The sequence below is a fragment of the Pelobates fuscus genome, chromosome 13 (assembly GCF_036172605.1).
Source record: "Pelobates fuscus isolate aPelFus1 chromosome 13, aPelFus1.pri, whole genome shotgun sequence".
Taxonomy (NCBI): domain Eukaryota; kingdom Metazoa; phylum Chordata; class Amphibia; order Anura; family Pelobatidae; genus Pelobates; species Pelobates fuscus.
The window spans coordinates 18,559,983-18,704,161 of NC_086329.1; the positions used below are offsets into that span (position 1 = coordinate 18,559,983).

The window sequence follows — 144,179 nt, forward strand, 5'->3', positions numbered from 1 at the left end:
GGGACGGGGAGGGAGATCTCTGATCTCCCCTCCGGTCCTGCAGAGCCGGTACGAGAGAGAAAGGCCCATTTCCCGGTGCTATGATCATAAGAGACAGGACAGTATCCCATAACTAAGCCAAAAGGAGGAATTTCACCAAATTAAAGGGACACTATAGTCACCAGAACAACTACAGCTTCTTGAATTTGTTCTGAATTTGTTCTGGTGAGTAGAATCATTACCTTCGGGCTTTTTGCTGTAAACACTGTCTTTTCAGAGAAAATGCTTTGTTTACTTTACAGCCTAGTGATAACTTCACTGACCACTCCTGAGATAGCTGTTAGAGATCCTTCCTGGGTCATGGCTGCCTAAAATGCATCCAAACATTCAGTATCTCCTCTCTCTGCATGCAGACACTGAACTTTCCTCATAGAGATTCATTGATTCAATTCATCTCTTTAAGGAGATGCTTATTGGCCAGGGCTGTGTTTGAATTGTGCTGACTCTGCCCCTGATCTGCCTCTTTGTCAGTCTCAGCCAAAAGGAAACAGTGACAAAGCCAGCAGCTTCAGGCTTGAATACAAATAAGATTTACTATATATAGGGAGGCATGAGGGGACCCGGGTGGCTAGATGGTGGTTTTAACCCTATAGGGTCAAGAATACATGTTTGTGTTCCTGACCATATAGTGCTCCTTTAAAATGTACATAACATTTTTGATACACATTGTTTTTAATACAACTGCAAACCATATAGCACACGGGAATATTTAGGATTCATCTTTATACCACTTTCTTATGAATTTGGTGTACTTACTAAGGAGTTAAACCACTCCTTTCAATGTATTTTTCAGCCTGAAAACAAGTCGCAGAAAAATAATCTGGGTATTTTTATTCTGAATTAAACCTTCTAGTTATATCTACGCAGTCTGTCACTATTCTGTCCTGAACATTATATTACGGATGACGATGGTGTATGGGATGGCGATGGTGTTAAACATGATAATTTTTTTAATTTAAATAAATTTTCTGAATTTAACTATAATGCATAGGCAGTGCAACAATGCAAAATCAAATTAAATAAAGCCCCACTTACCTCGACCTCTGCTTAAATCCTGGTCACATTTCTACAACATAACTCTGCTTAGTCCTTCTGCCTAATGCAGAGGGACTGTAGATTAGGTCACCCTCTTGCATGTAAAGAGTAGCTGAATAGCACCAGGGGGGGTGTAATAAAGCTGTTAGTACACTATCATGGCTTATTTTTTAGGCTGTAACAACAGCTTGCAAGTTACTTTAAACTGCATGTGCCTGGTTTTAACCAAACAACTTGATTTATTGTATTATTACATTCTGATGGCATTTTGGGAATCTGCATTCCTAAAAATAGCAGTAGATTTTTTCTTTTGCATGGACTGCACATTATAAAATCACCCTTTGAAACTACGTTGTATCGCAAGATTAGGAATGCAACATAATGTCTAATACTTTACAACCCTTTCATTTCTTTCTGGATTTAAAAGAATAAAGAAAAAAAAATACAAATTCTGTAAATTCACATTTTTTAGGTATTCATGAATGGCAGTTTGTATTGTTTATGTTCCAGCTAGGTCTTGTATGTGTCACACGAATGTTCCATGAAATAAATAAAATATGAATAAAAATATGAAATGAATAAAACTTTAGTAGTGAATGGGTGATGGGTGATGGGTGATATTTGTAAAAATGAATCATGAGGCTACATTTACAGCTTATTCATAACAATGAAACCATACCCAGCTAGCCTCCTGCCCCGGTATGTTTAACGCAGTTGCAATGTTAACGCTATAGACACTACATGGAGACATTTAGATGTATAGGGCACAACCAGAGAAACTGTTTAAATATTTTATTGAGAACTTCAAAGTTCAACATATGCCCTAGTTTAGGGTTAAACTCATAAGTCCTGATAATGATGCACAGCATCGAACATAGTTCCCTATCCAACAATGTAACCCTTTCGCAAACTACTGGTTTACATTTCAAAAGAGAGATATATATAATGGTAGGAATCACCACCATTTCTTATTAGAGCAATAACAGACAGTTTGCTATTAATTGTGTTAAGAAATGTCAGCGTCATTCCCAGGCATAAAAAAAAAAAAAAAAAAAAAAAAAGTTTTATCATGACATGAGAGAATTTATCTGTGACCTTGATAATATGCTTAATGAATGCTACGGAAAATATCAGTTGGCAATGGATACACTGCATATAAATATAACAAGTTGGTGAATTAAGACTACATAAGGCAATTGAGGGAAATATTGTATTAATTAGAGTGAATTGAAAAGAGAATTGCAAAATTTAGCTGGACTGGAAAACCTTTCAAGTGCATCTAAAGTCACAGCTTGGCTATTGAAACCTAAATTTGGCAATCCAGCTTTCAACGCACCACAATTCTTTGTTTAGTGAATTAATCCTTTTGTATGGAAAGTAGACAGGTAAACCACAAAATGGGCAGGTAACAAAGGCTTGCTTTTCCCTTATACGCTGTGTTTGGAAAACAGCCTGGAAAAATACAGATCACGTGCGTCAAAGCCGATCCACTAGCTGTTCTTGAACTACAACTCACACATTTATCAGCCAGCCGCGGACTGGTAAATAATTATGCAAATTGTAACCAAGACAGCAGCATTCAGGTGTAGGTTAAATAATGATACTATGTGAAGTCTGCCTTCTTCGTTCTTTAGCCATGCATGCGCAATGCTCCCTCCCACAATACTTAGTGTGTGGCTACATGTAAGGCATTTTGGGATATTGCAATTTACGTGATGTTAGAACAAAATGCAAACAAACCCACATCAGCAACATGGTTACAGATTACACCTCCACGTCAATGGCATAACGGTAAAATTTGAAGTCTTTAGAAATAAAAATGTATCGATACATCTGCTAGCAATTTAGGTGGCAGAATGTAGGGATCACATGCTTAATATTTATAAAGTGCTGCGTGAGAGGTGTACTGTAAATGAGCCAAGAGCACCTTTACCTTTGATTCTGCTTTTTTGATCACAGTATAACTCATACGTTTTCCCTCACTATAAACTGCAGACATTTTATATATGGGATTCGTGAACTCCGTTAAAGACCAATGATATTTACTCGCTACGGGCTACAGTGTGGAAAGTCTTGCTTATTTAACAGTAACAGCTCTATACCGGTCTTGTAGAATTAACTAAGTGGGACATTCCATTTTCATACAAGATCTTAAAAGGGGAACCATCACTTCTCATTGAAAATAACATATAATTTACAGGTTTTTTTTTACATTAGATGCTCCTAATTAATTTTATGTTTATATTAAATATTTAAAGCAAATTACATCACAATCCAGTTCAGTTCAAGCATATCTTTGGCAAACATTGCAGACAAAAAAGGGAAATAAAAAAATTAGCTGCATTCTCCTCTTCTCCGCATACAGGCTCTCTGCTCGGTCAAAGGGCAGAGCTTATAAGAATGATTGACAGGGAACCAAGATGGAGGCGCCCAGTTACAGGAAAATGAAGTGTGGATTTCTATATTTAACATTGCTTTTCACGCCGCACAACATACAAATTCATTAAATATAGCAAAATAAAGGGAAGTTGACATAATAGTAAAAAAAAAACTATGGAAGGGATGGTTCCCCTTTAAAAGCTAGTTTGTTACGATTAAATTATTAAATCAAGGGTCTTTAAGGGGTAATTTAGAGCAGCCTCATAGCACACTAAAAGCTATTAACCCCTTAAGGACACATGACATGTGTGACATGTCATGATTCCCTTCTATTCCAGAAGTTTGGTCCTTAAGGGGTTAAAGAGGATTCTGTGTTCTAAAATATATCGTATTTATATATAAACAATACAAAATAACTACTACCTTTTTTTCTTTGTTTTACCACTGTAAGTTATTTATGAGTGAAATGGTGAATTGTTGCATATTGCAGAATTATGCATATTTTGGGTTTCTCTCATTCAAATTCCAGTTAAAAAGCAACCCTAATATTATATGTCCTATATAGTAAAATTCACTTCTGAAATTATTAAGATTTAAACCGGCCGTTTCCATTAAACTTTAACAAGGGAGTGAAGTCAGTGCATGAGAATGATGGTAGAACATTTTCTATACAGCCAGACCTATTTATTCTAAAGCAGTAGGAGTTTTGCATCCGTGCCTTCAGTATTCGCATGCTGGAAATAAATAGTGGTGCGGAACTTTTACACGCAATTTGTTTTAAGGGCCTTTTTTTGTGTCTATTTTTCATGTCAGTGGTATCAAATTTGCTATGTGAATATTTTCGGATTAATTAGCAATTCTGAAAAAAATCCACGATCGTATGATTACCGAAAAAATAAACGATATATCACTACACGCAGCTCATCTTTACAATTGTTCTATCACTGACTCTAGAGCTTTACTGTGATCAGAAAAAAAACATAAGGAAAATTAAAGGCTGGTGCTAGAACTTTAAGGTAACACAACAATTAACATAGAACTGCACAGCAAGCACCCTATTTGCTTGAAAAAAGTAAGCAAAATCCACATTAACCTGTCATGGGTGCTTATAGTACACAGATCCAAAACAAAAGCATTGTCATTTTAACTGAAGATTACGCTAAATGCACCTTGAGGGGTTGAATACAATGACTGCAGCCCATGCAGAATGAACCTTTCATATGCCTCTGGTTGTGTTACGCAGACAGACCACCGTATATAAGTTGTTGGGCCCTCCAACAATCAAATGAGTTAGTAGGAAAATACATATTGCAATCTCTTTTTCAGACGGAAAAATATTTACTCCTAAAGATTGGTTCTATTCGCAAAATACATTATGTTTGCTGGATATGATAAAAATATTTTAGGCTTCCCACCAAATGACTCACCGCTCCTTCGAGCAATAATGTTGGGGGTATATGCATACTCATTTCCCTCTCCCCCCTTAAAAAAATAAAATTAAAATAATAATAATAATTAATAGTACATCCTTTTTATTTGCATAAGGCAAAATTACTTCGGATCCTTCAATCTTCCTTGTTCTTTTCAACGTTCTTCATAGGACAACACAGAGAGGTATACTTTGCACAGAATGTTGCGGTTTTGTGCATCGAACCCTATGACGTTATTTCTTGAGGCTCCTGTTCCAGGACAACGGGTCCTCTAATCCTTGGGACCTCATGTTGAAGACTGTCGTACAAAATGTAGGGCTGGCCTTTTTTCCCAACTAGCATGCTTGACAATTCAGTATCAGGGGTCTGGTAAATCTGAAGTATCCACTATCACTTTAATAAAAATAGTATCATCTTTTATGTACGTCCCATTTTCAAGAACAGTTTGGGCTACAAACACAGGACAGCCCGAGGCAATGTTCATTTCACCGGTGGGTTTCTTGAAGCTGCTGCTATTTGGGTCGGGCTTGAAAGCATCTCCTAGATGACGTCGTGATGGACCCTGATCCATCAGCATTAAACTTACTTTCTGTTTAAAAGGCCAAGGAAGCAGCGCATCATATTCCCCTCTCATGATCACAAAAAACAAAGATAAGTGGGTCCCCTTTCCCATGCCATCTCCGTTGAGATAGACTCTTGCACACATTTTGTAACCAAAATAGCTAGTGTAAAAGGGCTGACTGTATAGTGACAAAGTCTTTCCCATGACGGCTTCTTGCTTTCGTCTTTTGTAATCACGGATTTTCCAGATCAACACTCCATTGTAGCTTGCGGTTTCCAAAACTTGAAATCGAAGATCCATGTCAGCGAGACGGATATCGTGAACGCTCAGCATTTGGTCATGCCGGTTGATCTGCGTTTCTAAGACACCTAATAGGGGGCAAGCAAATATAAAAGCTGAGTAAAAAGGGCAACAAGTAAAATAACAATGTGATAAAGAGGAAAACATAGATAGAGAAACAGAGATAGAAAACAGAAACAGTGATAACTGGAGATACAGAAAACTAAACAAACAGAGTTAATAGAGAAAACAAGACAAAACAGCATGGCAATATTGTTAAACATTTTGTCTTACCAGGGTTCCAAGCAGCAGCACTTTTAGTAGTGTTTTCTATTTGATTTATACGGGCTTGTAACGACTCCATAGTACTTTTAAAGGCATCCGAATCCTCTCCAGTTTGGGACAAACTTCGGATTTCCTTATCAAGGTCTATCAGCTTTTCTGCTTGGCCCTCGATCACTCGCTACAAACAGCAAAACAATACAATCAGACCTTTTCTTTTGTAATAAACGTAGAATTTAGAGCACTACATATTTGACAAAATGGTCTGTTACCTTTTTAGTGACACTATAACCAGTTTAGCATTATTGATAGCCCAAGTTCCAGCTTCCTGTTAGCACATATGTTTGTGCAGCAAACATTTAGCTACATTCTGCTAAAATTACTCCCGCTATTTCAAAGATTATGGATAAATTATTTCTAAAAGGATTTTTCAGGAAATGTAATTAAATGTAAATAAATATCTACATTGAAAGCCCTGGATTCCCAGTGACCAACATTGAGCTTCCTCATTCTCAGTAAATTGTCCAATTTACTATGTTCATTTACTACCAAGCACAGAAGACACAACAGACGCTCACTATCCTGTCATCTCTCCAGTCATGCTTCTGGCGGTAAAAAAAAAAAAAAGTATCGGTTACTATGGTAATCAACAAAGGAAACACTGAAAATAAGTGCTTCGGTTCTCTATGCTCCAAGGCAGAAATTCAGAAGACCTTTGAATTCCTCCCAAAAAGCTTCAGAATCTAGAATGATCAAATCTTCAGATAGCTAAAAATGAAAAGGTGATTGTCCAATACAGTAGGGGCAATCCACCATAGCATGGCCTTCAGTAAGCCGTGAGGCTCCTTGCTTCTTACAAAGGTACCACATTTTATCTCTATGTTTGATAGAAATATACCCAGCCCAATGTAGCGTTCAGAAAATATATTCTGTAAACTGCAATCAAATAATATGTGCATAGGTACATTTTAAATTATGAATCCAGGACACAGGGTTGAACGAACATCAAACTACTAATTTTAACTTATTTTTATTAAAGGCAAGTTGATAAATCATGTTCAACAGCAAATATCACAGCACTACTACAATACCATGTAGGATAACCAGATAGTATCTGTATTAATAGCATCTCAGCAGGTTATAACCAGGTTTTACGAAATTAAGACTTTTTTTTTTATTTTTATTTTTGTAATCTTCATATCTATACGGGATTATCTCCAACCAGTTCATGTAAAATCTTACCACTAGTTTAAGTGGCTACTGTCTTGGGTACCACCAACCTAGAAATTTCCTTTCATTTGTCAGGTTAAAAGGACATGTGTCCTTTAATCTCTGTCTCATATAAAGTGGAAGCTTGGAGATAACAATTCCACGTGGATATACACTTTATTGTGGTAGCTTAAAATTGGTCTGCTAACCATGGCTCAGAATAGTCTGTTTTTATACCATGAACACTGTTGTGTTTAAACCCTGTACGCCAACCTGCTATAGCACATGCTCATAACTCTGGCCAAAGCCCAACATAAGAACCCCATTGTATTTTCAGTGGTTCTCAAATAATAACAATGCTGTTGCTGTCCTTTCTGGTACAGTGAAGACAAGACCTGCCGAATATGGGGTACATTGATGTTGTGGCAGGCTTATGCAATGTATGATCATATAATGTAACTAAATCCCCATTGTTTTTTTGCCAAGGTTAGGTGTTTTTAATAAAACCTACAAAATCTGTCAGCACAAAAGTAGCTGTTTAGTAGATTGGGAGTGCGCTGGTTTCTCATTTTTTACTGTATGTATTTGCCCCCCCTCCTCCCCAGCAGCACCCCATTTAAGCATGTTAGGTTGAGTGCAATGAACCCCTTGTTTTTTCACAATGAAGACTCGTCTCACAGTTTAATCGATTTGCTCACAGAATGTATATCACATATAGGAGATGAAGTATAGTTCACGGAGATAATTTTACAATTCAACCACTGGTTGCCAAGTTAATGTCATCTATAAAATTTGTGTGACCCAGTCCAGAAAAACAAAAAAGCACTCTAAGCCGACGTCCCTTGGCGCCATCCCTCGGGGTAACTGTCAAACCATTTTCGGAATTTCCAGATGCATCCAAAATATTTCTGATATATTTAAAATGGAAGTTTCCTTTCAGAACAGATACATCAATTTTAGTCCTAGTGGTAGGAATTCATCTCCCTTATATGAAAGTAAGAATTTCCCTGTTAGCTATATTCGAGGCAAGGACTGGAGGTGCCCATGTGATCCAGTAAGTGTCAATACTTCCAAAACAGTAGTTTAGACCAGGGGTAGGCAACCTTTGGAACTCCAGATGTTGTGGACCGCATCTCCCACAATGCTTGCAAAGCCATAATGCTGGCAAAGCATCGTGGGTGGTGTAGTCCAAAACATTGGAAATGCCGATGGTTGCCTACCCCTGGCTTAGACTATCCTTTTAAAAACAGTTTTATACAGTCTTGCAACTCATTTCTACCTCCCAGGTCTACATGGATGCTTAATGAAGGTTATATAATTAAAATAATAGGAAACAAACAAACCACAACTGTATGCATTCTGTTCCCCTTATTTACTGTACATAAAGTTTACTGTCCTATCAAAAGGTTCCTTTGAATATTTTCTTTGTGAATTGGGAAAAAGTAACCATCACCCCGGATGTCCGGTGCTAACTCAAACATTAAACAGTAATAGATTAGCGACATGAACAGGTAAATCCCCAACATGCAAACTACACACAATGGACTTCCTCTTCGTCTGCTAATATACAGTGTACATCCCCACATCATAAAGAGAAGCAGTCCTCTCTCTATGCAGGAAAGCTAGGTAGAACGTTAGATCATTTCCTCCAAGAGATGGAACAAGGTACTTCTAATACTAGAAGCCACCGTGAGATCTCATTCTGACGACTGAGTTTCACAAACACCTGAAATGGGTGATTTCTTTGAAAACATTTGCATTTTTACAGAGATAGCAAACCATAGGGGGGTGAAACACAGAAGGGATTTTGAATAAATTAAATTTAAGGACCGATTCCCAGCAGCGGAGTGGACTATACCAATTTTGAGAGCAGCTGGCATGCCGGTTGGACTTCTTTCACTTTCTCATTTGATTTGACAAAAATGAGTGGTTCTGATATTATTATTATAATAAGCGGAGTGGGGGGATTTTTCTTTCAGAGGTGATATAATATATAATGTACTTCATTCCTCAATGATACAGGCTCAAGGTGGAATACATATTTAACAGAAGGAATACACAGAGAATGTTAAATGGGCAACTAACGGTAAATTAAATATCAGGGTGATTTAATGTGACCTCTGTTATTTTGTTAAATAGTTAACATATTTAGAGGAAGAGTTATTTTAAATTTAAATTAAAAAGCAGAAACATAAAACTTTAACAATTTTAACCTTGTTTCTTTAATCCAATCCTTTCACAACAGGAGGTCGAAGCTGTGAAATGTATGAACATAATCCCTCAGAATATCTGCATTAAGGTTTATGCAAACACCTGGAGCTGCTGAACGGCCGCAATAAGTTCAGACCAGACACGAAACCATCTGCTGTTGATGGGGAAATCCCAATGTTTTGCAAGTCTACAGGAATGTAAAAGCTCACACAGCATTATGGGAGTAGTAGTTCCCAGTTGGAGAGCTAAAAGCATGTCATTTTAAGCTAGCAAAGCATCATGAGCATTTTGGTTCCACAAAATCTGAAGAGCTACCTGTTGTCAAAACCTGGCAGAGATGTTCACTCAAATTTTCTCAAGTATTGGATGGATCGATCTCCAGATATCACCGACACAGATGATTCTAACAAAGAGAACTAGCCATCTACAGTACACTTTCCGAGGGAATCACATAGTCGGGGGCAAGTGACCATGTGCTGCTTTAATTCTATGACTCTGTGAGCATGAATTGTAGGTAATCAGTCATGCCACCATTAGACTCCTGTCCCTAGTGTGCTTTGCAGAGAGACATGCTGTTTAATGACACCCCATTTACGCTGCCAGAGGTCGAGTGACACCATTGTCAGCAGAAGGGTTCAACTCTGTGTTTCATAGCAAAACACTTCAATTACAGATTCCAGGCACCATGACCACTTCAAATCACTGAAGTGGTCATGGTTCTTGGCGTAACCCTTTAATATTGTAACCAGGGCCGGACTGGGATAAAAATTCGGCCCGGGCATTTTTTTATCAGAGCGGCCCACTAAGAAGGGGCGGGGCAGAGAGGGTGTGTTTTGTCGTCACTAACGACAAACACGCCCCCTTCACAAAGTGCAGGCCAGGGCAGACCATGCGCAGAGCTCTTCTAAAGATCTCTAGCATTAGAAAAAAGCCCTGTATTTGTTCTGCACAGTGCAAGCAAATTTAATAACATGCTTGCACTGTGTTTCCTTGCAACTTGTCTCTGGTGTCTCTATAAATGGATACCAGGAGACAAAAATGCCAGGAAAGAGTATCGTGCTGTGTTTGGAGCCTGCTTGTGGGATTGTGTGTGTGTGTGTATAGAGTGAGCTGATTGTGGTGTGGTATTGTGTAATAAGGTCGGTTTTAGTCGTGTTGTGTTTGTGGTGTAATGTAATGCATATGTGGCTAGGGGCTGTAGAGAATGTGTGTATAGGGGATGTAGCAAGTGTGTGCATACAGGCTATAGTGTGTGTGTGTATATATGCGATGTAGTGTTTGTAGAGAGTGTGTGTTTAGGGGTGTAGTATGTGTTTGCTTTCAAGGAATCTAGTGTGTGTATAGGGGATCCAGAGTGTGTATGTCAGGAATGTAGTGTGTGTGTGTATATATATATATATATATATATATATGTTTGGAAGTATTGTGTATGTGTGTGGTGCAGTGTGTTGGGGAGGTTCTGTGTGTATGTGAGGGGTGCAGTATGTGTGTATGATGTGTGTGAGGGTGCAGTGTGAGGGTGCTGTGTGAGAGTGCTGTGTATGATGTGTTTTGTGATAGTGCTGAGTGTGATGTGTGTGAGTCCTGAGTGTGATAGTGCTGTGGATGATGTGTGTGAGTGCTGAGGGTAATGTGTGTGAGAGTGCCGAGTGTGATAGTGCTGTGGATGATGTGTGAGAGTGCTGTGTGTTATGTGTGTGAGTGCTGTGTGTTATGTGTGTGAGTGCTGTGTGTGATGTGTTTTGTGATAGTGCTGAGTGTGATGTGTGTGAGAGTGTGGTGTGTGTGTGATATGTTTTGTGATAGTGCTGAGTGTGATGTGTGTGAGAGTGCTGTGGATGATGTGCGTGAGTGCTGAGTGTGATGTGTGTGAAAGTACTGTTTATGATGTGTTTTGTGATAGTGCTGAGTGTGATGTGTGTGTGAGTCCTGAGTGTGATGTGTGTGAGAGTGCTGAGTGTGATAGTGCTGTGGATGATGTGCGTGAGTGCTGAGTGTGATGTGTGTGATAGTGCTGTGTATGATGTGTTTTGTGATAGTGCTGAGTGTGATGTGTGTGTGAGTCCTGAGTGTGATGTGTGTGAGTGCTGTGTGTGAGAGTGCTGAGTGTGATAGTGCTGTGGAGGATGTGTGTGAGTGCTGAGTGTGATGTGTGTGAGAGTGCTGTGTGTTATGTGTGTGAGTGCTGTGTGTTATGTGTGTGAGTGCTGTGTGTGATGTGTTTTGTGATAGTGCTGAGTGTGATGTGTGATGTGTGTGAGAGTGTTGTGTGTGTGTGATATGTTTTGTGATAGTGCTGAGTGTGATGTGTGTGAGAGTGCTGTGGATGATGTGCGTGAGTGCTGAGTGTGATGTGTGTGAAAGTACTGTTTATGATGTGTTTTGTGATAGTGCTGAGTGTGATGTGTGTGTGAGTCCTGAGTGTGATGTGTGTGAGAGTGCTGAGTGTGATAGTGCTGTGGATGATGTGCGTGAGTGCTGAGTGTGATGTGTGTGATAGTGCTGTGTATGATGTGTTTTGTGATAGTGCTGAGTGTGATGTGTGTGTGAGTCCTGAGTGTGATGTGTGTGAGTGCTGTGTGTGAGAGTGCTGAGTGTGATAGTGCTGTGGAGGATGTGTGTGAGTGCTGAGTGTGGTGTGTGAGAGTGCTGTGTGTTATGTGTGTGAGTGCTGTGTGTTATGTGTGTGAGTGCTGTGTGTGATGTGTTTTGTGATAGTGCTGAGTGTGATGTGTGATGTGTGTGAGAGTGTTGTGTGTGTGTGATATGTTTTGTGATAGTGCTGAGTGTGATGTGTGTGAGAGTGCTGTGGATGATGTGCGTGAGTGCTGAGTGTGATGTGTGTGAAAGTACTGTTTATGATGTGTTTTGTGATAGTGCTGAGTGTGATGTGTGTGTGAGTCCTGAGTGTGATGTGTGTGATAGTGCTGAGTGCGATAGTGCTGTGGATGATGTGCGTGAGTGCTGAGTGTGATGTGTGTGATAGTGCTGTGTATGATGTGTTTTGTGATAGTGCTGAGTGTGATGTGTGTGTGAGTCCTGAGTGTGATGTGTGTGAGTGCTGTGTGTGAGAGTGCTGAGTGTGATAGTGCTGTGGATGATGTGTGTGAGTGCTGAGTGTGATGTGTGTGAGAGTGCTGTGTGTTATGTGTGTGAGTGCTGTGTGTTATGTGTGTGAGTGCTGTGTGTGATGTGTTTTGTGATAGTGCTGAGTGTGATGTGTGATGTGTGTGAGAGTGTTGTGTGTGTGTGATATGTTTTGTGATAGTGCTGAGTGTGATGTGTGTGAGAGTGCTGTGGATGATGTGCGTGAGTGCTGAGTGTGATGTGTGTGAAAGTACTGTTTATGATGTGTTTTGTGATAGTGCTGAGTGTGATGTGTGTGTGAGTCCTGAGTGTGATGTGTGTGAGAGTGCTGAGTGCGATAGTGCTGTGGATGATGTGCGTGAGTGCTGAGTGTGATGTGTGTGATAGTGCTGTGTATGATGTGTTTTGTGATAGTGCTGAGTGTGATGTGTGTGTGAGTCCTGAGTGTGATGTGTGTGAGTGCTGTGTGTGAGAGTGCTGAGTGTGATAGTGCTGTGGATGATGTGTGTGAGTGCTGAGTGTGATGTGTGTGAGAGTGCTGTGTGTTATGTGTGTGAGTGCTGTGTGTTATGTGTGTGAGTGCTGTGTGTGATGTGTTTTGTGATAGTGCTGAGTGTGATGTGTGATGTGTGTGAGAGTGTTGTGTGTGTGTGATATGTTTTGTGATAGTGCTGAGTGTGATGTGTGTGAGAGTGCTGTGGATGATGTGCGTGAGTGCTGAGTGTGATGTGTGTGAAAGTACTGTTTATGATGTGTTTTGTGATAGTGCTGAGTGTGATGTGTGTGTGAGTCCTGAGTGTGATGTGTGTGAGAGTGCTGAGTGCGATAGTGCTGTGGATGATGTGCGTGAGTGCTGAGTGTGATGTGTGTGATAGTGCTGTGTATGATGTGTTTTGTGATAGTGCTGAGTGTGATGTGTGTGAGAGTGCTGTGTGTGAGAGTGCTGAGTGTGATAGTGCTGTGGATGATGTGTGTGAGTGCTGAGTGTGATGTGTGTGAGAGTGATGTGTGTGAAAGTGCTGTGATGGGTTTGAGTGCTGTGTGTGATGGGAGTCAGAATAATGGGAGTGAGAGTGCGGTGTGTGATGGGAGTGAGAGTGCTGTGTGTGATGGGAGTGAGAGTGATGGGAGTGAGAGTGTTGTGTGTGATGGGAATGAGAGTGATGGGAGTGAGAGTGCTGAGTGTGATGTGTGAGAGTGCTGTGTGTGAAAGTGCTGTGTGTGATGAGAGTGAGAGTGCTGTGTGTGATGGGAATGAGAGTGATGGGAGTGAGAGTGCTGTGTGTGATGGGAGTGAGAGTGCTGTGTGTGATGGGAGTGAGAGTGCTGTGTGTGATTGTGCGTGAATGTTAGAAGGGATTGAGTGTAGCATTATGTCCCCCCCCCCTCCCCTCCCCCTCCCTTCTTACCTTTAGCCTGGGAGGTGGGGGGGGGGGGACCGGCACGCTGGTATCTTCCCTGGTGGTCCAGTGGGTGAGTGAACTCTCACTCTCGCGAGATCCGGTCGTTGCCATGGCAACGCGCCGGATCTCGCGAGAGGAACCCGGCGGAGCTGCAAGATAGAGCTCCGCCGGGTCCTCTCCCTCCCTCCCCAGCCGCATGTGCCGCAGCTCTATTTAAGTGGGCCGGTGAGGAGATCATTGAAAACAGCGGGGCCGGCGCTCAGATAGTGCCGGCCCTGCATAGACCGGCAGGGGAGATCCTGGGACTTCCCCTGCCGGCCTCGGCCCCTGGCCACCGCGGCCCACCGGGCATTTGCCCGGTGTGCCCGATGGCCAGTCCGGGCCTGATTGTAACTGTGTTGTGTAGTCTTACTGCTTCTGTGATACAGTGTAATAGGGATATCCATCGCCTCCTTCTGGATGATCACTGTGAGTTAAAGTGAAGAGATGTCAGCACTATTTTCCCTCGGAAGCTACGTCACACTCAAGACTAGAACTAAATGGTGCTTGGTAGCTACAGTCCCAGATCATACAAAAGCCTGTGTTTGGCGAATCCCCTGCATCAGAATAGATATCCGTAATCCAGGGCCAAACATGCCTTTTGATGTACACAATTGCAGAGATTCTACAACCTTTTCAATTATGTGCATTGGAAGCGTCGTAACACTCAAACACTCCAAAGAAATCTCACAGATCTACTTTTTCCTGTCTGATAAGAATTACCTGTAGTTGTTGAATTTTAATTTCATTATTTCGGAGCATTTCTCTGTGCCGTTCGATTTCTACTTCAAAATTACACATCTGATTATGTAATACTTGGATACTTTTATTTTTTTCTGAGCTTTCATTTTGCAATACGGATACCTACAGGAGGAAAAAACAGGAGTAGTTGAGTGTAAACATGCAGTGATTTTATTCTACTTTTATGTCAATATTAAGGTAGAAAAATAGCTTTGCAAATTCTATGGCCATTAGACTTCCAGTATAAATTGAAGATTAGCTTATTAGTCAAGCATTGAGTTACAGAATAAAAAGGGCTGGCATGGCTGTTAATTACAAAAATACTCTTGGAAGATTAATTAGCTATAACGAGGAAGAGAGCAATCACAGCCTCGGAGTTCATGAGACCAGGGGGGTTGGTTTTAACTCCATCAGCGGATGAAAAATGGCAAACTATTACAATACGCAGTGACACCCATTGCAATGCACGAATGTGTCGTAAAAACAGTCAGTGGCGGCTACGATTTACTCACATAGAACGGAGACAAAGAAAAATGATACCCAACATACACCATCAGCTGCAAATGATTTAATCCACTGGTGCGAAAGGACCATAAGCAAGATATGAGTATTATTCAATGACTTTACTGGCAATGCTTCACAAGGCATATATATATATATATATATATATATATATATGTATATATATATATATATGTATATATATATACATACACACACACACATACACATATATATATATATATATTTATTTTTTTTGTTAAAAAAATATAAAACTTATAAACATATACAATTTATACCTACCATGTGCTTAATGTCTCAATCCTTCAAACACGCTAATCTAATCTATTATGGTGGGGATGGAGGGAGAGGTAGGGATTTAGAATACTTTATTAAATAAATGGGTTGAGAGAGGGTAAAGCTTAGAGGACAGAGTGTCTTGGTTCAAGAGACAGGAAGCTTGAAGTCCTGTCAACTGTAGGTGACCTCACTGCACACACTAAATCTGATCACCCTTCACCCATTTTCCCAGGTTTCAAGGAAGGGTCATGAACATTTACACCTCTTACCCAGATAATGATTGTATTTCACCTCCTCACACTCCAAGTACAGAATCAGTAGGGACTGAAGCTCCCCTGATTAAAGGGGATTTGTAGGAATTCCCCACGTGCTATTTTTTGGAGAGGGCTATTTCACTAATAATAATTCCTAACCAGGGGCAAATTTGAGACAATTTAGGATCATTTAATTAAATGACTGGTATAAAAAAATTAAAAAAAAAAAAAGTAAAATATCTGTGGAAGAATGGTCATGTGGCATTAGATATGACCCCTTATGTCAAAAGCATTTTTCCAGTTTCATAAGGTTACTGAGGGGAAAAGGGGCCTTTAGTTGTAACACAGGATAAAAAGCAGAATATATATATATATATATATATATATATATATATATACAGTATTTTAAGGATTTCACTTTACAACCTGCGCAAAATGAATATGGCAACAATAAAATAGAATAAATAAAATAATGGATATAACTGAATCAAAGTGATTTTAAAGGCTGGTTTGCATAAAAAGTGGTGTTCAGGTTTGTTGCACACAATTTAAATAACATTTGATAGTAAGCTTGTTTGAGCAATTACCACCGCCTCCTTCTGTTCGCCTTAATTTGAACAGTACACCGAAGAACAGACATTTATCTCCACGTCACAACTAGTGTTGTTTCAGATTCATAGACTCGTCATGCTGAAGGCCTTTGTATTAAAAGCACAGTCCACGCACCATTACGACTACAGCTTACGGTGCGAGGAGCCTATATGTGAACATCTGTCACTTGAGTAAAACTTTATTTGTATTTTTTTAAGTGGTTTAAAAGAAACCTGGGGTCTTTTCTGCACCCCTTTGTCGTTAAAGTAATAATCAGGAAGTATCACTTCCTCTTTTTCTAGGCAAAATTGTGTACAGGTTAACAGGATCTGGCTGTGAAAAAATCGCTTTTAGCTTCATTTAGGGTCACTTCCTCATTATCATGTCCGTGGCAGAATGGGTGAGCTTCAGGAGACTCCTGGTTCTTGAAAAACTGCTTTTTATTTTTTCAAAAGCCAGAGGGACTGGAACAGCTATAATGAACAGGGGTGCTTTCATGAACTCAAAATTCTAGCAAATTAAAAATCCAAATAGTAAAATTTAGGCAAACATAGCTAATGTGAAGAATTCTCCAACATAGTTATAGTCACAGCATGGCTATTTTAATCTGAATTATATCATTTAGCCTTTAGTTCAGAACAATTAAGAGTTTAGTGAATAACCCTGACATTTATTTTTTTGCACCACAAAATTTCCCCTTTGTGAATGCCAAAAAGTTCTTCAAGGGGAAACGCGAAACATTTGTTTCTTTTTGGTCCTTTAAATAAATTGTACGGAGCACTCCTTTTTTAAGTATCTAGTTGCGCTTCTTAATATCTTTCTTTATTTTTGAATTCTCAGTAAAAGTTGAGTGGGATCAGATGTGACCTAACTCCCAAACACTTCTTCTGATCCAAGCACCACTGAAAGGGGAACTGTGTGCGGATTGAATCGACCTTACCTTCCGTGAGAGAAACATTTAGAAACTCACATTTAGAATTATTCAACTTGAGGTTAACCTTGGGCCTTAATGTGCATGAAGGTTCTTCCAAGTGCCAGGGATTTGATGGTGTTTTAGGTAGGCTAGAGCCTCAAATCTAGACCTGCTTATTTCTAGAACATTTTCAATAAGGCCACCTCCAGAGATATATATATATTAAACCCAGCCACATGTTTTAGCACTGATGCATACTTTTTATCAGATCTGTAAAAAATACATCACAGTGGAATATGATACCATGAATATGAATATGATAAATTATCCCTTTGAGTAGTAGAAAGGAAATTTTCCATACACAAGAGGTTTAAACCAGTTTTGCAATTGTTATTTGTAAACAATTTGTCTTTTCATCTTCTATATCAGATTATGCACAGGATGCATTCCAGACTAAATAAAAAAAAAATACACATGATTCACTTCAATTAATTAATTGGAAATGTTGCGACACACAATGTGATCTTGGGAAAGATAATTCAAATCAAATCTATAAAATCAGGAAAAAACACCAAAAAAGAAAAGAAAAAGAAAATCCCCTCTGAAATAAGCAGATTTGCAAATAGGAAGGACGAAGAATATAAACAGTCATTCGTTTTTGTTATTGCTGACCTCGGCAACTACAAAGCACGCACCATAATGTGGTTAGTCAATATCGCAGAATGTCAGATCCTGGGATTTCCAGTCATTTAGAAATGGCATAAAAACATAGCAGGTTAACAAAGAGCAAAACCCTGGCAGAATATCAGATCTAACTGTTTTCATAAAAGGCAAAGGTTAGTGTTTAAAGGACAAACAAGCTGAGTGAATAAAGTATAAAGTTTGAGAATGCAAACAAGCACCATAGATGGGTGGCTGGTAGACATTAAATAAATACATTTAAAAAAACGAATGTGATTTCATCCTGATTTAATCAAACATTTCCAGTAATAATGAAAAATAATAAATAAAAAGATGATACCTTAGATTCTAAGAAGCTGCTCCATTCTTTCATTAGGTTTACATGTTGCACGGCTGAGCTTCCTTCGTGCACCTTAATTTCCTGGTTTGTTCCCTGAAAACAAGGCGATAGTAATCAATATTTTTTTTGTTAATCTTTCTTTTATTGAGGCAATAAAGGTACGTTACAGAAGAGAAAGGAGTGTTAGAAAGTAAGCACTTGACATATACGTATACTAGGGTACATCTATTCCAGTGTATGACAGCCTGATTTTTTTTTTTGCGGACTAAGTTAATGAAAAGCAGGATACAAGTCACGGTATTATGATTCACAATTAAGTAAGGCAGGCAATATCAAATGATCTAAACAGAAGTATTACTACATGCAAGATTCGCCACCTGTAATCAATATTTATACATACACTAGTCTTGAAAGTGTATATATATATATATATATATATATATATATATATATATATACACTGTGTGCAGAATTATTAGGCAAATGAGTATTTTGACCACATCATCCTCTTTATGCATGTTGTCTTACTCCAAGCTGTATAGGCTCGAAAGCCTACTACCAATTAAGCATATTAGGTGATGTGCATCTCTGTAATGAGAAGGGGTGTGGTCTAATGACATCAACACCCTATATCAGGTGTGCATAATTATTAGGCAACTTCCTTTCCTTTGGCAAAATGGGTCAAAAGAAGGACTTGACAGGCTCAGAAAAGTCAAAAATAGTGAGATATCTTGCAGAGGGATGCAGCACTCTTAAAATTGCAAAGCTTCTGAAGCGTGATCATCGAACAATCAAGCGTTTCATTCAAAATAGTCAACAGGGTCGCAAGAAGCGTGTGGAGAAACCAAGGCGCAAAATAACTGCCCATGAACTGAGAAAAGTCAAGCGTGCAGCTGCCAAGATGCCACTTGCCACCAGTTTGGCCATATTTCAGAGCTGCAACATCACTGGAGTGCACGAAAGCACAAGGTGTGCAATACTCAGAGACATGGCCAAGGTAAGAAAGGCTGAAAGACGACCACCACTGAACAAGACACACAAGCTGAAACGTCAAGACTGGGCCAAGAAATATCTCAAGACTGATTTTTCTAAGGTTTTATGGACTGATGAAATGAGAGTGAGTCTTGATGGGCCAGATGGATGGATTGGTAAAGGGCAGAGAGCTCCAGTCCGACTCAGACGCCAGCAAGGTGGAGGTGGAGTACTGGTTTGGGCTGGTATCATCAAAGATGAGCTTGTGGGGCCTTTTCGGGTTGAGGATGGAGTCAAGCTCAACTCCCAGTTTCTGGAAGACACCTTCTTCAAGCAGTGGTACAGGAAGAAGTCTGCATCCTTCAAGAAAAACATGATTTTCATGCAGGACAATGCTCCATCACACGCGTCCAAGTACTCCACAGCGTGGCTGGCAAGAAAGGGTATAAAAGAAGAAAATCTAATGACATGGCCTCCTTGTTCACCTGATCTCAACCCCATTGAGAACCTGTGGTCCATCATCAAATGTGAGATTTACAAGGAAGGAAAACAGTACACCTCTCTGAACAGTGTCTGGCAGGCTGTGGTTGCTGCTGCACGCAATGTTGATGGTGAACAGATCAAAACACTGACAGAATCCATGGATGGCAGGCTTTTGAGTGTCCTTGCAAAGAAAGGTGGCTATATTGGTCACTGATTTGTTTTTGTTATGTTTTTGAATGTCAGAAATGTATATTTGTGAATGTTGAGATGTTATATTGGTTTCACTGGTAAAAATAAATAATTGAAATGGGTATATATTTGTTTTTTGTTAAGTTGCCTAATAATTATGCACAGTAATAGTCACCTGCACACACAGATATCCCCCTAAAATAGCTATAACTAAAAACAAACTAAAAACTACTTCCAAAAATATTCAGCTTTGATATTAATGAGTTTTTGGGGTTCATTGAAAACATGGTTGTTGTTCAATAATAAAATTAATCCTCAAAAATACAACTTGCCTAATAATTCTGCACTCCCTGTATATATATAAATATATATAAATCCTGCACTCCACCAAAACTACCGTATTGCCCAGCCAAAATACAAAATGATATAAAAGGATGGCACTCCAGGGACTTGAAATAAGACTTAGCTTCTATTACCTTATTTTAAATAAAAATGTAAACGATTCAGCTTGATTCCCTCCCTGATGAAATCTTGAGGGAATCAAGCTGAAGCTTTGACATTTTTATTTAAAATAAGGTCATAAAAGCTAAGTCTTATTTCAAGTCCCTGGCCCCTGTAGTCAATATTTATACATACACTGGTCTTGAAAGTATATATATATATATGTATATATATATATATATACACATACATACATACATACATACATTTTTTTTTCCATTTTAGCATTCCACTTAATTTGCTACATTACTCTGGTTCACACAATTAATCAAATGCCTATAAAAAAGGCTGTCCATGCAGAATACATGCGAGTAGCTAATGGATGCACTTCTTCAGGTCTAATAGATTATACAGGTGTAAACATTGGTAATCATCTGAAATTTCATTCTAATGCAATAATAAATTGTGCACATAAAACACAGAAATTCTAAACGTAAAAGCATACACACACTTATTAAAGGAATGCTGCTTATAAAAATTATACTTGCAGCTACATTTTTTAAACAAATGAAAGCAAATGGAACAAAAAGCCACTACTCTTTGGTCACAGCAAATTAACTCACAATCAAAGGAACGCGGGTAGGTTACAAGCAGAACAGAGTTAAGACACGGCAGAAATAGAAACGTAAGAATGATAGGGATTAGCTGCTCCGGTTATTCATTTCACAGCAATCACAAACCAAAAGTAAGCGTTGAATGTTGAATCAAACTAAGGATACAATAATATCAATGGTCTGACTCTTTGATATAAGAAGGAAAACCCCTGCATGCACATCATACTAAAGCTGGTCTTAGCTCTACTACATGTGAGTAATTGGAATTGTTTTATCTCTGCACTTTATTTTAGACTTATTGCACTATTGGAATCCTTTTCTTTTTACATATTTACTGACCCTGAGCATCCCTGGTGAGTAGCAAATCTAAGGAAGAAGAAAGACTTTAATTTTGGGACTCATTCTGTTCCCCTTTTTGGGCATCTGTTTTACTGTTTTATTATTATTATTTTTATGTCTTTGATTGTCTTACCTGTACATTATCCCATTTGGCCTCTTCCTTCTAACTTTTACCTATTACCTTGACTTTTTTTATATGTTCCAGGTAATCTATGATGTGCTCTGTTCTGTTACTCAGTCTACATCAACAGAGTTTCTAGTGGAGGCAGGGAAGGGGGTAGAGAGGCAGAATGCTGACATATACATTTGAATAGTTTGGATGTACTTGATATCTTTATACAAATCTCGGTTTTAAAGAGTAAGGTTTTGGAGCTGTAGAAAGCGCTGTCTTCACATCTCACTACGACTAAAAGAGAGAGGTCCAGCACTTTAGAAAATAATCTTAATTACAAACATAACGTACAGTCTGCATAGGAAGAAAAGGTGCTCAGGTCAACTTTATCGCATGGCTGGTCTGAAGATTTTTCGTTAAACCATTTCAGTGATGCACCACTGAGACTTAAGTGTTCAGATGGACACCGTAAAATGCAAATAAAGTTGTGAACCCTTTTACTATGGATATTAAACAGGCTCACAGTATTTTGGCACTATGTAGTAAATCAAATAAACCTATATTGCTTTTTCCAAGTCATGCCCGGGGAACTGCTTATCTGTTGCTCTGTGGGTTTTGTTTTAATTATCCATCTGTTTCCCCACTGTATTTTGCTTTATCAGATCATCAAATTCACAATGTGGGGTTTGGTTATGTAAGCACAAGCTCTAAACAAAGGGTCACATAAATAAATTGTCTTACATCAGGGATGCAATGGGAGGTGTCAAATTCGAAGTGGTGGTGGTTTGTTACATGTTTCAATACTGACCTTAAAATTGCATCCATAACGTTTAAAACTACAGGTACTTGGGGCATTAACGCATTCAGATGAATGTGTATTCAACTGCAACAGGAGAAAAAGAAAGGGAAGTTTTGGTAAAAGCACAAAACCAACACACAGACACAGGAAAAGAGTCAAAGCAAACATACATATTTAACAGAATTCAATATGAAAATACACATTACAAAGACTAAACGTGACACATTCTTCCAATGCAGTAAACAGCAAACTATACATAATGTAGCAAGTTATTTAGGTTTTACTTCAAAGGACTTTGCATGGGACAAGTTAAAAACAGAGAAAAAAAAAAATCACTTTAACATTGTCTACAGGTAATGGACAACATAATAACCATGTGCTAAATTGTTTCAAAAGGCACAGCATACAGACCTATACCAACTCAATTTTATATAATTGCTTTTGTTTTTTCCATAGATATGGCTTATTTTGTTAAAAGCTGAAAAAATGATGAGGAATTGGTCATAGATGCCCTCTTATTAATTTAAAGTGTTTCTGTTGTAAACTTTATGAAGTTCTCATGAAGACGGAGTAGGAATTTCTAGGAAATCCCAACACAGTCAAAAGATATCAGAAGATAAACCAGGGACTAACTTTTAATCGTTAGGCTAACACACCATGGTCTCGTGGGCTCCTCCACCGGACATCAGTGTTGCACTCTCGTGCATGTGTCAGCACAGCACTGATGTGGACTATTGGAGCATGCACCAGTTGCTAAAGATTGATGCACATGCAGAGGACAGCATCAGGTAGTATAATTCCTCTCTAATGCACCCCCAGGACACTGGACCGCATGTGGCAATGTTACCATCAGGGGCAAAGATCCCAGAAGGTGACGGAGCCGCATCAAGAAAATTCTGTGACATTTGATTACTTACTGGGCAAGACTGCTTTTAGGAAATTGCTAAAACAGAGCCTAGTGTATAATTGATATTATGGACTATTTTCCTAACACTAGTTATAGCATTTGTATTAGTAATGTGATAGTGTTTCTTTAATGATTGAAATGTGTGCTTTGCATACATGTCCATACCCAGGGTTCCCTAAACTGCTAATGGTTGTGAATGGTCAAAGACATTTCAAATATTTGGCGAATTTAGTACACCTGGGAAAGAAGCAAGTATTTGACATTTTTCCCAATCCACCAATTTGATTTAAATATTCTGTGTTTGCCGGCAATACCTGTTTTAGTCAATGGCTCCTGTAACGTTTATATGACGCACTACACACAGTCACTTAATAATGCAGTGCATTGAAATCCACAGCCCTGTAGTTGTGATATAAAGCATGTGATATAAGAACACATGACACAGTACAAACAAAACCACAACTAAATAGGCAGCTGAGTAAAGATAAAGTCACATGATTGCTTTAAAGCGGTGACCCACAAGGACGGAGGAAAATAATTGCTTTCTAATACAGCTTTAAAGGCTGTTTATTATATCAACAGAGACACTTCATTCACCTTCTATATATTCATACAAGGCATACAGCTATTAAAGTAAAAGCAGGCAAAGAGATTTTTCAGATGTAGCAGAACTACCTAGGCTGACAAGGCATCATGGGAGTTGTAGTTTTAAAACAGCTGGAGATCTACTTTTGACCACCACTGTTTAAAGGCATACATGACACCTGGGAAATATATTGATTAGTAAAGCACAAAAATAAAAAAAATCTAAGTCTAAAACGGATATATTTTCTACCTCAGCTCTCCGCAAGGCAAACAATGATTTCTGGACTGAGCCATAGACATTCATATTAGCCAACCGCTGCATGTTGTAAAACATTACGAGAATCTGAGCAGGAACAGGTCAGTTAAATTATGGGGAAATACGTTCCAAAAACAAAAAGGAAGGAAACATGTTTTTAAAAATAACTTTGCTAGATAATCTTGAAAAGTGAGAACACAGCATTCAGAATGTTTATCTTTTTTTTTTCTTACAGGTAGGAAGTCCATGCTTTAGGAAATTATGTGTCTTGGGAAGTTGAGCAGTGACTTAAAACAAAAGGTTTTATTTAGCGAATTACTCCTTGCTTCCAGTCAAAAAGATTGTGTCATGAACCTGGAAGCCATTTTGTTTTTGCAGATACACATAAGACACATAAGAGCGTGACAGTCACGTAAAATACATAAGACTGAACCAACTCTGGTCAGCAGGTAGAGATCAAAGTATTCCGTACAGAAAATTCACTTACCTCACTTCTCAAAAGGCTTTTTACACTACATTTATGAGGACAGGCCACTACAACAGACGGACACTCCATATCTTCGTGATTCTAAAAAGGAAATTGGAAAGAAAAAGACATATCATGAATTTTGGATGTGGACGTGGATTTGGCCTCCGAGGAGAGAGAAAAGGAGGAGGTTAGACAAAGCATAGAGACGACCCACCAAGGGTGAATAGTGAGGGACGTAACAAATGAATCCTCCAAATTTAGGGCCTAACCCTCACCTTACTCGTAGAACAAACTCCAATTTGAATGAAGGAATAAATAAAGTGGTGCTCGCCCTTAAAAAACTTGAAAAGACTATTATAATGATTTAGAAATCCCCCACACACGTTCGCAAACAAAACCAAAAAGTGATCACTTGTCTCAGGTTAGGTTCACTAAATCTACTAAATATTAAAAAGTCCAAATGCTGATAGTGTGGCTCAGTCCTGTCCTTAGACTAACCATAACGTGTCTGGTCGGACTAATATGGAGGTACAGTAAATGAAGACAACAGCTGCACTGTAGGTATTCTATATCACAGCATTGAAACCCTGTTAGTTAACTTTATCAAATAGTAGAAAAAGATACATAGTAATTACAATGTATCGACCTTATGGCAGTTAATGACACTATTTAACTATAAAATGTAAACAAATTTCCACTAAGCAGGATATTCCACAGAGGAGCCTAAAAGAAGTAAAGAATAAAAAAAAAATAGACTGGAAAAGGAGTTAAAGGGACACTACAGTCACAGAACAACCACAGCTTATAGTATTTGTTCTGGTGAATATTATCATTCCCTGCAGGCATGTAGACACTCATAGAAAAGGCAGTGTTTACATTACAGTTTAGGGACACCTCCAGTAGCCACTCATCAGATGGCCACTAGAAGTGTTTCTTGGGGCAGTGCTGCACAGTGTGACTGACATTCAGTGTCTCCGCCCTCTGCATGGAGACAGTGAACTTTTCTTTATAGAAATTCATTAATTCAATGCATCTCTATGAGGAGATGCTGATTGGCCAGGGTGGCGTTCGCCTCCAGCCCGCCGCCTTGGCTGAGATCACCACTTTCTATGGGAAAGCATGGTCATTGGCTGAGATCACCACTTCTGATAATGTCAGCTAAAGAGGCAGATCAGGGGCAGAGCCAGCAGCAGCAGACTGGAATAAAGGTAAGATTTTACTATATTTAGGGAGGAAATGGGGGGCCAGATGCAGGTTTGTGTTCTTGACCCTATAGTGTTACGTTTCTTTAAGTTTGATCAAATATATAACCTTATACATGGGTCCTAATACCCTAAAGTGAGCATATGTTAGAACCACATATGTAATGCAATAATGTAAACAGCCATTTAAGCCAGTATTTGATGAAATACACACAATATAACACAGTCAACTAAATGAAGAAAAGAAAAAAAAAAACATCCCAGAAACAAATACATTTAGTAGAGGTATAAGTTTGCTTTCCCCCTGTCAGACACATACCTGCATTTCTACCAATGCTACTTGGTTTTTACAGAATTTACATGGCATCTCTCTGTATCTGCAGGTCTTCTCTATGTGGTCACTTAAGTCCTTTCTGATCACTTTTTCTTTGCAGTCTGAACGAGGACAAGGAAGTTCTTCAAACTGGCAGTCACTTTTTAGGTGAAGCTTAAAGGAGGAAACAATGAATGGACATGTAAGCTTCTCAAAAGAGTATGGTTTCATCAAATATATTTACATTTTTAAATGTTCGAATGATGATAATCAACTGAACATGTAACTTTCTAGCCCAGCGGTGACAGCGGATGTGATGATGTTGATGCTGTTCCAAGATTATGCTGATTAATACAATTATGAAAATTACAGTTTAAGTAACCAACCATTTTAATAATCAGTGAATAACTACTAGAGGAGGTCAACCGTAAAATGGGAAAATTTTATTTCAAATACACGCACCACGCAAAAAGTAAAATAACAAAATGAGAGTCAGTTTAAAGCAGAGTGTCCCAATCTTTCTCTAATCTCGGTTTCACAGGCAGCAGATTTTTCACATCAGTTCTGAACGTTCACTAGAAATGTACACGTACAGAGTCATACACTACAGTGGGAATTGTCGACTATACAAAGTGAAATTCACATTTAAGGCTCATGTCATAGAGCAGACATTTTAAAGTAAGCAAATATGGACCCCAGACTTGTATTCATAAAATAGAGGTCTCCATAAGGCTAAGTTTGAACTTTTTGTTTGGGGGAAGGAGTTTCATTTATGACATGATTGCTATAGAGCTTCTAATTCTCACAGTGTGAGACCTATCCACTGATTATCTCTAAATGTAAGAGAAGATGAGAACACTAAATGCAGAACTAACAAGAAGAAAATTGTGAGAATTTTTAGTAGTCTAACTATTAAAGGGACATTAAAGGCACCATAATCACTACAGAGTGCTATAGAGGTTGAGATGGCAAGAGTCCCCAGGTTATGTTTGTCGGTAATCTGTCACACTGCACCCACTGTCCTTCCAGGCTAAGTTGGTCTGAAAAAGACAATGTCTATATATATGCATTATCATACCAGCTTGCACCAGGTTCCAAGAGAATTTACTGGTTGAGAAATTTGGCAAACAACTCTCAGCTAATGAAAGAATGATTTAGTATGATAATGAGAAAGTATAAATTCCTACCGACACAGCAAGAAAGGTTTAAAACCACTCATAAAATGGTTTGATAGATTACCGGCGGAAAACTTCTGCAGACTCCAGGCTCCTTAACTACAGCAGCACAATGTAGTAATTATGGTTCCGATTGGGTCCCTTTAACTTTTAACTTTTTCAGCTACAGAATCGTGAAGGCACAAACCGCACAAAGGTTATCAGTGGTTCTTTGCTTATTCAAAGGATTGAGGGATACACATCTTGGCAACATTTTCTTGACCAGGGATGTCCAAATGAAGCATAGTACAGCTAGATAGGACCAATAATTTGTTACTGTTGCCATAACTAGCTCTTAACTAGACACACCAAGCACCACAGTCGCTACAGCCTATTGAAGTGGTTAGGGTACCAGGAGGCCATTGGTGAATCCCTGAAACCCTCTGTCCATACCCTTAGGAAGATATAACATAATCAAAAGGTTTACTTTTGAAAATGGTTTTGACAAAAACTGGTACTTCACCCACAGACTCCTAGGACTATAACGACTACACTGAGCTAAAGTGGCTAAGGTGGTTAAGACCTTGCTAATTTTACTAAACAATGTAATTATTTCAATGGTGTATTGTCTGTAGAATTCCATGCAGTACTGTGGTTTAAATCAGGCAACCTTACCAACAGATTACCCAGAGTTATTTGCTCTTTGCACCCTCTGTTCTCATTTCTGCAGTACATCTGTAGTGCAAGAACCTCCCTCCTGCAGCAGTTATCCTTAAACACCTAGAATCAAAATAGAAACAGTAGATGTTAGATATTACGTTTATTAGAAATATCTACAATACTGATCCCTCTGTCCTGAATATGATTACCAATGCTAAAAACTGTATTAAGCATGTATATTGATTACCACTGAAAACCAATGCATGATACACGATATTGCATTAAAAATTTGTGTAAATTAATTCACTTGAAAACCAGGATCTGCCAACAAAAGCCAATCCTGGGGAGTATTTGCAAAGCGATCAGTAGAAAAATTTGAAGCAGACAATGAACATTCATTATTTTTATTTATTTCAATATTCAATTTTCCCCATTTTTTATTTTTTTTAATGGGATATGACCATAATGCATTAGAAATAAAAATGAGGTCAATTCTACCTTTGAGTGTCCTTCTAAATGCGTATTTTTTTAAAATTATCAGTGGAAGTGTGACATTCAAGGTCTGTGAGGCTTGCAGCATTTTTAAATTACTTACAAATGCTGAAAACGCATTGTTGGTACATGTTGAATTACCCATTGTACAGCGCTACGGAATGTGCTGGCACTATATCAATAATAATAACAAGAATATGTACTTTGTTGTCTCCTGCATGCTTTAAGATGTGTGTCCATGCAGGATTCATGATGGCTATTGGGTCAGGGTGCTCAAATATGAGTTGTTAATAAAGCGTCAGGACGGTCGCAACCCACGTCCAGAGTTTCTGTAATTTTTTTCCACATTTTTGAACCCCCACTCCCCTTTCTGGCAGGTGCAGGTTTTTCCTTTTTTGTATTATTGTTTCCTTGACTTTTTTTTTTTTTTAAACATCTGAGTCCCCTGAGGGAGATAGAATCTGCATTAATTGTGCTTGAAGATGTTGGACTGCCTGTCACTTATGAGGTCTGCACATATCTTTATGACATGTTATTAACCATTTTCCTACAATAAAGTCTGCACTTTCCATGATCGACCCGGTGGATATATTCAGAGATCCTTATGAGTGCGGACTGTTTGGCTGGTTTTGGCGATTGCTCAAATATGTTTTATCATTCGACTTGTGAAATATAAAAATCATAGACTGTACAAACACAAAGTTACAGAGACTCTAGTGCATACTGCTATTTGCATTTCTGGTATGTTTAAAAAAAAAAAAAAAAAAAAAAAAGACTAGAATTATTGCATTACCTTCAACCATAACGCAAGAAAGAAAACCAAATTCTGCAGACAGAGAAAATGACTCATTCTATCTGAAAGTATGAGATCTCTGGACTGTGTATCAATATAAAAACTAGCGAAAAACACTTCTGTAAAGGATAGTCAGATAGCCTGCTACAGGAGAGATGAATAATGTTGGATACGCAGAATTAATCTAATATTACATTTTATTTGGTCGATTCAATGCTTTAGAATGAATAGAGTTGTGCAAAAATGTATTTGGGTCAAATTCCTTTTAATGAATTGATTGATCTGGGATCTACCTGTGGAGTCTTATTCAATTGATAAGACTCGATGGGTTAATGTAACAGATGGAAAAGCTATTATTCTGATAATGTTTTTGAGTATATTTTCACTTTCTTTAGTTATATTTGTTCTGATTAGATGAAGATATTAAAATGTTTGTGTTCGGGGACATTTTCAAAAGAAAAAAAGTGAAATGAAAAGAAATGATAAAAACAAGAACATTTACGGGAATATATTGTTTAATAAAAAAAAAATTAATTTTCCTGCAAAACAGAATAAATCCAGAATTGACAGGGGAATTTGCAAATATAACAATTGGATAAAATGTGCAGTTCCGTTAATGACAGTCCATAAGCTAGGATAAGCATGTTAGGCAGTATTCTACACGAGCATAGCACAACAGAACCATAACAGAACATAGCAGCCTGTCATCAATGACTCAAGCATGATAGCACCTCTTAGTAAGAAGACTAATTTTGTCAGTTGAGCAACCTGTAACACCTCTGCTGTCTCACCGCTGACACACTACAAATGCTTATTTTTTTTCCCTTTACTATTCTTAGTATTGCTAATAGCTTATTTACTTTATCGTTATTCTTTTCATTTGAAAAAAATGTATGCATACCCAACATGCCACAATGTTATTACGTTAAGCCTATGAGAAACGAGCCTGCTGATGCCGTTATGGCGATACAGGCACTGTTGTTCCTACCTGCATACCAAAAATAAAGAATTTATAAAAAATAAAAAAAAAAGTGCAGTTCCTTTGGTTTATTTAATGAATGACACTGTATTGACAAATAAGCTTCTACAAGATTGGCAAGTTTGGGGAGGGAGGGGCTGTAATCCGTTTAAGATTTTCAAAATATTTGGCTACCATTGGAAACTCACTGTTTAGTGAATTAATAAAATGTTTTTAAGAAGGTCAAGGCCCTGTAGCACATGTTTGTTTTAAATTGATGTTGTTAAGCTCGAGCCCCAGAGGGTCACAAACTATTTTGATTTTGTAATTCCATGGAATCCCTCCTTTTGGCTATTAAACTTTTTTTTTTAATAGCTTGGGAAAGTTGGGTGTTCCCCATCAGATAAATGTGATATGGTTTCAGTTTTAAATGTGATAAACAATCCTTTGCACACTGGGTGGTAATCTGAAACGTTCCTCCAGTTAATTAGGCGTTGAGTGTTTAGACATGACTTCTCAAGGATCCACAAACAAGCACGTTCTATAAGAATTTCCCTGGCACGAAAGTCGTTACGGGCTTATTGTTCATGGTACCTATAGACACACTTTGTACAGCCCTGGGTGCAAGTATTGCATTTCTACAGAAATGTCCTGTAAACACGCATCCTGTTTCATGTTTGGGACTTTCCAGCTTTCTCAAATCTGCAATTTCAGAGAAACAAAGTTGAAGAGTCCTGTGCAATGCATGCAGGCAGGCACTCCTTAGTTTAACTTGGTATTTAACTAATTACATTACCCCATGACTATAACATTCACAGAGCTATAGATTACCATTTTCTTTTAACATTCTCCCTTTTTTATATTTTAATTTTCTCTGATTGATTAATTCCCCCCCATATTCCTATTTTTCACACTATTTCTGCCAACGACTCTAAATGGTTTAATCCCAGAGTCAAGCCTTTCTCCCCACTGCCAAACTGATCTTACACATATTGCTCCTCCATTAGCCCAGAATTGGGTTCCATTGACATTCCTTAACTTTGTATTGATGTTCCTCTGCAGATCCTTCCTTTCTCCCGCCAATCCCAAAATTCCTTTGCTACGCTTGCTGACATTAGAAGCCCATCCAGCTTTTTCCCCCTTAAAGTTTCTACATCTGTCCTGCAATTCCTTCTATTCGTCCATCGGCCTCATCTCATCCACCACTAATTTTACTATTTACCCACCATGATTACATGATCATCCGAAAGCCTCACCTCATTCCCATTAAACTCATTCCCATCACCTCGTCATATTAACGATAGCTCTATCTTTCTTGGTGCTTCCACGTTCCACCACTCCTCTATCTACACCCATCTCTATTCTCTCCTCTCTATGTCCACCATGCCTCTTCTCTCCACGTCCACCAGGCCTCTTCTCTCCACTCCACGTCCACCAGGCCTCTTCTCTCCACTCCACGTCCACCAGGCCTCTTCTCTCCACTCCACGTCCACCAGGCCTCTTCTCTCCACTTCACGTCCACCAGGCCTCTTCTCTCCACTCTATGTCCACCAGGCCTCTTCTCTCCACTCCATTTCCACCAAGCCTCTTCTCTCCACTCCACGTCCACCATTCCTCCATTACCCTCTCCTCATCCAATATTAATCCTAGCTTTGCAACATATACCAATTATTTTTTATTTGCTTACCTTCTTCAGTCTACCTATTCCCTCTTTCTATCCATGTAAATGGTCAAATATATTATGTATATTAAAGATTTATAGAATAAAAACAATAAGTACAAGATGCAGAAGTGAAAATTTAGATCATGTTTAAGTGAGAAGAAGTCACAAAACAATTTCTGAACACCTGGATTAATTAAAAAAAAAACTGAAAAATTCTGGTCAACTCTTCTACCACCTAGAAACAGTTAACTACGGACCTATAATTCCAATTCTGCACTGTGTGGGCTCAGCCTGATTAGTATTTTCCATTTAAACCCTCCCACACTGGCGCCAATCTCTGGCAAAGCATTGCTACGAAAGCCACGTTTTTACACCAACTGCTGTTACAGAACACGTTTGAAGATCAAAGTCCAGCAGTTTGTCCACAATTACATATAAAATTATTCAGATCAGGTTTTAGTTTTTTTTAATGGATGGATGGTGACTCCATCTGTGTACTTATTCCCTGTAAAGAATAAGCAATATAATACGCAGATCAGCTCAATGCACTCTGAGGGACCAAATCAAGGGCAAACCAGGACTTGGACCAGGAATGCACTGGTCCTCACAATATTAGAGGGAGTTATACTGTCGAGTGATAGCTGCTGCCATTTTAATGATATCAGCTGACATAGTTGTCGCTGTAGACTATATTTCCCACTAATCTCAAGCAGCCCTGGGACGTGTATTCTTCTCTATTCCTCATTCACCATTCCTCCATTATCCTCACTAAAAACAGCACTATAACAAGTTACACTATTCATTAACCCCTACAGTACAGTAACACTATTCATTAACCCCTACATTATATCACCTCAACACAAACCATCGATGATGCATGTCATCATAACAATTCATCTTTAAAGATCCTATTCAAAAATGGAATACCACCCTAAAAATAAACGACTGCGGGATTCATGGAGGCCACCAAAACGGAATAATCAGGACATTACATGCTGGTATAAGTTCCATAGGGATCAGATTTGGCTCAAATCAAATTGTTTTTAAGAGGTATATGCAGTTAATGAACTACATTTCCCATGGTGCCTAGACAGCCTTGTAGTTCACAATCATCATTAATGCCAACGCTGGCCATCCGGAGTACAATACGCTGGAAAACAGAACACAAGGTTTCAATCCACTGGTAATCTATATGGCTACACTGTCTAAATGGCAGGTTGTGTTATTTCAGCCACACCTGGTGCCAACACATTATTTGTTACATACAAGCCCACTTGACAAATTTCCTCCCAATTGCTACAAGTTCCGCTAAAGTTAAATAGAACCAACATTGCAGATTTACAAACTGCATCAAGGAGTAAAGCTTGCAAAACAACTTTGCAATTGGAGACTCAAAATACTAATTTAGCAATACTAGCTTACAACCCCACGAGCAATGCATAGAGTCTGCAGGATTGGTGGAAATCTCCCCCTCCCTCCATTAGACTCTGTAGATCTGGGATATGGGTTCTCCAGTGAAAAAAAACACTCTTTAGCATCTGGGTAAGATATTTTGCAGATACTATGTGAATTCTACCCGACTAACCGCATAGCGGCAACTTAAAAAAGTTTTGTGGAAAAAAAATTATAATATGGAGCTGTTAATAATTTATACTTGGTCCTTTAAAGGGACACTATAGTCACCTGAACAATGTTAGCTTAATGAAGCAGTTTTGGTGTATAGAACATGCCCCTGCAGCCTCACTGCTCAATCCTCTGCCATTTAGGAGTTAAATCCCTTTGTTTATGAACCCTAGTCACACCTCCCTGCATGTGACTTGCACAGCCTTCCATAAACACTTCCTGTAAAGAGAGCCCTATTTAGGCTTCCTTTATTACAAGTTCTGTTTAATTAAGATTTTCTTATCCCCTGCTATGTTAGTAGCTTGCTAGACCCTGCAAGTGCCTCCTGTATGTGATTTAAAGTTCAATTTAGAGAGTGAGATACAATTATTTAAGGTAAATTACATCTGTTTGAAAGTTAAACCAGTTTTTTTCATGCAGGCTCTGTCAATCATAGCCAGGGGAGGTGTGGCTAGGGCTGCATAAACAGAAACAAAGTGATTTAACTCCTAAATGACAGTGAATTGAGCAGTGAAATTGCAGGGGAATGATCTATACACTAAAACTGCTTTATTTAGCTAAAGTAATTTAGGTGACTATAATGTTCCTTTAATTTCAGAAGAGGACATTCTAACTAATACCATGCTTCAAACTCTGCAGCTTCAGACTGGAGAAGTCTGGAGAAGTTTTTCCTGGTTAGCCAGGGTATCTTTATGGACCAGAACATGATGACAGCATGGAAAGCCTCTGGACCCTACAACAGCTGTCTCCATCAAACATATTAAAAAGCCCTCTAACGTGTTTCAATGTATTATTTCCTCAACAGTTTAAAACTCGCTGCGTGGAGGCCAGGGAGAAAAACAACGGTAAGTTATAGTTACCTGGAGCTATCCCTAGCGGGTGCTGCTGTTTTTTTCTTCATGTCTTGGTCCTTCATCTGCCATGACTTGTGTCACTGTGGTACTCTCACTCATGAGCTCAGTATAGTATCACAAGACTGCGGGATCTTCCGTAGATACAATTATGCAATGCACAAGAAGACGGCTGACCCACACAGCTGTCAATAGTGACATCTGTAGGAACTGACCAAGCTTGAAGGCAGACGTTCTGTCTTTTGTCAAGATTTGTCAATTTCAAACTCAACCATACGACAAAGTAGTCTTTACTTTGTTGTGTGATAAAAAATATAAAGCAATCAAGATAAGAAGGCAGCGGTTTCAAGTAACTAACTAACTGTGTGGCAATCTCCAGTAAATTGGGCCTCAACGATAGACTGCAAAACATGTTCTGCAATTCAGGTGATTCCCTATGATATGAAAGCATCGGTATCAAATATTGAACCAATATAATAACACCTTTCAGTACAGGAATCTAGCAATCACACTGAAATGAAATCCCTATAGAAGAACAAATATGAAAGGCTTTAATCTTACTTAATTATACAGCCTTACCTTGTCTCTAATGAGGATTTCTTCACAAGCCGTACATTGCTGGTTGGGTGAACTGAGAGGGAAAAAAATGAAAATATTCCAAATCAGAGGCTAACTAAAACTATTAGTATTTATACGGTATATATGTAAAAATGAATATACAATTTCCTGGGTCAAATGGTTAATCAATTTCCCATCAAACTGACTCAACCCACTCACTTTATCTTTTAATTCAAGCATTGTATGTTTTGAAAAGCCTCATACAGAGATATATTATTTAAACTAATCTTTAAACCAGTATTGACTGCTGTAGGAACATAACACATTATTGAAATAGTCAGTTCTTTATTTTACTGAAAAAAAAAATATTTAAGACAAGATCACAGTATTCTATTTAATGCTAATATTTAAATGAATTTACAGCCACACGTTTGACGTTTTATTGCTTCCATAGCTAGGACATAAAATAAAATTAATTTAAAAAAAAAGTATTTTTATGCATATACAGATCATGTTCCAAAATACCCAAATTAAAAGCATGTACATAAACAGATGTTTTTCTTCAATCATTATCATTTATCCATTGCAGGAATAAATGACCAGTGCACGAGGCAGGGGGGATCATCATACAATCAATCTGCACAAGGCAGAGGTATTGTACACACACAAAAATGTCCCCGATACCTTTGACAGGCACTCTACATACAAAAGAGCCTAAGCAGTAGCACATATGCATGTAAAAAACAAAAGCAGGCCTATAAGAGAGGCTATTGAAACTTTTGCTATTGAACGTTTTTGTCAGAATTATTATGGGTCCATAGAGGTGGCCAAGCTTAAAGGGGCACTCCACTGCTCAAAAAATATAAAAATATATATATATACACATATAATTAATAGGTATGCCCCAAATGACTTCCTTGTTTAAAAAAAAAAAAAAGAAAAAAAAGAATTATAATTATTTTGTGTGTCCTTTAATGTCTTTTCCCTTTCCCCCTAGATAAACTTGTATTATATAAAGTAAAACTTTTTAATAAAAACAATTTGAAAACATGCATACATTTATTTATAGTTTTTTTTTTTACTGGGGGTATATCTACAAACAGCTTGCAAACACTGCAGATTGCTTGTCTGAAGCCTCCCCCTTTTAGTCTGTGCTGGGGAAATGACCCATCAGAGGATGCTCATTGAGAAGCCTCTGATTTTAAGCTGTGCGTGTGTCCGGTTCAAAGCCGGAGAGATCCATGGACGCAGCAGTAAACTGGGCATTGTGGATGCGTGCACACTCACAGTCTCACTTTTCTCAACAGAGAAAGCACGCATGTACAGGGTCCATTTTATGTTATGACAAAAGCAAGAAGAGTCAAAGGACATGCCAAGGTCAAGAGATACAAAAACAACAAGAATACTGTGAGACAAGCCGGTGGTCAAGGAGTACAGAAATCAGGACAATCTATTAACAAGCCAATGCTTCAATACTGATTCAGAAACAAAGCGCTACGGCACCTTGGAGAATAATTTTGCGTCAATAATGCAGCACTGCGTCACAATGACGTTTTAGCCGCATCCCAGTTTGATAAAACACTGCAAATCCTAGGGAATTCTAACAAATACAGGAACTTCACAGAGGAGTAAGATTTAAATATAATTTTTCGTATGTCTATTACTAATTGTGTGTCATCTCTAGCCTGGAGCACCCTTGAAATGACTGACGGGAGGCAACAGCATTGCGCAACTCATACCACGCGCTGAAAAGGAAAATTATTTAGACTTGCAATGCAGTCAGCAATATAACTACACAACAGGTGATACCGAAATGAATCTATGAACAAGCCTTAAAGGACAAGATGTCCATCACCTGGATTTTTAATATGATGTTTACTTATCTCTTGATGGCCTACTTAGCAACAATAAGTAAACGCACAAGGCAGCCATTTATATACCAGGGGCACAGGGCTATCTCTGTAGAACAAAGCTCCCAAATTGTGACACATGACCTCAGCCTACGTCTAGTAGAAGGCACAATGACAGGTATTTATAGGTGTACATAAACACACGGCAAGATGACTAACTAGGCCGCTTCCTGCAACCCAATTATTATCAGTACCTCACCTTAGTAATGAATTCATGCAGGTTTCACAAAAGCGATGGCCACATTCTGTCTGTCTGGGGTTACATAGTACTAAACGGCACTTTTCACATTTGTATTTTTCCTCCACAGTCTTTAGGAATTTCTCTTTGTAGCCTCCTTGTTCTGGCACGTAGATGGTGGTTGCAAGGCTGCGATCTGGATTGGCTCTTTGTTGTAATGTTTGCACAGACACGGGTGGATCATTCTTTTTGCCAGCATCCATGATATGACAGCTAAATTCTGTAACAGAAATAAATACATTTGGCAGTCAGGCTTTTTGTGTTCCACCGTTTCCAATGGACTACTTGCAGGTGCAAATAGAAACATCTACCGGTACTTTATAATGCTTTTCACAACAGGTCTCTGCGTCCCCTGCTTCCTTCTCAAAGACACAATAAAAACAAAGAGCTTCAGCTTATTCCCTGTTCGGAACTAGGAAAGGATTGATTATATGAAAAGTCAGTGCTAACAAAATAATATGTCACTGTTCTCAGCGTACACTCCACTGAAAACTATTAATAAATAAATAAGTTACTAAATATACTCCCATAGAAAACATGCATGTATTTTAGTCTACATGTTTTCTCTGGGGGTATAGGAAAAAAATACGGCTTGCAAAAACTGCAGAACTGCGGTCTGCAGCCTTTGCAAGCCCTTCCCTCTTTCCTTTGCAAAAACTTTGTCTTCAAATAAGAGGCTTCTAGTCACGTGCACGCGTTTGGGGGGTTTCCGATGCTTCTCGATGAAATGTATTATGGAAAAGGAATTCCGACTCCAAATACAAAAGTGCAGGTTTCTATTGACATCAAATATGACAGACTCCGGACACTTTGGGGAGAAACAAGCAGTGTTTCTTAAATCTGACACCTCTCCTTCCGACATTATGAATAAACACGACTTCCTCACCTTCCAAGCACACACACTGCCTACTCACACTGTGCAAGTCAGCCGCCTGAAGTAAGCCCACAACAGTGTTCCCAACCAGCTGAAAAAATGTCACTCTAGGTCAGGGATAGGAAACCGTCGGCACTCCAGATGTTGTGGACTACATCCCCCATAATGCTCTTACACCCATAATGCTGGTAAAGCATCATGGGAGGTGTAGTACAAAACATCTAGAGTGCCGACGTTTACCTAGGTATTACAGGGTACAGTGCAATGGGTGCACACACTCAAAGTACAGCTCTTGCAGTTCGTGTTTCTGCCACACAAGATTGCACACGTTTTCTAAAGAAGGGTGTCAGAATAAAAGAGATCTGGGTACCTGTATTGGTTATTACATATTTTTAATATTTAAAATATTTTAATTGTTAATAAGCTAAATTGTACTTATTTACAAGGATAAAATAAAAAGATAGACTTCAACATGACTGTTATTATTCTTTATCAGCATTTATAAAGCACCAACATATTCCATAGCGCATATTCCATTATAAGTTTAAAAAAAAATAGCACTTTCAAAATGAAATCATCGGTTTCCATCGATAAACTGACAAAACCATTTCTGCACCTCTAAAGAGGCTCTGTCACTCTCTGGGATTTCTCCATAAGACCCCAGACTGTGACATTGCTGCTTGGTGTCCGGTGGCACAGAGGAAGGTAGGTTTTACTTACAGGAGCTGCCATGCTCTTTAGTCATCAGCTCCTTGCTTTTCAGTTGCCAGGAGCCGACTAACACATGCGCGAGAGTACAACACATGGAGTTCTATGGAGGATTCCATGAAGTGGAATATATCTTTGTATGTTTTTATCTTTTGAGGGGGGTGAGGGGGTTGTCAAAGAATCACATTAACAAGAAATTCCTGGGTGTGTTTGGTTGTTGTTTTTTTTTTTTTTAAATGAGATGATAAACACATATCAGCTCATATCCACATTTTACGGGCTTAAACCTTGCAAAGCAACATCAAAACATTTCTCTCGTTTATATAAGCTATAAGTGAGACTGGTCACACCATTTGACCACAATTCGTGTCCACTGGAGCAGTGATAGGCCAAGAAAGATAAAGCCAGAGCGATATACAGTTTCAAAGACGATTTAGTGACCGTGCCAATTTAAATCAACGTCATATTGCTTTTACGACGTAAGTGAGGGACAAGCCCAAGTCACATGGGCTGAACTTGTTCTGCACCTTCAAATGAACAGCTTGCAACGCAGGAAAACCAAAATACCCAACATGTGTGTCACCATGTGTAATAAAGGACACAGCTTCAGGAATAAAAGGAAATCATGACGGAAAATTTCCGTCATGTGTCCTTAAGGGGTTAAAGAAGAAGAAAAGTCCTTAAACATTAAGTAAATAATACAATGGTTTTAAAAATGTGTAGCTTTAAGAATGCCGATGGCAGAATAGATATGTTCAAATATCTGTTGTTGTATGTTTTTAAAGCAGTTAACCCGGGAATGAACAACCGCCCGTACAGAAAATCAAAACAAAATAGGGACAGAACTGCAGCATCTCTTTTGGAGAAAGAGAGATTAACCTCTGCCAGCTTGAGAGGAGAGTTTTGATTTGGAAGGTTACACAAAATGCCGCAAGAAATGCAGCTCTTGGATTCCGTTCAGAGCTGCCTGTGATGTGGTTATTATATTAGAAACGACATTGTGAGTCTCAATACAATTCTGTTTGATTGTGTAAAAAAATTGTATTTCTTTCTTTTTTTTTTTCCTCAGTAGAGCACTGGCAATAGGAAGCCAAACATAAAGTACAAACTGGCAGAACGTAAGAAATAAATAAGGTTAATTGAATGCTCCAGTGAATGGCACAGCATAGCATAGCTTCCCATGTCTGGAGGCAAGATTTGGTAAATAGCTATACCCTGGTATGTAATGACGGTAGGATCCAGATCTGGTCTTGTAAAACTGTGTAACGTAGGGTGGTGGTTACATTATATTTCTGACGTTCACGGCATTAAAAATATGTGGAATAAATACTGGCAGCACACATGGACATGTGTACACATAATGAATTCTAACAGTGAGGGGATTACACGCCAATTAGAGAAGTCCAGACGGTCAGAAATAGTAGGGAATAAATTTGTAACGGCTGAAGTCTACAAGTAAGCAGAGTGCAACAGTTAATAGCTGATGGGCTTCATTTAGTAAAAAAGTTTCATTCTGAATCAGATTGTTGTGGTACGGCTGGAGTGTGGGGGGGGGGGGGGGGGGTTGACAGATCCACCATGATGTATATGTCAGTGCATATCGATACTAAGTGTCAGAGAGTGTATTTTAAAAAGAAGTAGTGCTTTATCATCCAAACTGTGATCAGACACTATAATACATTTGTGAGTCATCACCTTAAAAAAAAAGGTAAAAGAAAAGCGTGAGCAGAGGTCACCTAGAATAGAACGAAGAGTAATAACCAATAGGATGTTGCCCACTCAGGAGGCTGGAAATGAATCTCAGTTGTGCATTACAGAAGGAACTACGGTAATACTATTATCAAACTGGTTCCACCTACAGAGACAGTGCAGAACGAAAGCATAAAAATGGGTCTCATTTTTGCCATTACAGAGGGAATGAAAACCATATCAAATTGGTCCCACCTACAGGGACAGTCCTGAATGAAAAGACGAACTGGGTCTCATATGAACCATTACAGAGAACACTCAGACAATTGTTTCCTCTGTAATGGCAAAAATGAGCTTAAACAAGTTTCAAACTAGCTGAGTGGAAACTACACATAATGCATGTTCCTTACACTAATTTGCCGATAAAATAGTAGTAATACATGGAATATTTTAAAGCTTTATCTGATGAGTATGGCTAGTGGGGACTTTAGGGACTGAAGTCCTTTATTTACATATTTTCCACTTCCCATTTAGATATGGATCCACTTCGTAATCATACATAATAACTATATCTAAAGGTTATCTCTGTCTCACAATCTTTCTCCGTGAACCCGCCACTTCCCACACCGCTGCATTCTCCAGGAAAGCCAGTAAAGGCTGGATTGACTCAATGTTTGATTTCCTTAAATTTGTTTCATTGCCAACAGTCATATATCACAGATGTCTCTATATATCCATCCTATTTGACAGTGAAGGGCAACAGAGTTTCTAGGTTCCAGAAACACCTGGAGCTTGTTCCCAAAGCAGAACTCGATGATCCATACACGAACAAAGATGTGGAGATATGTCAGGACATATCAACGTCTTTCTATGTTATAGCTTCTCCTTCCTACCCTTGAACAGTGTGCTGTTGATGCTCTGCAGGACCTAACTAATACAATGGTGTGGAGCATAGTTTTGTTCCCCAACACGCTTCTAATAGCCATCTAGGGGACATCATCCCCTTAGCAGCCTTACACAACAGTATACTAATGATCTTTCTTTTTATATCAGGAAACAGATTTGAGAAGTAGTTGCCTGATGCAAAAATAAAAACCATTACATGTGAATATCTGGGGCTAAAGAGTCCCAGATCAGGGCTTCAGGCCCCAAATCCACTTCCTACTAATGCTTATGGTGTAGGAGCAGTGGCAGTCCGTGTGCCTTTTGCCCACAGGACTGCTGTCACTGCTTTGTGACAGTGCTGGGTGATCACGTAGCACCATATCGAGTTTATATCCTCTCACCCTCATAAACAGGCGCAGAGAAAAGGTGCAATAAGGAGTTCTGCCAAGAGAGGCTAGCTTACTGCTGCCACACACCTAAATCACCAGGTAAGCGTTAAGGAGGGGGTATGGGTGGAGCAGAATAGGCTAATTGGGTATAAAATAGGAGACAAGTGAAAATGAAATGGAGGAGGGAGCGACTTATAAAACTAATTGTAAGACACAGTCATCTGGTATCCCAGATCAATCCTAAAAAGGTCTATGGAGCCACCTTAGGAGTGACCTGTTAGAATACACATATCTCCTTTTCCAGGTAGGCTGTAACCTGGGGGGAATACCATCAACAATTAAATGTACGACCTTACAATTCCTACATCTGCCAAAGGGGTGTGTTATGAATTTTATTATAGTAACGCTAGCGTACCATCTTTTTGTAAGCTTGTCCTTTGTGAATTATACACTAAAACATCTTTGCCAGAAGCTCAAGGAAGCAAAGTGAAAGGTCAGTGTAGGACCTGCCTAGGGGGGTCTGCCTTGACGTTGGCAGGCGGGCATTCCTTCCAATGGCCATTGGAGTAACTAAATGACCTCCATTTGTTTAAATATACATAGGGATCTAGGAGATAGCGCAAGTAACCTTTTCTTTGGTTTATACATTGAAACACGCTTATCCAAAGTCACAGCCATCAGCAACTTTACCCATTGTCTTTACTGAGCATATTGAATTACAAAGGCAAGGACATAATTAATCCAGTGTTATGAAAAGTGATCTGAAACTGATGTAGATTCTTTAAATACAACATTCCCAGATGCTGCAAAACTACATGCTTTGCCAGCATTCAGAACAGCAAAGCATTAGGAATGGTGCAAAGGAAGTGATGTCAATAAGGAGAGCTGGAAGTGACGTTATGAACATACATCAACTGGATTTTAGACACAGGTTTTTAGTATTTGAACAGGGGATGTAAGGGCCATCATTACAAGCACTGGAAGAAGGCTGTTTATGTTGAAACGCGTCTGCTGCTATTTGTATATTGGACATTCATATTTTTAATCCTGGGTTACATTTTTGGGTGGTAAGTGGAACCTTGATTCTATATCATATTGTTTACAGTCAAAGGTATTTGTTCCACCACCATTCTCACTTAGTACACAGAACTTTTTATGTATTTTGCATATCTTTTTATTTGTATCCTGAATAAATATATTTTTTGCCAAACATCTGATGTCCTATCTTCTGCTCCTGAAAAGTGGACACTGTACCCTTTATTGGCACCTTTAAGCCTTTGATGCAGGCTGGTACAGCTCTGGGCCATGTGAGTGGTAGTTCTACAGTAGAACTAAAGCACTTTCTGTTTTTAACCGTTCACACTATGTTGTTTCTTTTTATTTTATGTATATCTTTTCTGGTATCAACATCCTGTGTATGGTTGTATACTTTATATTTTGTATACACGTTTGACGTTGCTTTTTTCACTGGGAACATTCTATGCACTGATGTTTATTTGTATTTCTATAAAGCATTAGGAAAGTTGTATTTTTTTAAAAAAAATCTAGGATCCACATTTTAGGCACCCTTCCCTAATGCACCCATAACACGCCCATTGTTTAGTATATTGTGTTTTGCCAGTTAACAGCGAATTATGCATCGAGGTATTGTTCTGTTCGGACTAATTCTGTGAATTACGGTTAAAGCTCTGCTACCCTACCCCGTACTGTGAAATCTTCTTACAATGTAGGATCCGTGTCAGCAGAGAATAGTGAGTGAATGTAGTACTCAGGATTAAAAGTGTCAAAAACTGATCAGGCTTTGGCAAAGCTGAAGTTGGCAATGAGCAGCTTTTTAATTTTTTTATATTTTTTTATTATTTAACAAAAATATGTTATTTGGTTATATACAATTTAAAGAAATACTTGAAACAAGTCATTTCTCTTGCTAAAGAACAAAGATCCACGTGTTACTCAAAATCAGGGGAATAGGCAAAGATACACAAGTATAAGTACAAGTTTTCAAAAATAATTATTTTATCAAGAATAAGGTATTAAAAACAAAAATGTAAAATACACACACATTTTAATTAAAGGGACACTATTACAACTTTAGCTTAATGAAGCAGTTTTGGTGTATAGAACATGCCCCTGCAGCCTCACTGCTCAATCCTCTGCCATTTAGGAGTTAAATCCCTTTAACTCCTGCCTGGTGGCACTTCACACTTCCTGAAATTGAGATTTCAAACGCTGGATGCTCATTTAGGGGTTAAACCGTTTAAATAAATCAGTAAGAGTAATATAAAAACATATATATATATATATATATATATATATATATATATATATATATATAATGTGGGACTGGCAAGCTTTGCCTTTTACAGTTTTGAGATGCCCTACATTTCATGGAAAGTAAGTTAAGAAAGGAAAAAAACAAAACACTGTTGACCCATATGGATATCAATTGAGCAATCAACCAATCAGAATAGAGAAATGATCTAAATCACAGTCAATGACTCGATAATACTAAAATCTAAGTGGAATGAGAGCAGCTTCCTGTTTGCTACAAATGTCATACCTTAGCGATACACAGATACTCCCCTCAAGCTGCATATCAAGTCACTTCTGCTAAAGCATGAAAATCCTTTTAACTTATTAAGAATGCTTTGTGACTATTTCAAAATACAGCGCTAGTCATTTTCTTGCATTACATGAGATCAGTCATGTAATTACGTGTGGATCAAGTTATTTCCACACTGCAAGATAGAAAATAAAGGAAAATGATGAACTAAGAATGATCGTTTATGAATTCCATTATTACAAAACACAAATTGAACCGTCATATCTTAAAGAATGGGCATTTGTTTACTTAACACTATTAAAATACATTTTAATGGAAATCCCCCTGTTATCTTTCTAACCACATCTCAACTTTAGCCACCTCAGACATGGTTCGTTCGAGTCATTGTTTCTCATCTGTCATTTTTCTAAACTCAATTTCTATCTGTAGGAAGTTTAAAATAATAGGACAATATTTATATAACAAATACATATATACATATACATATATATATACATATCTATCTATATTATATATATATATATATATATATATATAAAATATATAAATATTATAATATATAAGGATATATAATATTTGCATATATCACATTTTGTATCCTCTTTCTCCCTGGCGTCATTCTACCAATACCTGTAACACCTGCATTTGTAGGTTTTCTTAAAATCTTTGATTTACTGGTATCTTTTTATATATATAAATAGAAATGCAAACGTAAAAAAACATAGCCACCTTATTAAGGAATCAATATTTTGAAGCAAAAAGATATACTTGAATCAGCACGCACAACATATGCCACACATGGTTTAGAGGCTTATATGCAGCAAAATTTGTGTTAAAAGAACAGCTCGAAACGCTACTTGAGACACACAACGAGGTGTACCCACCCCCCACCCACCCTCCCCACCCCCTCCCCGGGGGGGCCGTGGGACCCTGCAAGCGAACACTCACTCTCCACCGACGATCTGACCCCACCGGACCGACGACCCCCCCACACAGTCCAGACGAGGACACCCCGCCCACACCCTGACAGATGTACCCACCAGCCGTACCCCTCCTGTAATCACAGGACCACTCATGACGAAACTACCACACCTACACAGACGCGGTACCCACCCCACGAGACAACCACCTCTTATCCCGAGGACCATCCTGACAGGAAGACCGAAAGGGCCGTACACGGCCAAAACAACTCGGAAAGAAGCTAACTCAGCAACGAAATTAAGACCATGTAATGTATATATGCTGACCCGACATTTGCTGTTACATGCTTGGACCCTACAACCTCCCCCCCCCTCTTGTTGTTCTTTCATTCTGTACCCCTGCCCTTGAATACCAATTCTATAAATCAGGAATTTGAAACAAAAGGGCATCCGTATCCCCTTCATTTTCTATATTTGTACCCCTCCCTAACCCTTAGATCCAGAGCAGCAACGAATGTTACATACAGAGTACAAATGTACTAACTAACATCCGATAATTTAACCAATGATAGACCGTACTTAACCTGTCTCTTATGTATGATTGTCATTCACATGAGAAATAAGCTCTGCGATCTTTGTAACTGTAACCTTATTCCCTTGTTTTCTTCTGTACCCCTACCCCAATGACACTGAAAACAATTCAAAATCTGACAAAATAAAGAATTTTTTTAAAAAAAAAGAACAGCTCGAAAAAATAATACACATGTAATAACTGTATAAAGCAATCAAATATTTTTTATTTTTTTTTGCATTATTTTTGCAGTGTGCAAGTAATACAAACAAGCTCGTATCGCCACAACAGCTGGTACGGGCTAAAGTAGTAGAATAAAAACAATAAGAACCAGTGTCGTGGTTTGCTGGAATGGCCCAATTTTTGTTAATATACGCTTGTTGAGTAATTATGTCTAAGAATAGTTGTAAATAGGTAATGATTATGCATGTCAATCAGGCACGTCTGTGGTCTAGATAATTCGAAATAGACGTACAATATAAACTCCCCAGACTTAGGTTAGTTGTGTAGAAGCTGGGTGGACTATTGCATTGGAAGGCAGCTAAAATGAGTATATATATTATAAACCGTATACTGTGCTCCTAGGAGCTCCTCTCGGGGGGTTATGCATTTATGTTAACATATGATAAACTTTTAACGCAAATGGGAATAACTAGACAAAGAAAGATAAACAAAAGTACTTAAATTGCAGAATGTTCTATAGAGTATTGTGGAATTCTCCGTGCAGTTCATGACCCTGAGGGTGACTATGGGTTTCCTCGGAGGGCTGCGGGTACGTATGGGTGCACCTTCGCTGGGTCCCAGTGAGTGGTAGTGGAAGGTGTCGACTGAGAGGGTGCTGCGACTGATTGCCCAGGTAGTCCAAGCGTCTGCAATATACCAGGTATTTCAGCGGCATCAGTAATTTTCAGGTCGCCATTTTCCTGTAGGATGATTAGGCTTCTCGGCGCTCCCCATCTGTACGGTATTTTGTGGGCAGCGAGTTCCTTCGTTAGTGGGCGCAGTGTGCGTCTCCAATCCAGGGTAGCTCTGGATAAGTCAGGAAAAAATGTTAATGAGTGTTCCTCAAATTGTACGGGTGACCTGTTGCGGATGGCCGCCATGAAAGCCAATCGGTCTTGGCTCTGCTGGAATCGGACGATAGTGTCCCTGCTGGTGCTCTGGATACCTGTGGCTGGTTTGGGGATTCTGTACCATCCGTCTAGAGGCATCGCCTTGGCTTGTTTGGCGGGGAATAAAGCATTGAGCATCCTGCAAAATAGGTGCGGGATTTCCGCCGGCTCTAGTGTGTCAGGCAGGCCCCTGATTTTTATATTCTTCCATCGCCTTTTGTCTTCCAGTACTGCCAGAGCTTCTTTGGCTTGTGTCTGGTCTCGTTGTAGGGCCGCCACTTGTCTCTCCAGTGTTCGTATGCGGTTCTCGTGATCCACGGAGTTCAGTTCAGTGTGTTGCAAACGTGCTGAAACTCCATTGATTTCCTCCCTGAACTGCCCGATATTGGTTGCAATGTTTCGGCATAGCTCATCTAATCCTCCATGACAGGAGGCTTCGCAGCCGGTGAGGGCTTGGGGGGTACAGGTCTGATAGGTACCTTAGTATAGTAGTCCACCCAATCTGCTGAGTTTTCGTCACTGGAGGATATTCCATCGGACATTGGCGCCTTTTCTGGCCGTCCCGTGGCTTGCGGCCTTCTCAGGAGTTCGCCGATATCAGCCATTGTGGGGGGTCGTTCAGCTTTGTATTTCTTGGTGCGTCGCCCCATGCCTTCAGTGTGGTAGGTAGCACCGTTCTGCAGGGTTTTGCAAGTGAATTCCCGAGGAAAAATGCTTTTTATAATCGTTTGTGCTCGGAGCTCGAGGAAGATGCGTCCTCACAGTATGGCCGCTGGCTCCGCCCCCGCAATCAAATATTTTTTATGCAGTTTGGAACTAATTGACAACACAAAGCAAATGAGCCATGACATGACATAAAGGGGACCTGACATGACAAATACAACTTAATCGCAAAGTGGCTCTGAAACTATATTTAATGTCCGGCCACCAGGCTTTCTATGACTCCCACCAAACTTTTATGATAATTAGTCGCCCCAGCACTACTTGCCTCTACTCATGCTGTGCCTGTCTTGTGGGTTTTCCGGAAATCTCCTTCTCTGCCCTTTCTAGGGATAGCGCATCAATAACGAGCATGCCTGGTGAGAACCTCTGGCGGTTTACAGCACTGTGTTCAATCTGTCCACTGCGCCGGAATAAACACAGAAAACTGGTGACACAACACTAGAGGGAGTGGAGTACTAACTATTCAGCCAATGACAAGAGGCTAAGTGAAAAAACAGACAAGTTCTCAGAAGGAAACAAAGCGAGGTATATCCATAACTTAATAAATGCTTTATTGGTGGGCCTGATATCGCAGAAAAACAGATAGAGAAAGAGGAGCAAGCGGGGAGAAAATCGTCTTCACCAGTCTGAACTTTTCATGGAATTTCTTTTCAGTCTATAAGAGAGAGCAACATGTCCTGGAGATACTGCCATACAGGTGGTCCTCATTTAGCTACCTACCTCTTTTACGATGGCTCGCACTAACAACCAGGCGTAAGTGCAAGCCGTCGTGGGGATTCAGTCATCTAATGTGCATGTCCATGTTCGGGGAAACTTCCCCGAACATAGACGAACGCACAAGAGCAGGAAATCCCTCTAATCTATGTTCGGGGAAATATCCCAAACGTAGATTAGAGGGGTTCCCTGCTTTGGTATGTTCGTCTATGTTCAGGGAAGTTTCCCCCAAACATAGACGAGCGCACCAGAGCAGGGAATCCATTAACTCCTCACTTACCGACCAATTCATTCTACGACAGGTGTCGTAGGAACGGAAGCCGGTCAGTAAGTGAGGAGTGTCTGTCCACTCTGCGCATTGACGTGGTACAGAGAAAGCTCTCCTTCCGAAAATCCATTAAATATGTGGTTCCCAGACAGGGAACGTATAAAATATTTAACTGATAAGAACAGATACTACATTTGACGTAGGTGAATGAGGATGGAGTCTGGTAATATCACATTAAACTAAAAAAAAAAAATTTAAATGTGTGGGAATTATAAAGTTGTACAGTTCCCACAAATCAATGATATTGTAGTTCTAACAAAAACACTAAAATAGCCACAGTACTAACAATCAAAAATGCCCCTTTAGAAAAAAAATTAAAGTAAAAAACACAGAATTTTAAAAGTTCTCTGCTTCTTTTAGAATCCTATTACATCCTTCAACTAGAATAGTCTTCTAATCTTTACTGAAACGTTTCAATAATTAAAAAAAGAGCCTGACAAGTAATCATTTTCAGCCAGTCATCTGAATTATTTATATTTGTAGTTATTATAGAAAAGATGCTACAAGCTCCTCTTGTTTCACCAGATGACAGAGTTAGAGCGAATAACTATTATGTATTGAAAAATGTTATAAACGAGCAACGTCTGGCATGAATATGTAATCTGTTTTGTAAATGCCAATCTATCAAATTGTTCTAACAGATCAAACAAATTGCATTCAAAACACAGCAATTCATCAGCATGCAAAAAAAAAAAAAAATACATCTATGTTACACATCTTTCATTCAGCTAGAATAGAGGGGGGTGATAGTTTTCTATAAATCTTGGGGTGGTATGTAAACTAACCGTTTATAGCTGAAAAAAGTAGTATTTGTTTCTTTAAAACAAAATAAATTAATGGGTTTATATATAAATATATATATATATATATATATATATATCACAAGGGTAGTGTACTGTTGCATCAGTACTTTTTGTTTTCTGTCTATTAAGCTCCTTTTCTCAGACAACTCATCATATGACCGGTGTCTGCTACCTCTACAAAAACAGCTGGATGGTATTGTATGGTTTTGACAAAGCACCGCTTTTTACAAAGAAAAATTTAATATTGGTTGGGATCGCTTACATAATGCAGATCTTTAAAATCAATATTGGTTTTCTGTAATATATAACATTGGACTTACTTAAAGGCACTTTATGACCTTGAAATATCTGTATGTAGTCATTGAGATGCGTCCTGCTATCAATCAGTTTAATATGTTCTCTCTTTATTTGATTCCATACGCACTGAAGGCAGGAGTCTGCTACGCACTCTAAATTCCATATTTACCATGTCACTTTAGTTTTGAATGGGAATTAAAGAAAGTCGCCTTTACGGCAACCAACTGCTTCAACCTGACCCTTGGCAGACGGACTGTGTTGAGAGCCCACACTCTGGATTCTAACGTTAAAGTTCACTGATCAATGGCTAGGTAGGAAAGCCTAGGAGGACATTGCTGAGAGTATTATGCCATTTCACATTTTGCTGCCAATTTGGGAATCTTGATTTCCCAAACAAGATGCAGATCCCTAAATAGCACCGTAATCACTACAGCACTAATGATTATGGTGCTTGGAGTGTTTCTTTAAGGCAGTGTATACATGGACCCCATTTACAAGGAGAGGAAAGTACGAAAAAGAGCCACAAAGTACATGCCAATATTTCAGATTATTAAAATGTATGATCTGGTATAAATCCAGAAAAAAATTTATAGGTTTCGGTTTTAATTTTTTTTTTTTTTTTAATTATTTTTATGCTGGCAAATTTACTTTATGTCTTAAAAGATTGTTTTCCAAATTTGTTTAAATTATTCAGAATCATTGTGAACGATTGCAAGATAATCCAGTCTGCCCCATAATAAGCATTATTTGGGTGCCTCTCATGTAATAGAGGTAGAAAGTGCAGTAAAAGGAGTTTCCTCCCTAGGCTTATAGGTGCCATTTATTTTTATTGTAGAGTATATTATTAAAATCCTGGGGATTACACAAACACCCCAGCAAGATACCTTTCATCCACCACCATTCACTGATATCTACAAACGGACGACCTAGGCACGATGATAGCTATATTATTTGCCGAGATTGTTTCCAGCTATTTGTATATATTTCTTTTGGCAGATGTTACGGACTTTGATGTGACGGCCCAATTTTCTAGAAAAAAAAAACCACTTATTTTAGAGCATGGAAAATCTGTGAACTAGTGGAATGATCTGACCAATCCACGAATATTGCTGAAAATGGCTACTTTACTTATCTACCTAGCCATCTCTGGGTTTCTATAGCTTATAAACTGAACAAGCAATGTTTCTAAGCCCAATTGTTGCATAACAGAATTAAAAGAACATTCTAAATACCATAACCGAGAAACAGTGCACTACAGTGGTTATGGTGCCAGGAGTGGAAATGTAAGTAGTCAAACTGCTTGTGAATGGTTTGATAACTTATCTGGGGCACGCCAAGTGCTACTCACTTCTTTAATGTGTGCCTGCAAGCTAGTGGATCGTTCTCATCCATTCAGCTAATCCTAGCCCCCAGCTGACACCAGGTAAGTTATCAAACCATTAGCAAACCGTTTGATTATTTACATTGGGGGGGGTCCGTCCAAGTACTTGTGCACCATATCCACTACAGCACCAATGATTATGGTGGTCGGGGTGTTTCTTCAAGGCAGTGTATACATGGACTCCAATCACAAGGAGAGGAAAGTATGAAAACGACAAAAATGTCATGCCAATATTTCAGATTAATAAAAATGTAAGATCTGATATATATGCAGAAAAAATATTTTTCAATTTCTTTGGGATTTGTGCTGCAAAAACATTACGGCATTTGATTGTGTGGAGTGACTGTGAAGGAGATTTGTAAATAGCAGTTACTTTCTATATCTTGAGACAAGCGGCTGCTAATTTAAAAAAGATACTGGTTACATAGCAGATTATTTTAAAATTACCAAAAATATGATCAAATTCAGCAAACAAAGGTTTGAATGGATACATCATACAATGGTATGATTTAGGGATGGCTGATTAATATAAACAATTCTAGAGGATATATACTTTGACTTTCTTTCATTTTTAAATCAATTTTGCGAGTTTTATTATATTCTAAATAATCCTAGTATTCAATTTCGAATGAATACTTTGGAAATATTCAAAATCGTTTACCACTAAAAATAGAATATTAGGCAAATTAACACATCTCTGAAACTGAAGATTATTAAGCATGAGTGAAAAAAAAAAAAAAAGCCACAAGGGGAACCTCGATTCATACCTGCTGGAGAAGGTTGTTAAAAAAAAGAGACAGATTCTCCCTTAACTGCACTGAATATCAGAAACTCCAAAAGGGGAACAAAATATTCAACATTAATATTCTAGTAAAAACCAAAGAAAACCATGTTGTTCCGGCTAACACGAATCATACGATGGGACCAGTCGAATATATCTCCTTCTTTCTTTTTTCTCTATTTTATATTTATCAAAAATATAGGTGGAGCACCTTGAACCTGTGTGGTCATTCGTGGCGGTTGTGCAAGCGTCAACTCCTATGTACCCTGCCGTGTATATCTTGTTGCTGTACTTTTACGCAAATTATATATCTATATACATGCCTGGATGTACTCACATGGGTTTATGTTAAATATTGTTATTGTTGCATGTGATATTGACACCTTGTAATAAATAAAGAATTAAAAAAAAACCAAAAAAACAAAGAAAAGAAAAACGTTACCTGCGCTTTCTCCTTAATCCCTATGTATATTTAGACAAATGGAGGTCATTTAGTTGCTCCAATGGCCATTGGAGGGAATGCCCGCCTGCCAACGTCAAGGCAGACCCCCCTAAGCGGGTCCTAACACTGACCCTTCCGCCTGCTTCCTTGAGCTTCTGGCAAAGATATCTCTAATGAGACAGAAAGGGGTATTTTTTATATACACCCCTATACTTATTAACCCTTAATAGGGAACACATGGGATGGGTAGCAGCATTGTAACCAGGCTGTGTGATGCAAAGTAAATACAAATACAAAAAGAGAAGTCCTGCGCTTAAGCAGCAAGGACTACAACACACATCAGCCCCAATATATAGTAAAAACCAAAGAAAAGAATATAATATTCTAGTGCTATGTAACTTGAGGTGTTTATTTATATACATGCACAAACGGCGAATGGACGGCAAATCTGCAGTCAAACACTGTCTGGATACTTAAAGAGGAACCATTACTTATTTGGAAAAAAACTAAAAATCCCCTATAACTTGTGCTGAAATTTTTTTTTCATGTGATGCTGTATTTTCTTTTAAATGCAAGTTACAAATAGAACAATTGATATCACAATCCAGTTGTATCGTGGCACAGCGAAGGCACACATTGCACTGATGGATGAGAAAATGAAACATTGTCTTTGTGATGTCTCTGCTGACAGACAGGTGCAAGGGGCAGGGCTTGAAACAATGATTGACAAAGTTAAGAAGCACTCGGTTCCATAATGAAAGGAAATAAAGTCTTTGCAAACACATTTGCAAAAAAATTTAAAGGATAAGTAAATGAAATTAAAAATCCTTTAGACTTTACAGGATCTTCCAAAATTCTGTTGGTCTCAATAAAAAAAAAAAAAAGATATTACAAGATACCCACTTCATCGGCTATTTGTGTAGCTGTGGGAGGGACTAGTTTTGGCTATTTAAAGTACTTACCTCCTCTCGCCTGCAACCGTGTCCTGATCGGCGCAGCACGTATCCCAATTTTCAGAACACTTTTCTGAACGAATTCCTTGGGTAGACCGTCTTGGTAGGCCTACCGATAATTCATGTTATGTTTATGTCTTACAGCTTATGGACTCTTGTGTCCTGACCACAAATTTTACATTATATTAAAAGTGGCACCTCACAAGTATGAATGTTTAGGTGAGAGCAGTTCTCTTGGTTTCATATATATATATAGATATACATATACACACACACACACACACACACACACTACCTGTTCAAAATGTTAGAAAGAAAAAGCCATTATAAAAACATAATAAACTTGCTTTTTAAATATTAAAACATACATTGACTCTATATTTTTTCTGATATATCGGCTTATACGTTATATGTCCGTTTAGGACCATCTTTATTAAAATGGTGGCCAACTCCGCCTCAAAGTCTTTCGGTAAAATAACCCATTCTTGTACTATATCCTCATCTATGACATAGGACTGTGTGTGATAAAGAGGCAACATGGACTAAACCTCAGAAGAATGATAGATATCTAGACTATTTTCCGACCAGACAAATACCTATTTGTCATCACTAAGCAGGGCCGGACTGGCCCACCGGGATACCGGGAAATTTCCCGGTGGGCCGCGGCACCTGGGGGGCTGGAGATAGAAAGGGAGCCCTGCTGCACAAGAATATCGCGGCCGCCGGCCGCATGTCGGTGCCGCCGGGTGGCCGGTCCGGCGGCACACTTTGAGGTGATTACTCACCTTGCGGCCGGCGGCCCCATCTCCTGTGCTGACAGCTATGCTGCTGTCAGTATCAGTGAGTGTGCCGGGCGGCCGCCTTACCGGTCCGGCGGCACACTCACTGATACTGACAGCAGCATAGCTGTCAGCACAGGAGGACTGAGGGAGGGGGCGGAGCTAATTACCAAGCTCCCTCGCGGTTCCCATAATTCCCAGCATCTACACATCATAGAGTAGTGATTACTCTATGATGTGTAGATGCTGGGAATTATGGGAACCGCAAGGGAGCTTGGTAGTTAGCTCCACCCCCTCCCTCAGTCCTCCTGTAAAAAGGTCAGAAGGGGAAGGGGGGGACAAATAGAGGAGGGGGGGACAAATAGAGGGGGGGGGGGGCAAATAGAGGGGAATGGGGGGGGACAAAGAGGGGAAAGGGGGAGGCAAATAGAGGGGAAGGGGGGGAAATAGAGGGGAGGGGGCAAATAGAGGGGGGAGACAAATAGAGGGGAAGGGGGAGAGACAAATAGAGGGGAAAGGGGGCAAATAGAGGGGAAGGGGGGGCAAATAGAGGGGAGGGGGAGACAAATAGAGGGGAAGGGGGAGAGACAAATAGAGGGGAAGGGGGGCAAGTAGAGGGGAAGGGGGGACAAATAGAAAGGAAGGGGGGCAAATAGAGGGGAAGGGGGGAGGCAAATAGAGGGGAAGGGGGGAGACAAATAGAGGGGAAGGGGGAGAGACAAATAGAGGGGAAAGGGGGCAAATAGAGGGGAAGGGGGGGCAAATAGAGGGGAGGGGGGAGACAAATAGAGGGGAAGGGGGAGAGACAAATAGAGGGGAAGGGGGGCAAATAGAGGGGAAGGGGGGCAAATAGAGGGGAAGGGGGAGGCAAATAGAGGGGAAGGGGGAGGCAAATAGAGGGGAAGGGGGGAGACAAATAGAGGGGAAGGGGGAGAGACAAATAGAGGGGAAGGGGGAGAGACAAATAGAGGGGAAGGGGGGGAGAGACAAATAGAGGGGAAGGGGGAGAGACAAATAGAGGGGAAAGGGGGCAAATAGAGGGGAAGGGGGGGCAAATAGAGGGGAGGGGGGAGAGACAAATAGAGGGGAAGGGGGGCAAATAGAGGGGAGGGGGGAGGCAAATAGAGGGGAGGGGGGAGGCAAATGGGGGGAGACAAATAGAGGGGAAGGGGGAGAGACAAATAGAGGGGAAGGGGGGAGAGACAAATAGAGGGGAAGGGTGAGAGACAAATAGAGGGGAAGGGGGGGCAAATAGAGGGGAAGGGGGGCAAATAGAGGGGAAGGGGGGAGACAAATAGAGGGGAAGGGGGGAGACAAATAGAGGGGATGGGGGGAGACAAATAGAGGGGAAGGGGGAGCAAATAAAGGGGAATGGGGGAGGCAAATAGAGGGGAAGGGGGGGACACAAATAGAGGGGATGGGGAGACAAATAGAGGGGAAGGGGGGCAAATAATAGAGGGGAAGGATGGGGACAAATAGAGGGGAAGGAGGGGGACAAATAGAGGGGAAGGGGGGAGAGAAATAGAGGGGAAGAGGGGGCAAATAGAGGGGAAGGGCGGGAGACAAATAGAGGGGTAATAGAAACACAGGGGAAGGGGGGACACAGAGACTGAGGGGTAATAGAAAGACACCAGGTTGGGGGACGACGACAAAGAGACAGAGGGGTAATAGAGAGACAGGGGATGGGGGGGACAAAGAGGGGTAATAGAGACAGAGGGGTAATAGAGAGACATAGGGGTTGGGGGGACAAAGAGAGGGTATTAGAGAGACACAGGAGAAGGGGGGACACAGAGACAGATGGGGTAATAGAGAGACACAGGGGATGGGGGTACAAAGAGACAGATGGGTAAGAGAGAGACACATGGAGGAAATGGGAAAGAGAGACACAGGGAGGAGATGGGGAAGAGAGACACAGTGAAGGTTTGTTGGGGGGGACAAAGAGACATACAGTAGGGAAGGGGAACAGAGGCTGGAGAAGGGTAAAAATAAACACACAGGGACTGGGATGAAGTAAAAGATGCACAAGGGTTGCTGTAAGAGGAAAAAAAGGAGGCAATTGGAGACAAGATACACTAAACAAGGTAAAGGTAATAGACGTAAATTGATGTGATCCTGACAGTAATACACACATATATATATATATGTGTGTGTATTACTGACAGGATCACATATGCATGTATATTGATGTGTGTATTAGTAACATATAATTAAGCTTATAATATTTACACATATAGTAATATACATTTATATATGCATAATACACACATAAATGTCATATATGTGTGTATGTGTGTATGTGTGTAATGAGCACGTATTGGCCCTGTCTTGTTGCTAGTTGCATACTCATGCACAATAACATATTCAAAGCGCACCTATAGAACTTCAAAATTAACCAGATCACTTCATTTTTTTTAGTTGTGCAACTGCAGACATTCAGCATTTCAGTACCATTACTAAAATGTCCTTAATAGGCCAAAGTAGTTGTACTGAAACATTGATTACATGCAAATGTACGTCTACTTAAAATAAAGGCGCTCTTTTGTTTATTTTGAAGCCCTATATGCGTTGCTTCGTTGGAGTAAGAGCTTTCCATTTCAAGTTATTTTTTCACCCTCTATATCAGCACACTATGCTGGCGCGACGCATTATTGGGCTGGCATAGAATTTTTTTCCAGGGCTGATTTTAGTTCCCAGTCCGGCCCTGTCACTAAGTGCTCTCACATTGCGGTCTTCCAGACACTGTCTTCACTTAGACTTGAAACTGTATCTGTTGGGGAACTATAACTAGGACAAACTTTGCTTGTGATCTTATCCCTTTCCCGTACGGACATTTGCATGACTGACGTAGCAGCACAATGTGAATCCAACACACAAATAATTTTGGAAGAGATGATTGAGACACAGAAATACAGGAACAATTTTAACCTACAGATCCTACTCTATTTTTGATGAACACTGCTTGAGTTATTTTTTAATAATTCCTTTGATGTCACTTAATGAGGATGGATAGAAAAGCTATTTGTGTCTCTATAAACCAATGTTCTTTTGTGGTGAAGTTTCACACAATTCGCTTTTTCAACAAACAGCAGTAGGACTTTAAATGACGATACATATTCTATTACCACCAGAGTTTAAAACAGAGCCCTAATGGGCTGGTCTGGAGAGAACAGTTAACCTGTGGACACATGAAACAAGCAGCCGTAGGTGGAGTAAAACTTACAGATATGGTTACGTTAAAAATACGCACAACCGCAGGCAGCTCTGGTTGCAATGATGTCTGATGTCAGCATTGATTAGTAATTAATCAGTATGAACTCATTGCTATTACCTCGTGCGAGGAGAAGGGGTGAGAATAATGAATTGGAAAGGGATTGTAGAGACATTGGATATCTGGAGTAACATGGTATTGGGAAGGTGTGATTATAAGTGACAAGAAATGGGAAGGGGCTAGGGGTGTATATACACCTCTGCACTGACACTCCTCATAAAAAAACACCACTTTATTCACAATTGTTTTCAGGAACACACTATACAAATAGTGGTGAAATCCACCAGCGGCTAGAAGAGTGGCAAATCTGGCAAATTATTCGTCAAACATGTCTCGCAGAACAAATGTGTATTTTATTTTAATCTACAGTTGGTTATATACAACAAAACATCCCCTTCTTTAAACAATTTTACATTATATGCTAATAATTTCACAGCATTCTGACACAGGTGATGTTTACCGCAAATTGAATGACTTTGTTAGTTTGAATGTAAGCCACTGGAATGTAATAGTTCCTTATTATGGACTAATTTTTTGAAACAATACAATATATGAAAAGTAATAAATGGCAGAGTGCACTTTGTGGTGTTGACAATAGTATGAAAAAGCATCGAAAATTAATTAACTGAAAGGAAAACATTAGAATGCAGAACCCGTCCTCTAGAGAGAAGTATGTTGTAAAGAAAAAATAAAATAAAAACTAAAAAGAGAAGAAATATATATATAGACAAAGAAAAGAAGAAGGGTGTTTCCAATAAAACATTTGAAGCTGAATCAGAACAGCAACAACAAAAAAGATCTACTAAATAGGAACCAACAGCGAGTTTGGCTCGGTACAATGTAAGTATAAAGGTCTACCTGTAAGTCAACATCGAGGAGATAGCTACCCACTCATTCTCAGATAATCCTAATCAGCATAAAAACTCAGAATCTATACGAACCAGCCTTATTTATACCAATTACTGGACTGCAAATGTAGCTACAGAAGGTTATCAGTACATACAAGGTGATTATCTCCCCCACCATTTGGACCCTAGCTCGAAATGCAGTGGGTCCGCATCTCTCCAATGAAGAGGTCACAAAACATTTGCTGCTTTAAAGGGACACTATAGTCACCTGAACAACTTTAGCTTAATGAAGCAGTTTGGGTGTATAGAACATGCCCCTGCAGCCTCAATGCTCAATCCTCTGCCATTTAGGAGTTAAATCCCTTTGTTTATGAACCCTAGTCACACCTCCCTGCATGTGACTTGCACAGCCTTCCATAAACACTTCCTGTAAAGAGAGCCCTATTTAGGCTTTCTTTATTGCAGGTTCTGTTTAATTAAGATTTTCTCATCCCCTGCTAAGTTAATAGCTTGCTAGACCCGGCAAGAGCCTCCTGTATGTGATTCAAGTTCAATTTAGAGATTGAGATACAATTATTTAAGGTAAATTACATCTGTTTGAAAGTGAAACCAGTTTTTTTTTTTCATGCAGGCTCTGTCAATCATAGCCAGGGGAGGTGTGGCTAGGGCTGCATAAACAGAAACAAAGTGATTTAACTCCTAAATGGCAGTGAATTGAGCAGTTAAATTGCAGGGGAATGATCTATACACTAAAACTGCTTTATTTAGCTAAAGTAATTTAGGTGACTATAGTGTTCCTTTAACCCCTTAAGGACCAAACTTCTGGAATAAAATGGAATCATGACATGTCAGACATGTCATGTGTCCTTAAGGGGTTAATTATATGTCTGGTACTATGAATATAATAATGAGGTTAAATGCTTTCTTTTCCCATCTTTTACATAGCCAGTTAAGTAAACATTTGCCCACTCTTCCACTCCTACATAATTTCTTTTTAAAAAAATGCTATTTTAAGTTCCTATGGTAGGCGTAGGAAACCTTTGGCACTCAAGAAGTTTTGGAGTGCACCTTCCATGATGCTTTGCCCACCTTATGGCTCTATGCGCGTTAAGGGTGATGAAGTCTTCAACATCCAGAGTGTGGAAGGTTTCCTACCCCTTTTCTATGCCATATACCCCATCTTGGTAACGGCTAACGACTGGATTGAAATCAAATCATCATCATACCTTAAAGGAACACTATAGTCACCTAAATTACTTTAGCTAAATAAAGCAGTTTTAGTGTATAGATCATTCCCCTGCAATTTCACTGCTCAATTTCACTGTCATTTAGGAGTTAAATCACTTTGTTTTGTTTATGCAGCCCTAGCCACACCTCCCCTGGCTATGATTGACAGAGCCTGTATGAAAAAAAAAACTGGTTTCACTTTCAAACAGATGTAATTTCTCTAAATTGAACTTTAATCACATACAGGAGGCTCTTGCAGGGTCTAGCAAGCTATTAACATAGCAGGGGATAAGAAAATCTTAATTAAACATAACTTGCAATAAAGAAAGCCTAAATAGGGCTCTCTTTACAGGAAGTGTTTATGGAAGGCTGTGCAAGTCACATGCAGGGAGGTGTGACTAGGGTTCATAAACAAAGGGATTTAACTCCTAAATGGCAGAGGATTGAGCATTGAGGCTGCAGGGGCATGTTCTATACACCAAAATTGCTTCATTAAGTTAAAGTTGTTCAGGTGACTTTAATGTCCCTTTAACCTTTAGTGAACAAAAGCTAAAGAAGTGAGGCTGTTTTCCCCCCCACAGGATTTACCGGTTAACGTGTCAGTTTAAGTACCATACCTACTGCAGCATGCCATAGTGGTTATTTAGGCAGAAGTCTCCTGGTGTCATCACCGTGTAAGTAGTGAAAATAATTTCGAACAACATTGACACTTTCGTGAGTCCCCGTGACTTCTAATCCTCTTTCCTTTTCTAAGATGACGTTTACATTGCCCGTCCGCATTCTATTTAACAATTTTGTCAAGAAGTAATTGGATGAGAGTGTCAGTTGAAATTCCATTTAATCCTATTCAAACACGGGTGAAATTGCTGTCAGTAATGTGGAAGTAGGGGCTTCTGCATCAGTGATCTCAGAAAACAAGGCTGCAGCAGAGACGCCTGAAGGGGGACCCCTGACACGACACCACAACTACTACAAAGCACTATAAAGGTTAAGGTGCCAAGACTGCTCCTTAAAGGTTAGTAAATGAGTCAATGTAAGTAGTTCAATATGGTCAAATAATAATATATTGTAAAAACTTTTTTTTCATAAATATTTTTTCCCCATAGTGTAAAAATATGAGCACTTTTTTGTGAACCCTAACCAATTAAAATTCCATGTCATCATTAATAATTGTGAGCTGCGTTCCTGGTTTTTCTGCAGAGGCTGCTGTAAAGACACTGTCTGCAAAAGATGTTTTATAAAAAAAATATATAGGGGGGCGGGGCCGGACCGCCATGCTGACCGGTCGCATGCAGGAGAGGCTCTGGAGAAATCTGGCCTCTCAGGCAAATCCTGCAGATTTGACACCAGCAAAGAGTCCGAAAAACTCGCACACGGCGGTGGTCGAGGTGGCAGACCCCGAGATCACGAGCTTTGAGACCCTAGGGGTGTGAATTATGCTTTGGGGACTGCGGCCTACTCGAGAGGGTAGAGGGGTGGACGGCCGCTGCCCTGTCTCCCTTCGCGGCTGCCACACGCCGACTCCCTGAGATGCCTGCCGGTCCCGTTTCCCCCACCTGTGGGCCGGGGGGGGGGTTATCCTGGCCCCCACTGCGGGTAGCTCAGGAGGAATAGAGAAGGAGAGGCACGGCACCCCTCAGACCTGCCTTCCAAGATGGCGGCACAACCTGCACAACCCAGACCGTTAACCCTCGAGAGGGAGAGCTCAGCAGGGCAAAAGCCAGGCAACCCCAGACAGCCAATAACTTTGCCGACAAGCCTCACAACCGAGGAGGGGAAGCCCTGTCAACAATAATGAGCACGGGAACCCAGTAATACCTGCCAAAAAGTGCAGTTTCGCATTACCTCACCAAATCTGCAATCTCTACTCGGACTTTCAGTCTCCAGCGACGTCTCCCAGACACCTCAAGACACCACAGAGGTACACACAACAAGAGACTGGCGGTGTAAGGGATGCCACTAACAGCCCCTGACCCAGCCATTTTCCAACCCCTGTTACGGCTCTCACCTAACCACATCTCCAGCATGATCCTCCACAGACTTCAATACCTATACAACAGTTAGCTCGAACCCAGTGGTCTTTACTAATGTAAAATCTGTTTGCCTAGCATGTAACCTAATGCTCTTTACTTAACATGTCCCAATCGAGTAATGTCACGATTCCGGGAACCAAACACGCTAACACACACACACAGTAAAGGTGCAGTACCAGACCTTAGAGTGGCCGGGCTAAGCACACAAAGAATAGTCAGGAGACAAACCGAGTAAGGGGAACCAGAAGACAGAATAACGAGAAACAAGCCGAGGTCAAAGGGTAGGAGAAAGTCACAAAGTCAGATAAACAAGCCAGAGAGTACGTAATCAGAAACACAAGTTCAGTAGCAATACTAGCAAGCAAAGACCACAACAGGGCAGAGAGGAACAGGAAAGGTAAATATTTAAATCCATAGGTTAATTCTGATTGGATAATTTCCAATCAGAATTAACAATCACACGTGGGAGATATCTAGACCTCCCACTGTGATTGAGGCACTGTGCCTTTAACGCCGGGTCAGGTGGCTGAACCCGGCGTTTGTTAAAATGGGCAGTCTCCCAGCGTGCAGCGTCATGCATGCTGCCGCTGGGGGACGTAGAGGAAGACGCGGGCGGCATCCGTGGCTGGGAGGATGCCGCCTGCCGAGCGCACACCAGGAAGGGGACCGCGGACGGCTGGAGGGTGAGTGCCGCGAGCGGACTGCAGCCTCCCCTCGCAGCCGCCCGCGGGATCCTGAAAAGTACAGCCTTTTATTTTAGCCTCTTATATCTTGCCTAAGCAATCTCTATGTGTGGCAAACCTAGCCACTTCTGGACTTTAGTTACTAAAGGTTGTCCGTAGGCTGAATGTGTACTGTGTATTTTAAACTGTGTATGTGATGTATTATGGCCGTTCGCATGCTGGCAGCCGTACGCTGCCAGCATACAAAACCTTTCGTTCGACGAAACACGGCTATCCGGGCCGTTCTCATACGAATGCGGGCTCCCCAGGTAGACCACCCACTCACAAGTCGTGTGGCACCAATTAACCGATTGCAACAATGTTGCAATCGGTAATTAAGGGCTCTCCTAGGTGGCCGTCGTTCGGCTACCGACCATGCGGCGGTCGGCCATCTTGGATCCTTTGTCTCTGCAGCGGTGTTCGGTCGTCGAGAGCCTGGAAATGAAAACGGCTACTCAATGATCCGAACACCGCTGGACTTCCAGAGCGTTCGGGAGTTCCGCGTTCGGCACATTCTGTTCCCCATCGATGTTCGGTAGTTTTAAACCGAACTCGATGTTTTAATGTATTTAGTGCGGCGTTCGGTTAGTTTAGCTGGGATCGGAGCGGTATTCTCACTAAATGTGCCCGCCGACCCCAGCTATCTACCGAACGGTCATTCGTCCAAAAGGGAGTAGAATTGTGTAAAATATAGATTTCTGTATAAATTGCCGGTTTTGCTGCACGAGGGGATAATCCACTTAATCGTCCATGTTAGTGGGAGTATCCCTCTCGTGCAGCAATGCCTGTTGGGATAATCATGCTGCCTGATGGGAGAAATCCCCTGTAATGTCTGTAAGGAAACCCCTTGCAAGGGGAACTGCATAAATATGGAAGTCTGTGAATAAAGCGAGTTAGTTGACTCCCAGACTGTGTTTCGTCCGGTTATTGGGAGGATTGGGGAACTTGTCTTACTTTTCAGCGCTGACTGTGGATGTACCTGTGTAACCAGCGGATATCGGGGACTTTACTATTGCCCTCCGCTACACTATGTATGTTAATAGGCTTCCACTGTTACAATTATAAAAATGTGCAGTTTCATCGATTGCCATATTGCTGTTCCATATTTCATGACAATCTAATGCTTACTACAGCTATTGTGGCAATAAAAGATTGTCTGTAATCCCTTGCACTCAAAAATAAAGAATTTAAAAAATAAATAAATATATATATATATATACTAATTCATTAGACAAGGCAAACAAAAACAGACTTGTCAGGACATTCCCTTGACCAAGAATTGCCCCAAACGACCCAACGATGATGCGTTTCCAAATTTCACATTCTGTTCCAGGAACGTCTTTAAAGTCATTTAGAATTGTGAGTTAATGACATAAGAAACATTTTACTAGCAGTCTAAAGAACCAGGATGTAAAATTGCTATTTTATTTCTTCTGCTATTTTTACAAAACCAAGCTTTCTTTAGAAATGCTGTTTAAACAAGTCATCAAAACTTAGTAAAGATTTTCAGTAACATTTGAGCAAAAGTAAATTATAAACAAATTACAAATGTTAAGTCAAAACACCAAATTGGAAACATTCTGCAACTTTAAATGTATATGTTACCATAGGGCCAGGTATGACTTTGATCACAATCATTTTTGTTGAGGATTATCTGACAATGGACGGTTAACAATATTGATGTGATCACATCCTTCGGATGATTTCCCCCAAAAAACACGTTTGGTATTTTAAGGAAGTCAAAAAATGTGCCCTGTAACTTAAATTTAGCAGTCATGTAACCGATAACCACTGGCTCTCAAGTACTGAATGCATTAATGGAGCAATTTGTTTTCTTATTCAATTCAACAGTCAAAAGGAAGTAAAAACTGACTGATGAAATTTTTGGAAAATAGAAAATAGAAATAAAAGAGAGAGAGAGAGAAAGATCAAAGTTAATGCATGAGCAAAATAAACAATATATACATCTAAAACAGCAAAGTGTGGGTGGGTGTATACTTGTGTATTAGGCAGGTTGGAGCAGCATGAAGATATTTATAACCAAGTATCAGAATTTTAAATTGGACCTATATCTTACAGGAAGACATTTTAGAGGCTGACAGAGGGGAGGTGTGGGTGGACAGGAAGAAGAGCCTCGCCGCCGCATTCATTATAGACTGTAAGAGGGCAAATAGAGAACACCTGAGACCACTGAGAAGCGGACTTAGCCACGGCCGGCATTAAATAGGGGTGGATATGTTTCTGAGATAGAAGCAGCAGGATTTGGGGATCGACTAGACATGAGGGGTGGAGTCAATGAGAACACCTAGGCAGCAAGCCTGCGAGGTAGAGCTGAGGGTAGTGGCGGTGAAAATATATTGGATGCCAAATTAGCTGATGAGTTTACCAAGAGAGGCAATATAGATCAAGAACAGTAGGGGACCAAGAACAGAACCTTGAAGAACACCAGATTTCGGGAGGAAATGCAGAGGCAGAGCATTAAACACTAAAAGGGCGCTGGGAGAGGTAGGAGGAGCACCAGAATTGAACAGTATCACGCAGACCATGATAACAGAGGATGAGAAGAAGCGGTTGATGATCAACATTGTCAAAAGCAGCATTGATCGTGAGATCGTGCATAACACAGTATGTATGTTAAAACAAACAGACGTAGGACCGTGATCGAGCCATTTCCACCTTCCCTTGGTGTCAGATTTAGTCTTTCTGGATCTGACAGTCTGTCCCATCATCATTAGGTCAATGGTACTCTTACATCTCAGGTGCTAACGTTACAGTGCAGCTTTAACTCGTTGGCATAGTGCAATCGCCACACAGTTTTTATTTCAGTCTGAAATTAGATCAGACTGAACATGTCAATCAAACCATGGGAAACTGTAGCAACAAAGATATCCACTGTTCAGCCCACTTGCTTGTGTAACGTAACGGTTTTGTACTCATTGAGCAAAACTGGCCTTTTCTGGTCATTAATTAAAAAGGAAGCTGTGGCTGAATAATGTCACATCAATTGAGAATTTCACAACATCCTCACGTATCTACAATCAATGCATAGGAATGGTAAGATAAATGTTGGAAATGGCATATTGCAGTTTACTCAAAAAATAAAAAATAAAAAAACATACGGATTTGAATTCCTTCATAAACTGGAAATCCCCCTCATACCTACTCTCTATGCATTTCCAGAATGAGGAGCTACTGTTAAATAATCTTCTATGTAACGCAAACACATTCCAAAATGCTTTCCAATGAGCATACAAAATAACTAAATGACACAAACAATAAGCTAAAAAAAAAAAACGATACAAACAAAACCGAGAGGTGGAGAGGACGCTCTGTGTACAGTTTATGTAAGGTAATGAGCAGAGAGATATATACAAAATAACTTCTTTTTTTTTTAATTCTTTTTAAGTTGTTAAGCTTGAAATCCATCCAATCACAGTGCTCTGTGTCATTTTACAAGCGTGGGAAAATTCTTTGGAACTTTCCCACGCTTGTAAAATGACACAGAGCACTGTGATTGGATGGATTTCAAGCCATCCAATCACAGTGCTCTGTGTCATTTTACAAGCGTGGGAAAATTCTTTGGAACTTTCCCACGCTTGTAAAATGACACAGAGCACTGTGATTGGATGGATTTCAAGCCATCCAATCACAGTGCTCTGTGTCATTTTTCAAGCGTGGGAAAATTCCAAAGAACTTTCCCACGCTTGTAAAATGACACAGAGCACTGTGATTGGATGGATTTCAAGCCATCCAATCACAGTGCTCTGTGTCATTTTACAAGCGTGGGAAAATTCCAAAGAACTTTCCCACGCTTGTAAAATGACACAGAGCACTGTGATTGGATGGATTTCAAGCCATCCAATCACAGTGCTCTGTGTCATTTTACAAGCGTGGGAAAGTTCCAAAGAATTTCCCCACGCTTGTAAAATGACACAGAGCACTGTGATTGGATGGCTTGAAATCCATCCAATCACAGTGCTCTGTGTCATTTTACAAGCGTGGGAAAATTCTTTGGAATTTTCCCACGCTTGTAAAATGACACAGAGCACTGTGATTGGATGGCTTGAAATCCATCCAATCACAGTGCTCTGTGTCATTTTACAAGCGTGGGAAAGTTCCAAAGAACTTTCCCACGCTTGTAAAATGACACAGAGCACTGTGATTGGATGGATTTCAAGCCATCCAATCACAGTGCTCTGTGTCATTTTACAAGCGTGGGAAAATTCCAAAGAACTTTCCCACGCTTGTAAAATGACAAAGAGCACTCTGATTGGCTTAAACCCACCAATCAGAGTGTTCTTAGGCTAATTGCAGGGCGGGGCAAGGCTTTATAAGCCTTGCCCAGCCCTGCGGAGCTCAGTCTGCGCGGAGCCCTCCATGGGTGAAGATGGATTATTTTTTTTGTGCGCTCGGGTTTTTTCTTTTTCGTCGGGTTTTTTTTTTGCGCTCGGGTTTTTTATTTTATTTTTAGTTCGACGGCTATGATGGTTTTTTATTTGGCCTTTTTTGGGGCTGAAAAATGAAGATTTTAGAAAAAAGAAGACGTCGAATGGTAAGTTTAATTTTACTTTACAGGTTAGCAATTTTATTCCCCCCTCACTATTTTTTAGGGTGAGGGGGGTAGGTAGGGGCATTTTTTATTTGGGTGGGGGGTGGGTGACTAGGGGCTTGGGCACCCCTAGTCACCTTGATGGGGGGGGGAATTTACTTAGTGCCCCCACCCGCCGCCCAGGGGTGGGGGCGGGGGGAGGACAGTAGGTCCCCCCCCCATTATCGTTATGGCCCCCACCCGCCACCCAGGGGTGGGGGCCGGGGGGGGGAGGAGGACAGTAGATCCCCCCCCCTTATTACTATTATGGCCCCCACCCGCCGCCCAGGGGTGGGGGCCGGGGGGGAGGACAGTAGGTCCCCCCCCCCTTGTTACTGTTATGGCCCCCACCCGCCGCCCAGGGGTGGGGGCCGGGGGGGGAGGACAGTAGGTCCCGTCCACCCCCCTTATTACTATTATGGCCCCCACCCGCCGCCCAGGGGTGGGGGCCGGGGGGGGGGACAGTAGGTCCCCCCCCTATTACTATTATGGCCCCCACCCGCCGCCCAGGGGTGGGGGCCGGGGGGTGGAGGACAGTAGGTCCCCCCCCCTTATTACTATTATGGCCCCCACCCGCCGCCCAGGGGTGGGGGCCGGGGGGTGGAGGACAGTAGGTCCCCCCCCCCTTATTACTATTATGGCCCCCACCCGCCGCCCAGGGGTGGGGGCCTGAGGGGAGGACAGTAGGTCCCCCCCCTTATTACTATTATGGCCCCCACCCGCCGCCCAGGGGTGGGGGCCTGAGGGGAGGACAGTAGGTCCCCCCTCATTCCCATTATGGCCCCCACCCGCCGTCCAGGGGTGGGGGCCGGCGGGGGAGGACAGTAGGTCCCCCGTCCCCCCCTTATTACCCTTTTTTTTTTTTTTTTTACAGTGAGCAGCCACAGGCTGCTCACTGTTTAGTGGACATGCCCCTACTCGCGATATAGCGAGTAGGGGCATTGGGGAGATTTGAATCTCCCTTGTGCTATTATGGGGGTCATATTGACCCCCATAGAGTGAGGGGAGGAACTGGGGGGCTAATGAAGTGGTGGGGAGCACTGCTCCCTGCCGCTTCTGTCTTTACATAATGCAAGGAGGGAGCTGCACGCCGGTAGCTCCCTCCTTGTAATAAACCGAACAAACAAACGAACACTGATACACAGTGTTAGTTTGTTCGTCTGATTTTTTCTATTCATTCATTCGTCTGTCTGATGAATGAATGAATAGGTGAAATTCCCGTTCGCATGTCCAGATGTTTCACTGGGCATGTGCGGGAATCTCACAGTCTGTGTAGTGTGGGTAGATGACGTGTCCCACAGGGACTTCACCTACCCACACAAAGATGGCGGCGCCCTGAATATAGATCGGGGCAGAAAATAAAGAATAAAAAATAGGTAATGTGGGGGGCATAGGGGCATTTGGGGATGACTAGGGGGTCGATTGGATGTAGTTGAGGCGGGAGGGGGGTTAAAAAAAAACGGAATTCGGCATGACAGTGCCGCTTTAAGAACATAGAATTACTACTGCAACAACGTAACACATAGGGAACCATGATGCAAAACACAATTGTTGCTTTACTGGTAATGACAGATCATTACTTAAAGGACCACTATAGGCTCCCAGACCACTTCAGCTCAATTAAGTGGTCTGGGTGCCAGGTTCCCCTAGTTTTAAACCTGCAGCTGTAAACATAGTTTACATTGAGGGTTAATCCAGTCTCTAGTGGCTGCCTATCTGACAGTCACTAGAGGCCGCCTCCCTGACAGCCACTAGAGGCCGCTTCCATGATTTACCCTGAGTAAATCGCACTTACCTGACAATGGACGTCTTCATGGAGTCCAGCATCAAATAACAGCCCTATAGGAAAGCAAGCGCATTCGGCTCCACTCGGGGGGAGGAGAGGTCACCAGTGCCGAGGGAGCCTGGCGCTGGATTAAGGTAAGTGGCTGAAGGGGCCCCATGGGAGGGGTGCTCTCCAAGAGCCTGTAATGTCAGGAAAACTGGTTTGTTTTCCTGGCAGTCTAGGATAAGGTTAAGAGCAGTGAACACTGTCATGCAGGTAAGTATAAAATACAGTAACCTCTGTAGGACGTCTGTGTTCATGGCAACATCGCCTGATTATATTTAGGCTTGCTTTGAGATCTATTGAAGTATGCCATACAAGTGCCCGTTCCCTCAAACATTCCTTCCATAGTGACATAATTTGTATGGTATACTAAGGCTGTGCCCGATGAGCCTGACATAGAATGTAAATTATATAAAAAAAAAATGTTCATGATTTTAAAAGGGAAAAAAATGAAAATAAATAAAATGGGGGTTTGCATAAGTCTGAAATATCCAGGTAATGCAAAATGTGCCACAGTGGGAGCTATAGTGCATTTCCGTGTTCTGATAGGTATGTGTCCAGTCTCCTAGAGAGATGGAATGTAAATATACTGATCTAAAATTATCTCTATATTAGCGCTGCCAACCTCATGAGCAAAAGAACAAAACAGGAGTCTATGGCAGATCCTGAAAACCCCATAAATTATCCTAATTGGGCTCAATGAGATGCTATAGTAAAGGGAACAAGCAAACGCACTCTTCTTGAGCTCAAATCCAGACCTGGGGCTGGCAAACCCCCAATATATGAGTAGATAAGTAAAAATGGACCCAGGCACTCAAGGATACCTGAATCGCAGACATACAAGAGCAATGTTTCAACCTCAAAGAGGTGTTTATCAAGCTGGCACCACAGTGCAATAATACCACAATATAAATCACAATAATAATAAAACTCACTTACTTAATTCTTTCTACATGGCCAGTATCGGTGCTATGGTGACCAGAGACTAACTCACGCTCTAAGGCTCAATGACATCAATTCCTTGGTCACTAGTTTATGTCTGCCTTGCACTGGTTATTTTTAGCCAGAGAAGCAGGACAGAACTATTTAAGGGTTTGTCCAGAAGCTTATTAAGTTGGTGCTTTTTCAGTCATTGTTAAAAGTAAGTTTAAGAAATTCTAGTTGACTACTCATAGTCTGACCAAACATATCTTTAAGGGGACACTCCACTGCAAAAAAAAAAAAAACCTAATAAACAAACTAACAAAAAAAAACAGCTCATCCAACAGATATAAGCCAAATGAAACATGCAGACATTACATTTGTGCATTGTTTTCATTGTGGGTATATCTAAAAACAACTTGTAAAACCTGCAGTTTTCTTGTCCGCCCAGACTTTCTGTGTCTATCCAATTACAGACTTTCCCAATGCAGCTCACTGAGAATTCTTTGCAAGGCAGGCGCTCTGGACAATTGCTGCCTCTTGAGTTTAGCTCTACTGAGCTAACAAAACCAGGAAGTAACAGAACCTGCTGTCTGATTGACAGCCAGGGGATGTGTCAAGGCTAATTTATAATTGTGCCAATTTCTACTGAAATCTACTGAACATAAGAGCACACACATAAAGCACTGCAGCAAGCTAAAATGATAATTTAAAATAAATAAATAAAAACGTTTGAAACTGTAAGTCAAGAATGCAAACAACCGTTTTAGCTATATACAAAACAGAGATTGATGGCGGATTTATGACGGCACTGAATTGTTTACCAGAAAATTTCTGTTACTGAACAATAATGACTACAACTACAAAGTTTCAGTTTATAAGAAATGAACTGACAAACAAGTGCTACTTCCTCTACAGTGAAGAATTGACGAAATCAAGTAAAAAACAAAACATATTATACAGGTCTTTCTACAATTGTTGGTGTTCTCTCAAACAGTACTTCAAATCTTTAACATAATCAGTGGCAGCAAAGCAGAGAGTTATAGCACTGAATTAAGAGAAGCATTTCCTATTTAGAACAAAAGCAAAGGTTTAAACGTTGAGGTAGACGCATTCCACTTTAAAGGAGGACATTAATAAACCATATTATAAAAAAAAAACATTTTGTAGACTTGTTAAAGATCATTCTTCAATTAGAAATCATGTGAAAGTGGCCTTTATCTCAAATCGTTTCAGATGGATAGGCAGCGAGATCAAGACAGTCAAAGGACTGCTAGACAGAGACAAGCCGTTACAAAACACGAGGCACGGCCGAATGTTATAATATATAAATCAAAATACTAGTACATGAGATTTAGAGGCAAACCACTAGAGAGACAGACCGTATGACAGACAGGCAGGCTAATGGCTGGCAATATGAGAGTCAGACTGTTCGAAAGATAAGTAGGCAGGGTTATTCAATAAACCAGGAATTTAGGATAGATGACAATAGGAATTTTACACCAAAATAAACTCAGATAATTAGAGAGACAATCAGCACTAGGTAGTCAGAGAGCAAGACACAAATAGAACGTTTACACAGTTAGACTCAAGAGAGAATGATGCACATGTCCATGTTCATACCAACTATAGCAAACATAATAAAATATAAACCATGTTATAATAGGGATAAGCCAAGCAATACACACAGCAAAATTCGTCAGGTTGTGGTTCTCACGAGACTGGCAACTTTTGGTTGAGTAAAAATTTAGAAGGATGATGTAACCGAAATCCTCGACATGTACTAAAACTGAAGCCCCATCTAGAAACCTTTGCCTAAAGACACCCGTTTCTAAACCACCAAGAGATGTACAAAACCACAAAACCACTCACCAGCTGAAAATTACCCAGTGTTAACATCTCCCTTGTTCTTCTGCACCTGAAGTCATTTGTAGGGTAAACCTCACTCTGAGGAGAGCCATCTCTATTTGTGACTTGGTGGAGAGAAGTCACATATTAAATTTAATTATCTCAACGTACAAAAGGGCAGGTATTTATTTTCCCCGCTCAAACAAATGAAGGGGGAAATAAAATGTTTTAATTTAAAAATGACTTCCAATCATTGAATAGTACAAGCTTAAAATTGTGCAATGCTTCAAGTATCTCAAACTTTTCCTTCTAGGTCAAGGGGAATCCCAGACACAGATGTTGACAGGCACGTAGCTCTATTTTATATATATATATTCCCCACCTGTTTACCAACTAATCAATTTGTTTGAGCTTTGTCTCTGCTATAGAGAGAGGCAAGCAGCATGGTTGCGGCATTAAGTTACACAGTTTAAAGGGACACTATAGCAACCAGAACCATTACTCATTCTGGTGTCTATAGAAGGTCCCTGCAGTGTTAGCACTGCAAATGATGCCTTTAGTCTAGTAACACCTCTAAGTGCAGTCATTCAGACCCTAGTCCAGTGCAACCCAGTGTGCAGCACATATATTCAATGTATCTCCATGAGGAGATGCTGATCGGCGCAACGTCTTGACACGCAAGTGCAATAGCCCCCCAATGCTTTCCTATAGGAGCGTGGAGACGCTGAATCCTAGAACTGGTCTAGGAAGCACTTGTGGTGGTCGTCTGAGTGACTGCCACAAGAGATGTTACTAGGCAGTAATGTAAACAACGACTTTTCTATGAAAAAGCAGTGTTTACATTAAAAAGCCTGCAGCGACAGGCTATAGACATATCACTCTCAAACCAATCCTTAACATTCCATCCTAGCAATCAAGGATCATCTTCATCAGCTAACAGAAAAAAAAAAGGTGCGGGGGACGCAACAAAAAAACAAAAACTGAAATAAAGTTAATCTTAAAATGAACTCTGTATTTTTTTCTTTTTCTTTTTTTAAACTTTAGATTAAAGGTTTATGATGCAAGAGACAGACCTGGCACGGTTTCCCGGTAATGGGGCAGTTTGCAAACTTAAAGGAACACTATAGTCACCTAAATTACTTTAGCTAAATAAAGCAGTTTTAGTGTATAGATCATCCCCCTGCAATGTCACTGCTCAATTCACTGTCATTTAGGAGTTAAATCACTTTGTTTCTGTTTATGCAGCCCTAGCCACACCTCCCCTGGCTATGATTGACAGAGCCTGCATGAAAAAAAAACTGGTTTCACTTTCAAACAGATGTAATTTACCTTAAATAATTGTATCTCAATCTCTAAATTGAACTTTAATCACATACAAGAGCCTCTTGCATGGTCTAGCAAGCTATTAACATAGCAGGGGATAAGAAAATCTTAATTAAACAGAACTTGCAATAAAGAAAGCCTAAATAGGGCTCTCTTTACAGGAAGTGTTTATGGAAGGCTGTGCAAGTCACATGCAGGGAGGTGTGACTAGGGTTCATAAACAAAGGGATTTAACTCTGAAAGGGCAGAGGATTGAGCAGTGAGGCTGCAGGGGCATGTTCTATACACCAAAACTGCTTCATTAAGCTAAAGTTGTTCAGTTGACTATAGTGTCCCTTTAAATTGGCCCTTTGGAGATTGACACGGTTTGGCTGAACAGCCAAAGAGAAACGCTGGATATACAGACTCCTGGCATCATGTGACCATTTTGCTTCCGATAACCATTTAACAATGGTTTTGAAAATATAGCACGGGGTCTTATTGCTAACATTTATTTACAAACCACTTTTAAGATAAATAAAATCCTACTTAAACATGTAAAATTATATTCTAGTCAACCTTCACTGAGTTGAAAATATATATGTGGAAATGTTACTCCTGTTCCCAATAGAAACAATAGATGGCAACGTTTAATTGCAGTCCCCTACTACTGAGTTGTTCCAGAGAAAGAAAATATAAACCTACCACCAAGCGCTTTGTCAAATGCCAAAATAAAGCGGTGGAAATAAAATGAAAAATGCAGAGTACACTGGCTGTCAGCCCAAAGACATTACTAAGCTCTTATCTTGATTGTCATCATTAAATACCGAATAGCTTTTACTCACAAAATGGTTCTAAGAACTGTACGAATTTAGTTTGCATTCAGAAAGCTGACAGAGTTTCTATCGAAGAGCATTCTTTCTTTCCTTTGTACCCAAAAATGTCCTTTCTGGAACGTTTGTTTAAAAACAGAATACACTGGAATATATGATGGAACTGTGTAAACTTATAACAAGAGTATTTATATGTTAACAAGATCACAATCCCTATAAAAACTACACAACACAATTGATCAAATATTTGTGTTCCAAATAAAAACTGACATTCCAAAAAGAATAATCTGAAAACACATATAATTAAATAGAATTTATTCCTAACTCTATAGTGCCCTCTGGTCCTTCCCTCTCCCTTTCTATTAAAGCTCGCAGACCGCGAACCCGACGCCGCCAACCAGGGCCCCGACGCAACCGGAGAGCCTCCATCCAAGGCCCAACGAGACGCACAATAAAGAGGCACACCTGTAGAGCCGGGGTGGCCTACCCGCATGTCAAACACCCACAAAGAAACACAACTGCACCCAGCACCCAGATGGACTTTGTCCTCACAGCAAGAAGACACCCAGAGATACCAACCCGTGATACCGCAAGGGGAGCAGAACAGCCATCACGCCACCAAGGAAAAATCTCCGCCACCCGAGGTACTCACGGAGGTCCGGGAAGCAACGGAGGAGCCCCTGCGGCTCTCTTGACCCATGACACCGCAGCTCTATGGGACCTTCCGGTTTGTGCCATGCCACTGCCGATTAAAGGAGTTGGCTGACCTTCGCTGCCACACTGCAGCTTGGACTGTTACAACACCACCACGGTCCTGCAGCTTGAGTGGACTCTGTCTCGCATCAACATCCAGCCCTGTCTCTCTGAGATAAGTGATATTTGAGCTAGTGACTGACAGATGTGTATTGAGGCAGAGGCATTAATGACTTACATATTACTGACCGCATTCACCTACAGCCTTAAGAAGCATTTACGTTACTTAACATGTGCAGCGAGTTTGCATTAAACATGGCAATCTTTATTATTTCTTTTAAATTACGCCAGTCGCAGGACAGCACTTGATTATTCTAGCTCTCTAGCCTAACGTTAACGATCAGACCTGTCTACTGTTTCGCCTTATTTTTTTAACCCTAACTCACTTGCATGCTAAACTACAGTGCAGTAACTGTTAACCAATGTTAAGCCTGTTATATCTAATTTGTTTACATCCAAAAAAAAATGTGCACGCACTCATGCCACGAATAAGTGACTGTATGTATAACTATATACACGCTGTTGTGGCGTATGGAACCGTTATGTACCTACCTGCACAATAAAAATAAAGAATTAAAAAAAAAAAAAATGCAGTATGACCATGTCACAGGGCAATACCTTTGCACAATGAATGGTACAAACAGGTCAAAAGCTTTAGCTTTCATCAGACAATTTCACACTTGTATCTAATTGAGTGTACGGCTCAAGGGCGTACTTTCATTGGAATAACTAGCACTCTCTACCTCTTCCATTAAATTCATTACTAGGATTTAATGACTTCGGAAGAAGAAAATGCCATTTATCTAGAAACTAATAATACACAGATCTCTTTCAGTATTAAATTAAGATCTTGATAAATATACATGGCCAAAGCAAATGAATAAATATTTTATTCACAACATCAACAGAACAGAAAGAGGCTTTATTATCTGAAATAGCTTATACATCATATTGCAAACGTTGATACATTGAGTCAATAATTTTTTTTAGTTTAAAACGAAAAAAAATAATGTACAAAACAATAAAGAACTTTCAACTAATTTTGTGCACAGAGAATAATGAGAGTTCGGCCAAAAATGTCCTGCCCAGTGGACAAATAGGGACTAATCTGCAAACTACGGACTCTGATTGGCTGCTAACATCCTTACCTGGTACCTCAAGGAACATCTGAAGACTCCATCAGTGATAATTATCACCTTTCGACATTAGGTCACCTCCTCTCTACTCAAAAACATTTGGTTGCTGATGTTCCCAAGGGTCTCAATGAAAAGCATAGCCAGAAGCCAAAACATGTTGTACTGCTGGCTATTCACATGTAATTCTCCTTCTTACGCAGCCCTGAAGGTGTTTTAAGTAAATGATTCCTGATGTAAAATAAAATGAAAATAAACAACACATTAACATGATCCTTATGCCTTCACCATATGTAGAGATCTGGGGGCTTCAGCTCCCAAAACCCCGACCTAGACCCCAAAAGCCCAACCTAGCAAGCCTACGGTTATCTGCATGTTTGTTACAGAAGGCTTCAAAACTGTGATGCAATTGAAAAATAATCGCCTCCACAGTAAAAAAATAAAAATAAATAAAAGTAGATGAGATTAAAAGAATACTGATCAGTTTGTATTATTTGTATAAGTTTGTATCATTGTTTTCTACCGATTTATGGAAATAAATTCTTCTGTGACAGCATTTTAGTCTGCATCCTCCAATACATGATTGGAATTAACCACGCTCAAATAAATAAATAGACTTACTCCTATTTAGTGTGTCCCACTATTTACCAAGAGAAAAGAGAGATATCTAGGGCAAACAATTATACAAGTTCTCTTTAGAAGCTGGCAGAATCGCCTGTTGACACAAACTCTGAACTTGGAGCTAATAAGTTTTCTTACCTTTTAAATGTTTATTCCAGTTCAATCTAACACTTTTGAAAAAGCCTTTTGGACAGGCGAAACGCGTCAAGTGGTACTCAACTTATCTGATGTACTTTTATTGTTTATATGTTCTTTATCTTTTTTTGGCTTGATACCTGATACCATCTATATTCCAAAGTGGGGAATATACCACCCATGCTGTTTAAACTAGAGCAAGTCTTGCTCTAAAAAATGTAAGTATATTTTTTCTATTTACTCAATATACCAGTACTTACTGAACCATTAGAGTTATTTTTGTTCTTTTTACCCCCCATATATACAACATATATCTGCAGAGCTCTAAATAGCTCTATTAAATGTGAGTGGTTTTCTTTTTTTTTCTGTTCAAATACGCTTTATTTTTGTCATCAGAACAAATTACAACTGGGTGGTAAGTATGCAACGTAAGAGACACGCAGGTCTCATGTAAACACAAATAACAGTAATAGTAAGCATAGGATAAACAAGTGTCATTGCTATGAAGTCTGGTATAAAGTTGTTGTCAGAACAGGCATGAATTGTCACCATGTGGCCTAACTGGCTTGGGTTACGTCTGCGTTTAGGTTTAAAACGGCTTTATTCAACATAGACATTTCAGAGCGTGCCCTGAACGATGTACAATAACAGGTAACTTTAGATTTAACAGGCAATCATGTGAGTGGTTTTCTTATAGCAACTACCTACATTATTTGTGCTGTACCATATTGTATTGCACTATTATTGTCTCCTTTTTCCCCCCGAGGTTTACAGCATTGTATTTCCTGAAGGTTTATGTATGTATGATCTTTGAGGCGCAGTATATGCCATATATTTATTTTGTCTATCAGTCACACAAGGTTTTGGGAATCCTTGTATTGTATACCGCAGCCTAGTGAGTGCCTATACCTCTTTGTCTTCTATAAGTCACACATTGCATTGGTAAAGGCGTAACAGAAACAAAGGGGGGAATTTATCACAGTGTAAAGAAATAATCTCTTCCTTTTCTGCAAATATTTTCTTGTGTTAATATTTTTCTGGCATTTTTTTGTCCACTATTTATTACTTTTGCGACTTTATGTTCCTTTTACGTTATTTTGTGTAGTGCATTACATTTTATTAATATTTACTCCTCATAACTATCCTAGTAATTATCCATTTCAGATATTTTCTTATATTATTACTTTTATCTTACTGTAAAAAGCAAGACAAAATATTCCAAACTGCACCTTTCCCATCATATTAAATTTATGGTTTTTATTTTTGTTCTTTTTTTTTCACAAATGTGTCACTTCCAATGTATAAAACCACAAATAATGGACACCCATCAGATACCTTAGAGGAAACTTTGATAAATTTCACAATCTTTCTCTATTTGGACTTACAGAGAGCCTATAAAGAGACTGACAGCGAGCCACTGTGGAAACGCTGAGTTCCAAGATAAAAGCTAAATACAGCGGTGTAGAATTCTATATTTACATTTTTGTTTTCAGGACTCCACAAACACATACTTGTTAAATATAGCAGATACGTTATCCCAGTAATAATCCTAGCGAGAGACAGTTCCCCATTCACATTTACAGCATGTATTATAATTGCACAGAGCGACCAGTCAAATAAAAATAGTACAGAGTACTTAGATTAGCAATTCACTAATCAAGACGTGTGATTGTAACGAGTCAATATGAGCAACTCAACAACAAAGCTGCACAATTTGACTGTATAATAACAAATGGGTGTGGACTACAACACAGAGGTGACTGCCGAGCCCAGAGAGGGGCAGTTTAGAGATTAACGGAGTAGGAATCATATTTAGATGCAAACTATCCCACTGCAGAGATGTTTAAGCTTGGTGTGACAAACTCCCCTTTTCACGTGAGTTTGCCACAAGCTTTTGGAGGAGCCTGCTTGCCAGCCTCCTGCCCACAGACTATGGGTCCTGTAATATACACTGAAAAGTCTCCGTTCGTGTATGTGGACTATATGATTCGGGAGCCGAACAGCCGAGACCACCCGGGAGCTTGTTAAAGGGACAGCTTATACATGTCCATGCTCGTTGGCTGAGAGTGCTGAGCTGATGCCGTCATCCAATGAGAGCAGTTCTGCTTAGCTCAGTGGAGCTAACTAGACCCTCCTGCGAGTAAAAACCAGAAACAGGGGCTGTAGATGTGGGAACCCAGGGAAGTTATCAAACTCTTTTAACGGTTTGACATATTAAACTAGAAGGGTCCCAAGACACTACTGGCACTATAATCACTATAGGGTGCTGCTTCAAACAGAAGATTGTCACTATTTTTTTTTTTTTTTTTTTTTTAGATATTACGACCCACTGCTATTGTAATATCCTGCCGGGAGGAAAACTGCAGGTGCTAAATTGAAGAGCAAATTTCGGCCACTCTTCCATCATAGCCATGTGCTAAACAGGATTCTTTAACAGCTACAACCAGCTTCTAAAATATACACATGCAAGTACTGTGTTAAAGCTGTGAAACTGATTTTCATGTATTTTTTTTATTCCACTGAAGGAGGGGGGGAATGTAATAAAAAAAAATAAAAGAATTATATATACCGTATTTATCGGCGTATAACACGCACCTCATTTTTTGAAAGAAATTCCAGGAAATTTCCCCCCCTCCCATAGTAGTCCCCCCCCTCATCCCATAGTATTCCCCCCCCTCCCCTCCCATAGTATTCTCCCCCCTCCCCTCCCATAGTATTCTCCCCCTCCCCTCCCATAGTATTCTCCCCCCCTCCCCTCCCATAGTATTCTCCCCCCCTCCCCTCCCATAGTATTCTCCCCCCCTCCCCTCCCATAGTATTCTCCCCCCTCCCCTCCCATAGTATTCTCCCCCCTCCCCTCCCATAGTATTCTCCCCCCTCCCCTCTCATAGTATTCTCCCCCCCTCCCCTCCCATAGTATTCTCCCCCCCCCCTCCCATAGTATTCTCCCCCCCTCCCCTCCCATAGTATTCTCCCCCCTCCCCTAGTATTCTCCCCCCTCCCCTCGTATTCCCCCCCTCCCCTCCCATAGTGTACTTCCCCCCTCCCCTCCCATAGTGTACTTCCCCCCCTCCCCTCCCATAGTGTACTTTCCCCCCCTCCCATAGTGTACTTCCCCCCCCTCCCCTCCCATAGTGTACTTCCGCCCCTCCCCCCCTCCCATAGTGTACTTTCCCTCCCTCCCCCCTCCCATAGTGTACTTTCCCTCCCTCCCCCCCATAGTGTACTTTCCCTCCCTCCCCCCCTCCCATAGTGTACTTTCCCTCCCCCCCATAGTGTACTTTCCCTCCCCCCCCCCATAGTGTACTTCCCCCCCCCCCCCCATAGTGTACTTTCCCTCCCCCCCCATAGTGTACTTTCCCTCCCCCCCCATAGTGTACTTTCCCTCCCTCCCCCCCCTCCCATAGTGTACTTTCCCCCCCTCCCCCCCCTCCCATAGTGTACTTTCCCCCCCTCCCCCCCCCTCCCATAGTGTACTTTCCCTTTTCCCATAATTACTTACCTGTCCTGAAGCGTGGGCCAGCTTCACAGCGCGCACCGCGGTACAGGAACTTTAATGTCATGTTCCGGTTTCCGGCGGGACTGAAAGGAAGTGTGCACACTATTGTGCACACTTCCTTTCAGTCCCGCCGGAAACCGGAACATGACATTAAAGTTCCTGTACCGCGGTGCGCGCTGTGAAGCCGGCCCACGCTTCAGGACAGGTAAGTAATTGTGGGATATCGGCGTATAACACGCACCCACGATTTTTCCCCTATTTTCAGGGGAAAAAAGTGTGTGTTATACGCCGCTAAATACGGTATATATAGGGGGGTATGAGTATATGGTTGCATGCCTGTGAGATTTATATGGTTAAATGCAATTTTAACAGACGTGCGATTTAAAGATACACTCCAGGCTGGCGCTGATCTCCCATTTGTTTAAAGTGAGAATTATTGGTATTATTGTTACTATTTATATAGCGCCAGCATATTCCGAAGTGCTTTACAATATTATCAGAGGGGGAGACTTAACAATAAATGAGATAATTACAAAAACTTTCAGGAACAATAGGTTGAAGAGGACCCTTAAACGAGCTTACAGTCTATAGCAGGGGCTCCCAACTCAGTCCTCACGTACCCCCTATCAGTCCAGGATTTATTGCTTACCCAGTTGTGTCTAAAAAGTTTTTTTTTTTGTTTTGTTTTTTTAAAACACCTGGGTAGTCCCTAAATCCTGGAATGTTAGGGGATACTTGAGGACTGGGTTGGGAACCACTGGTCTAGAGGAACTGGTCTAGCTAAGGTTATCTTCACCTTAGCCATACCTTCAGTGGGGACTGGAGCGTTGGCTGTCACTCAGAAATGGTTTAACACTGAATGGAGGCACAGCACCAGCAGACTCCAGACACTATAACCACTACAATGAGAGTAAGTGATTATCTAGTTTAAAGGAACACTATAATCACCTAAATTACTTTAGCTAAATAAAGCAGTTTTAGTGTATAGAATTCCCCTGAAATTTCACTACTCAATTCACTGTCATTTAGGTGTTAAATCACTTTGTTTCTGTTTATGCAGCCCTAGCCACACCTCCCCTGGCTATGAATGACAGAGACTGCATGAAAAAAAAAACTGGTTTCACTTTCAAACAGATGTAATTTACCTTAAATAATTGTATCTCAATCTCTAAATTGAACTTTAATCACATACAGGAGGCTCTTGCAGGGTCTAGCAAGCTATTAACATAGCAGGGGATGAGAAAATCTTAATTAAACAGAACTTGCAATAAAGAAAGCCTAAATAGGGCTCTCTTTACAGGAAGTGTTTATGGAAGGCTGTGCAAGTCACATGCAGGGAGGTGTGACTAGGGTTCATAAACAAAGGAATTTAACTCCTAAATGGCAGAGGATTGAGCAGTGAGGCTGCAGGGGCATGTTCTATACACAAAAACTGCTTCATTAAGCTAAAGTTGTTCAGGTGACTATAGTGTCCCTTTAAGTTTCTTGCATTATAAACTATGAAAGAAGCACAAACAGATATGGTGCTTGGCGTATCTCTTTAGTCCTGCTTTCATCAAATGACAATTTATATATTTTTTTCTTTTTTTTTTTTACATAACAACCATATTATATATAAAAAACAAGGACTATTTAGGGAATAGTATGTTAGGGAATTACCTGCTTGGAAGATTTCAGATTTTTTAGGCGCCGTAAATTAACGCTACTTCCTCTATGGAAACTTTGTAACTATTTAAGTAATCACTGATAGCGTCTCTCTTTTATTACTGTGAATTGAAAGTGAAAATTTCTAAAGAAAAAATGCTTTATTGCAGTTATATACTGGCTTGGATTCGTGTCCAAGAGCTGTCCTTCCACTTTCACCTACTTCTAGCACAGAATATTTATCATCAGCAGAACTGTCACTTCTAGAAATGTATGTACAACCAAATAGCTAGAAGTTGGCTTTTTTTTTTTTTTTTTTTTTACCAGTTAGTGGTGACCCAAAGTCCTATTTTAATCTGAAAGGTGAGAGTAACACCTTTATATGTCATCCAGGAATTCTGGAAAACAAAAATTAGGTCCAGTATGCAGTCTTATATTCAGCAATCTTTTGTCGGTAAAACACAAGAAAACACAACATTTTGACAATGGCCAGATACTAAGACAATAAATTTATGTGACCATAAATAAAGAGTCCTGAATTTGAGAAGGTGTGCTGTCAAGCAGTCAGTCCTGGCACAGCTAGGGCATAGGATGCAAATGAAGGTAGAGAAATGGAATGAAGAGAGACACTCAGCGGGGATAATATACAAAGTGGGAGGGAGAGAGAGAGGAGGTATGGCAGGAAAGTGAGGTCTCATTAAGGATCCATATTTTTGTGCCCCCCTCCAAAAAATGTTTGCACCAGGTCCCTCTCCTTTTTATTTCCATCATTGCAGGGGCTGTAAGGGCCAATGTGGTAGCAATACACCTGCAGGCATTCGATCCATATGGTACTTTGCCAGTAGTTACTGCATCAAGTAATGTAGGTGTTTTCTCTGCTGCACTCCTGCACTAAGCCCATCGACAGCATTTCCTGTGTGGCAGAATGAGGTACCGTCACTGTAGGAGAAGTGACAATTATTTAAGTGAAAGTTCTATTCTGATTGCGGCTTAAGTATGCCTCTCTAAAGCAGCCCTGCACCGTTGGAAATATTTAGATAATTACACTTCCCATCAGAAACTGCCTATATATTCATATTATAAGAGGTGTAAAAAGTGGGGTGTATTCTTAAAGGACTAATTTTCCAATACAAAGCACTCTTTTGTGCCTTCGGCAATTGCCATTAGCCAATGTCTTGTTAGTCACTTCTACTTTACAGTGTGATAGAGTATTAATGTTTGAAATTAGATAGTATTAATATTGTTGTTGCATATTATTTCTACTGATCATTTTTCGTTATACTTATTATACAAAAAAATTAAAAGGAAATAAAATATATATATATATATATATATATATATATATATATATATATATATATAATAAAAAAAACAAAAAAAAACACAAACTTTTTTTTACGTGGATCCATAGTATATATCACAGCCTTCACAAACCTGAGGACGGAACAAACTGGGTGACAATCAGTACGGATGTTAAAAAATAAAAGACAAAACATGTTGTGTAAACGTTTATGAAAACTGATCACTTAATTGCTCATCAAATTTTGTGAGAACGCACAGAAGATGTCTTCCGAGATGAAACTCTGAAACTCTAGGTGTGATGCACGTAGTATCTGCAGTATTTGCATAGTATGTGCACATGGTATTAGTTTGAGAGGTGCTGCCTTAACTTAAATCAAATTAAAAACAACAGTGGCGGTTGTTGTGGGGTGCATGTCACAATTGTGAGTTGTAGAACCATAGACGGCAGATGAGAACCATTCGGCCAATCTAGTCTGTCCAATTTTCTAAATACTCTCAATAGGTCCCTGGCCTTATATTATAGCTAGGATAGCCTTATACCTATCCCACGCATGCTTACATTCTTTCACGGTGTTGACATCTACCACTTTAGCTAGAAGGCTATTCCATGCATCCATTACCCTCTCAGTAAAGTAATATCCAAAATAAGGAGTTTCTCGGCTCCACCTTTGGAATACGGAAACTTAACCTACTGTGTGACATGCAGATGAAACCATAAACAAAAATTCATGTTTGTTCCATCTGTGATGAAGTTTGCAAAGAAACACATTAGACATGGGACACAATATCCGATTTCGGGTTTCATAGACGGACCCTACACAACAGTATAATTATTGAGGTAGCATATTGTCTGATCAAGAGATTCTACTGGCCTAGATAACAAAATTAATTTCCTAGGTTTCTGCACAATCCAATCGTGAATGAAAAGTTGGCTGTGAGTGGTATTTTTTTTATTAACTTTCTTTCCCACGGTTTGTATCATACAGTGAGGCAGTCAAGGCACAGCCTGGGCATATTATGTAAACTATTTCTGCTCCCAGGGTGCCAAGCACACACGAAAGCAAGAAATGCCCATATATGGCAGTGTAGAGGTTGTCCATGGCAAATCCCAAATACTTTAACGTCCCATCAGCTGCAGAGTCGGAAAACAATGCATATGTGTCCTAAGAAGGTCCTCTATTTACAGATCTTTACAAATATCAAGTCAAGCAAAATCCTGATATAGTCATAGCCTGAGCTATAAAAAGAGCTTTTAATATTATTTGTATGGCAAAGTTCTACATACTTGGGACAATATATATATATATATATATATATATATATATATATATATAGAAGATGTTCTTTCTAGTCCTCTACAAGTTAAAGGAGATTCTTACTTTGACAATGCAGGTATCGATTTCCTTTTCTCTTTGTGTCAGGTTCTCGTAACTCATTGCATCTCTTTAAACATCATTGTGTTTCTTGTACAATGATCTGCCATGTACACAATTACCAATGTGGGCCTACACTGGAATGGGCTATTGGGAATCTTCGTTACTGGAAGATAAGTGGCACAGGGCTCCGGAAACTTGAGCTACAGAGATTTCTTGACAGATCTATTCCACTCTGCAAAATTTAACAGGTTTCTTTATTTCAGCTTTGTCTTAAATATGCTAGACACTCGCAATCAGCCTGCTCATGGAGTTTCTAAAATAACAGGAAACATAGGTTTTAACGTTTCTACGCATAGAGATGTTAAACTGTTCGAATTTAAGATGTTGCTATTATTGTACTTGTCAATCACAGAGGGACTTGTCAATCATAGACTACTATGTAGACAGTACAGAATGCACAATGAAATCTTAAAGTACCACTCCACATGCACAAAGCACTTCAGGCTGCTATGAGAAAGCGGCACTTTTGTAATTAAATTATAAAAGACCCCATGGCTGTCTGATCCAATGAGCTAAGGGAAGTGGTAGGTGCGCTCTACTTAAGCATGCATGCTTTCTCCCCTATTCCAAGATCTCCCATCAGACCAGCGTTCTTCCTGAACGCTGTTGCAGTGGGTGCGCGAGTAAAAGCTAAAAACGTGTGCACACAGAGAGGGCCGGATTCAGAGACTTCTCGACGAGAAAGACTGACTTATTATTTCCCCGTAAAGGCAATGGAAGACTCTTCTGTGGAAGAAAGATGGGAGGTGTGCAAAGGCTGCATTCATAAGAACTGCATCTTCTGCAAGATTTTTTTTTTATATATACTCCCAATGATTACACGCGAAAAAATATATGAATTGAATTAATGTTTTCATTAAAGGTATATCTGCTAAATAGGGATTTCCCCTTCACTTTTTGGAGCGGAGTGTTCATTTAAGCTATCCTAACTGATCTTAAACACCGTTCACTAAGGCTTCGATTTAATTCTCTCCAAACGATTCAATACTGTTAGAATAACTATCTCTAAATGATTTATCTACAGAAGTTCCCATAGACTTTAATGTTGACTTCTGCAGGTAAATCATTGGGAAAGTTTTTTGTAACATAATTGAATCATTTGGAAAGCTTAGTAAATTGAGGCCTAAGTTAAGAATTTGGGCCAGAATACCAAAATAAGAAAAAATAAGTTTAGCGATGTCAGGCTAAAGTTTGCAATTGAAAGTTTAGTAAATAACTCCATCTGCTGGCTGTAATGACCGAACGGTTATCATGTAAAATGATTTGGTGGACTGAGCATCATTAGTGTGCGAGAATCTGCTTTATAACAGTACAATCTATTACGGTAGTATATCATAAAAACAAAAAGCGATCGTACAATACTGTTTTATCTACAAACGTTAAAAGGGGAACATTACATCTTTGGATATTACACCAACTGAATTACACATGATTGAATATCACCTACAAGTTGTGTTACGCTTTAGTCATTTGAGGGTCCGTTTAAATGTATGTAAAATATTTGCATTCAATGCCACAATCCAGTTAATTCCTGGCACAATTAGGGAAGTAGGATAAACTGAAACATTGTTTCTATTTCGTCTTCTTCATTTATATATTGTCTTTGTTGACTGACAGGTACAAAGGGCAGAAATTAAAACAATGATTGATATGGAGCGAAGATGGAGGCACCCAGTTCCAGGATCGAGGTGAATGAAGCAATACAGATGTCTACATTTGTTATTATTTGTTTTTCAGATTATACAAATACAGTAGGTAAATACATGGGATATCGTCCGTGTAAGTGCTGCTTGTGCGTGAAAAATGCAAAAAACTTCACTTTTACTGGCGATATCATCGTTGTAATACATTTTACTGTTTTGAAACACTAATATTTGTGTTCAGCGAAGTCTCCCGAGTACAACAGTACCCCTCATGTACAGGTTTTATGGTGTTTTCAAAAATTACAGCGTCAAATATAAGGCTTGTGTTTCATTTTTTTCACATTAAAATTCGCCAGATTGCTTACGTTGCCTTTATGACCCCATGGTAGCCCAAGAATGAAAATTACCCCTATGATGGCATACTATTTGCAATAGTAGACAACCCAAGGTATTGCAAATGGGGTATGTCCAGTCTTTTTTAGTAGCCATTTGGTCACAAACACTTGCCAAAATTGGCGTTTTTTGCATTTTTCACACACAAACAAATACTAACGCTAACTTTGGCCAGTGTTTGTGACCAAATGGCTACTAAAAAAGACTGGACATACCCCATTTGCAATACCTTGGGTCGTCTACTATTGCAAATGGTATGCCATTATGGGTGTAAATTTATTTCCTGGGCTACTATACAGTCTCAAAGGCAACGTAACCAATCTGGCGAATTTTAGTTTCAAATGTAACACGCTATATTTGACCCTGTAACTTCCCAAAACACCATAAAACCTGTACATAGGGGGTACTGTTTTACACGTGAGACTTTGCTGAATACAAATATGTGTATTTTATTGCAGTAAAAGCAAACAGTATTATGACACTGACAGTTAAAACGTCATGTAGAACTAAAAAAATACAAAAAAAATCTTATTTTCTCCCATTTTTTTCATATTAAATTATGTTTCATAGCTAAATATTTGATATTAAATGAAAGCCCTGTTTCCCCTGAAAAAAATGATATATAATAAGGGGGTTGCATTTAATATGAAAGAGGTGAATTACGGTTGGACAGATATATAGCGCAAATGCTAGGTTTTGTTTACATTTTGTTTCGTTCACAACTTGTACATTTGGCTGCGGTCTTAAGGGGTTAATAAATTAGGTATTTGCTTATTTATTTATTTTTATTCTTAAGAGGCAGTGAGTGTGGCAAGAAATGTTTCAGATTTGCCAATAAATATTTAATGTATCAAGTTTTATTGCTGAAAAAAAAAATATTAAATCTATTTATTGCAGTAACTCATTTTTTTAACACTCCTTTTAGGTCTGCTTCGGATTCCCCCCCTTTTTTTACAACAGATAATTAACACAGGAATTTACGCAGTCACAGACTGATAGAAGAATATTACTGATGACCATGAATCTCTGTCAATGGCAATCTAATTAGACAAGATTGGCAGATATTTCTAATATAGTGACCCAGACAAGAATGGTGTAACTGTAAATACAAATGGAATTGCAAGTATGTGATACCAGTTACTGTAGAAAATGTTGACCGTTACTGGACCAACCAATTACTTTATATACCATGTCCCATTAATCTGAAGTGGTCATAGTTCATAGAGTCTCTATGTGCAGCTTTTCGCTTTGACACACTGCACATAGAGATTAACCCCTTAGCAAAGTTCCAGGTTGGCGAACATAAATTTGGTGCATCTAACACCAGTTATCACCAGTAGTGATATGCCCCGCCCCCCACCTGTGCTACCCCTGTCTTCTTTGGCGAGAGCGAGTGATGACAACCAAGGAGGATCGGGCTGAGGGAACCATACTCAATGATGAAAACACTGTTTTTTGTTTGGAGTAATAATTAGGAACAAGCTATTATTCCGCAGCTGTGATTAGAAGGCCACTTTTTACCCTACAGCTTAAAGGAGAGGTTATTTTGCAATGAGTTTTTGGGTGACTTCCCCCGTCTACTGTCAAAAGGTTTGACAGGTCTGACAAAACTGATTCTCTTCTTGGAACCCAATGCCCTACTAGCACCTCATCAGCACTTGCAGCCTGTCATAACCAGCCTGGTTGCATGGCTTTGGACAAATAAGATATTGTCCAGATAATGCTACCACGCGTGCTGGGAGGTTTATCACAAAGTGTGGGGTACAAACTGCAGTCCCCAACATGACAGGAGTCATCTTCAGTCTGCTGCTTCCTGTGCTTGGCATGCCTTATAGAAAGGAACTGCAGTCTGTCTTCTCCCTGTGCTTGGCATGCCTTATAGATAGGAACTGCAGCCTGCCTGCTTCCTGTGCTTGGCATGCCTTATAGATAGGAACTGCAGCCTGCCTGCTTCCTGTGCTTGGCATGCCTTATAGATAGGAACTGCAGCCTGCCTGCTTCCTGTGCTTGGCATGCCTTATAGACAGGAACTGCAGTCTGCTTACTTCCTGTGCTTGGCATGCCTTATAGATAGGAACTGCAGCCTGCCTGCTTCCTGTGCTTGGCATGCCTTATAGATAGGAACTGCAGCCTGCCTGCTTCCTGTGCTTGGCATGCCTTATAGACAGGAACTGCAGCCTGCCTACTTCCTGTGCTTGGCATGCCTTATAGATAGGAACTGCAGCCTGCCTGCTTCATGTGCTTGGCATGCCTTATAGACAGGAACTGCAGCCTGCCTACTTCCTGTGCTTGGCATGCCTTATAGATAGGGACTGCAGTCTGCCTGCTTCCTGTGCTTAACACAATATGAATAATCGAGCTGTAGTCTCCGAGATGGCAAGTTCATATCCTCAAACTGCTTGTTCTTTTCAAACAGACAGTAAATAGTTAGAATGAGTATCCTTCCCAGCCTATACTTGCCACAACATAGAGATAGGAGCTGCAGTCTGCCACAAAGAGAGTCCTCCTCCCAGTCTGACCATTTCCTACAGTTGTCATTTCATAGACAGGTGAACTGCAGTTAGAAGCATCCTTATATTTCAACATCATAGAGATGGACGCTGCAATCCTATAGTCAGCATGCTTTTTGTGTTTATCATGGACTCAGAGACAAAACTCATAGCATAAACAAACAAACTCAGTGGTCTAGGTACATTTACTAGCAGATCACCCAAGTACCTATGCTTCGGGTGCACAGCATTTTTTACCAATGAAAAATGTCCATTTGATAACCCCTCTACGGAACGGATACAAATATTTGCAGTACCACCATCACAGAATAGCGATGTTTTACTTTTTTTTTTACCTTAGTGCTACTGCAGTTACCTATTCTGCAATTATTTGCATAAAGATAGGAGCTGCTGCCCGCAATACGAGTCCCCTGCATTCCTCCTGATTTGTTATAGTCAGTGTTACCCCCCATTTACAATAAGGTATCTGGGGCACTCTGCCTTTTTTTAATGGTTCCAATGTATTCAGCAGAATATCTCTAATAAAATATCCAACGCATTTCAATTCTTTAATAAGCGAAGCGTGTAGTACATTATGGCTCTTTAAATATTGCACCTATTTCCATCTAACATCCATAAACCCTATGTTAAAAACACTCCATGAACCAGCAGGAAACCCTTTCTACATTGCACATTACCCCCAAATTACCATAAGCAAATTCCTTCAAATAGATGTTAGTCTACTAATCAGCATGCTCTATCCAACACAGCGTAAAAAAAAAAAAATTATTATCCATTGACACACCATATTGGTAAATGTGTTGTTTATTTAAAATGTTTTCTTAACTAACAGAGTCAAGTATTATGCAGTCAAACTGTCAAAAGCATAGCTCATAACAGTACACACTATGCAATTGTATTCACATCCGCCAGGGGAATGTCAGAAATGTTGCCCTCCTGGCTACTAAGCTAGTTTTCTGACTAATTGCGTTAGTCATATACAAACGTCCGAACAGTAACGATCATTACAGCCAATGAGAGGGGTGTAATCCAAACACCATAAAGATAACTAATTAAAGGAAAGTTACATTAGACTGCCATTGGTTATAGAATCCAAGTATTCGAGGGACAAGACACTGGCACCCACAAAATAAAATCTTTTATCTATTTATTCCCAAAACCTGAGATTGATTTATTTACAATATCACCATTAAGTCAAAGCATTGCTTAAGGTACTATACAGCAATGCTAATAAACAACACATTATTTATGGTGGGTACTCATCCTGAGAAGTACAGGAAAGTACCAAAATCTTTTTATAAGTGAAAGGGAGAGCACTGGAACTTTTATTCCCCTAAATAAAGCACTGGCTATGTATAATTTAGATAGTGAGCAGTAATGTTTTGCATGACCACCTTTAAAAACCCCTTTCTTGTACCTTCAAAACTGATCAGACTTAACTATATGGTACAGAAATAAACACTTTCCTTTTTATGTTCTGTTCAACAAGGTCTGAACATCTACATTCTTGTGGTCATATAGTTTTGTGGTTTATACTCGCATAAAATGGCTGTGGATTGGCTAAAAATGTGTACGCTGTGGGAAGGATTGGCCAAAGCCAATGTGACGCCTGGTCCAAGGACAATTCACTACCCACTCCACTCACTAAACACTACTCCTACACCTATATCTACAGCATACAAATATATTTTTTCCTTTGTGCCCCAAGTTATATTTCACTTCTCTGCCTCCCACAGCGGATTTCACCCTTTTAACTTCCCTACAATGGATTGAGATCATAAATTCCATATATCAAAGTTCCCCCAATTCATCACCCACAAGTTACCCCCTCAATTTATTGCACCCACCATGCTCCCCCCACCCCCAGTCAAATTCAATTGAAATCACTCCTCCCAGTCAACACTGAGACAGCAAATAAAAAAAAAATATATATATATATATATAGACACACACACATACATACACAGTGTGACGCATGTCTAACATACTCATTGGTACACTTCCCATATAAATGTACAGTATTCACATACCCATCATAATATTCTGAGATACAGATGATCTATATACTATGTCACAGGTCTGTCACAATTTAGTACATCTGCTTCGTACATATGTATACATCTAAACTACTTTGAGCCCTGTGAAAACCCCTTCTATTTATACCAGGGGGCCTACGACGTGAGGAATCAATGACACATCCCGAATGCTGTCTCCACTGGTACTGGAGAATGTTTTGCATGCAGCAAAATAGTTGGTGTGTCTATTCATAACATGCACATACAAAGAGACAGAGAGGTATGTAGAGTTTTGGTTGCCCCTTTTTCATGTCTCGGGGGCTACCTGCTGCTTGTTAACCAGGTAGTCGTCACCCGGCAAGAAAATGTGACAGAATAACAGATTCATGAAAGAGACACAGGAGAGATTAAAGGAATATATACCAGCAGTCCATTCTCTGCCAACAATCACAGCAACAGTGATAATTGTTGCTTTGAGAAGAACACAATACATGAATGCCTATATTCCCCCCCCCCCCCTCTTTATGAAATATTCATATTGACTGAAATTCCAACCCAGTCAAGAGAGATATACTGAGAGAATACATTTTACAGTATTTTTCCTATGCCTGAAATTTTTAGACACTGGGTGGAGCTACCACTGTCTAGAAGTGTCAATCCCAAGGAATTTGCTTTATCTGTTGTGGATGTCGTGGCCTGCGGGATCCTCCATAGACCTCTTGCACAGTACAGCAGTGATGTTTGCATGAACTGAGGACGGCCCGTCGGAAGAAGATGGTGGCAACTCCAAAATCAGTAAATGGTAGTAATACACAGTATCACCTGGTAGCTTTACCTTTATGTCATATAATGTTTCCTTGATAAAGGCAACCAGGAGGTGCCGAAACGTTGGGGGGGTTACTTTTTGTGTCCTGTTTCTGCCCTATTAGGCTTGTGTTTTTTTTTATTTATTTTTTGTGCCTAATTTTGTCACTTTAATTATAATTGTTTGTTTTTGCCTGTATCTGATATTGGCTTATTAAACCAGGTTAAGTGACTATTGTGGCTTTTTTTGGTGTGCATTCTCTTTCTTGTTAGCTTTACCTTTACACCCATGTGCCCCACATGTCCCAAGTCAGTCCATGCAATCTGGAGAAAGACTGAATCGCTGATGTTTGAGATAGCGGTCCATGCATTGCATCTTTCCATGGACTAATGGTGGCGGATGAGGCTGCTTACAAACACAAGTAGGGTATGGAAGAGGAGCCGTCAGTGCTGCAGCCTGACAGAAACATGCTTTTTACTCTGCAAGGACAGGGTTGTGATCTTGACTACTTACTTTGAAGGAACGGGACTGTAATATAGCAGGAACAGGATTGACTTGATCTTAGACTAAGAATAGACACAATTGCAAAGACTGGCTTAACAAGAATGGGTTTGGACCTGATGCAATGAGATGGCTCCATAAGACTGAAGATGACAGACTCAGCCTTGGCTTTGACAGGGTTAAAGTAAATAGGACAGTGACTTGGATTTGGACTTGGTAGAGTTACAGGTAGTGGTGCAAGACTGACAGAGGAAGGGTCTAATTCAGATCTTGAGCAATATTAATTTTCATTTGTATGGATAGTAAGTAGCAGAGCTACAAAGCTCCTGGGATTGATCTGACATTTGTACTGTCAAAGCCAAGTGGATCCAGTATTAAACATTAGTGCTAGTGTGCAATTCCTAAATGCAACACAATGGACTGCTACTAAATGAAGTTTAGAGTAGTTTTCAATCCAGTAATGGTAATCGGCAGAGTTTTCTGACAGTTTTCACGGTTGCCTTTCTTTATTTCCTTGCTCAGTCCTCCAAGCTTTTGATAGAAGTTTCCTCAATAAATGTAGAGTGTTCATTGACCATGCATAAATCCATTTATTCATTATTCACTAGTGCTCCATCTGGACTGTGTGACTGCCTTCACCTTACCCTTCTCTGACCCTCAGGCCTCAATACAGTCTATTGCTTGTACTCTCTGTTTATCTCCCACACCCATCTATTCTGTTTAGAATTACCTAGTCTACACCAATTACCAAATTCTGTTGGTACACAGGTTGCCAATCTGCTCAGTCTGACCTTGTTGCATTCTGTGAATATATCAAATATCAGCGAAGTCCCAAAGACAACCAATGGTACAACCCATTCAGGACGATGGCTGCTAAAAGTCTACAATTTTGTAAACCACAGTACTGAAACAAGACAGCCAGGATTATTTAATGAGGTTGGGAGCTGACAGGAATAGACGAGGGAAGTTCAAATTTTAGACCAAACTAGTTGTGCTAGAACAAAGTTGGAGAATTAACTAGTAAAACCGTGATAATTAAAATTGTAGGAAATAATCAGGATGATAAAAAGGCTCAGAAAATCAGACATCAGAGAGTTAGAAATGACTTGAAGTGGTAAGTTTGTTAATGAAGTACAATTCATGGGATCCTCTAAAAGAAGTTGGCAGAGAGCTATATAAAAGTTGTTTTATCAGAAGGTTGCCTATCTCTGCCGATCTAAATGATCACATGGTTGTACTTAAGTGGCTTATCTTTAATGAGAGTAAATAAATAATATTAAACGCTAGTGGAAATGCCACCACAACTATTAACACAATGGGCTGATTTTAAGCTGTTTTTCAAATATTGTTTGTAATGTGCTGGCTTTTAAGATTTAGAGAGAGATTGACTGGGACAGCACCATTCTCCACTCTCGATAAACAGAAACTTCCCCTCTTCGAGAATTCTGTTTTCACATATAAAATGTGAATCATTACCGTTGTACTTTCAACTGTGACCAATATTAGCAGGTTATTAATAATTTTATGTCTGTGCAACGAAGGCTTGGCATATTTTTCACCTGAACCAGTTTTGTCCATCCACCTGCTCACATATAAGGAGGTCGACAATATACATAGATTTAATCCTTCTATGTTGAAATCCTCGCGTTTTCTTTTTCACTTGCTAGTTTTCCTTGACCCATACGGTCAATGGGCTGAGTTAATTAACTCCACATCATTGTTAGATGGTTTATTCTAAAGAGACACATAAATCAACTTGGCCATTTCAGAAGTCATGATGCAGGGTCTACAAAATAGAATAATTCTTAGAAAGTAGTAAATGATACAGCTGATTCAGTGAACAACAAATAAAAACGGAGTTTGCTGTTTTTTCAATACATGATATTGTAATAGGGGAAAACCAATTGGCCATCTCATTCTCTAACCAATGGTAAAAGTCCATTAGTACAAGTACCACAATCTTTATCCAACCCAAATCTTGCCAAATGCTTGACTGATTATATTCCACATATAATGTTATGGGACAGATACACAAATGCAAATTGTAAGATTTGAATTACCCCAGTTTTGCTATCCCCTAATTCAAATTACACTGCGAAAACAAATGTATTTAATTTTTCTCTTAAATTTTTAAAAATTGAATAAATAAAAACAATCAGTGTAATTACCACTTTTTTTGATACCTGCCCTGAAATTACTTATTACAGACATCACACACACCCCTCCCCGCAGATCAAATAAAAAATAATCCCGAAAAATAATTTCCATTAAACAGACCTTCCTGAGAGCAGTCACCTGCCCTATACAATGCCATGTAATAATTCCCAAACCATACACTCTAGCCTAGCAATAATAGTAATATCTATTATGCCCATGATAGCTAGGCACCATGGGAAATAATGTACACAATGGCTGAAGAGTCAAAACTTAGCCTTCATTGACCTACCTTATAGGTATGCATGGATTAGGCTTTAGTGTTACGAAAAGAAAATCTGGGCTACATTAGCTATATATCATTATTTAGGCTTCTATCATATTTCATTCATATGACTAACTGTGATTTTTACTATTATTCCAATTTTAAGGAATTTCAAATTATGGGCCAATGACAGTCAAGTTTGTGAACCAAGATGGAGAATATTTTTTCCAATTTAGGACTACAATTTGTAATTCCCTGGATAATTACTGGTTCATTGAATAACCCAGTTTAAGTAAATATTCACATTTATTATTATCCTACTCTGTGTAGGTTCTGTTATATTTCCCATACATAGGCTATTATGATGAAAGACAAAAAAAAAAAACACAAAAAAACTTAAAAAGTGGTCTGTCACCACAACATCATTTCTGAGAATGTCTTAAAAAGATAGAAACTTTATAAAAAATACTCATATTGACTGTGCTGGGATTTCATTGAAATTCCAACAAAACCAAAATATACCATAAGACAAAGTAGGGATTACTCTGGTGTACGCCTGAAAATTACAAAACTTGGCTAAAGTCATTTTAAAAACTCTAAAATAGGAAAAAAAACTATTTCATAATAGGGCAAATTAAAAAAAAAATTGAACCCTCCAATCACCAGCCAAAACAGCTACGGTGATGATCAATTGCATTTTAAATAGAATTGAACAGACTTAATTATTAATTAGCCATACCTGGTAATTCATAGAAAAACTGTCAAACAAAACTACAAAAAAAGACTAGATAACTCCGTTGATCATAGCAAGCCCGAACCCCTTAGTCTTTGTCATTCATTTTATTCCATTAATACCAGCCACAATATGGTCATTTCATTTTTATTATAAGTCCAATACTAATATGGTCATAAAACAAGTATTATGGTTGTGCGCGACATTGATGCTGCGTTTTTAAACTGTTCTCCTGCATCAGGTCTTTTTGAACTCAACAAAAAGCTATAACACAGTGAGGGAGTTTAAGCATGTGTGGGATAGGCATAAGGCTATCCTCGACCTAAGATAAGGCCAGGGACTAATTAAAACTATTTCAAAATATTGGGCAGACTAGATGGGCCAAATGGTTCTTATCTGCCGTCACATTCTATGTTTCTACAATGCAACATGACACTGCAGTTTTCTTTTCTCTAAAATATTAGTTTACAAACCCAGTTAAAACGACCATGTCAATATCAAAGAGTTGGGGAAAAATATTCACGTAGCCGAGGTTAACGGAATAGTCAGATTCTAAAATAGAAAGTCTTAAAACATTTTCTCCAAAAAAATATTAAGGGTAACAAGATTTATTTGAAAGTTGACAGTCAACACAATCTTCGAAATATATTTGTATCTCCGAATATAGCTACTAACAATGTACCTAGAAAAGGGAAAAATAGAAAAAGAAGAAAGCTCCATTCAGAGCTAAATGAATTCGTAAACTGTGCTCGATTTCCAGTTCACAACCAAGTGTGGGGAAAAAATGCAGCATGCATTCCAGAACAGCCTTGCTCACGAGTGACTTTATCAAATCGTAACCTACTCACAGAAACAAAACTATGAGACAACGCCAAGTTGAAGCAATACACGGTAAATGAGCAGTAAAACACTGTGTCCAGGATATGCACTGATTACTAATCGAAATTTCACAACAGCGCCGAGAGAATAATTCTGGATTTTGTATGAGGATTGCATAACGCTGACTGAAAATGTATAAAGAGGAGGAGCAGCTATAAAACATAGCATGGACAAAGTAATAAATGTCACTCGGGATTCACCTACAAGACTCTTTGTAAAGATTGTATTCTCACCTAAACAGTTACTTCAACCCAAAAACTGGGTTTTCATAAAACACTGTTATTTGTTAAAGTAACATTTTGTGAGATGGTCCACTCCCCACAACCCCCTAAATATTACATTGACATTAACCTGGCCAGAATGTAGATCTGTGCTAGCTAATGGCGTAAGTTGGAGATGAAGCTACACATTGCACAGCTAAGGGGTTAATCTCTTTATGTGCAATATACCATAGAAACTTCAATATACCGGCTTCCGACCTCCCGGTTGACTCACGGATTAACGTATCTGGTTTCTTCCCATTTGAGTTGATCACATGGATTCTGTACTCTTGATTGGCCAACGGTTTTTGGAATTTGGACGCAGCTTACTTGAACTGACAACAAGGCTACCGATCAGGGCCGGCGCCAACTATAGGCGAAGTAAGCCGTCATAGGGCGCACGTTTGTAGGGGGTGCCATAGCCGCCCAACTGCGTGCAGCGTTTCTACATGTGCCACGGCGCAGGCAAGCTGCACGCGGCACTAAGAAGAGGGTAGCGTGGGTGCTGCATTGAAAAGAGCATTTAAGCGAGCGCCATAAATCTAATTGCAGCTGCATATTAAACCTTGGTGGTCCCACTCCAGCTCCTCCATCTTCCAAGAAGGAGCTGGAATTCAAATTAGCCGGGTGCCCCGATAGTCATTAAATTGTCACTAGAATGGAAGAAGGAGGAGTAGGGAGGGGGGTTGCAGACCCTCCTTGCCCTGTTGCTGACCCAACCTGAACAAGTCCAGTAGTAGAGGGATCAGGAGTATTGGCCGAGTGAAAAACGAGGTGCTGTACCTATTTATTTTATTAACATACATGCCCCTTGTAAATATAGGCTAGGGGACAGCATCAACTTTATTTAGAGGTTTGAGGGGCTGCATAAAATTAGTTAGGGCTTAATCTCAAAATAAAGTTGGTGCTGTCCCTATAACCTCATAATAAAATATATGAAGTCCCCCTAATCTCAGGACCGGAGATTAGGAGACATCAATTATTTTATTATGAGGTTATGCGGACAGCATTAACTTTATTTTGTTGATGGTTTAATAAAGTTGGTGCTGCTCCCATAACCTCATAATAAAATAAATGATGTCCCCAATCAGGGCCGTCATCAGGGGTTGACAACAGGGGGCCCAGCCAGTGCCACCTTCTTTTTCCAGCTGCTAATCACTCCAAACAATCCGAGCCCCGCAGCCGTCAGAGCATTGCCACAGGTTAATATGGCAAAGCTCAGCATGGCACGCATGCCATTCTCGCAAGAGTTGCAGTGAGAAGCAGCTTAAAAGACAAGATGGTACTGACTCGGCCCCTTCTCACTATGTTGCACCGCTTCCTCTCATCTCATCCTGACTCATAACCAGGTACTTCCTTGCACTATACACACTGCCACGTCTCACTTCACTCTACCACCTTGCACTATACACACTGCCACCTTGCACTATTTAGACTTCCAATATACACACTGCCACCTTGCACTATGTATACTTCCACTTTACGCACTGCCACCTAGCACTATGTACACTTCCACTATACATACTGCCACCTTGCACTATGTAGACTTCCAATATACACACTGCCACCTTGCACTATGTAAACTTCCACTTAACACACCGCCACCTTCCACTTTACACTCTGCATCCTCTACACGTACACTGCACCCACTTCACACTATATCCACTACACACACTGCAAAAAATAAAAAAGACACTGCACCCATTACACAAACACACAATCTGCATTAACCATATAAACAAACACTCTACATCTATTACAAACATTACACACACTGCATCTACTATACACGTACAACTCATCCACTATATACACCCTCCTGCATCCCACTACACACACTGCAGGAGGGGGCGGAGTCAAGGACAGAGCCAAGGGGGCGACAAAAAGAGGCTTTGCCTAGGGTAGCAAAAATTCTTGCACCAGCCTTGCGACTTCCCTCCTGTCACGTTACCTTGGCTTTGTATTTCTCGGATGGAATTCTGGATCGTGACCCTGGCTTATTGTTATTAAGGGGCTACTTTTGGTCGAAGTAACCCCTTAACAATTACTCTCTTGTATGCACCCACAGACTGATACGTTGGCATTAAAACTGTGGCGTTACTCAGTAACTGCGGAATTGGATCATTCCCTTTTTTTCTTGGATTTGTATGTAATTGGTAATGCGCCATTTACTTACAACAAATATTGTCTCAAGTGACAAGATACTTTACTGATTGTAATAGATTGTTTAACTGCCTGAAGGTCCATAAAAAGATATTACAAAGCTGAAAGCAGATTCAAATCATAAAAATAACCACTACAGTGCACTGTAGGACTCCCCTAGCTCCATCCCTTGGGTAAGAGTCAAACCATTTTTGAAAGGCTTGATACTTACCTTTGTGCCCCCCATGCCTTTGGTCTCTCCTGCTCTTCAGATAAGTTCCATATTATCTTCTACACGTCCATTTTGGTATTCTCCTGTATACGCAAGAGTATAATAGTGAAAAACAACCTGGCGACTTCTTCTCAAAGCCAAACCTGTTAATGTAGGGGCTGATCGAGTTTTGCTTTTGGCTTAAGCCCCAGCTGTTTCTGGAACCTAACAGCGCCCCCGCTCTCAGCCAAACAACGTCTTCCAGATTTGTTGAAATTGTCATTGACAATTCAGTCGAAGGTTGCCTCTAGCTGTAGTTATGTTGCTTAGAAATCTTCTGCGATATCTATTGCAATCTGTTAAATTGATTTTAAAAGTAAAGGAATGTACTTACAAATGGCAACTTCATTTTCTTCTTTTTTTTTTTTAAATAGAAATAATTATAATAATACAAATTTATTTTTAAAAAGTACCTCAACTGAATTATTCACTTCACTAAACGTTATAATAGCATTTACTGGAGTCAAGGAACATGGAACTGCCAGTTCTAATGTAGTGGCAGTTCATCTTTATGGGTAGTCAATTTAGAGAGATCTTAGGGTAAAAAGGGGCTTAGAATTGTATGAAAAAAATCATTGGAGATACTAACATCTTGAGGGCAGGGACCCCCCAAACCTAAGTCCTCAAACTATACATCTCTGACTACTTAAAGAAACACATCAAGCACCATACGAACTACCGCCCATTATAGTGCTGTGCATGCACTAACATCCTCCAAGAATAATTTGCCCATCGGTTTAAGATCAGGGGAATATTACCTTTGTCATCTTGGAACCCCCAGCTACATCCAGCTTCTTTTGCGGGAGAAGCCAGATGTCTCCCCGATTAAGGGTCGCTCCATTTGCTGAGAGCACGCAACTAACCATCTCAGCCAATGAGAACCACCCTTGCTTATCTCAGTGGAGCTATCCAAAATATCCTTGCAGGAGAATCTGAACGCAGGCGTGCGGCTGCAGTAGGCCAGAGAGATCCCAGGTTAGATGTCAAACTGTTCTTAGAAACGGACTGATAAATTACTCTGGGAGGGTGCCAGAGCACTCCTGGCACCATAATCGCTACAGCATGATGTAGTTGTTAAGGTACTTGGAGAGCTCCTTCAACAAGGTTTAGATGCAGCAGGCTTTTATGTACATCCGTTAAATGTCATTATAAGAACGTTTGCATTTAACATTTGCTTTTTCGAAAGCAACATTTTAAAATGTGCATCAGGAATGGTATCCCAAAGAACCACTTTTAACAAGATCCTCCTCTCCTCTCCTTTTGATATGGTATATTTTAACCTGATAACGTTTATTTAGCAGGCACTAGGAGGATGACTATTCTTATTCACAACTTCATAATTTATTTGCATTTTCAACCGGTTCAAAACTGCGAATGTCAGTTTAATGGGTATATGTGCTACAAATATAGTTCCTATTCAGGAGGGTACCCGCTCAGATGTCACGATAGTTTAAGCTCATCTTGTCTCATTACAAAGAGAACGTAGGCCATTTGCATGTCAGACTGATCCCACGAAAGAGGGAGGCCCAGATCCAAAACTCAGTCTGGCTTTCTCTGCACCCAGACAATCGTTTCTGCCTTGTTAGGCCTCGTCAGTAAGATGTTGCCAATAACACTGTGCACCTTTCTCAGAATTCTCATATTCTCTGTTTTTGGTGCAATGTAACTTGCTAGAGTTCTCCCTAAGCATAAAGGGTAATCCAGACGTGGACCCCGTGCTCACTGTGCCTAGAGGGTTATCAGCTACACCTCGCTAGCAAGGCCCAAAGGAGACCAAAATGATTGTCCATGGTTGCCGTATCTCTCGTGCAGATTGAACATGCTGGGGCTTTGGTTCTGGACTCCCTTTAAGGGATGGATCAGTCTGATATTTAAATGGTATAGGTTCCCTCTGTAATGGCACAAGTGAGCAAAAATATTTTTTGAGACCTCAGCGGGGATTTACTGAAGGGCAAGCTACTGAGTTTCTCTAAGCTTTAGTGCATTCTCACAGTTCTCATATTCTCTGTTTTGTTGCAATAAAATAGCAAAGTTTAGGATAAATAGCTCAGCTGTGCCAATAGCAGAATTGAAGAATTTTTCCATGAGCTATTGTGATCTACATTTTGCAACTTTGTTTTAAAGTAACTACTATTCATTAGTAAATACAACCTAATAAATGTGAAAACAAGAGCATCCTCCGGCTCCAAACTGGATAAACACGTTTGTCTACAGACCACCATAGGAGTGAATTACAAAACAATTGGACTTGTGCAAATGAATCACACTGTACTATTTACAAATCTGCTTTCTATGGAGCAATCTGGAAAGGTGACAGTTTCCAAAGGGTTATTCACAAAAGTGTAACAGGTCAGGAATTCAAAGTACTTAAAACTTTATGCCAAAAGAAAAGAAAAAAAAACACAGCTGGCTGAAAAGTTTCCCATTTTGGCTACTGTGCCCAGTGAACATTCCTTCTCTAAAAATCCAATGACACCTTCTAGATCACTAGTAGGAATTCAGGCAATACTGACTATGAATTACAAGACATGCAATTCAACAACAACTAGAAAATTAACTGTTAGCTGATCCTGGCCTGTCAAAAGAATGTGAAAATGTATCTGTATTTAGCATTGACCAACTTCTAGCCACCAACAGGGATTGATAAGTGCCACACATCATTGGTACATTTTAAGATAAAATAAAAATATAATCTTTTTGGGCAAGTATGGTATGGTAGCATTATTAAAACAATATTATAGTATCCTAGCAGGATAGTAAATCATCAACACATTCTGTTACAAATACATGGGCCTATGCTGAGCAGCTTACTAAAAGTGAATCAGGGTTATTAATGCAAGATGAACATTTTAGGAATTCCATAAAGAATAGTTTAAGAGAGTCATGTACAAAAGGTAAGATCCACAGCGGTAGTAAAAATAACAACTCCCAAGGTCAGCAAAGCATCATGGGTGTTGTAGTTCTAAACACAGCACAAAGAGTCTGGCAACAGATCAAAGCCACTACCCCTTTAAACACATGAGACGCCCACAAGGGCTTTAAAACCTGTATTACGAGCAATTTTGGGGACAATGACGATGTGATCAATGGGTCCCCCAAAATACTCTCCTTCCCCACAACAACAACCCCGATCTGAGAGCAGCCTGCCAGGCTGGGTACTTACTGATCATCAATGAATGGCTGGCGGAGGGGGTAAAGCCTTGTCCCGGGTAGAACGCTGAGCAACAATGTAACCAGAAGATTCTGTGTTTCCCCAATTAGAAATAACCCTGGATCACTATCGGTGCCATTGATCTGAAGAGTATTGTAGATTTAGACATGATCCGAAAACCCCCATGCTGCTGCTCGGGCTAGAGACCGCCCTCGTGCTTTTTTTAAAAAGCTGGAAAGTCCCTAACTCGTACGCTGACTTCCTCCGATGGAAATCCCCTGTCAGCTCTGCCAGAACAGGCTCGTCTAACATAGCAAGCATGCAGAGCTACATGTTCTCAACCAATTACCCAGAGCATGCATGCACACACTATACAGAGCATACAGAGCATACACACACACACACACACACTATACAGAGCCTCACTATACAGAGCATGCACACACACACTATACAGAGCCTGCACACACTATACATAGCCTCACTATACAGAGCCTGCACACACTATACAGAGCCTGCACACACACACACTATACATAGCCTCACTATACAGAGCCTGCACACACACACACTCACTATACAGAGCATGCACACACACACTATACAGAGCCTGCACACACTATACATAGCCTCACTATACAGAGCCTGCACACACTATACAGAGCCTGCACACACACACACTATACATAGCCTCACTATACAGAGCATGCACACACACACACACACTATACAGAGCCTCACTATACAGAGCATGCACACACACACACTATACAGAGCCTCACTATACAGAGCATGCACACACACACACTATACAGAGCCTCACTATACAGAGCATGCACACACACACACACACACACACACACTATACAGAGCCTCACTATACAGAGCATGCACACACACACTATACAGAGCCTGCACACACTATACATAGCCTCACTATACAGAGCCTGCACACACTATACAGAGCCTGCACACACACACTATACATAGCCTCACTATACAGAGCATGCGCACACTATACAGAGCCTGCACACACACACTATACATAGCCTCACTATACAGAGCATGCACACACTATACAGAGCCTGCACACACACACTATACATAGCCTCACTATACAGAGCATGCACACACTATACAGCGCATGCACACACTATACAGAGCCTGCACACACACACTATACATAGCCTCACTATACAGAGCATGCACACACTATACAGAGCCTGCACACACACACTATACATAGCCTCACTATACAGAGCATGCACACACTATACAGAGCCTGCACACACACACTATACATAGCCTCACTATACAGAGCATGCACACACTATACAGAGCATGCACACACTATACAGAGCCTGCACACACACACTATACATAGCCTCACTATACAGAGCATGCACACACACACTATACATAGCCTCACTATACAGAGCATGCACACACACACTATACATAGCCTCACTATACAGAGCATGCACACACACACTATACATAGCCTCACTATACAGAGCATGCACACACACTATACAGAGCCTCACTATACAGAGCATGCACACACACTATACAGAGCCTCACTATACAGAGCATGCACACACACACTATACAGAGCCTCACTATACAGAGCCTGCACACACTATACATAGCCTCACTATACAGAGCATGCACACACTATACAGAGCATGCACACACACACTATACATAGCCTCACTATACAGAGCATGCACACACACACTATACATAGCCTCACTATACGGAGCATGCGCACACACACACTATACATAGCCTCACTATACGGAGCATGCGCACACACACACTATACATAGCCTCACTATACAGAGCATGCACACACACACTATACATAGCCTCACTATACAGAGCATGCACACACACACTATACATAGCCTCACTATACAGAGCATGCACACACACACTATACATAGCCTCACTATACAGAGCATGCACACACACACACTATACATAGCCTCACTATACAGAGCATGCACACACACACACTATACAGAGCCTCACTATACAGAGCATGCACACACACACACACTATACAGAGCCTCACTATACAGAGCATGCACACACACACACTATACAGAGCCTCACTATACAGAGCATGCACACACACACACTATACAGAGCCTCACTATACAGAGCATGCACACACACACACACTATACAGAGCCTCATTATACAGAGCCTGCACACACTATACATAGCCTCACTATACAGAGCATGCACACACCATACAGAGCCTGCACACACACACTATACAGAGCCTCACTATACAGAGCATGCACACACACACTATACAGAGCCTCACTATACAGAGCATGCACACACACACACACACACTATACAGAGCCTCACTATACAGAGCATGCACACACACACTATACAGAGCCTCACTATACAGAGCATGCACACACACACACACACACACACACACTATACATAGCCTCACTATACAGAGCCTGCACACACTATACAGAGCCTCACTATACAGAGCATGCATGCACACACTATACAGATCATGCAACACACTATACAGAGCATGCACACACTATACAGAGCCTCACTCTACAGAGCATGCACACACTATACAGAGCCTCCTGCCCTATCCACATACAGCACACTATACAAAGCATGCACACACTATACAGAGCCTCACTATACAGAGCATGCATGCACACACTATACAGAGCCTCACTATACAGAGCATGCATGCACACACTATACAGAGCATGCACACACTATACAGAGCCTCACCATACAGGGCATGCACACACTATACAGAGCCTCCTGCCCGATCTACATACAGCACACTATACAAAGCATGCACACACTATACAGAGCCTCACTATACAGATCATGCACACACTATACAGATCATGCAGCACACTATACAGAGCCTCACCATACAGAGCATGCACACACTATACAGAGCCTCACTATACAGAGCATGCACACACTATACAGAGCCTCCTGCCCCCTCCACATACAAGCCCCATAAAGGGGAGTTATTCACTAAGCTCTGAATTATATCTCTTTAACGCCTTAAGGACATGTGTGACATGTCATGATTCCCTTTTATTCCAGAAGTTTGGTCATTAAGGGGTTAAAAAGCAATTGCAAAATCAAGTCAAATAAAATATTGTGAAGCTATGACTATAAATGATTTAAGATACTTTTTCAAAATCAACTATTTTTTGCCTAGAATTTGCTATTTGAATCCTCATCCTGCACTCTGTACAACGCCTCCTGCCCCATCTGCACATAGCATGGACTCTTCCTGTGTATAGCCCCGCTTCCCCAACAGGGCCCCCTTGATTAGTAATCCTGCCATGCCTGCCCGCAAAGCCCCCCTTGATTAGTAATCATGCCATGCCTGCCCACAGGGCCCCCCCTTGATTAGTTATCCTGCCATGGGCCCCCGTTGATTAGCAATCATGCCCGCCTGCAGGTCTCCACTTGATTAGTAAGCATGCCATGCCTGCGTGCAGGGCCCCCCTTGACTAGTAATCCTGTCATATCTAAAGCAGGGCCCCCCTTAACTAATAACCTGCCCAGTTTGCATGCAGGGCATCCTATACAAAGTAGGTCCTCTGCTTGACTGAATCTTGCTTTGTCACTAGTCCATCTGTGCCAAAATCCTGCCCTTCTGTGGTCCCTGAAAGGAATAAGCAATCTACACGTCGGCTAAGCATTGTGCTCTCTTGAATTAGCTGCTGCTGCCCTTTCTGGACATAGCGCCCACTTAAGATATACTTACCTGAAGCTGTCACCAGCAGGAGCCACCATGTTCTGTCTTCAGCTCCTGGCACTTCATTTGTCAGTGGGGTGCTCTTGCGTGTGCGAGAAAGTACAACATTGACGTGTTTGGAGGATCACACAAGACCACAGCTCTTTTTGATCTGAAAGAAGCCACCTGATGCCCACAGCCAACGGTAGCGACAATGGGGCAATTGACAAAAGCTGATTGCGGACGCTCCACAGGGTTTAATGTTATAGGAACATCTAAGCTACAGCTTTCAGAAATGCAAGTGATGAAATCATGTAATGCACTGCTATTCAAACCAAAATAAAAAAGAGAAACAAAACAGAAAGTCATTGGGAGGGAGGGGCTGCAATAGTGGTTCAATTATGCAAAACTAATTGTATTTTTTAATTAGAAAATGAATGTAAAAATCCACGCATTGCACTAAATATGTATGGGAATCTGCTGGGCCCCTTTAAGAGATATAAACACTCAAATGTGTAAAAGCATAACAAATCAAGATGTAAACATTCTATTACCTAGGAAACCTCTGATGTTCTCACACGCATCAACCACGTACTGGCAGTCAGACACATGTTTAGCTGCAAAAATTATAAAGTAGCCCCAGGCACAAAAAGGCACCTTTGGTTCAACACTAGTTAAACACAGCAATTATTTGAAAGGCGATAGCTGGCAAGCGCCGGCCTTCGGAAGATGATAGCTGCATGGCTGGTGCCAGAAGGGTCTTCTAGGATCTCCCGTTTACATATTTAATCCAGGGAGACAAGAAATGGCTCCAATTCTCTTCTTAGCTAAGTAGACAAAGTTTTCCCTCCCCGATGAATTTAGCCTAAAAAAAAGTGGCAGGCTGAATGATGTAATAAGAGACAGGTATCCTCTAATAGAATTCTCCCTTTCACTGAAATAAATATATATCCATTATTTGGCCACCTGATGATAAACGTGCGTTTGTGTGTAATGTAAAATCGTATTGCAATTTACAGTTTTCCCTCAGTGAAGTTTACATTTGTGGATTTAATCTGTGAAGAACAGTTAAATCATAGTCAATTATAAATCTAATACAAACTAAATATGTTGTTTTCGGAATGAATTATAATTAATGTTTTTGTTTTGTTTTTCTTTTGTGCTCCACAAACGTTTACTTGGTAAATTGATGTTATGTCATTTTGTTTTTGTCTCCCAAATTACATCGGCTGCAGTTTTCCAAAATTACATTAACAGCTGCTAGAATGTTGTTATCAAGAGGGAGCAAAAGCTACAGCTTGGTGGAAAACATTGAGGTTTTCTAAACCATACAGATAATTTTAAGCACCACGGGCAAAAGGTGGGTTTGGTCACCACAGCAGTAGCTGCAGGTAACTCTGAGCCCCTTTATTTACACCATGTGTTGGACCAACCTGGGCTACGCCAATCAGTGGCAGCAGGAACATTGAGGTAGAGTTTGATATGTGAAAAAGTTGACACCTAGTGTTCCATCTGCAATTCAAAGAATAGATTGGAGAATGACAAAGAAACAACACCAGGTAGCGACTGAACTAGAAACCAATACGCTGAAATAAGAACAATAAACTTAACGAGGTTTGGGGATCAAATAAGACCAGAATTGCTGTATAAAAAAAACTCACAAAAAGGATGACATTGTTGTCCCAACTAGCAGAACTTTCAACTGCTTACCTCTCCCCCTTGTGGCCATCTTGGTCAACTCCACATTCTAATGAGTACTGGTTGGCACCCTGTAAGAGGGCAAACTGCGAGCAAATCCCTCGAGACATTTTGTAAGTAGACTACAACATTAATACTATGCTCCGAAATGTCGAAAATCCCCACTGAGATGATACAGGATGAGCTACGGATCTAAACCCATTCTCATCAATGTGAATAACACATAAACAGCCTTAAAAACCTCAGGAATTGTTCCAGAATGCATTCCTAAGTGTTTTCAAGCAGCTCAGTAGTTGATCTGGCTGTGTATGGGCATCCCTTTTCATCTACATGTCACCTGTCAACTCACTCCCTCATTTCCCTAGCTAATTTATCTCCATACTGGTTTTCCCTGAGCCCCATTTTACACCTGCCCCGTGTAATTTTTGTTTTGTTTCTGGAAAAAGAGGTTGCTTCCCATCTGGTTACTGAGGGCTCGGTTTCAAGTGTTGTTATGTTTTGCTGATAAGATGTATGTCACTAACCATGGCTTGAAAAAAAATCATCGATAACCAGGCCTAGAATTTTCTTACCATTACATTGAATAGACATTAGTAGCAGCACATGTAGTAGCTCTCGAGTAATGTGATCTTTAAGAATGGACAGGAAAGCGGCACAATTAGCGTCGCTGTCCCGAAATTATTTACTTAGCAACCGACAATTGTAGTAATGTTAACCGTGACAGTGACGTTAGGGGACCAATGCTTTATTAAAGGGAACTTTTAATCCAAAAAATAACAATTGCTGGACTCCTCTGCTGCAGCCTCCTGCTCCACCTTCAAAGATGTTAGCATGCCTGCTGATGTCTTCGCAATCTCTTCTAATCTGTTGCTTCTCTTGGAGAAGCAATGGATTGGAACTAGCCATGCGCAGCCAAACGCCTTGTTCCTCCAATCAAATGCTGCTATCTGCAGCATTCAATTCCAAGATCGATTTTTTTTCTCAGTCTGAAGGAGGAAACGACCTCTAGTGGCTGTCAGGAAGACAGCCACTAGAGTTGGATTTAAACCCATAGGCGTGCGCAGCCTGTTGCATTAGGGTGTGCACCCTAAAGCACAAACACACGCCGAGTGTATATGTATTTTTATATACACATACACACACATACATATGTATACATACATACATACACACAAATACATATATACATAGGTGCAGTGTGTGTGTTTGTGAGCAGTGCAGCGTGTAAGGGGTGCAGTGTGTGTGTGATTGCGAGGGGTACAGTGTGTGTGTAATTGTGAAAGGTACAGTGTGTTGTAATTGTGAAGGGTGCAGTGTGTATGATTGTGAAGGGTACAGTGTGTGTAATTGTAAGGGATACAGTGTGTGTGATTGTGAGGGGTACAGTGTGTGTGATTGTGAGGGATGCAATGTGTGTGGGGTACAGTGTGTATGATTGTGAGGGGTGCACTGTGTGGGCGACAGGAGTTAGGTGGTTGGAGGGGCAGTGACATGGGGTAGGGGTGGAGGGGCAGTGACAGGGGTAGGGGGGTGGAGGGGCAGCAACAGGGGGTAAGGGGAGTAGAGGGACAGGTGGTAGGGGGGGTCGAGAGGCAGTGACAGGAGGTAGCAGGGGTAGATGGTTAGTGACAGGGGTTGGGGTAGAGGGGCAGTGTAAGGGGTTAGGAGTAGTGACAGGGGTTAGGGGGTAGAGGGGCAGTAACAGGGGGTGTGGGTGAGTGGAGGGGCAGTGACCGGGGTGTAAGGTCGTAGTAACAGGGGTTGGGGGGTAGAGGGGCAGTGACCTGGGTTAGGGGGTACTGACAGGGGTAAGAGGGGTAGAGGGGCAGTAACAGGGGGTGTGGGGGAGTGGAAGGGCAGTGGCAGGGGGTAGTGACAGGGGTTAAGGGGGTAGAGGGGCAGTGACAGGGGTTAGGGGGGGTAGAGGGGCAGTGACAGGGGTTAGGGGGGTAGTGACAGGGGATAGGGGGGTAGAGGGGCAGTGACAGGGGTTAGGGGGGTAGTGACAGGGTTAGGGGGGTAGAGGGGCAGTAACGGGGTGTGGGGGAGTGGAGGGGCAGTGACTGGGGGTAGGGGGTAGTGACATGGGTTAGGGGGATTGAGGGGCAGTGGCAGGGGGTAGGGGGGGAGGGGCAGTGACAGGGGTAGGGGGGTAGAGGGGCAGTGACAGGGGTTAGGGGGGTAGAGGGGCAGTGACAAGGGGTGTGGGGGAGTGGAGTGGTAGTGACAGGGGTTGGGGGGTAGAGGGGCAGTGGCAGGGGGTAGGGCAGTGACAGGGGGTTGGATGGGGGGCAGTGAGTGACAGGGGGTAGAAGGGGGTGGGGTGGGGGGCAGTGGGAAGAAGGGGGTGAGAGAATGGGGTGGGGGAGCAGAGAGTGACAGTGGGTAGAAGGGGGGTTTATAAATACCTGCTCTGGTGGTCCAGTGGGCGCCGTCTCTCTTCAGTCTGCAGTTCCGCTGGGAGTGAGCTGCAGACCACATGGTGAGTCTCGCGATCTCCAGTCAGAGCGTTGCCGCGGCAACGCTCTTACAGGCTGGAGATCGCGAGACACCTCAGTCTGCAGCTCACTCCCAGCGGAACTGCAGACTGAGGACGGATCTCTGTCAGGGCAGACTGACAGGAGGGGCCTCGCACCCGGCGGCATTGTGGGCACGCCACCGGGCCCCCTCCTGTGTCGGTTCGAGGACCCGACATGTCGGTCTGCCCAGAGGCAGTGCAGCACGGAGGTGTGATTAGGGTGTGCCCAGGCACACCCGGCACACCCCGTGCGCACGCCCAGTGGCGTACATACCGGGGTCGCAGGGGTCGCAGGTATGTAGGTCACTGGGCCAGCCTCTTCTCCTGGGGGGCCCAGGAGCCGGCCACCTCAGGGCCCCCCGAGGCTGGCCCTGTAGTCACCCGGCTGGCCGGTCCTGCGGGCGCGCGAGGGAGCACTGTCTCCTGAGTGCTTCCTCTTCAGCTCCCTCGCGCACCGCACTGATACCGGAGCCGGAAGATGACGTCATCTTCCGGCTCCGGTATCATTGCGGTGCGCGAGGGAGCTGAAGAGGAAGCACCCAGGAGACAGTGCTCCCTCGCGCGCGCGCCAGCCGGGTGACTGCCGGGTGACACCACTGGACCCCAGGGAATCCCCTCAGCTCTCCCACAGGTAAGGAGGCTGGGGGGATTAAAAAAAAGTGTTTGTGTGTGTGAGTGTATGTTAGTGTGTGAGTGTATGTTAGTGTGTGAGTGTATGTTAGTGTGTGTTAGTGTGTGTGAGTGTGTGTGAGTGTGTGTTAGTGTGTTAGATTGTGAGTGTGTGTTAGAGTGTGAGTGTGTGTTAGAGTGTGAGTGTGTGTTAGTGTGTGTGAGTGTATGTTAGTGTGTGTTAGAGTGTGAGTGTGTGTTAGAGTGTGTGTTAGAGTGTGAGTGTGTGTTAGTGTGTTAGAGTGTTAGAGTGTGAGTGTGTGTTAGAGTGTGAGTGTGTGTTAGTGTGTGTGAGTGTATGTTAGTGTGTGAGTGTGTGTTAGTGTGTGAGTGTGTGTTAGAGTGTGAGTGTGTGTTAGAGTGTGAGTGTGTGTTAGAGTGTGTGAGTGTGTGTTAGAGTGTGTGAGTGTGTTAGAGTGTGTGTGTGTGTGAGTGAGTGTGAGTGAGTGTGAGTGAGTGTGAGTGAGTGTGAGTGAGTGTGTGTGAGTGAGTGTGTGAGTGAGTGAGTGTGAGTGAGTGTGTGTGTGTTAGTGAGTGTGTGTTAGTGAGTGTGTGAGTGTGTTAGTGAGTGTGTGAGTGTGTGTTAGTGAGTGTGTGAGTGTGTGTTAGTGAGTGTGTGAGTGTGTGAGTGAGTGTGTGAGTGTGTGAGTGAGTGTGTGTGAGTGTGTGTTAGTGAGTGTGTGAGTGTGTGTTAGTGTGTGTTAGTGAGTGTGTGAGTGTGTGTTAGTGAGTGTGTGAGTGTGTGTTAGTGAGTGTGTGTTAGTGAGTGTGTGAGTGTGAGTGTGTGTGAGTGTGTGTGAGTGAGTGTGAGTGAGTGAGTGTGTTAGTGAGTGTGTGTTAGTGAGTGTGTGTTAGAGTGTGAGTGTGTGTTAGAGTGTGAGTGTGTGTTAGAGTGTGTGAGTGTGTGTTAGAGTGTGTGAGTGTGTTAGAGTGTGTGTGTGTGAGTGAGTGTGAGTGAGTGTGAGTGTGTGTGAGTGAGTGTGAGTGAGTGAGTGTGAGTGAGTGAGTGTGTGTGTGTGTTAGTGAGTGTGTGTTAGTGAGTGTGTGAGTGTGTTAGTGAGTGTGTGAGTGTGTGTTAGTGAGTGTGTGAGTGTGTTAGTGAGTGTGTGAGTGTGTGTTAGTGAGTGTGTGAGTGTGTGTTAGTGAGTGTGTGAGTGTGTGAGTGAGTGTGTGAGTGTGTGAGTGAGTGTGTGTGAGTGTGTGTTAGTGAGTGTGTGAGTGTGTGTTAGTGTGTGTTAGTGAGTGTGTGTTAGTGAGTGTGTGAGTGTGTGTTAGTGAGTGTGTGAGTGTGTGTTAGTGAGTGTGTGAGTGTGAGTGAGTGTGTGTGAGTGTGTGTGAGTGAGTGTGAGTGAGTGAGTGTGTTAGTGAGTGTGTGTTAGTGAGTGTGTGTTAGTGAGTGTGTGTTAGTGAGTGAGTGTGAGTGAGTGTGTGTGAGTGTGTGTGAGTGAGAGTGAGTGAGTGTGTTAGTGAGTGAGTGTGTTAGTGAGTGTGTGTTAGTGAGTGTGTGTTAGTGAGTGTGTGAGTGTGTGTTAGTGAGTGTGTGAGTGTGTGTTAGTGAGTGTGTGAGTGAGTGTGAGTGAGTGAGTGTGTGCGAGTGAGTGTGTGTGAGTGAGTGTGTGTGAGTGAGTGTGAGTGAGTGTGTTAGTGAGTGTGTGTGTTAGTGAGTGTGTGTTAGTGAGTGTGTGTGAGTGAGTGTGTGTGAGTGTGTGTGAGTGAGTGTGTGTGAGTGAGTGTGAGTGTGTGTGAGTGAGTGTGTGAGTGTGTGTTAGTGAGTGTGTGTTAGTGAGTGTGTGTTAGTGAGTGTGTGAGTGTGTGTTAGTGAGTGTGTGAGTGTGTGTGAGTGAGTGTGAGTGAGTGAGAGTGTGTGTGAGTGAGTGTGTGTGAGTGTGAGTGAGTGTGTTAGTGAGTGTGTGTTAGTGAGTGTGTGTTAGTGAGTGTGTGTTAGTGAGTGTGTCTGAGTGAGTGTGTGTGAGTGAGTGTGTGTGAGTGAGTGAGTGTGTGTGAGTGTGTGTGAGTGAGTGTGTGTGAATGAGTGTGAGTGAGTGAGTGTGTTAGTGAGTGTGTGTTAGTGAGTGTGTGTTAGTGAGTGTGTGTGAGTGTGTGTTAGTGAGTGTGTGAGTGTGTGTGTGAGTGAGTGAGTGTGTGTGTGTGAGTGTGTGTGAGTGAGTGTGAGTGAGTGTGTTAGTGAGTGTGTGTTAGTGAGTGTGTGTTAGTGAGTGTGTGTTAGTGAGTGTGTGTTAGTGAGTGTGTGAGTGTGTGAGTGTGTGTTAGTGAGTGTGTTAGTGTGTGTGAGTGTGTGTGTGTGTGAGTGTGTGTGTGTGTGAGTGTGTGTGTGTTAGAGTGTGTGTTAGAGTGTGTGTGTGTGAGTGTGTGTGTGTGAGTGTGTGTTAGAGTTAGTGAGTGTGAGTGTGTGTTAGAGTTAGTGAGTGTGAGTTAGAGTTAGTGAGTGTGAGTGTGTGTTAGAGTTAGTGAGTGTGAGTGTGTGTTAGAGTTAGTGAGTGTGAGTGTGTTAGTGAGTGTGTGAGTGTGTGTTAGTGAGTGTGTGTGTGAGTGTGTGTGTGTGTGTGTGTGTGTGTCTGTTACTGAGTATGTTTGTGTGCATCTGTTAGTGAGTGTGTATGTATGTCTGTCACTGAGTGTGTGTCTGTCAGTAAATGTGTGCGTCTGTTCATGAGTGTGTGTGTGTCTTAAGCACTTGCCTTTCTCCAGCGCCGGACTCCCTTGGCGCTGGGAATCTCTCCGCCCCGATCCGCCTCTCAGCTCCGAATGCGTGGCAAGAGCCACGCGCGCATTCAAACCGCCCATAGGAAAGCATTACTCAATGCTTTCCTATGGACGTTCAGCGTCTTCTCACTGTGATTTTCACAGTGAGAATCGCAGACAATCCTCTAGCGGCTGTCAATGAGACAGCCACTAGAGACTGGATCACCCTCAGTGAAACATAGCAGTTTCTCTGAAACTGCTATGTTTTCAGCTGCAGGGTTAAAACCAGAGACCTGGCACCCAGACCACTTCATTGAGCTGATGTGATCTGGGTGTCTGTAGTGGTCCTTTAAGTGTATGTGTTTATGCATGCACTGGCGTACATACCACGGTCACACAGGTCGCAGCCCTGCGACCTGGTGCCGCCGCCATGTGTTGCGGCCCCAGCCCGCGCAGAGTAAGCGCGCGGGGGGGCCCACGGATCAGTTTTCGCACCGGGGCCCCATGGGTTGTGTGTACGCCACTGCGCACGCCTATGTTTAAACCTTATATGAAAACATTGCAGTTTCCACTAACAGTTGAGCTAGTGCATTAATGCACTTAACGCGCTCTACATTCTCATGCTTCTAAATCTGAAGACTGGTTCTTGAATAATATTGTAATTGTCTACAAGACACAGCACACCTTTTTTAAAAAAATATATATTGATAAGAAACTCATGAGAATAAGTAAAATTAAGTAGACTACCTGACCACATAAAGGTGGAAATGTCATACGGTATTTACTTGAAGCTAATGCGCACCTTTTTTGGAAAATAAACTTTACAAAATTTGAATGCGCATTAGATTCAATGGTGCATTACATTGGGGGCAAAATCTGAATATTCTGGCGAAATTCACTCCGGCAAAAACTGATGAATTCAAACAGGCAAATTTACACAGGCGAATTAAAACTGGTAAATTCACACAGGCGAATTTCGTTCCTGAAAGAGGGCTTAAGAAAGAATAGACTTAACATGTAACACTAAAATTGAAATACCATCAATGTTACTATGGTATATGGCAATAAACATTTTCACTGTTGTATAGTAGTATCTTCTTGTATAAATGCCCATCACATTCACCAGCAAAAACATTTTTCAGCTTCCAGTTTTTAAATATTTAGTTGCGCATTAGCTTCAATGGCGCAATAGAATCAAGTAAATACAGTATATATTTTATTAAGAAAGGAGCACAAGATAATATATGAGGTTAAAGTACCAGATCTTCAGACAATGGCTGGTTACCAAATTATGTGATATGATGTTATAATACAGGGCTATGCGTCATCTGAGGGGACATGAACATGAGGTGGAGAAAGGGGCAAGAGATGAAGAGATGTTAAATAGTGAAGATGAGAACAAGGCCAATACTACAACCAATCCTACCTGGTCTGCCTGAGTGAGGAACATTCTGAGAAAAGGCCTTAGAGAGTTCCAGGTGTTGTTGCTCAATTAGTCCTCTCCATGAGTTTGATCCTGTGGATCTCAGTAGTTGACAAGTCACACAAAACCAGCAGTCACAGAGCCACCAATGGTACCAGCAATGTAGACATGTCCATTTGACAAGTCTTTCTAAGGTTCTATGTGACCGGGTTTGGCATAAGGCGTAGTTACCATAACTTGACATCCTGCTGAGATCCTCCATGCCTTCCACAAGTCCCACATTATGCACATACATTCATATTGATGCTAAAGGCTGCCAATCTTCTATTCAATGCATCCTCGTCTCAGTGCAACTGAGCCATGACTCTCCGATACCCTGGGCCTGTGACTATACCATGACAAGCGTGCTCAGATGAGCGTGAGTGAATTGTTGAGCCTTTTATATACCCCAAGTGTGGCTGACATGGCAACGAACTAAAAAAAAGGGCCACTCACTGCTTTATGTAAGAATCGCAAATAGATGCTATTAGAGGAAGATCATGAAACATTGCCCTCAGCTTGGAAACTAGTCTGTATTTCTTGGCTGCCATTATCTATTACGAATAACGGCTGAAATGTAACAACACTGGAAAGAAGCAGTGAGAGAGGCCTTGTTCCTCACGGTAATAGTCATGCGAAATGCTGGGGCATGTGACTCCACTCAACATTACAGGTTAACGTGGAACTTTCACTTTTACATTTCTCATAATGATAAAATATTTATGAAAAACTCTTGTTGACCGTGGCCTCAATTTAATACTTTTGGATAAGCTTTTCAAATAAGATTTTCTGATATGTTCATATTTCGGGGCGGGTGGGAATTTAAAGTTTATACAAAATTAATAAATCATTTGAAAGGTTTATCCAAAATGGCTAGATGGAGGCCTGTGTTAGAATCCCTTAGATAACACTCAGTGAATTTTAATCAGGATATAAGGTCAATAGGTGGCATCTTACGGTAAAATATGCTGCAGTCCTTTGAGATTTTCCTCAGACTATCATTTTCTACTGTCAAACTTTCACAAGAGTCACAATAAATGCCAGTCCTAGCAGGTAAAACATACCAAAAGCCGACGATGCATAACAGAGGCAAAGATGGTAGCACCAAGCACAGAGTCAAAGATATCAGCAGAGGAAGATCAGGTAACTATATCTCCTAACTTTAAAAATTCCAAGACCCCACAAGTGATAGAGCTGCTTTATGCCACTTGGCTGTGCTGATCAGTTATAGCTGAAGCACTGGTTCACGTGTTTTAATTTCTCAAAATAGCTGCATCTACTATATAGCTATTGGAAAACATATCGACCATACAACCCTCCACTGAGAACAGCTTTTCGGGGCTCGATAAGTAGATAGTCACACAACTACAAAGTTAAAGTCCTACACCACTAGCCAGTCCTTAAAAGTAACTCGTCAATGAAAGCCAGGAGGGTCCATGTCACTTTTACAGGAACAAGCTTCTTTTCATTAGGGCTAAATTTTCACTAACAATTTTTGAGCTTTGGTAGTACTATCAAAGGATAAGGAGGCAAACTACAAAAGGATGAATGGTAAAACCAGAGACAATGACGGATATTTATCAAAGTGTTCTGAAAGGCAGTGGTTACACTCCTTTCATTCATTTAGTTAAATTAATTATTTTGATCGTATTTAATAACTGCTTCACTAACTTTTCCACAGAAGAACAAATGATGCATCCAAAGCAAGGGATGTATAACTATACAGAGTTCTTTACTTTGCAATAATCACACAGGGTCTAAAATGATAGTATATAAGTAATAAGCTATTTTTATTACATACAGTAGATGTGATAAAACTAGATAAATAAAAATGATCGAAGACCATGCTTATAGGTGTTTCTGAGGACCATGAAGGCATTTATTAGCAATACAGCCTACTAGAAATGTCGACAGAATGTAAAAAGAATGTCTGCATTTGAGCATAATGTCCACTAATAGTAAATATGGTTAACCGTATATTTCTGAAATAAAGGTATTAAAAAGCAATCATTATGAATTTGTGGAATGCTAATGTAATGCTAGCAGTGAAATGGTAGAATTCATTTACCCCCCCCCCCCCCCCCCTTCCCGTAGGAATATGACCCACTGAAACTTTCTGCTCTGTGGCTCTGTGGCTCAGTGAAAAGGAAAACAAAATAAGTCATTGACTGATAACCCTGTGATCAACTATGGCCATGGTGATCTACAGACTTCTTTGATTTTTGAAGACCTAGTTCAAGATATCTACTCTACTCTGTTATTTGGTTAAAGTAACAACCCAATCATCATAACCCCTACAGCCTGCTCTAATAATCACAGTGTCCAAGGATAAGTAGTCAATGGTTTGAAAGCTTTGACCTTCAATATCAACTCTTCATACACTGATCTCTTGCACTATTCTTTAATTGTCCCATCATACAAGTCCTAAATAAAATAAATCTTTTGAACTAGTTCTACAACCACACCCAAATTTGCCATCTCCGGAAAAATTCCAAATATTAGAAATTCTTACAAAAGCAAATACGATATTTTCTGTGGTTGCCAGAAAAGCTATTAACATACCTGAATACACTATAAACTGCCTCCCTAAATCTGTTTATAGACAAATTATTTAAAATGTTTTCATATGGATTGCCTAGAAAAACCACAAAAAAAAATTCAAAACAAAAAACTACCATAACTTTTTTTCCCCACATGTACCGTATATGACCTCATTATATAGCCCTATTCAAAACCAAATCAAAGATAACACTGGAAACCACATCTTCACACATGCTTAGAGTTCTGCCAATAACCCACCTATTTATCAATTCCTAAATTAAGCAGTGCCAGAATCACTAATACATTACTCAATAATCCTATGAGATTCTGTATCACACCCCTTCATCCAGTCTGAGGTTTACTATAAATGTGTCCACGCAAAACCTCCCTATTAATGTATACTTGGTGGTATGGGACTGCAAATGAATCAGTTACTTTGCTTTGTCTTGTTATAATTGTTTTTACTCTGCTTTTGTAGTAAATACATGGGGTTTGTGGGGGGGGGGGGGGTGGAAGGTGGGGTTAAAAATACATTACTTAGAGACAACTGTCTTATTCAAAAGCTTTAGCTGCCTCACTCTACAACAACTACATGTTCTTATTTTGTATGCTTTCCACAACCAATAAAGGAAATACAGTGATCTAACCAATCAGTGTCCTATCCCTAGGAATACTGGAAAGGTGCATTGGGCATGCCTGACAGATTTACATATGTGCAGTTGGAAGATCTCTTCACTTTGCAACATTCTGAGGGGGAGAAGAGTGGTGGTGATCAAATTAAATTGAGAAACTACCGTCATTCTGTATACGGATTGCCAGATGACTCCACTCCATAAAAATAAATCTACAAAAAAAAAAAAAAAAAGTATTCTTGCATGGTTTTGGAAATGTTTTTCTGACGTCGACTCTATAGTGAAGGATGTGTAAACACGAAGCATTCCGTGTAAGTACTGTGAGCAAAGAAAATATATATGTGAACACTAATGCCTTCATGTATATTTTGTTTATTGTGCACCAATGTATTTATATCACCACATTGCTTCCATTCTTCAGCCACGCAAAACAGATAAAAATGTACACGCTTATTTACTAAACCATCCTTTTACTTGAACTTATAGGACAAAATAGCCAAGCTGGAAAAATAAATGAGATAAAGATTTTTTTCCTGTTTTGACTACAATTTAAAATTCCCCTGTCACTGCCTTCCCTATAATTTACAGATTACTGAATAACCATTATTATTCTTTAAAACTTCTAGTAAGATTTACACGTATGACATGTTTGTCTATCTTGGAAACCATTACAGAAGGAGCAAAGTAGCAGCTTCAGGACGCTTAACATATGCCAAGACGATCTATTCACCATTACCATTTGCCAACTCATTCCAAGTCTATGAAGATCTACCCACTCAAACCAAAACTGCAAGCATCTTGTCATTCATATTGAGGACGTGCCAAGGATTTTTTGTAGCAGAATTTATATTCAGATTGCAGTGCATGCTTTTAATCATATTCCTCTTTAGTCTATTGATACTGTAGTTCTCCTGCTTGTTGGCTCTGGACTTCGGCCCATTAAACAGGATGTGTAGGTGCAGAGTGAGTTAATTTAAAAAACACACAAGAAGTCGAAGAACTCACGACTGGAACATTCAAGTGAGCTGCAGTAGGAGGTGTTAAATAATTTCTGGTAAATGAGAATCAAGGTACAATGGGAGTTATGTATAAACATTATCGTTGTGCCGGAAGGATGCTTAGCACTATAGTTCCTCAAAGTTTCTTGTCCTTTTGGCTTGTTAGTCATTAAACTGCTAGAATGTAATCGCCTAGCTGGGATATAATATAGCAAGCTGTGCTGGTGCAGAATTTGAGCCTTTTACCAGATATTGACTCTTTTGGAGTGATTCCTGAAATTGTGGCCTAGTCCAGAGAGTCAATGTGTGCAGGGAAGGTGGCCGGGTCCCTTGCATGACAGCAAAACAGCATGGTTGGGTTCCCGCATCGTGTCAGGATCGGGACTGGGATCCAACACGCAGAGTACAAACAGGAGCTAGGTACGTATACCGGACCTTAGAATGGCCGGACTAACGTAAGGAATAAGCAAAGAATGGTCTAAAGACAAGCCGAGGTCGAGGGAACGAGAGGACAGGTAAGCGAGAGACAAGCCGAGTCAAAAGGATAATAGAGGTAAGCAGGGTAGAACAATACAAGCCGGGTCAGAACCAAAGAGACAAGCAGTAAAAAGAGCACTGAGTGACTAGACTAGCTAGAACCACGACAGGGCAATGAACCAATACACAAAACCTTATTTTATACCCTGGTTCTAAATTGATGATCCCGCCCCCGACGAGTCCTGATTCGTTGCTCGGGGCTTGATTGACAGATCGGAACGGATAGTCATCATGACGTCGGCTACAGAGCGCCGCGTCATAAAAGGAGGCGGATCAATCGCGGCCGGCGTGTAAACGGCCGAGAGGACTGCGAGGAACGAGTGAGTCAACCCCTCTGAGAGGACAAGCATCTAAGTGTCTCACCTCCTCCAAGGTAGAGACAACAGGTACCCTGACAGTACCCCCCCTCTCAGAAACGCCCACCGGGCGGAAGGAACCGGGGCGAGACGGAAAACGAGCATGAAAAGCCCTGCGGAGGCGAGGAGCATGCACATCTTCCTGAGCCACCCAAGACCTCTCCTCAGGACCATATCCTTTCCAGTCAACAAGATATTGTAACCTCCCCCGAGAAATTCGAGAATCGAGGATGGAGTTGATCTCATACTCCTCCTGACCCTCAACCTGAACAGAGCGAGGAGAGAAGACAGCGGAGGAAAACTTGTTACAAACTAAAGGCTTCAACAAGGAAACATGAAAAGAGTTAGGGATGCGCAAGGCAGGTGGAAGAGCAAGGCGATACGCAACCGGGTTAATTCGAGTCAGAACCTTGTAAGGACCAATGTAACGAGGAGCAAATTTCATAGAAGGAACCTTCAAGCGAATGTTTCTGGTACTCAACCACACCCTATCACCTGGAGCAAAAACCGGAACTGCCCTTCTACGCTTGTCTGCGTGTTGTTTGAACAACGTGGAATTATGAAGGAGAATTTGTCGAGTCTGATCCCACAACTTCCTCAAATTGGCAACATGAACATCAACCGGACGGGAAGGGGAAACCGACGGAAGAATGGAAGGATGAAAGCCATAATTCATGAAAAAGGGGCTAGAGCGAGTAGAATCGCAAACGAGATTGTTGTGTGCAAACTCCGCCCAAGGAATCAGACCGACCCAATCGTCCTGGTGTTCGGAAACAAAACAACGCAAATACTGTTCAATCTTTTGGTTAGTGCGTTCGGCAACTCCGTTAGACTGGGGATGATAAGCAGAAGAGAAATTCAATTTGATGCCCATTTGAGAACAGAAGGATTTCCAAAAACGGGAAACAAATTGGGAACCTCTATCAGAAACAATTTCGGAGGGTATACCATGTAAACAAAAAATTTATCTCGCGAATATCTCAGCCAATTCGGGAGAAGATGGAAGTTTAGGTAAGGGCACGAAATGAGCCATCTTAGTAAACCTGTCAATCACCGTGAGAATAACAGTCTGCTTTTTAGAAACAGGCAAATCGACAATGAAATCCATAGCCAAACAGGACCATGGTCTCTCGGGAATTTCCAAGGGGTGCAAAAGCCCACATGAGAGCGTATGAGGTTGCTTAGTCTTCATACAGACCTCACATGCCCCGACGAAATCCCTAATATCCTTACGTAATGAAGGCCACCAGAAATCTTTGGAAATCAAGGAACACGTTTTGCGTATGCCAGGATGCCCAGCCACCTTACTGTTGTGAAAGCACTGCAGCAGTTCCAGTTGGAGTTCAGGAGGAATGAAGTACCGTGCCCCAGGAACATGTCTGGGAGCCAGATGCTGTACCTTCATGATCTCGGCAAGCAACGGGGAGTGTATCCTGAGGCTCGTGTTGGCGATATTACACTTGGGGACTACAGAAGACAAAACCGCATCAGATATAGTAGAAGGTTCATGTTGGCGAGACAAAGCATCGGCCTTAGAGTTCTTAGAACCAGGTCTATAAGTGAGCACATAATTGAAATGAGTGAGGAACAAAGACCAACGAGCTTGCCTGGCGGACAAGCGCTTGGCCTCCCCAATATAGGACAAGTTCTTGTGATCTGTCAAAATAGTAACAGGGTGCAAGGTCCCTTCCAATAAATGTCTCCACTCCTTTAAAGCCATAATAACCGCCAATAGTTCCCTGTCACCAATGTCATATCTGCTTTCAGGCCCAGATAATTTCTTGGAAAAAAAACCACATGGATGTAACGGTTTATCAACACCTAACCTTTGGGACAAGATAGCGCCTATACCTGTCTCCGAGGCGTCTACCTCGAGTAAAAAAGGCAAGGACGTATCAGGATGAACTAAAATCGGTGCTGATGCAAAAAGTTCCTTGAGTGTTTTGAAAGCAACGAGAGCTTCAGTAGACCAAGTCTTAGTGTCAGCACCCTGTCTAGTCATATTGGTAATAGGAGCAATAATAGAAGAGTACCCTTTACTGAAGCGCCTATAATAATTGGAGAATCCAATAAACCTCTGAATGGCCTTGAGCCCCCTGGGTAATGGCCAATCTAAAATAGACTGGAGTTTAACCGGATCCATCTTAAACCCGTCTCCAGAAATAACGTACCCAAGAAAGTTTATCTGAGATTGGTCAAAACTACATTTCTCCAATTTGCAGTACAATCCATGTTGTAGAAGTTTGCGCAATACCCTTCTGACTTGTCCGTGGTGAGTCTCAATCTCTCTAGAGTGTATTAGTATATCATCCAGATATACAATAACGCAATCATGTTGAAATTCCCTAAGAACCTCATTAATCAGGTCCTGAAATACTGCAGGTGCATTACAGAGCCCAAAGGGCATTACCGTGTACTCATAGTGCCCATAACGGGTATTGAAAGCTGTTTTCCATTCGTCTCCCTGTTGAATTCTCACCAAGTTATATGCCCCTCTGAGATCTAACTTGGTGAAAATCTTGGAGCCTTTTAGACGATCAAAGAGCTCAGTAATCAAAGGAATCGGGTATGCATTTCTAATAGTTATTTTATTCAAGCCCCGATAATCAATGCAAGGTCTTAGAGTACCATCTTTCTTATTCACAAAAAAGAACCCGGCCCCGGCAGGAGAGGAGGATCTCCTAATGAATCCCTTGTTTAGGTTCTCTCGAATATACTCCTCTAAGACTAAGTTCTCCTTGGTGGATAAAGGATATACCGTACCCCTCGGAGGCATGGTACCAGGCAGGAGTCTGATCTTGCAGTCAAAGGGCCTGTGTGAAGGTAAAGTGTCAGCATTCTTTTTGTCAAAGACTGCCTTTAAATCCAGGTACAGAGGCGGTATTTGTAAGTCTGTAGATTGAGAAGAATTAACCGGTGCGTCAACTACGCAAACCGGTGAGACTTTCTGTAAGCACCTGCTCTGGCATCCCTGACCCCAAGAGACTATCTCACCCAGTTCCCAATCAATAATAGGGTTATGTTTCTTAAGCCAAGGATACCCCAAGACTATTGGAACTGAAGGAGATGAAATAAGCATAAGGGATATACCTTCCTCGTGTAAAATACCAACAGTTAAGTTAACAGGTATGGTTTCACGAAAAATAACAGGTTCAGATAATGGTCTACCATCTATGGCCTCAACGGCCAAGGGTGTATCCCTTAGCTGGGATGGGATAGAGTGGTTAGTGACAAAGGCTTGGTCAATAAAGCTTTCAGCTGCTCCGGAATCTATCAATGCCATAGTATTTAGTACTCCCTTCTCCCAAGCTAAAGAAACAGGTAACAGAAGCCTATGATCTTTTTAATCATGTATAGAGGACAAGATAGAAACACCCAAGGCCTGTCCTCTAGAGAAACTTAGGTGCGAGCGTTTCCCGGACGATTAGGGCAGTTTAGGCGTAGGTGACCTCTTACTCCACAATACATGCACAACCCCTCCCTTCTCCTGTACTGTCTCTCATCTTCTGAGAGACGAGTATTGCCTATCTGCATAGGTTCTGAGAGAGCTAAGGTTGTAGATTCAGGACTCTGAAATGAGGGAGCTAGTCGAAAGGAAGGTCTACGGGTTCTATCTCGAGTGTTCTGCCTCTGTCTTAAACGTTCATCAATTCGAGAAATAAAAGAAATTAAATCCTCCAAATTTTCAGGAAGCTCTCTTGTGGCAACCTCATCTAGAATTTTGTCTGATAGTCCATTTAGAAATACGTCAATATAAGCCTGTTCATTCCACTTGACTTCTGCTGCCAAGGATCTGAACTCTAACGCATAATCCACAAGGGTTCGGTTATGTTGTCTAAGACGTAACAGTAGTCTAGCTGCATTGGCCTTTCTTCCTGGAGGGTCAAAAGTCCTTCTAAAAGCAGCGACAAAGGCATTATAATTATAGACTAACGGGTTATCATTCTCCCATAGAGGATTAGCCCATCTCAGAGCTTTATCAATGAGTAGTGTGATTATGAATCCAACCTTCGCCCTATCTGTAGGGTAGGAGCGGGGTTGTAATTCAAAATGAATGCCTATCTGGTTTAAAAAACCTCGACAGGTATCCGGAGAACCACCATAGCGTACAGGAGGAGTAATACGGGAGGAAGCACCTACTGTGGCTACCTCTAGGCCTGAACTTACAGGAGAGATGGATGTAGTACGCATCTCTTCTGATTGATTACTAGAACGAGATAGTAAAGCTTGCAGCGCTAGAGCCATCTGGTCCATTCTATGATCCATGGCCTCAAATCTAGAGTCAGGAGAACCGACCTGAGCGTTTGTACCTGCAGGATCCATTGGCCCTGTCGTAATGTCAGGATCGGGACTGGGATCCAACACGCAGAGTACAAACAGGAGCTAGGTACGTATACCGGACCTTAGAATGGCCGGACTGACGTAAGGAATAAGCAAAGAATGGTCTAAAGACAAGCCGAGGTCGAGGGAACAAGAGGACAGGTAAGCGAGAGACAAGCCGAGTCAAAAGGATAATAGAGGTAAGCAGGGTAGAACAATACAAGCCGGGTCAGAACCAAAGAGACAAACAGTAAAAAGAGCACTGAGTGACTAGACTAGCTAGAACCACGACAGGGCAATGAACCAATACACAAAACCTTATTTTATACCCTGGTTCTAAATTGATGATCCCGCCCCCGACGAGTCCTGATTCGTTGCTCGGGGCTTGATTGACAGATCGGAACGGATAGTCGTCATGACGTCGGCTACAGAGCGCCGCGTCATAAAAGGAGGCGGATCAATCGCGGCCGGGCGTGTAAACGGCCGAGAGGACTGCGAGGAACGAGTGAGTCAACCCCTCTGAGAGGACAAGCGTCTAAGTGTCTCACCTCCTCCAAGGTAGAGACAACAGGTACCCTGACACATCGTAGCCAGTTTTCCCCTTCTTTTGGACTAGATAGGATTTTAGGTACACCCTGGGGCATCCCTCTACTCACCTCCCTGAGGTTATTATCTAAGCTAAGTTAGCCAGCACAACGACAAATTGCTGAGGTGGCTACCAATTTCCTGTTGCTGTGCCCACAGTGGCTCTTGGGAGACAACCTTCAGCCAGGTCTATGAGACTATATGCACAGAGTTCTGGGTGAAACTGAAGTAGTGGGCCAGGAGGGGGAGTAGCAACCATAACCAGCCCAATCGGGATCTGGTGCCTTATCCGCTCCCTACTCACAATGATTCACCTAGGCTGTAAGCCTTTTTTTTTTTTTTTTTATCTCTTAAATGAAAAAGAAGATAATTAAAGCTCCTTACCTATTTAAGAAAATCTACAACTATGACAGTGGCAGCAAACTTGTTTTAAAAAAAAAAAAACAAGGCGCACTCTTTTGCTTCTTTTTTATATACATTATGACACATTTGTGAACCCCCCCTCCCCCCCCCAAAAAATTGAACAAGATATAAATTGATGGAAGAGGCTTAGTAATGAATATTTTGGTGCTAATAGGAGAATGAATAGGCCTACACTTGGCTCAACTAAACAATTATCTGTTGCCTATACTGTAATATCACCGGCACAGAATCCCAATACTCTATTTGGGATTAAGGTCTAGAGTCAAGGCAACCACTCTGTTGCTCCCTCCAACAAGTCACCACTTAAAGAGGATATACAAGCAAAGCAGGTTTCATGGTCAGCCTTGGAGTAACTCCCACCATCACTCAATTGTTATAACTCAAGTGGGCTGTTTAGACACCAAAGTAGTTGTATATTAGGCCAACTGCTATTTTGCAGGCAGCCTTTCATATATAGTCTATACAATCTTTCTTGGAAAAAACGCTGTATCATAAAGCAGTAAATAAAGGTTGTTTGAGGTCTTTATGGAACAGTAACTACAATACAAAGGTCTGAATGCACACCCTTGTTTGCGCATTATCTTCTGGCCTGCAAGGGAATTTGTTATTCTTAGACCTAAGAGGGAAAAATATCAGAGAAATTCCCTGGGAAAGTTTGCAGTTGTGAATTGACCCACCAGATTGTTATAAATCGCAGATAAGGTATTTAACTAGTTTACTACATGTGTTGTTAAGTGCTGCATAAACAGAAGTTGTTGTCGCATGTTTGCTATGCATTTGCTCAACTGTACTTTATTTTATTAAGTACACATAAACATGCAGAACATTTTACAGTACACATCGGGCTAAAATAGCCAACTTCAATCAATCACTTCACCAAGGCGCTGCTCCCTAATTTTACCTTTATTATACTTCACCAAGGCGCTGCTCCCTAATTATACCTTAGCTATTATACTTCACCAAGGCGCTGCTTCCTAATTTTACCTTAATTATTATACTTCACCAAGGCGCTGCTCCCTAATTATACCTTAGCTATTATACTTCACCAAGGCGCTGCTCCCTAATTTTACCTTAATTATTATACTTCACCAAGGCGCTGCTCCCTAATTTTACCTTAATTATTATACTTCACCAAGGCGCTGCTCCCTAATTTTACCTTAATTATTATACTTCACCAAGGCGCTGCTTCCTAATTTTACCTTAATTATTATACTTCACCAAGGCGCTGCTCCCTAATTTTACCTTAATTATTATACTTCACCAAGGCGCTGCTCCCTAATTTTACCTTAATTATTATACTTCACCAAGGTGCTGCTCCCTAATTTTACCTTAATTATTATACTTCACCAAGGCGCTGCTCCCTGGTTTTACCTTAATTATTATACTTCACCAAGGCGCTGCTCCCTAATTTGACCTTAATTATTATACTTCACCAAGGCGCTGCTCCCTAATTTTACCTTAGCTATTATACTTCACCAAGGCGCTGCTCCCTAATTTTACCTTAGCTATTATACTTCACCAACGCGCTGCTCCCTAATTTTACCTTAATTATTATACTTCACCAAGGCGCTGCTCCCTAATTTTACCTTAATTATTATACTTCACCAAGGCGCTGCTCCCTAATTATACCTTAATTATTATACTTCACCAAGGCGCTGCTTCCTAATTTTACCCTAATTATTATACTTCACAAAGGTGCTGCTCCCTAATTTTACCTTAATTATTATACTTCACCAAGGCGCTGCTCCCTAATTATACTTCACCAAGGCGATGCTCCCTAATTTTACCTTAATTATTATACTTCACCAAGGCGCTGCTCCCTAATTTTACCTTAATTATTATACTTCACCAAGGCGCTGCTCCCTAATTTTACCTTAATTATTATACTTCACCAAGGCGCTGCTTCCTAATTTTACCTTAATTATTATACTTCACCAAGGCGCTGCTTCCTAATTTTACCTTAATTATTATACTTCACCAAGGCGCTGCTCCCTAATTTTACCTTAATTATTATACTTCACCAAGGCGCTGCTCCCTAATTTTACCTTAATTATTATACTTCACCAAGGCGCTGCTCCCTAATTTTACCTTAATTATTATACTTCACCAAGGCGCTGCTCCCTGGTTTTACCTTAATTATTATACTTCACCAAGGCGCTGCTCCCTAATTTGACCTTAATTATTATACTTCACCAAGGCGCTGCTCCCTAATTATACCTTAGCTATTATACTTCACCAAGGCGCTGCTCCCTAATTTTACCTTAGCTATTATACTTCACCAAGGCGCTGCTCCCTAATTTTACCTTAGCTATTATACTTCACCAAGGCGCTGCTCCCTAATTTTACCTTAATTATTATACTTCACCAAGGCGCTGCTCCCTAATTTTACCTTAATTATTATACTTCACCAAGGCGCTGCTTCCTAATTTTACCCTAATTATTATACTTCACAAAGGTGCTGCTCCCTAATTTTACCTTAATTATTATACTTCACCAAGGCGCTGCTCCCTAATTATACTTCACCAAGGCGATGCTCCCTAATTTTACCTTAATTATTATACTTCACCAAGGCGCTGCTCCCTAATTTTACCTTAATTATTATACTTCACCAAGGCGCTGCTTCCTAATTTTACCTTATTATACTTCACCAAGGCGCTGCTCCCTAATTTTACCTTAATTATTATACTTCACCAAGGCGCTGCTTCCTAATTTTACCTTAATTATTATACTTCACCAAGTCGCTGCTCCCTGGTTTTACCTTAATTATTATACTTCACGAAGGCGCTGCTCCATAATTTTACCTTAATTATTATACATCACCAAGGCGCTGCTCCCTAATTATACCTTAGCTATTATACTTCACCAAGGCGCTGCTCCCTAATTTTACCTTAGCTATTATACTTCACCAAGGCGCTGCTCCCTAATTTTACCTTAATTATTATACTTCACCAAGGCGCTGCTCCCTAATTATACCTTAATTATTATACTTGACCAAGGCGCTGCTTCCTAATTTTACCCTAATTATTAAAGGTAACGTCTTACCGGGCCTTAGAATGGCCGGACTTAACGTACCAGAGAATAGTCAGAATACTTGCCGAGGTCAGGGATACAGAAGGAGACACAATGAGGAGGGAAAGCCAGAAGTCAAGAATACCAGAATACAGGGAAGTCAAAATTAAGCCAGGAATAAACGCTGAGGAACACACTTTCGGATAACCTACTAAGGGAAACCACGACAGGGCAATGAGAATAAGTAAAAATGTGTTTAAATAAGCCATCTATGGATCCGATTGCCGTAACTGGCCTTTGACCCCAGAACGTGTGCGTGCATCTTTTACGTGACGTCACACGCACGTTAACGTCGTTATTGCCGTGGGCAGACATGGGGCTCTAAAACGGCGTGGATCTGCAGCGGCCGGCGTCCACCAACATGTTGCATGAGTCCGGTATACTGGCGCATAGATGCTGAACAGCACAAAGTGAGAAAGAATATGTTACAGTACCACCTTTAGCAACATGGCAGTGACGTTTGCTCCAGCCTTCTTTTTCCCTTCTTAATTGCCCAGTAACATGCCGAATAACTCCCTCTCACCACTGGATAAGCCCAGTAACTCCCCCTCGATATTGGACATGCCCAGTAACTCCCTCTCGTCATTGGTCATATGGTGCCTCCATCGGACGGCCCACGACCATATTTGCACGTTCATTAGCACGTTCTGATGGGTAATGCTGGTATAGGATGAGGAATTAACATTGTCAATGGCAACTAAAATATCACTACTGTTAGTTGGGCATGCCCAAGTTAGAGGCTCACAGAGATTTTACTGGACATGTGCACAACAGATGAGCCTCACAAGCAGGAAGCCAAGGGAGGTAACAGGAAGATACGTATGCTAGCAAGATAAGTGAAAGTTTTGTTAAGCGTAGGAGAAATATACAAGGCAAAGTAGTCCCTACCTTGCCTTATATATTTTCAGAAAACTAAAAAACAAAGGTAGAAAAGAAGAAATGATTTGGAGACAGGAAGAAAAGAAGAATCAATAAGGGAAAGGTAAGCATGCCACTTTAATATCTTTAGTTCTTAATTAAACAGAATATGCAATAAAAGAGGTTTAAACATCCAATCTCTCTATCCAGGAAGTGATTATATAGGCTGTGTAAGTCACATGCAGTGTGCGTGTGACTAGGGCTGTATAAACAAAGTGAATTAACTCTTAAATGGCAGAAAATTGAGCAGTGAGACTGTAGATTCATGATCTATGCAGCGAATTGTATTAAGCCTGTCCTGTATAATTCGTGTAAAAATGCATTCGTTTAATTGTGTCTCTGTGTATTGGAAAAATGTATGTGCTTTTGTATGAGGGTTCGTTAGTTTTCATACGAATGAAACTACCGAACCCTCAGACCACCCCAGTGAGAAGTGTGTGCCTCGTTAAGCGTTCACACTTCTCAAAACTGCAGTCTAATTGATACTTACTAAGTGCCTGTGTGGTCGCTGTTCGGTATACGAACCACGCGCGGCGGCCATCTTACGCACAAAAATCTCAGCGGTGTTTGGTCGTCGAGTGTCAGGAACTCAAATCGGACACTCAAACAACCGAACACCGCTGAGACCTCCAGAGTGCCATAACTCCCGAACGGAGGGACTAGGCAGCCCCCCGTTCGGTTAACACAGTGTACCGAACAAGGGAATAAAGGCGAAGGTATTATTAGCTGTGGATGGCAAGGATTACTATGCAATTTAACTGCCGAACGGAGACCGACCGCAGGGCCAAAACACATGGAGCCTTTTCCGGATACCACCTCGTGTGCGGTCGGTCAAACTTCACCCTCCACCTAACTCCCAAACCCCTGGTCCGAGCTGGGTGAATTTTGGATATGTTAGTCACCCAGTGTCAGGGTACCTGAAGTCTCTACCTCTGAGAGAGGTAGAGACTTAGTCGTTTATCCGTCTAGACGAGCCGTTTCCTCCGTTCCTCGCGGTCCATCCAGTCACTTAAACGCTGGGCGCGAGGGATCCGCTTCCTTTTCTAACATGACGCTCGGTACGTGACGTCATGACGCCAATCCCGAGTGACCTGTCACTCAATTGTCCGATATCAAATCAGGATTCGTCGGAGGCGTGTCTACTCTCCGGAGTCAGGGTATTTAAGCTTGCTTCTCTCATCAGCTCATTGCCCTGTCGTGGTTCTAGCTTGTCTAGTCACTCAGTGCTCTTGTATTCTAGTATTCTCTTTGGTTCTGACCCGGCTTGTTGTACTACTCTGCTTATCTCTGTTATCCCTTTGATCCGGCTTGTCTCTCGCTTACCTGTCTTCTCGTTCCCTCGACCTCGGCTTGTCTCTGACCATTCTCTATTATTCTCTGTACGTTAGTCCGGCCATTCTAAGGTCCGGTATACGTACCTTTCTACTGTTTGTACTCTGCGTGTTGGATCCCTGTCCCGATCCTGACATTACGACAGGGCCAATGGATCCTGCAGGTACAAACAGTCAGCTTGGTTCTTCCGATCCCAGGTTTGACGCCATGGAACACAGGATGGATCAGATGGCACTAGCACTACAGGCGCTATTGTCTTGTGCTAGTAGTCCACCAGAGGAGACACGTACTCCTTCGATTTCTCCTGTAAGTTCAGGTCTAGAGGTAGCCACTGTAGGTGCTTCTTCCCGTATTACCCCACCAGTACGTTATGGCGGTTCTCCTGAGAAGTGTCGTGGCTTTTTGAACCAGATCAGCATCCATTTCGAATTACAACCCCGCTCCTATCCTACAGATAGAGCGAAGGTTGGATTTATTATTACGTTACTCATTGAGAAAGCTCTGAGATGGGCCAATCCTTTATGGGAGAATGATAACCCGTTAGTCTATAATTATAATGCCTTTGTAGCTGCTTTTAGAAGAACTTTTGACCCTCCTGGTAGAAAGGTCAATGCAGCTAGATTACTGTTGCGCCTTAGACAAGAGAATCGAACACTTGTGGATTATGCACTAGAGTTCAGGTCCTTGGCGGAAGACCTATCTCTATTGATTATTTCCTCTCCTTCTATTCCCATAGTCCTGGGGTACTCCTGGTTAAAGAGACATAACCCTATCATTGATTGGGAGTTAGGGGAGATAGTCTCATGGGGTCAGAATTGTCAAGAGAGATGTTTGCGGAGGGTCTCGCCTCTTTGCCTAGCTAACACCTCGGCTAATTCCTGCAACCCTACAGAGACACAAATACCGCCTCAGTACCTGGATTTAAAGGCAGTATTTGATAAAAAGAGAGCCGATACCTTACCTCCACACAGGTCCTTTGATTGCAAGATTAACCTACTCCCTGGTACCATGCCTCCCAGGGGCCATGTATATCCGTTATCTACTAAAGAGAACTCAGTTCTAGAGGAGTATATTCACGAGAATTTAGACAAGGGATTCATTAGGAGATCCTCCTCTCCTGCCGGGGCTGGATTTTTTTTTGTTAAAAAGAAGGATGGTACACTAAGACCTTGTATTGATTATCGAGGTTTGAACAAGATAACCATTAGGAATGCTTATCCCATCCCTTTGATTACCACACTCTTTGATCGTTTAAAGGGTTCTAAAATTTTCACCAAGTTAGATCTCAGAGGGGCATATAACTTGGTGAGAATCCAGCAGGGACACGAGTGGATGACGGCGTTCAATACTCGATATGGTCACTATGAATATACAGTAATGCCTTTTGGGTTATGTAATGCACCGGCTGTATTCCAGGATCTGATAAATGAGGTTCTTAGGGAATTTCAGCATGATTGTGTTATTGTATACCTGGATGATATACTCATACATTCTAGAGAGATTGAGACTCACCACAAACAAGTCAGAAGGGTTTTGCACAAACTTCTTCAACATGGCCTGTACTGCAAATTGGAGAAATGTAGCTTCGATCAATCCCAAGTAAACTTCCTTGGTTATGTGATCTCTGGGGAGGGATTTAAGATGGACCCGGATAAACTCCAGTCCATTCTAGATTGGCCTTTACCCAAGGGTCTCAAGGCCGTTCAGAGATTTATTGGATTCTCCAATTATTATAGGCGCTTTATTAAGGGATATTCTTCTATTATTGCGCCTATCACCAATATGACCAAACAGGGGGCTGATACTAAGAATTGGTCTACGGAAGCTCTCCTTGCTTTCAAAACTCTCAAGGAGCTTTTTGCTTCCGCTCCAATTTTAGTTCACCCTGATACTACTCTACCTTTCCTACTTGAGGTAGACGCCTCAGAGACTGGTATAGGTGCTATCCTATCTCAAAGGTTAGGTGTGGATAAACCGTTACATCCATGTGGATTTTTTTCTAAAAAATTATCTGGTGCTGAGAGCAGATATGACATTGGTGACAGAGAACTACTAGCTGTTATCAAGGCTTTAAAAGAATGGAGACATTTATTGGAAGGGACATTACATCCTGTTACTATTTTAACGGACCACAAGAACTTGTCCTATATTGGAGAGGCCAAGCAATTGTCTTCCAGGCAAGCTCGTTGGTCGTTATTCCTCACCCATTTCAATTACGTTCTCACTTATAGGCCTGGTTCGAAGAATTCTAAAGCCGATGCCCTATCTCGCCAATATGAACCTTCTGCTTCATCTGAACCGGTTCTGTCCTCTATTGTACCTAAATGCAATATTATTGCTAACACAAGTCTCAAAATCCATTCTCCGTTGCTTGCCCAGATCATGAAGTCACAACATCTGGCACCTGGACAGACTCCTGAGGGAAGAAACTTTGTTCCTCCTGAACTCCAACTGGAGCTCTTACAGTGTTTCCACGAAAGTAAGGTGGCTGCTCATCCTGGCATTCGCAAGACATATTCCCTGATCTCCAAGGATTTCTGGTGGCCTTCCTTACGAAAGGATATTAAGGAGTTCATCGGAGCTTGTGAGATTTGTACCAAGACTAAACAGCCTCATACATCTCCATGTGGTCTATTACACCCCTTGGACATTCCAGAGAAACCATGGTCCTGTTTGGCCATGGACTTTATTGTGGATTTACCTGCTTCCAAGAGACAGACTGTTATTCTCACGGTGGTTGATAGATTCACTAAGATGGCTCATTTTGTGCCGTTACCTAAACTCCCGACTTCTCCTGAATTGGCGGAGATTTCCGCGAGAGAGGTTTTTCGCTTACATGGGATACCTTCTGAAATTGTTTCTGATAGAGGTTCTCAATTTGTCTCACGATTCTGGAGATCCTTCTGTTCTCAATTAGGCATCAAATTGAACTTTTCCTCTGCCTATCACCCCCAGTCTAACGGAGCTGCTGAACGTACCAATCAAAAGATTGAACAGTATCTGCGCTGCTTTGTTTCCGAACACCAGGACGATTGGGTCGGTTTGATTCCTTGGGCGGAGTTCGCACACAATAATCTCGTTTGTGATTCTACTCGTTCTAGCCCCTTCTTCATGAACTATGGCTTTCATCCTTCCATTTTTCCTTCGGTCTCTTCTTCCCAAGGAGTACCTTCGGTTGATGATCATGTCGCCAATCTGAAGAAGTTGTGGGATCAGACTCGTCAAATTCTCCTGCATAATTCTATGTTGTTCAAAAAACACGCTGATAAGCACAGAAGGGCGGCTCCAGTTTTTGTCCCTGGGGATAGAGTATGGTTAAGTACTAAGAACATTCGTTTAAAAGTTCCCTCTATGAAGTTTGCTCCTCGTTACATAGGTCCTTACAGGGTTCTGACTCGTATCAACCCGGTTGCGTATCGCCTAGCTCTGCCATCTGCCTTACGCATCCCTAACTCCTTTCATGTGTCTTTGCTGAAACCGCTAATTTGTAACAGATTTTCCTCTACGGTTTCCTCACCTCGTTCAGTTCAGGTGGAGGGTCAGGAGGAATACGAGGTCAACTCCATTATCGATTCCCGAGTCTCCCGGGGGAAGCTACAATATCTAGTCAACTGGAAGGGATATGGTCCTGAGTAGAGGAGTTGGGTACCTCAGGAGGATGTTCATGCCCCTCGCCTCCGCAGGGCGTTTCACTCCCGCTTTCCATCTCGTCCCGGCTCCTTCCGCCCGGTGGGCGTATCTGAGAGGGGGGGTACTGTCAGGGTACCTGAAGTCTCTACCTCTGAGAGAGGTAGAGACTTAGTCGTTTATCCGCGAGGGATCCGCTTCCTTTTCTAACATGACGCTCGGTACGTGACGTCATGACGCCAATCCCGAGTGACCTGTCACTCAATTGTCCAATATCAAATCAGGATTCGTCGGAGGCGTGTCTACTCTCCGGAGTCAGGGTATTTAAGCTTGCTTCTCTCATCAGCTCATTGCCCTGTCGTGGTTCTAGCTTGTCTAGTCACTCAGTGCTCTTGTATTCTAGTATTCTCTTTGGTTTTGACCCGGCTTGTTGTACTACTCTGCTTATCTCTGTTATCCCTTTGATCCGGCTTGTCTCTCGCTTACCTGTCTTCTCGTTCCCTCGACCTCGGCTTGTCTCTGACCATTCTCTATTATTCTCTGTACGTTAGTCCGGCCATTCTAAGGTCCGGTATACGTACCTTTCTACTGTTTGTACTCTGCGTGTTGGATCCCTGTCCCGATCCTGACACCCAGATCAGGACTAAGTGGGGGTACCCTAAGTATTAGGCTATCTGCTTGTTTTAGGGTACATCCAGGTTTTGGGGAAAAGTACAGTACAATTAATGGGATTATGTGTCACACTGAGGGGAGGAGATGTGTGGGAGTTAACTATTACTGTATTGGCTACTGTCCTAATTATTGCAAATCCCTCCCTTGCATGGGAGAATGTCTTAAAAGGAGGCTGTGGGAATAAACGACAGTTCTGCTCCTGATGCAGTGTGTCGTCCAGTCATTGGGATTGATGTTGGGATATTGTTGGATTTTTTTGACCGGTGGAATTACTAATTTATGGATTTATAATACTTGTTCCTGAGCCTCACTGGGATCTTAAGTGGAGAATAGCTGTGGAATATCAGCTCTCCGCTACAATCTATATAATAATTGATGTTTATAAAACATAGCAATGTTTATATTTGTCAGCCAATCAGACAGGTGCTTGAGGCACTGCTGGAGGCAAAAAAATACAGTCCTCACATTTGTAGGGAAGTCTCATTGTAATATTTCTCTATAAAGAAAATCATATTGGTGCAGAGAGTTAATTGCAACACATGCACAGCAGGGCCGTCAATGCTTCTCTATGGAGAAGTATTTGGTTGACCAAGATTATCTATGTGGATAATTAGGGCAGGGGTGTAACGGAACGCAGTCTATTAGTCCACGATATCCGTTGGTATCCTCAGGAAATCCACAGTCAAGACAGAAAGCACGGCAATATTCCCCATCCTCCCAATAACCGGACGAAACACAGTTTGGGAGTCAACTAACTCGCTTTATTCACAGGCTTCTGTATTTATGCAGTTCCCCGTGCAAGGGGTTTCCTTACAGTTATTACAGGGGATTTCTCCCATCAGGCATTGCAATTATCCCAACAGGCATTGCTGCACGAGGGGGATACTCCCACTAAAATGGACGATTAAGTGGATTATCCCCTCGTGGAGCAAAACCGACAATTTATACAGAAATCTGTAGTTTATCCATTACAGCTCGCTTTTAGATGAATGACCGTTCGGTAGATAGCTGGGGTCGGTGGGCACGTTTAGTGAGAATACCGCTCCGATCCCAGCTAAACTAACCGAACGCCGCACAAAATACATTCAAACAGGGAATTCTGTCTAAAAGTACCGAATTTGTATGGGGCACATAATGTACTAAACGCGGTACTCCCCACCGCTCTGGAAGTCTAGCGGTGTTCGAATCATTGAGTAGCCGTTTTCGGTTCCAGGCTCTCGACGACCGAACACCGCTGCAGAGACAAAGGATCCAAGATGGCCGACCGCCGCATGGTCGGTAGCCGATCGGCGGCCACCAAGGAGAGCCTTTAAATACCGATTGCACCCGGAGAGCAATCGGTTACTTGGTGCCACACGACTGGTGAAAGTGTGGTCTACCTGGGGAGCCCATATTCGTACGGCGAACGGCTGTACATAGCATTATCATAGGTAACAACTTTCAGTATACATTCAGCCTATGGACAACCTACGATACATATAAGTCAGAAGTGGCTGGGTTTGCCACAATGCTCCCCCAGAACCAAGCCGGCATACACAGTCTGATCCCAACGGATCGGCTTGGGGATGTCCGGGGGAGTACTCACAGATCACTTTTCTAATTCTGTTTGTCTGGACAACCCGTCGGCGTTACCGTTTTGTTTTCCTGGTCGGTAGTGGATGGTAAAGTCAAAGGGCTGCAGCGCCAAACTCCAGCGCAGCAGCCGGGCATTGTCTCCAGATACACGGTTTAGCCATACCAACGGGTTATGATCTGTGAGTAAGGAAAAAGGTTGTCCATACAAATACGGCTGTAACTTTTTAAGGGCCCACACCACGGCCAGGCATTCTTTCTCAATGGCGGCGTAGCTTACTTCGCGGGGTAATAACTTGCGGCTTAAGTAGGCTACGGGATGTTCTCCGCCATCGGCTCCCACTTGGCTCAGCACTGCCCCCAATCCAAACATTGAAGCGTCTGTGTGGACAAGAAATCTTTTAGTTGGATCAGGAGCCATTAACACAGGAGCATTAGTTAGTGCGGTCTTGAGCTGTTGGAATGCCTGCTCACACTCTGGGGCCCAGACAACCAGTCGGGGAAGGTTCTTTTTGGTCAGGTCCGTCAGGGGTTTGGCCAGGGTACTGTAGTCGGGTACAAATTTCCTATAATACCCTGCGGTCCCTAGAAACGCTAGCACCTGGGTTTTGGTCCTGGGGGTAGGCCACTTGGCCACGGCCTCAATTTTGGCTGGCTCGGGTCTCTGCTGCCCACACCCTACTCGGTGTCCTAGGTACTGTACCTCGGCCATCCCGATGTGGCACTTACTCGGTTTCAGCGTTAACCCTGCTCCCCCAATACGATCTAGGATCGCCCCTATATGTTGGAGGTGATCTTCCCAAGTCTGGCTGAAGATGGCTATGTCGTCCAGGTAGGCACAGGCATAGTCCTGGAAGCCGTCCAGTAGTCGATCTACCATCCGCTGAAAAGTAGCCGGAGCGTTTTTCATCCCGAAGGGCATGACCTTGAACTGGTACAGGCCAAACGGGGTGACAAACGCCGACTTGGGGATGGCATCATCGGCTAAAGGAATCTGCCAGTATCCCTTACATAAGTCAATTGTAGTGAGATACTGGCCCCGTGCCATTTTATCTAGCAGCTCGTCTATACGGGGCATCGGGTAGGCGTCAGACACGGTCTTGTCATTCAGCCTCCGGTAGTCAACGCAGAATCGGGTCGTGCCGTCCTTTTTAGGTACCAGGACTACCGGCGATGCCCAGGGGCTATCGGAGGGCTCGATAACCCCTAACTGCAGCATCTCATCCAGCTCGGCCTTCATATGAGTCCGGACTGATTCCGGGACCCTATATGGGGCCTGCCGCATAGGTAGCTGTCCCGGGGTTTCAACCCGGTGGGTGGCCAGCGGAGTGTACCCAGGTACATTAGAGAACGTAGCCCCTTTAGCTACGATCAGCGCCTGTATCTGGGCACGCTCACGAGGGTTTAGCCGCTCCCCCAGTTGAACCCCCCGGGAGGGCTCTACCGGCTCTTCCTGTTCTAGCAGATCAGGTAATGGTAAGTTCTCCTGATCTTCCATGGCTGAGGCACAGATTGCCGTCACATCCTCTATCCGCTCGTGGTAGGGTTTGAGCAGGTTGACGTGAAGCATGCGTCTCTTCCCTACCCCGGAGCAGGGGCCAATCACATAGGTAGTGTCGCATCGCTGCTCCACTACCTGGTATGGGCCCTGCCAGATGGCCTGCAGCTTATCGGCGCGGACAGGTTTTAAAATTAAAACCTTCTGCCCCACTTGAAAGCTGCGGTCTCTGGCTCCCCTATCGTACCATCGCCGCTGACGTTGTTGGGCCGCCTGGAGGTTGGTGTGTACGGCCTGGGTTAGCGCCTCCAGTCGGTCTCGGAACTCCAGTACGTACGATACTATAGGGGTTTCGCTAGCGATACTCTCCCCCTCCCAGTGCTCCCTAATTAAGTTTAAAGGTCCCCGTACTCTCCTCCCGAACAGTAGTTCGAATGGGGAGAATCCGGTCGATTCTTGGGGAACCTCTCTATACGCAAAGAGCAGGTGAGGTAGAAACCTCTCCCAGTCTTTGTGGGTCTCCCCGAACGTCCGAAGCATCTGCTTCAGCGTCCCATTGAAGCGTTCGCATAGTCCATTGGACTGGGGGTGGTAGGCTGAATTGACTATGGGCTTAATGCCACACACTTCCCACATCTGTTGGGTAACCTCAGCAGTAAATTGGGTGCCTCGGTCAGATATTATCTCCTGGGGGAACCCTACTCGGGAAAATACCTTTATGAGAGCCTCCGCCACGGTTTCCGCGTGAATGTTAGAGAGGGCTACCGCTTCGGGATATCGGGTGGCGTAGTCCACCACAGTTAAAATATATTTCTTCCCAGAAGGACTGGGTTTTGGCAGGGGCCCTATTATATCGACTGCGACCCTGCTGAAGGGTTCGGCGATAATGGGGAGGGGACATAACTTGGCCTTGTGGCGATCCCCTCGTTTTCCTACTCTCTGGCAGACGTCGCAGGATGTGCAATATTGTCGTACATCCTGTGAGATTCCGGGCCAGAAAAACGCGTGCGTTAGGCGGTACCGGGTACGGGTCATCCCTAGGTGCCCTGATAAGGGGATATCATGAGCAATTCTGAGCAGCTCCTGCCTATACTTCCGAGGTACCACTAGTTGTTTGTTCGTTAAGGTGACGGACCCCCCCACGTCCTTGGCCGTGACACGGTACAGTAACTCTTTTTCCCACGTGAAATGCTCCCCCTCTAGCCCGGCCTGTACAGCTTGTGCCCGGTCCCTATAGACTTGTAGAGTGGGATCGGTCTGTACTTCGGTGATAAAGGTAGTCGGGGTATCCCAGGATATGTAAGTCGGGTGAGGGTCGGGGTCTCTTACCTGAGCCTCAGAGTGTATCGGTGTAGCCGTGGTGCGTGCCTGTTGCCGTGTGGTTACCGGATGGGCTTCCTGGTAGGGTGCCTGAGGGACAAAGGCAGAGGTCATCTGACCCAAATCATTCCCTAACACAACATCTGCTGGTAAGTTCTGCATTAGTCCCACTTCTATTGTCCCCTCTCCCGCACCCCAGTTCAAATGTACTTTCGCCGTGGGTAGCCGGTATACAGCTCCCCCGGCTACCCGAACGGCCACTGATCCGCCGGTATGCGTGCCCTCTGAAACCAAATGGGGGGCTACCAGGGTTAAGGTAGCTCCCGAATCTCGCAGACCCTGCACTTCGGTCCCCTCCAGAGTTACTAGTTGTCGGTGATGTTGCCGGTTATCAGTGGCTCGGACCGACATGACCTCGTGCAATATGCCCAGAGGTTCCTCCGCCTGCACACTCCATACATCCTGAGTGGCGGAGTCCCTCTGGTAATGGTGAGCAGCCGCCCTGGGTGCTGGGTTTGGACGGCTCTGAGTCCAGGTGGGCCGGCTGCGATTCTGGTTGCACTCTCGGGCCATATGCCCCCATTGTTTGCAGGAATGGCATTGGATGTTTGCCCGCCCGTTGTATCTGGACGGTGGTGGTATCTGTCCTTGTGAGGGACGGAACGGGGCAGCGGTGGGTGCTAGGGGTGTTGTAGCGCTAGGTAGTCCTGGGGGTCGGGAGTAGCTTTTGGCTACGGGTCCCTGGGGTCTCCGGGCATCGAAATGTTGATCGGCCAATCTAGCCGCTTCCGTTAGGGTAAGGGGTTTCCTATCCCGTACCCATTCTTGCGTCTCCGGGGATAGTCCAAAAAAAAATTGTTCCAGCAACATCAGCTGGCGTAATTCCTCCATGGTGGTGGCGTTGCTGGCCTGGATCCACCCTTGGGAGGCTTGATCTAATTTGTGTGCCCATTCTGCGTGCGAATCTCGCTCTGGTTTGCGTAAGTGTCGGAACTTGCGCCGGTATGCCTCCGGGGTAATGGCATACCTCTCCAAGATCGCACGCTTTACTTTGGCATAATCTTTGCTGTCCTCACTGGGTACAGCACGGTACGCTTCGGCTGCCCGACCTGCTAGTTTGCTTGCTAGCAGTTGCACCCATACGGACCGTTCTAGCTCATGCAGATCACACAGTCTTTCAAAGTCCTGCAAGTACCCGTCTATCTCGTCCTTTTCCTCGCAAAAAGCCCTGAAGGCCTGGTACGGGATCTTGGGTTTTGCTGGGTTGTAGAGTGACCCTGGGTTTGACTCGGTTCGAGCCAGGGTGTGTTGCGGGCTGTGTGCCATAACGTATTCCTGCACATTTGCCATTACCATATTTAACATGGCATCTGATACCGGTTGCGGCAAAAACGCTAGCCTGGTTCTCATCTCTCTTTCATAGAGTGTTTCCTCCATAACTACCGGGGGGGTAGCGCTGCGGGCTTGGTCTCCCTCCATCAGCTCGGCAACGATTGTCGCCTTGTTTTTGCTGCTGGCTACTTTCCCTCTGGCTTCCAGTAGTTCCTTTAACGTCTGTCGCTTCAGTATGGTATAGTCAATCTCCATACGAATTGCCTTTGCTTTCCTCGTTCGGTAGTTCCAGTTACACGAACTCTGTTTTTCGGCTGTAAGGTTCGGATCCCACCGCTGCCACCAATTGTAACGGAACGCAGTCTATTAGTCCACGATATCCGTTGGTATCCTCAGGAAATCCACAGTCAAGACAGAAAGCACGGCAATATTCCCCATCCTCCCAATAACCGGACGAAACACAGTTTGGGAGTCAACTAACTCGCTTTATTCACAGGCTTCTGTATTTATGCAGTTCCCCGTGCAAGGGGTTTCCTTACAGTTATTACAGGGGATTTCTCCCATCAGGCATTGCAATTATCCCAACAGGCATTGCTGCACGAGGGGGATACTCCCACTAAAATGGACGATTAAGTGGATTATCCCCTCGTGGAGCAAAACCGACAATTTATACAGAAATCTGTAGTTTATCCATTACAGCTCGCTTTTAGATGAATGACCGTTCGGTAGATAGCTGGGGTCGGTGGGCACGTTTAGTGAGAATACCGCTCCGATCCCAGCTAAACTAACCGAACGCCGCACAAAATACATTCAAACAGGGAATTCGGTCTAAAAGTACCGAATTTGTATGGGGCACATAATGTACTAAACGCGGTACTCCCCACCGCTCTGGAAGTCTAGCGGTGTTCGAATCATTGAGTAGCCGTTTTCGGTTCCAGGCTCTCGACGACCGAACACCGCTGCAGAGACAAAGGATCCAAGATGGCCGACCGCCGCATGGTCGGTAGCCGATCGGCGGCCACCAAGGAGAGCCTTTAAATACCGATTGCACCCGGAGAGCAATCGGTTACTTGGTGCCACACGACTGGTGAAAGTGTGGTCTACCTGGGGAGCCCATATTCGTACGGCGAACGGCTGTACATAGCATTATCATAGGTAACAACTTTCAGTATACATTCAGCCTATGGACAACCTACGATACATATAAGTCAGAAGTGGCTGGGTTTGCCACAAGGGGTTCTCAATCCAGTCCTCAGGACCCCCTACCAGTCCAGGATAGAAAAAGGGGAAAAAAACAGCTTAGACTCTAAGTGTCACGATTCGGGGAACCCAACACGCTAACATACACACAGACACACACACAGAAAGTGTGCAGTACCGGTCCTTAGAGTGGCCGGGCTAAGCACACACAGAATAGTCAGGAGACAAGCCGAGTAAGGGGAACCAGAAAACAGAATAACGAGAAACAAGCCGAGGTCAAAGGGTAGGAGAAAGTCACAAAGTCAGTATAACAAGCCAGAGAGTACGTAACCAGAAATCACACGTTCAGAATCAATACTATAAAGCAAAGACCACAACAGGGCAGGGAGGAACAGGAAAGGTAAGTATTTAAACCATCAGGTTAATTCTGATTGGATACTTTCCAATCAGAATTAACAATCACACGTGGGAGATATCTAAACCTCCCACTGTGATTGAGGCACTGTGCCTTTAATGCCGGGTCAGGTGACTGACCCCGGCGTGACATATCTTGGACAGTCTTCCAGCGTGCAGCGTCATGCATGCTGCCGCTGGGGAGCGTGGAGGAAGACGCGGGCGGCATCCGAGGCTGGAGGGATGCCGCTCGCCGAACCCACGTGGAGAAGGGGACCACGGACGGCTGGAGGGTGAGTGCCGCGATCGGACTGCAGCCTCCCCTTGCAGCCGCCCGCGGGATCCTGACATTACCCCCCCCTCGAAGACTGCCCAGAGGGCGGGAAGCAGAAGGCTTCAAAGGAAACCGGGCATGAAAGGAGCGGACCAAAGAGGGAGCGTGCAGATCAGAGCACGAAACCCAAGATCGCTCCTCAGGGCCGTACCCAGTGGCGTACATACCAGGGTCGCAGGGGTCGCGGCTGCGACCGGGCCCGGCCCACCAGGGGGCCCGGCCGCCCCTGCGACCCGGTATGTAGCCACTGGGCCAGCCTCTTCTCCTGGGGGGCCCTAGAGCCGGCCACCTCCGGGCCCCCCCGAGGCTGGCCCTGCTGCCACCCGGCTGGCCGGTCCTGCGGGCGCGCGAGGGAGCACTCTCCCCTGAGTGCTTCCTCTTCAGCTCCCTCGCGCACCGCGTAGGGATGCCGGCGCCGGAAGATGACGTCATCTTCCGGCGCCGGTATCAGTACGCGGCGCGCGAGGGAGCTGAAGAGGAAGCACTCAGGGGAGAGTGCTCCCTCGCGCGCCCGCCAGCCTGACTGCCCGCCGGGTGACCGGACCCCCAGGAGCCCAGCAGCACCACTGGACCCCAGGGAATCCCCTCAGCACTCCAAAAGGTAAGGAGGCTGGGGGGATTAAATACAAAAAAACGTTAGTGTGTGTGTGAGTGTGTGTTAGTGTGAGTGTTAGTGTGTGTTAGTGTTAGTGTGTGTGTGTGAGTGTTAGTGTGTGAGTGTTAGTGTGTGTTAGTGTTAGTGTGAGTGTGTGTGTTAGTGTGAGTGTGAGTGTTAGTGTGTGTGTGTGTGTGTGTGTGAGTGTTAGTGTGTGTTAGTGTGAGTGTGTGTGTTAGTGTTAGTGTGTGTGTGTAAGTGTTAGTGTGTTAGTGTGTGTTAGTGTGAGTGTTAGTGTGTGAGTGTTAGTGTGTGTTAGTGTGAGTGTGTGTGTTAGTGTGAGTGTTAGTGTGTGTGTGTGTGAGTGTTAGTGTGTGTTAGTGTGTGTTAGTGTGAGTGTGTGTGTTAGTGTGTGTTAGTGTGAGTGTGTGTGTTAGTGTTTGTGTCAGTGAGTGTGTTACTGTGTGTGTCTGTTACTGTGTGTGTTTGTGTGTGTGTTAGAGTGTGTGTGTCTGCTAGTGTCAGTGAGTGAGTGTGTGTCTGCTAGTGAGTGTCAGTGATTGTGTTACTGTGTGTGTCTGTTACTGAGTGTGTTTGTGTGTGTGTTAGTGAGTCTGTTTGATGTCTGTTAGTGAGTGTGTGTTTGTCAGTGAGAGTGTATGTTTTGTAAGTGAGTGTGTATGTATGTCTGTCGCTGAGTGTGTCTCTGTCAGTAAATGTGTGTGTCTGTTAGCTAGTGTGTATGCGTCTGTTCGTGAGAGTGTGTGTGTGTGTCTTCAGCACTTACCTTTCTCCAGCGCCGGACTCCCTTGGCGCAGGGGAACCCTCCGCCTCTCAGCTCCGAATGCGCATGCGCGGCAAGAGCCGCGCACGCATTCAAACCGCCCATAGGAAAGCATTACTCAATGCTTTTCTATGGACGTTCAGTGTCTTAGAATCGCGGAAGCGCCTCTAGCGGCTGACAGTGAGACAGCCACTAGAGGCTGGATTAACCCTAAGTGAAACATAGCAGTTTCTCTGAAACTGCTATGTTTTCAGCTGCAGGGTTAAAACCAGAGGGACCTGACACCCAGACCAATTCATTGAGCTGATGTGATCTGGGTGTCTGTAGTGGTCCTTTAAGTGTGTGCATCTGTATGCACTGGCGTACATACCGCGGTCGCAGGGTTCGCAGCCCTGCAACCCCTGCGACCAGGTGCCCGCCGCAATGTGTTGCGGCCCCGGTCCGCCAGAGTAAGCGCGGGGGGTTGGGGGGGGGCCCACGGATCAATTTTCGCACCGGGGCCCCATGGGTCATGTGTACGCCACTGGCCGTACCCCTTCCAATCCACCAGATATTGCAGCCGACCCCTAGAAACACGAGAGTCGAGAAGGGCAGCTACTTCGTACACATCACTGGGGACAGCGCGAGGGGAAACAGGCCGCCCGAGGGGACGAGAGAACCGGTTGCAAAGCAAGGGCTTCAAAAGCGAAACGTGAAACGTGTTCGGAATGCGCATGGAAGAGGGCAAGTCCAGGGAGTAGGAAACGGGGTTAACCCTACGTAACACCTTGTAGGGACCAAGGAACCTGGGAGCGAACTTCATCGAGGGAACCTTGAGGCGGAGGTTCCTAGAGGACAACCATACCCTATCACCCGGAACATAGGAAGGGGCCGCACCCCTATGGCGATCAGCAAACTTCTTCTGA

The 144,179-nt window shown here is 41.8% G+C and overlaps 1 protein-coding gene and 1 pseudogene across 1 annotated transcript; both read right to left on the minus strand.

Moving 5' to 3' along the window:
- Positions 1–3,843: 3,843 nt before the first annotated feature.
- On the minus strand, positions 3,844–101,631 carry TRAF3 (TNF receptor associated factor 3). Its single transcript, XM_063440101.1, has 11 exons — positions 101,445–101,631; positions 36,819–37,077; positions 34,731–34,782; positions 27,787–27,891; positions 25,964–26,131; positions 24,461–24,541; positions 22,235–22,309; positions 18,277–18,369; positions 14,679–14,819; positions 6,019–6,187; positions 3,844–5,813 (listed from the first exon to the last, which is right to left on the minus strand). Exons 1-11 carry the CDS (start codon positions 101,449–101,451, stop codon positions 5,242–5,244), a joined length of 1,722 nt encoding a protein of 573 aa, XP_063296171.1. The 5' UTR covers positions 101,452–101,631; the 3' UTR covers positions 3,844–5,241.
- On the minus strand, positions 48,379–48,492 carry LOC134584214 (U2 spliceosomal RNA; annotated as a pseudogene).
- Positions 101,632–144,179: the final 42,548 nt, after the last annotated feature.

What these genes read in the sequence shown, in the direction of transcription:
- TRAF3 (XM_063440101.1), bottom strand. An exon ending in TAGCATTGGTAGAAATGCAG is followed by an intron (nt 24,542 to 25,963) that starts GTATGTGTCTGA and finishes TTTCCTTTTTAG; the next exon opens with AATCACGAAGATATGGAGTG. An exon ending in AAAGCCTTTTGAGAAGTGAG is followed by an intron (nt 22,310 to 24,460) that starts GTAAGTGAATTT and finishes CTCCTGTTGCAG; the next exon opens with TTGAATACACATTCATCTGA.